This window comes from Harpia harpyja, chromosome 14 (genome assembly GCF_026419915.1).
Source record: "Harpia harpyja isolate bHarHar1 chromosome 14, bHarHar1 primary haplotype, whole genome shotgun sequence".
Taxonomy (NCBI): Eukaryota; Metazoa; Chordata; class Aves; order Accipitriformes; family Accipitridae; genus Harpia; species Harpia harpyja.
The window spans coordinates 28,731,369-28,848,784 of NC_068953.1; the positions used below are offsets into that span (position 1 = coordinate 28,731,369).

General features: G+C 37.6%; 2 protein-coding genes and 1 long non-coding RNA gene across 14 annotated transcripts; 1 reads left to right on the forward strand and 2 right to left on the reverse strand.

Annotated features, from left to right (window-relative positions):
• Positions 1-18,304: 18,304 nt before the first annotated feature.
• Positions 18,305-73,882, forward strand: DMXL2 (Dmx like 2). Of its 12 annotated transcripts, none has more exons than XM_052808514.1 (45): positions 18,305-18,517; positions 27,404-27,529; positions 29,267-29,338; positions 30,027-30,105; positions 30,741-30,894; positions 31,860-31,926; positions 33,792-33,970; positions 34,685-34,868; positions 35,871-36,045; positions 36,816-37,049; positions 38,168-38,445; positions 38,654-39,350; positions 41,148-41,269; positions 42,357-42,446; positions 43,811-43,928; positions 44,678-44,797; positions 45,258-45,485; positions 46,205-47,884; positions 48,189-48,299; positions 49,043-49,212; positions 50,543-50,640; positions 50,787-50,952; positions 51,906-52,170; positions 52,893-53,989; positions 55,093-55,284; positions 56,916-56,992; positions 57,650-57,780; positions 58,472-58,720; positions 59,619-59,657; positions 60,311-60,492; positions 60,843-60,973; positions 61,893-61,978; positions 62,228-62,429; positions 63,505-63,622; positions 64,423-64,485; positions 64,881-64,967; positions 65,052-65,173; positions 65,919-66,057; positions 66,651-66,711; positions 66,798-66,925; positions 68,495-68,572; positions 69,165-69,256; positions 69,846-69,898; positions 71,013-71,230; positions 72,401-73,882. In XM_052808514.1, the coding sequence occupies exons 1-45, from the start codon at positions 18,431-18,433 to the stop codon at positions 72,608-72,610; spliced, it is 9,255 nt and encodes a 3,084-aa protein (XP_052664474.1). In that variant the 5' UTR covers positions 18,305-18,430; the 3' UTR covers positions 72,611-73,882. The 12 variants fall into 12 exon arrangements, 11 of the variants coding, with proteins under 11 accessions (XP_052664474.1, XP_052664476.1, XP_052664479.1 ...); XM_052808516.1 differs by having other exon boundaries at positions 57,653-57,780; XM_052808519.1 differs by lacking the exon at positions 64,423-64,485.
• Positions 66,627-70,847, reverse strand: LOC128151264 (uncharacterized). The gene is made up of 2 exons (XR_008238315.1): positions 69,510-70,847; positions 66,627-67,935 (listed from the first exon to the last, which is right to left on the reverse strand). It is a non-coding gene; the product is annotated as an uncharacterized LOC128151264 (long non-coding RNA).
• A 1,438-nt stretch (positions 73,883-75,320) lies between the features above and the next one.
• Positions 75,321-98,333, reverse strand: GLDN (gliomedin). Its single transcript, XM_052808527.1, has 10 exons — positions 97,935-98,333; positions 93,259-93,310; positions 90,916-90,933; positions 89,633-89,740; positions 87,276-87,422; positions 86,186-86,311; positions 80,999-81,079; positions 80,792-80,917; positions 79,890-80,040; positions 75,321-76,541 (listed from the first exon to the last, which is right to left on the reverse strand). Exons 1-10 carry the CDS (start codon positions 98,304-98,306, stop codon positions 76,085-76,087), a joined length of 1,638 nt encoding a protein of 545 aa, XP_052664487.1. The 5' UTR covers positions 98,307-98,333; the 3' UTR covers positions 75,321-76,084.
• Positions 98,334-117,416: the final 19,083 nt, after the last annotated feature.

Below are 117,416 nucleotides of genomic sequence, written 5' to 3' on the forward strand. Positions count from 1 at the left end.
TCTCTTGTCTTTAAGCAGGCTCTCACACAGCACCATCTCTTCCACTAAAATTCCTGTTATGCATAGGAGTCCTCACATTTATAAGCTAAAGGCTAGTAGCCTAAGGCCATATCTATGTGAAAGAAATATGTCTCATCACAACTATGTTAATATTGTCACACTGGAACACACGTACACCACATACATGCTGCACCTTCACAAGTTCAGCTGATAAGAGCTTGACTTTATCTGGCAGCAAAACAAAATACATTGTGTAACTATACCAGGAAGAACTACTAAAACACAGAATAGGCTTAAGATAATGAGTTTTTAGAGGTTTGGAGCTGACTGACGGTGACTGTCCATCAAGCTTCATAGCCTAACTGAATATACGCTCAGTACTTTAAATGTAAAAGAGGATTAAACAACTCAGCCTCCTTCAAAATATTCTGAATTCCCATCTCCTCAGCAAGGCTGCCTCCTCCCAGTATTGATAAGATGATGAGATGTATCAGACATCACAAAGAACTATAAGTTATAATTTTAATTTTATATTGCTAAGTTTAGTTCATAAGAACAGATGCTATTGCTTCCCTTTGTACATATTTCTTGTGTTGTTTAGAAAGTACAGGCTATGTTTACTGCTTTGTAAGTACCTATGAATCTGACACCTTGTTTCCCAGCATTATTTTTCTTATTCCATCTTCACTGGCACTGTCAGAGCACAGCAATCTGCAGAGCAATCTCCATGCTCATGATTAAATAGCTCCTCATGGTATTCATTTCTCTGGGAGATATGATAAATATATTCTGTAGTTAAAGGCATGTATCTGAAAAAACCATGATATTTGAATATTTCAGCTCAAGTCTTGATAAAGTAAGACAGATATAAGAAAATCAATCCCACACTGGCCTCATTTCGATTTCATGGATTCTCCTCTGCAATCATAAAGCAGAGTACTAGCCAATCCGAATGGAAATATTACCTGTTCTAAATTGATCAATATTACACAGAAATGGACAGTAAGAGCTATAGATACTACATGCTCAAGAGAGAAACTTTGAGGGCTGAGTGACTATTTTCAGGTTTATGGTCAGTTCATTTTGCTGCTCATTCCAAGACTCAAAATCAGCCCCTTCACAACAACAGCATCTCTTGTGAAACAGATGCTGAAGAAGTGCAGCCATGCTCTCTCAGATTACCCTTAGCATCTTCTGAAAAGGGACTAGCACACTGCCAGGCAAGAAACATACAGATGTTTCATTTTAAGAAACAAAGGTAATAAAAGTTTTGAACAAATTCATACAAAGGCAACGACACTGAAATAAGGTTGTAAGTCATCCTAGCTAAGCTTTCCTTCTAAAATAGAGAAAAAAGAAACTGCTGGGTTTACTATACTTGATAAACGATGCCTGCCTTTGAAGGAAGTCTTAAGACTTCTAGTCTTCCCTAGAAGCAGTAGGATTTTATCCTGATTAAAATCAATGCCAACAGGCTTTCTCCTCCACAAAGCCTTCCCCCCCCCCCCCTTTTTTTTTTTACTTCCTATCAGTGAAAGATTCATTCTCCTTTCTCAGTGAGAGAGAAGGCATGGATTAGGTCCACCAGATCAAGCACCTGCATACTGCACTGGCCTGGCTCCCATAAAAAAAATACTGTCGCGAGGCTTTAGTATATTTGTTCTCAAAAACAGGGAAACACTGACATCACCATTTTACAGATGAAGACCAGACATATTTAGAACTATACAACTTGCCCAAGTACATGTAAAAGTAAGGAATTGAAACCAAATCTTCCTCACAAAGCTTAAAGCTTTCATCATCCCCTAGCTGTACAGAGACAGACTCATAAGCTAAGTTTCTATATGCATTAGATTACCTTCCCTCTCCCTGCCTCCCCCAACTCTTCTTTTCCTTTCTTCCTCCAAATTTCTAAGGCCCAGAAGGGTACTAGTAAGAGCATATCACCTTTGTGTCGCTGGGGTATGAAGTCCTGCTGTCTGGCCCTCTCATATCCTCTGCTGGAATCACTACCCTTGGGACCATCCATATTTAGGAGATTTATTTCCAAGTCTGAGGTTTTAGACAAGTTCTCAGACCTCTTGCTACAGGTTAAATAAAAAAAAATTAATCCTAAGGAACTTAGTAGGACAAAACTCTCACTGACTTCAGCAGCAGGTTTTGCTTGTGAATAAGGCAACAAATAAGTTGACACAGTAAAAAGATAAATAGTTTATGACTCATAATTTCAAAACACCTTGCAAACATTAATCAATTATTAAATGTATATGCAAAACAACAAATCAAGTGCTAGAAAAACAAGCAAGGTACAAAAGGGGAATGACAGTAGCGTAAAATAGTAAACCCAGTTTTCTGTACAGAGTTACCTAAGCCATAGCAGAAGAGAAGAATAAATCATATGTTAATACAGTGTACTATTTTAAATTGTGAAATAAAGAGGGGAGGTAGGGAAGAGAACAAAAGAAGGAGGAAAAGGAGTGCATTTCTTACAGCACAAGAAGAACATTTTCCCCAATGTCATTAAGTCTGTGATAAAGTGAGAACCATTTCAAAACAAGTTTTAAGTGCCTTTCTTTTTCTTCATTCCCTTTACTTAAGCTTATTCAAACTTGTGAGCCTAAACTATAGGCAGAATATATAACTGACAAAGGCACATGGACCTCAAACAGTTTTTCCATGGGTTCTCTGAGCTCCAGTTTTTATAAGGAAGAGAGGCTTAGCATAAATTTTAAGGTATATTAGTCCATAACCGAATATAACCACTGGGTGTCACTAATGTTCTATAAAAAAGGCAGCAAGTTACTGCATTTTACGTGTATTTTCTGGTGGAAATATTTCAGCATGCTTTGGCAATCCCCAAGCCTTCATAAAACACCTGCAATATTTAGGATGAGCATTAAATTTAAACAGATGAATAAAGGGGAGTACAGAATCTCAGGAGCTCTGTGTGTTTTCCCAAGAATCAATACTATCTCTGCCTCAGCTCTGAATAGGATTCTATTTAGCAAGCAAGGAAATCCTACCATAGAATAACAATACATGAAAGCAACTGTTTCTATGCAGTCATTCTGAGAACAGACCAACCTAATTAGTTGGTGTCAAATAGAACAAAAAAGCCAATGTGTTCCTATGGTAAAAATCAACAGATACTTTGTTATTTTTTTTTTATCAACTGATACTGAAATCCAGCACTGACAAGAACTTTTCACTGTGCTTTGTATATCTGTGTGGCTGATCTGTAAATGAAGTTTAGAGGTGAGATTCTATAAACTAGTTCTTTTTTTGCTGCCAGTAAACTAACTTTCCACAAGCAATGCCCTATTTTAGCCTGAATAAAGCAAATGAATTAAAAGGATTTTCTTTCATCAGGTTTAGGGAAGGGGTTTGTCAAGTGTCAGGTTGTCAGCCTGCTAATCGCTTAACAAAAGATATACAAACAATAAATCATTCAGGACAAAATCAACCTTTTTAAAGTGTTTTCACTATAGAATAAGATATAGTTTCTGCCAGAGTTGAACAATATTCAGTTTTCTAAGTGTAATACCTAAATAGTTCCTTTGATTTTGGAAGGATCAGGCGGGAAAACATCACTGTAAAACTACTGAGATCAAGTTTATCCTTGCAGTTTAAGCGCTTTCTTTTCTCATTAGTAATTCTAATTTTTATTCTCGTTGATATTTTAGTTGGTAAAAAGTAGAGCATTATCTATTCCCTTGATTCTTGAAAATTGGTTATTATTCAAAAGGAATAAGTTTTCTACTTTTTTTTTTCACAATCTTGCTAGAATACATTAAATGTGAGGAATACAAAAATGTTACACTAATAACAGTACACCTCAGTATAAACATTTATACAATCACCAGTGGTTCCATCTCTTCCATACATCATTCCAAACTCATCCTGTCCTGCTTAATAAAGGCTTCCCTTTGTGAAAACTCTATGCTGACTGACAGAAGATAGAATGTTTGTTTCCCTTTCCTCTACTATTCTGTGATTTCATTTTAACATCAGATATCTAACATGCAATTCTATAGGGTCATATGTAGACAATACATATGTAATGTATATGTACACAATATATGTATGTTACTGCTTCCCCTTCCCCAGTGCTATGCAACTTCAACATTCAGCATGTATCACTCACTCCAAGAAACCTGGCAAGATGACATGAACAGAAGCAGTCTGGTCAAAATAAAGCACAGACAAGCTAGCAAAGTTATCTTGCAATTTTTCTCCATACCTACATTTTTCATTAAATACTAAAAATATGTATTTTATGTTCTTATTAAAAGTGATACATATGTATGCATAAAGAAAATATAGATATATATTTGGATGACATTTTAATGACATTGAGAATGATCCTGAAATGATGTAACCAGATATAGTTAAAAGACAGCAAAGCAGTGCCGGTGTACATTAACTAAGGTCCAAAGTATCTCTTTGGCACAGGGTTTCTAAACACACTTTTCTTGAGTACAGTATCAGGAAAAACATTCTCGGATCAGAAAAATGACTTCATAACTGAAGGCTCTCAGGCATTTGTCAATTCCACAACAGCAAAAACCACACACTTCTAGAAAAAAAACAGAGCTAAAAGCCTGACTTGCACTACTAGAGAAAGCTGAAGATCTTGTCTCTCTCTTGAAAACTGAGGAAGGCAAAATTGTTCCATAGTCACTTCTTGACATAGGAAGCCCTATTCCTAAATAGATTATTCTGACCAAGTAAATTGCAATAGCCTTGGATATTCCATGGTTTTCATACTCTTTCAGTTTTACGGGTGGGAGGGGAGTTGGTTTGCAACCATCTATGTCCCTAGAGATATTTTCTTTAACTTATAAAAGTGTATAAAAAGTCTGAAAGGCTTCTGTTGTGTGTCTCTAGACATCCATTCTGTCAGTATATGTCCTTTCTGGAACATAACACATTATGTGATGTTGCCTCTGAGGATGCTTAGTCATTTTTCCAAGGCAGCTACCAGAGTATTCCTTGGGAAATTATTCTGATCTATTTTGCAGTATTGCTACTTACTAATTACTAGCAAGGAGGGACAGATTTGAACTTTCAGACACTAAATTAGAAACTGAATAGTAAGTGTTTGAGAACAGCATAACTGAGAACAAAGCTATACAAAGGTATATTTTTTGGCTAGCATAGATCATCAGAATACCACCTTCCAGACCTTGTCCCCAAAAAGGTATTTGAAGAAAAGAATCCAGCATTGTTCCAGCCTTCCCCCACCCCTTCTTTTTGGTGGTTCTACTAGATACCCCATTTCTTCCTACTGCTTGTTCCAAAATGGGGAGGAGAGAATTTAATGAAAGTGAAAACTCATTTCTCCTTTGATCAGTTACCGTAAACACAAGGTAAAGGAAAATTTAGTGAGTAATTTTGATATTTTTTTAGTAGATATTTCAGGGTTTTGAAATAGCAAACTTAAGGTCAGCTGAACCCTGAGATGGAACTACAAGCAAAAACAATTTACAATTGCGTCTCACTGGACACAGTAACCAGGCTGAAAAGTAGCATCATGAGACATTACTTTTATGTCCAGCGTCATATCTGGTGAGACCAATGGTGGTTTCTACCATTGACTTGACCAACGAGTCTGAAGCTCCTCGGTTGCCATGACAAGCATTTTACCAAATGAATCACAGGACTTGCTCACAGCTAACACCATCTGGCAGAGTTCTGAAACGCTGGTGGTTGTATTGCCTTATGGATGCAACCCTTTCTAAATATGGTAGCACAATTTCCCTTCCCACTGCATCCAGGTAGCAACTGAAGAAATTTGAGGCACGGACAAACAACACGCAAAACATACTTGTACATTTTTGCTGCCATTTCTGCAGTAATTGCCCTGTCCTCACAAATTAAAAACAAACAAACAAACAAAAAAACAACAACAAATTAATCACACTGTCTGTGCTGGCTTGTCATTGTTTCTCCCACTCCCATCTGTTCAGTTTCTCTCAGCTGGAAACAAGAGAAAAAGCCAGCAACATTCAACCACTCTGTTCCCTGGAAGTTGGAGCAGTCAAGAGACCAAAGTTTAGAAATGGACCCATATTGTAGATATGGTTTTTTAAATGCATTGGCAATTTATAAATATTGCATATATGTCTTTTACCATCAGAAAAATACAAAATGTATAGCTGGTCAACATGACTGAAAATGACTGAACAAAAGTGCAGATAACAGGATAATTCCCTTAGATCTTTGGGCTCTATATAACAAAATACCTAAATCCTCTCACCTCTTTTCCCCATTAAAAAAAAAAAAAAAAAATTAGAGTCACTTTCAGTCTGTGCAGTTGGAACTGGAAAGGATTCCTGGTGCTTTTGCAGCATCATCTCCCAGGTTTCCCAAGTTACCCACCTTAGGTGGGGGGGGGGGGGGGGGAAATCACACTTCAGGCAGCTCAGCATCTGATACTCCCAAATACTTAAAAGAATTTATCACTTGAACATTTCTTTGAGTTTTTTAATTCCTGCTTCATAGTTGTTCTGGTTTATATTTTTTCACTACAATGTTTCAGAGTTTTCTTCAGAACAGGGATTCCAGTCAACAGCCAGCTCTATAAATTAATCTGAGTTCTTTACTTCATTACTACAACTGCACAGATGGAGAATTTACACTGGTGCTAGAGGTCTAAGCACCCAAGCATCAAATTAAGCTGTATAAACCATAATAAATTACAACTAGATTGCAAAGTAGCTGATTTATATCTACTACATTTCTTGGTCATAGCAGGACCAAATAATACAGTCATTTGCAATGCTGAACCATCTCTCCTAGGCATCTCCCCTTTTCAATGTTTTTATTTATTTCGGACCAAGACGTAATGGGAATAATTAATCTTTGTGCTGGCACTGGGCCCAGTTCAAGAACCAAATGGAGAGCACTCGACTGCTTTTGAGCCTGCCAGCATTACTTTGGCTCTTTGATACAAAGCAGGCCAAATTCAAGGTTGACCTAACCCACTACTTGCAGCAACAGCTGAGGTGTACTGTGGTGCTACTGGTAAAAAGCAGCTGGAAAACACAGAAGTTCAGCCTGGATGTCTCCAGCTCCAGGGATCCCCAGAGAGGAGAGGCAGAAGGTAAGAGGTTGCAACTACTCTTCTCATCACCAGCAAAACACTGACAGATTCTTTAGCTAAGTGAAAACTGATGACTCCAGAACAGATTAATGAGGCACAAAGAGGTGTTGGGATAGAGAAAACTGGAGACCATTTGAACATCAGAATAGACTGCTTACAGATCCCATATGCTGTACATCAGATCTTTCAGTATGGTTCAGTAATACAGCACAGCTGGTGTCCAAACACTTACCTGCAGATGGAAAAATAGTCAAAGATGCTGAATGGTCCTACTCATACTTGATATTACACAGCTAGTTGTCTTAATAAAAACTTGTATTTAAGACCAGTTGACCTTACCTTTACAATATAGTATCTGATATTAAAGGCTGGTAGTCTGAGACCCTATACAAACAGACCACCCCACAGCCTTAGTTGGGCTGCACGGTCAGTATGAAAAATAATACTGTTTAAAATATGTTATTTGGCCAAGAATAATGGCAAACACCCATCAGTACAAATGTGGCAGTGATTGTGATTATTCTATTTGATCTGCTTAACTCTAAAAATAAAAATATAGACCATATGATAACTATGACTACAAGGTCATTGCGAAATGATCCCTTTTGGGTGCATTATCAATAAGATGATAGAAAAAAAAACCCATATGATCCACATAACAGACTGCTTGTCCTGCTAGCTTAATTACTGAGCTTACATATTTGCTGGAATAGCAAAGAAAAAAAAAAAAATCAATGTTGATCAGATAGGGAAGAAAATATTATTTACTTAACTAAGGCTCCTTTACTTAAATTTACAACATCCATGGAAATTTCAAAATACGAAGAATAAAGAGACTTAACCTGAATTCAGAGAAAATAAATATCCAGAGAAAAAAAAAAAAAAAGTAAGTTTTTCCACAAGCTTGAACATAAGGAAAATTATACAATTTTCTGCGCCTCTCAATGCAGCAAACCTTTGTGAACAGATGGTAGGAGATCTGTGTGATGCAGTGGGCAGCATTTCCATATCACACTGCTGGCAAATATCACCACCATTTTACTCATTTACTCCTGTGCACAGCCTCAGAACACACGTATGCATTGCTGACCTGTCAGAGGTGTTTGGCACATAACACTCTCTACTCAATGGTAATGAGTGTTCAATACTAGCTTCTCCTTACGTTGCACAAAATGAACAGCTAGTTTTTTCATCACTCCTTCGACAACTACAAAATGAACATTTCCCCCTGTTTTTCAGGCATAAGCAGATAACCCCAATTCACCCATTCTAATTTAGCCAAAAGAAACGGAAGCTGAGATAGGTCAAGAAACCCGCTGCCACATGCATTTGGCTGGTAACACTAGAGGACCCCTTTTCTGTGAGATGAGTTGTTACATGAGCAGTGGATCAAATGAAGCTTGCCATGGCCTGCCACCTCCTCAGTCCCCTTCTTACTGCCCTGCCATGTCCCTTGTGACATCAACCTTCTCTTTAACACCATCACTTCCTTCCTCTAACTGAAGGTACCAACATCCACTTTCCTCCTGTGCCAAACAAGACAGAACTGTCGGCCTCTCACTGCAGCTTTTCTATCAGTGGAGGCCTAATTAAAGTCTCTCTTCTCTACCCTGTCAAGAATTTCCAAAATATGTTAAAGGGACTTCAGCATTTGATTAGACTGAGTTTGGGAATTCAAGAGTTTGGGGGGATGGGGGGTCAGGGGGGGAATGACAGGAAAGGAGAAACCAGGGTTGGAGGGGTAGGACATGAGCTAAGAAAGCACAAGAAAATCTCAAAGAAATATACACAAGGAAAACTGAAACATTCTTCCCACCAACCAAGTCACTGGCAAGAACTATTCATTTATTTAGGCCCAAATTTCACCTTTTATTTTGAATTAATTTAAGGTATAAGACTGGATAGCCAGAGTGCACTTTCAGTGAATTCGTTGCATGGCATAATTAATCATGGCTAGCATTCAGTTCATTTCTCATATCCTGTTCGCAGTTGTAGGAACCGAGAGGATGTTTTTCATAAGCATACATCTTTATTACAATCTCAGAATTGTCTGCAAGATCAGAACACACAGTTAACAATCCCAAAATAATCCTAGAGATTCTCAATGCTATACAATACAAGTCAAGCAAATTTCACTTTAACATGTACTGCAGCATTCTGCAGATCAGTTTGAAGACTAGAGTAAAACTCATAAGTTCCTTACCAATATGTTGACAAAGGAATCAACAATCCTTAACTGTCTCTGCATTGAGAATCTTCACAGTTAGAAAGCTGTACAGACCTCTCATATTCTTTGGAGGGAGAGTACAAAGAACTGAGTTGTTCCATACATAAATATATTTCCCAGATTAGTTTATTGTGATCAGTAACTTGCTTTTTATTATTTGTTATGAGTAATACAAATCCCACAAAATAAGTCAGTCACCAGTTCAAAACTATGAAGTCCATAGAGCTTTGCAGATCACATCATCCTTAAACTTACCGCTACCTCTGAGAAACCTTACGTGATGCATGATTTATTTTAGCAACTGAGCACGTTGCTTGCACTTTGCTCTTGAAATATGCTCTTTAGATGCCACTTTGAGAATGTAATTTACAAATATATAGTGCATATACATTAAAAATTAATGCTCTTTATGTATTACCGCAAGAAATTTTCAAAGGCTCTTCTGTGGACACAAATTATGAGCAGGTGTTAAACCAAGAAACCGCTGCTGAAGTTCAGTGAACTCCATGGCAGTTATGGCTCACTAACTCCCCCAAGCAAAGATGACAATCCTCTGCCTTCCTGAAAAAGAAATTAGGATAGCTACAGTTCTAGATAAAATACCCTATGACTAAATGGGCTCAGTGAGAAAGGGTATATGGAGGTCTCAGTTGCGGGGCTTTTTAATACTTTGAAAAAAACCACAGCAACAATATAAATCAAGATACCAACTTCAATTGCAAGCTCCTCAGGACATATATTGAAGATCTTACCTGTTCGCTGTCAAAAAAGCAAACAGTAACATCCCAGCCTATTTTTCTGAGCAAGTATCTAAGTGCTCTGAGTAAACTACCCACTTGCCACTTCAGCTACTAGCACTTATACATAAGTAGCACCTAGAAGTCCCATTCATCAGAAGTCATTGAGTCAAACATCAAGCAAATACATGTCAGTCCCTTTCCTAATCAGGCAATTCACAATTGACACTGAACACAGGACTCTGCCTCTAAAATGTTTTTTTCATCTAAAAAAATACTAAAAATTATAATTTGACATTTCTTTCATTAAGAAAATGCCAGTAACTCAAACCTAACTCACTGAAAGACTGCTCATTGGTGTTACTGTTGCTCACTACTTCCTAAAGTTTACTTCACTAAGACTGTTTTAGAATGGGTAAAAACCAGCTGAATAATATTCAGTGGAACTGATTCCAATGAATTTAGTTTTCAGCTGGAGAAGCATATCAGTTCTTTGCTTCTTAGGGCTGCAAGGCAGCCAAAGTAGAAGTATTTAAAAAAATAAAAATTTCTAAAAGGAATTTTTAAAAAAATTTTCCATTTCACAGGAGATTTTGTATTTTCACCTTTTTACTCTGGTTGATGGGGGTGGGGGAGGGGGGGAGAATATCAGACCCTCATACAGTCCCAGTTATTACTAAATATGTGCTTTGTTCTATATCCCAAGCTTTTAAAAAGTCAATTACACATGAGAACCTCCCTCAAATTTTAAAAATAAATTTCATCACTAAGCAGAGGTGGTGAGAGATGCCTCAGAGTTATGTTAGTAAGAAGGAATATTGAAAACTATTTTACTTCAAATGATTCATATTTGTCCTGACAGGCTCACTAGAAATGCATAAAGCAAATTAAATACTTGTGGTCCCAAAATTACACACAGTAAACACATTCATACTGCCTTAGCCACAGCCCATATAGATACATTGCATTGTTGTTCTCAACACAAGAAAATGCTATTAGATTAATTAGCAATGGTTCAGGTAGGGCATCAACAAGGTCACGAAGTTGGTGCTACAGACATGAGTACTTAAGAGTTAATGATTAGATCCTCAAAAAGCTACCAGACCAAATTAAACCCCAGCAATTGGCACAGTACATCAATTACACTGAACTGTGAGATGTTGCACAAGGGGCAAATTCACAGTCTTATTTTACACACCTCTTTTCATAATGTATTCCCTGTATAGTCAAGAAACTAGTAAGATGTTCCACAGGGCAGTTTGAAAGACCTAGCTAGGTACTCTACATGAGCTGTTGCTCACACATGCTCTTCAGAGACTCTGCTGAGCCTACAAAGAACAATTAAACAGTGGATACTGTTTCCACTCTTCCTCCTCACCCAGTGCAAATATACCTTTAGAATGAAACATAGTGTTTACTGGTTTTAATATTGAAAACAGAAGAAAATAAGAGCTGTTTTTCAACAGCTAAATCCACAAACAATTGCACACTTTATTTGCATCTGCAGTTCAAAGCAAGCAAAAGTGACAGCTATAATGTTACAAGTTTGGTTGTTTTTACTTACAACTTAAAAACCCATACAACAATCTTTTGAAGCATAGATAATATTACAATAGGCTTGAGGTAGTTAAATTCTTACCAAAAGCCAGTGCATCTTAAGAATATGTTGGTTTAGGATACATTCAGGTACCAATAGAAAATAAGTTAGGCAAAATGACACAGCATATAACATGCAGATGCACATGTTGTTTTAAATATAGTCTACATAAGTGCCAGTAAAATTCAAGAAGAGTACCACGTGGAAAGCAAAATGAAAATAACACAAGAGAAAAAGCATTCCCTTACAGATTCTTTTTCTCATTAGAAGAATAATAGTTATCTTATAAAGTCAGGATGTATTCATGACAAGGCACCTTGAAGTTGAAGAAAGACACAGTACAAGAGCTACTAAGAAAGCAATGCAAACCGAAAATGATGATAAGCTTTTCAAATGTAAATCCAAAATATTTTGGTTTAAGTTCCCCAGAAAGGCTTTTAATTCAAGTCTTCCTCAGCCTTCGCTGCAGAATTGTTCCTGTGGTATTTATAAAAGGGTTGGTGTTGAAGATCTGGTCTGTGCCTAAAAACACTGTCATGAGAAGTTTGTAATAGGAATCTTGGAACTGGTGTCCTCCAGTTCCTCGATATGAGTCTGTGCTACAAAACCCCATGCCACACCTTTCATTACCTCCTTAAGGACAGAAATGTCTGCCTTTGAGAGATGCAGAATTGAAATCTTTGCTGCAGCACAATACGACTCAGTATGCATCTGAGGTTTGTTTTGGGTTTTTTTCCTCAATAAAAGATGACCAGAGGGAATCCCCAGAACGTCTTTCATATACGCCTAGTGCCATCAGAACACTCAGTCTGATACAGAATGCTTGTTCATATGTCAGGAAAGTTATTTGTGTGCAATTGACAAAAAAATCATTTGTCATTCTACTAAACCATCATTTAGAGTGGAAGTTAAAGAACACGTACTTAGAATTAATTGCACGCAGTCATTTGTGACTTCACTGGAGTGATTCTATTTTCCAGGTGCTTGAAAGACATATATAAAGCAAGATACACAGATGATCAGAACTGCAAGAGTACAAAGTATTAATTCTTTTGCCTCAAGAAAAACGTTTATATTAAAACAACAGTGCCTCCTACCATAGATTAGGATCCAGACACTCAGAACATTATTCTAAACATGTTTGTTCACTAAAAGTTTCACTAAATTTCTGTACAACATAAGCATTTAGCAGAGAGCACACAGAATAAATTCAGTCAATGGAACTAGTTAATACTTAATGCTATGTCATTAAAGTCCAATGTCATGCCAGATATCACTACTAGGAGTAATTTATGCTTATTCTGTCTCTGCTTTCTTAGCATCTAAGTACTTACAACTGAACAATCACCAAACAACTCCATAATTTCTTAGAAAAATCCCACCCCACTTCCTAAAAAAAAATTCTAATGGTCTGGAACTGCCATCATGTTTAGACAGACTAGCAAGAAAACAAAAGCCTTGAAGCTTCTGAAGAGAATTAACAGACAGCATTCCTAGACATAGCTTCCTCCTTAGCCATGGAAAAAGTCAGCACCTTCATAAGTGCCTCAACTCCTCTGTGCTGTTTAAACTATCTGTCCTTTTCCTTATTCCACCATTTAAGGAATTAGAATTTTTAATCATTAGTTCTTTCCTCCACGAGTACCTGATTGTGGTTTAAAAGAATTATTGAAAAGTTTCATTTTTGCTGCAATTTTTAATGCTATTGGTTTTTATTTTGTTACGATTTAAAATTGAAAGTGTGGGTGATGACTCTACAGGCCACTAAGGGTCCAGACAGGGGGAAATGTTTAGACACTTACGCACTGCCAAAAGCATTCAGCATTTAGATACTCCTGAGGAACCAAGACTGTCAGTTTCCATGAACATGATCTTTTAAAAAATATCCAAGCAAAAATTGTGCTGTAGCAAGGTCTTTTCGGGAGTACAGAAGTGACCATCCTTCACAGGTGAATGCCTTTAAGGTCTTCTACAGAAGCACACAATGAACAACAGTTCACAAATTAAGATTGCTACAGAGGAAATCTTGTTATTATCAGTAATAACAAAGGTAGAGAAAAAAAAAACCCACATTACAGTTCAGAAAGTAACAGCAGAGAACAGGTGTTCCATCTCATGGATTGAAGAACATGATATTATCATAGATTCATTTAGGTTGGAAAAGACCTTTAAGATCATCGAGTCCAACCATCAACCATGCCCACTAAACCATGTCCTGAAGTGCCTTGTCTACGTGCTTTTTGAATACCTCCAGGGATGGTGACTCCACCACTTCCCCGGGCAGCCTGTTCCAATACCTGACAACCCTTTCAAGTAAAGAAATTTTTCCTAATATCCAACCTAAACCTCCCCTGCCTCAACTTGAGGCCATTTCCTCTTGTCCTATCTCCAGCCACCTTGACAGAACAGACCAGCACCCACCTCGCTACAACCTCCTTTCAGGTAGTTGTAGAGAGCGATAAGGTCTCCCCTCAGCCTCCTTTTCTCCAGACTAAACAACCCCAGTTCCCTCAGCTGCTCCCCATAAGACTTGTGCTCTAGATGCTTCATCAGCTTCATTGCTCTTCTTTTGACACGTTCCAGCACCTCAATGTCTTTCCTGTAGTGAGGAGCCCAAAACTGAACACAGTACTCAAGGTGCAGCCTCACCAGTGCTGAGTACAGGGGAACAATCACTTCCCTGGTCCTGCTGGCCACACTATTTCTGATACAGATGTTCTCCAAGCTAAGTTAACAGCTGAATGTGAGTTCTAGAGAAAAACAGGCAAGTAGCTTTTCTTAAGGGAAAAATACAATTTATTCAAGAACCCAGCGAAGATTTGAGACAATCATTATGGATCATGAAGAAAATATTCACAGAATCATAAAAGCATTGTGCTCAGAAGCTGTCTGTTTCTTGTGGAAAGGTAAAGGCCTTCAGGAGCACAGAAAACTGGTGGAGTGGTTGAAACAGGGTGTGTTCTTCAGGTTTCAAGATACCAAGGCAGCATTTCACCTTTGGAAAAAAAAAAAGGCAGTCCAGCATAGGCATTTATCTTGCATGATGCCACTTATGAGTCATGCTTTCTTTCCCTAGGCTGTGTGCAACACATTTCTTTTGCATGTGCTTTAGGATTTCTTCTCTATGCAAATTCGACAGTAAAGTCTTTTGAATTTTCTCCCTTTCCATAAAATACTCCACCTTTTGCCAAAAGCAGAAAATTCTCCTATTTTTTACCCCTAAGCAAATCTAGAAAAAATAGTTAGACTTTTGTACATATAATCATGGTTTCTATATCAAAACATGGTATTTGCTTCTGATTATTTTGTGTAATACCACCTTCTTTTGCCAAGTGAAAATACTTCTTCCTACAGCAAATAGAACCAAGTTATTTCTCCATAGCATCTGCATAGTTCAGTGTCTGTTTTCTAAATTTGGACGTCTTTCCTTTGCCTCCCTCTCTTTTTGGAAGCAGCAGAAAAGATTAAAGTCTCAGCCTTTGAATATCTATATATTTATTATTTTTTTCCTTTCCCTGTAGCTGGAGAAGCAGAAGGCAAACCAGTACAGTCATCCTCATACGTGATGCAGACAAGGTCTTGAGAGGTCATCTAATGCATCCTGCTAGACTGAGCAAAGAGCAAAGTACCCTCAGCCTTCCTAACACATTCTTAAAGCTCCACTTAAGGCAGCTCCAACGGCAGCTTATTAGCATAAATTAAATAGATCTTTTGGTTCTATACAGCAACCACTCTCCTGAGGTGATAGAACTTCCCCTCCCACAACTCCAATTAACTTCAAGCCAAAGCAGGGAATTCCTGGGCAAACAGACTCCAGCAGAGGCACTGCAGGTACTTTTTCTTAGGGTTAAAAGGAAAGGAAAGTAATTGAACAAAGAAACAAGATAGTCAAGAATTAAAGGAAAAATTAAGAGAATGAAGGCTCCTTAGATTTTTTTTTCTTTATATATATATATATATATAGACACGAGAGATTGCTTCATACTCTTGGACATAGAAATCACTGTTACATGCAATGAAAATTAATGTGAGGTATTTAAGTCACTAACACAGAAGAATCAATTAAGGTAAATAAAACAATGTCAGCAAAACTCAGGTGAAAATATTTGTTTTCAGGAAGAATGTGAAGGCCTTATCTGCAGATACTTGCAGAATGATTCTTGCTCAAAGCTCTGTGCACAGAGTTAGCCATGTCTATAGGTTTCCACAGCCACAAAGAAAGTATTTCACTATTTAACCCATAATTTAGCATTATTTTTACTTTAAAGAGGAATGTTACCTGCTTCAGGATAACACACATTCTGTCCCACGGCAAGCTCTCAGTGGAACTAGAGTACCACACAAGTGGTTTCACACAAGTATGAAAAGTTTCTCACCAACCCAAGCAATAAGTTGGAAGTCTTTCTCACAGTTGGCATGCCCAAGAGTTACTGGCAGTCTTACTCGGATTAGGTAACAGAAGACTGGGCTGAAAACCCAAACTCTCCCTCATCATGTCTGTTACACAGGAAGATTGAACTGATCCTGCAGGTTCTCTGTTTTCACTTAAGAATTTTTGCTACCAAAACCAGATAGCTTTACTACACCTAAGGAAGGAAAATGCTTTCCTTTAGATCATACTGTTCTCCTATCATCCTACTTAATATTATGACTGCCTGTGCCAATTCAAAAGCCAGCTGTCTTTTCAGATATCAGTTGGACTTTGTTCTACCCATTTAAAAAAAAAAAACAAACCAAAAACAACAAAACCCCACACCACACTGCTTTTGCCTCTAAGTCCTGTTGCAAGCATTTGAAAAAATAAATATCAGTTGTAAGTTAGCATACATACTATGTGGAAGAGCCTTCAATCAGAAAAGTAATGGAATAGTAAGTATCAGTGGAAGCATATGAACATTACATAGTGGTTTCATATGTAACCAGGTCAACAGAAGATAAAAATGGTTTTTTCCCCTTTCACCCCAGCTACTGTTCCCTTTAAAAAGAGATTGTCTTTAACAAGCATGGGAGTAGATAAAAATCTTAAGTGTTACGATGACAACATTTTTTCTATTCAAAGATAACTTGAGTATGTCTTCATTTACCTCTACATTCTGCGTAAACTCATTTATTCTGTAAGAGATGTACACTTTCAAGAAGCAGTATAAGGCAAGATGAATCCCGCAGTCCTGACTCAGCCAAAACTGCCATAAACTTTAAAGGAGATTGAGCTTTGCAGCTTCAGTTATTGCACCAGTGGTACAACGGCAAGACTACCATATTGACCTAGTACAAGAAAATGGAGAATCTTCCTTATATCATGACACACTGCATACAGGGTAATTCTCACTCCCCTTCAGAGTTTAGAATCCCTTCCAAACAATTTTCAGGATCTAGCCTTCTTCACACCTCTGAGACAGAAATGGATAGGCACATTTAAAGGCTTTTGTTTTCAGCAGTGTTTGGCAGTTATTACAAACAAAGCGGCAAAAGCCTCACCATATTTTCTGTGAGGTCACATTATGTGCATAAAATGCAACCAAACACCTTAATCAAACATGGCAGTCCTCCACCTCCTCGTAGTGTTCTTTCGGTATCAACTACTGGTAATTTTCTCACCAACCCTCTGTGAATGGAAATTTACAACGACCCTGAAACATCGTCTCTTTCTCACTAACACAAAGCAGTTCTGACTCGTAACGTCGGCCCCATACTTGAATCGATAACTAAGTATAACCCCTCAAGGATCAAATAGGCGCTGCACAGCCAGCACACTGGCCAGCAGCTGCTGGTAGGCTCCGCGGACCCGCTGTAGGCAGTATCACTGGCAGCTGGTGGGAAGCTCACGGATTCCCAAGAGCTTCATAAGCTCTTAGAGATAGGACCAAACGTGAGGACCCTTAATGGAAAAAAAACCCAAATCATCCTCAGAAGTACTACATATAACTAATAAAAGGCCCAAGTGCGAGACCGGCAGCACACCGCCCGCACCTGCGGCGCACAGAGCACCTGACCGCCTGAGGACACCCCCTCACAGCCCGCTATGCTGGCGCGGCTCGCCGGTGCAGCTGCGGACTTCCAGCCAGCGAGGCACTGCCCAACCTCTCCGCTGACGGGAGATGCTTCCCTATCAGCACACCTACCGCTCCTGATTCGGGGGACACGCCTCCCCAGCCCGCCTCACGGCCGGAACGCTGCAGCACCAGATAAATCCACCCCCATCCCCCCCCGACTCCTCTTTCTCCTCCCTCCCGCCCCCGTACGGCGCCCTGCCACCGTCTCACCTCGAGGCATCAGCCGAGCGCACCGCATCCCCCGGCTCCTTAGCCGTCCCTCCCTTTTTTCTCTTTTAAACCTAGCGCTCTCCTCTCTCCCCCGCGACACTGCCCGCCTCAGGCTGCCCGGCGCGGGGAGCTGCCGGCTCGAGCCCCTCGCGGCGGGCCTCGCACTGACAGGCTGGGCTGTGCCACCCCCCCCACCCCCGCCCTTTAACTGCCTCGCGGGCGCGCGCACAACGGCCCTTCTCAACGGCCGCTGCTCGCGCAGAGGCGGTGCCTGCGCGCGCCTCACCTGATTCAGGCGCTGCCCGGCGCGTGCGCCGCCTCTCCGCCCGCCCGCCCTCCCTCCCTAGCGCGCGCGCGCGCGCGCGCTCCCGGCGGCAGCGAGCAGGGCCTCGGCCCGCGAGGCGGGCGGGAGCGCGGACCCATCCGGGTCTCGTCCGCTCCTTGCCGGCGGAGGCGGCGGCCGCGGCGCTGCCGTCCCCAGGAGAGCGGGGAGGAGCCGCGATGCATCTCCACCAGGTGCTCACCGGCGCCGTCAACCCCGGGGACAACTGCTACTCGGTGGGCAGCGTCGAGGACATCCCCTTCACGGTAATGGTGGCGATGCCAGGGGAGAGGCGGGGGCGCCCGGGCTGAGGCGGGCGAGAGTGGGGGAAGGGGAGGGCGTTCGGTAGGCCCGAGGAGAGCGGTGGGAGGGGCTGGAGGGGATTAACCTGCCGGGGCGGGGGGGGTACGGGCAGGGTGGTTTGCGGGCCCTAGTACCGGGGTCGGAAATAGCGCGGTAGTTAGGGCGGGGATTACGAGCGGGGGCCTCGGGGCGGCGCGCCGCGCCGAGCCGAGGGCCGGTGGGTGAGAGCCGCCTATTTGGAGGTGGGGTGGGGTGGGAGCGCTCCTGTGGGGCCTCGGGGCGCTCCCGGACAGCAGGGCTCGGGAGAAGACAGGCGTGACCCCGCCGCGGAGCGTCACCGTCTCGTACGCCCTTCGGGAGGGGCCTTGCTGCTCGCTCTTCCCGGGGTGCCGCTGCAGATGGAGGCTGGGACCCGCGGGTGCAGCCGTCACCTCTGGCGAGCGCTCCGCGGATGCTCCGAATTCGAGTAGGGAGCCAGGGAAACCCCCAAACTGTGCGTCCCCACATTTTGCTGGGTACTTTTTTTTTTTTTCTCTCGTGTGTGTATCGTCCTCCTGCAAAGAGAACGTAGTCTGTTCCACTAGGCTTCTCAAGAAGCCTGTCCACTATTGATGAGCGGTTGGCTTCAATTACTGTGGTTAATAAAACACAAACTTGTCAAATGCTCCTCTTAAACTGGAACAGAAAAGAAATTGAAAGAGATACGCTCAGGAAATTTCAAGAGTCCAGTAGTTTATACAATAAAATCTGTTTATCACTTTATCATCCACGGGCCCTTTTTGTCTACTCTAATGTCAGTTTCCGCTTTTTTAGCTTATGATATGCTTCTCTGATTTTAATGAGTGATCAGCTTATGCAATGTTTTGCACACTGTCATCTAATCAGTATGTTATTATTTGGGAATAAATTGTTTCATTAGATTTTATATTAACATTTATAGGATTATATCCCAGGCACCAACCAATTCTAAGCTAAATGATACAAAGCATCGTTTTTAGCGTAAGGTAACTGTCAGCAGACTTGTCAAACATTTAAAGCTTACTTTAGATTATCACAGATGTCTAATTTCAGTAATGAATGCTTGAAAGTCTTAAGAAATAAAAGGTGCCATGTCTGTTTTCCTCGATCTGCTGCTATACAGCCATACTGCTATTAAAGGGACCTCTGTTACTTTTGATATTTATATAAGAAGTCATTTACTCATATTCATATTCTAATGTTTCTTTTTACTGTGACAATTTGAAAAGTCAATCAACTGGTATTATGAAAGACAGCTTTATGCTAATTCTCAGAACAGTTTTGATAACATAAAAAATGAATAACAATATATGTTATGGTTTATACAAGAATTTCCCAAGAACCAAAGTCATGTTTTACAAAAAAATGCAGAATCATTTGGTAGCATGTTAATTATGGAACTGCATATAACAGACCTCACTGTCTTCTCTGGCTGCTGCATCCGATGTTTTATAATACAGTAAAGAAGGAACTAAAGGGATAAGTATGTTTTAATAAATGTATCTTCTGGACTTTCACATCTGTAACTTTCTTCTTCCCTTTTTCTCCTTTGTCTATATTTGTGGTATTATTTCCTGTTGTTCTAGACCTTGATCCTATAGTAAACTGTACAGTTAAAAAACATCTCCTTGCAGTTTGGGGTCTTATATCCAGATTCTTAGGAAATTAGTCGCCTGTGTGACTCTCAGTAGCATCATAGTCTACCATCCCACTGCAGGTGTCACTTTCATTAGTGCCTAACCTTATATTCTGTTGGTCAACATCAGTAACGCTGTATTGACATAGCTTTGTCCCCCCAAACCGTTAAGCTGTTTGGAGTCATAACTTTAACTCAGATCCTGAAGCCGGATTTGCAGTTTAGGCAAGAGATCATCTGTACTGGTGATAGAGCCTGACTCTATAGATGTGTTCTTAAGACCCAGTACCTGTCAGCCTCTAGAACACAGCAGAAGCAGAGCAGTAAAAGGCAAGAAGGGAAATCTACACATTATGTGCTGTACTATATGAATCCATATGAAGTTAGGCTGTGGCAGAGGAGCCATTGTTTGTATGCGCATGTCCTTGCTTATGTTTTGGTTGATGTTAGGGCATTCGTTTAAAAAGTGTGAGAACTAGTTCAAAATTGCTACAACTGATTAATCACAGGGACTTGAAAATACGACTTTTTTGTGTGCAGAAATGAATCACTTATGTTAAAGTTACTCCACTTAACAGTAGAATAACGGCTTGGGTACATGTATATATGTATTTACTAGTCAATAGTTTTGGAGCTAGTCCCTCCTTTTTTGAGGAGGAGAAGAAATGTCCTCTTAACTTGAACTTTCTTTAGATGCCTAACTCCAGCAATCTTAGGATTCTGAGAGAAGGAACACATTTTCTTCTGACCTGATTAGGGACACTGCAATTCTCAGGTTCTTCTTCATCCTTCCTTTCCTCTATGGTTTGCTCTTGGCTTGTTTACATGACTCCTTGTTGGGGATAAAGGTAAGCTTTTAATTTCCGAGTCAGTGTAGCTAGAGCTAAGATGATAACATGTTCTGCCTTAACATTTTTAAAGCTTTGGTGAAAGCCATCTAGTTATTCTGAGAATAAGAAGGGGAAAAGAAATAATTTTGGCATTACTTGTTTTTTAGCAGGTAAAGAAAAATTACTAGTGACTCCGTAAAGCAAAACAAATCCAAAGAAACAGAGACAGTTGCTGTAGGTTGTCTACAAAGGTTTTGTCAGTCTTTTATCTGAAATGCACATAGTGTACTTTCCTCCCTATGTTCCCACATCTGCCTGCAGCAATCCTGACATACATCTAGCATTTCCCAAATAAGGGATGAAGGACAGAGATGTTTGGTTAACAAACTGGCTTGTGGATGTTGTAGCTGTATTGTGCCCAGTCTAGTAGAGTGGGTAATACACAGGGAAACTTGTTTGAAGGGTGATTAGAAGCGAAATAGCTTCCTAATGCTGTTTTCTACCAGGCAGTCTCTTCAGCCTCCCTTTTTTTGAGCTCCAAGAAGTTCTGGTATTGTCATTTCTGGTAATAATTCTGTGCGCGATTCAAATTGCTGTTGCTTCATGTTCTTATTTCAGCAAATATTGTTACCTGTGTTTCACAAATGAGTTTACAGAAGGTCAGAGTTGAGCTTTATACAGAAGGGCCTTACAGTACACACCCTGCCTAGACAGAAGAAGGGTATGTTATTTGAACCTCATAGCCTAACTGGCAGCTAGTAAGTTTTTAAAGGTAATAAACTGCATTTTTCAAACCATGGTTGATTTCATTTAGTTTTTGTTGTTAAGCAGCTGTTTTAGGTTATGCCAATTTCAGTCACTGACCCTAACCTCTGAGTGGGATCTATGTTACCAACCTGACTTTCTGTGATGTGGAGTAAGGTAGTTTCAAATAAAGAAGACAAGCTGTTCTGATTCTGTTTATATGACTTCTGCCTTTTGTCCAAGCTCAGGGTTGGTTTTTTCCCCCTGAAACTCTGAACAGAATGTAGGTGTTTCTGTGTCAGTTTAGGTTTAAAAAAAAAAAAAAAATCCATAGGTATGTCAATTACCTAAAGGCTAGATTCTGTAAGTATAAAAACTCCAAGCTCTGGCTAGTGTCACATGACTTCTTGTAAGAGGTATCACTAAATGCACAAAATACAGAACTCTAAACATTACTAATGAAAAATCAGAATATCAGATTTTAGGGGTATCTCTACATAAGAACTTTTCTGATAGAAGTAAAAAAAAATTAATTAATTATTTTTCATTTTTTAAAAGGAAAATTAATTAATTATTTTTCATTTTTTAAAAGGAAAAGCTTCTTGGCATCTTCCGTGCCAGTACTGACACTTGGCCTGGAATTGCATGTAATGAATTTCAGAAGCTGTTGCAGATGAAAGTCTCCTACACCCACATGAACTTTTTTTACCTCATTGAAAACAGCAAAATCTTCATCCACACCATTATGTCCACAAGATACAGCAACTGAGAATAGGTTTTCTCTGCTGTGTAGGGTTCTCCTCTACTTCATCCTTCTTGAAAAATTACTTCTTAAAACCCTTATTTGCAAATCCCTTTTATTACTACTTATATATATCTGTATGTTCTCTACTGTGCCATGTTTATGTGAACTGGATTACAGACACTTAACATCTGAATCCTTACTATGTTCTTTTTTCTCTGAAGCTCTGTGTGTAAGCATATTATAAAGAATTTAATCATGAATTCATCTTAAATGTCAATTTAGGAAAGCCTGTTCTACAGGCCACAGGCTAATAGCAGGTTGGGGTTTTTTTCAGTTATTTTGCGGTTTTCATTAAGTGTGTGTAATTCTACTAGTACTTAGCTGGGGGAGGAGGGAAGTGTAAATGTTGTGTTCATTGATGACAGTTTCGAAATGTTTCAGAACTCAGGTGTCTTTGTCGCTAATAGGAAGGTGGAGGAATTTCTACATCTTCTATGTTCACTATCCAATCCAGAAACTTAAGGATGAGTGTTGTTATACTGGAGGAGTACCATAAGGCCAATAGAGGCTTTAATTGAGGTTTCAGTGGAGATTTTAATTAATATATGTAATTTTAGATGTTTAGGAACTTCATTTTTAATACCACTGTGGGCTGATTCTGATTCTTCCACATCCTTTACCATCTTGAAATGTCTGTGTACCCCTAACAGTACACACTGGGGCTTGAGGACTTCTGGTCTATTTCACTTATGCCAAACTTGTAAAGAGTTGCAGGTTATAGGAAGAGAAGAATCATTTTTTACACAGAGAAAATTACTTATATAAAGAAACAAGAAGATGAGAATGGGAAGGAATAATTGTTTCCCTATCTGTTAGTTCCAGTGATCAATATTAAAATTAGAGAACCAAACCGGAAAACTTGGGCAGCTAAAAAAGAGAGGTGCACGTGCTGCTTTCATAGTATCTGAAAATTGAGAATATAGCATAAACTGTTACAGTAGGATACAATGTCCTGCTTCTGTCTGGTGTTCCTGCATTCAATTAGAGCCTTGTCATTGTTCATTTCAGTGGTCCCAGATCCTGACAGTTAGAGCAGACATTGGCAAACTACAGCTTATTAGTTGCTTATGGATCCTGCAAGTCATCCTTGCATTCTGGCAGTTTTGCAACTCCATTTAATTTTCTCTTTGAAGTTATCAGTGACATTAGAAATGGTTTGGCAGATACTCCATGTGGGTGGTTTTTACTGCACTTGTTTCATTCAGTGACTGCTTATAATTCTGTTTAGCTAAGACCTCTGTACTGCTCCCATCCCTTACAGTATCTCAGCATCTTATTTTCCATCTTTCCTTTTTGTATGGCTTACCAATTTTCCATTCCTTTTATCAGGCTATGCAGGTTGTTAGTCAGTTCCCACAAATCCTGTGGCCGCTGTTATTCTGGCAGGATAGACCTGTGGTGGCATGAATGATCTCCCTGAAGATGTTGTCAGCCGAATCCTCAAGAAGGAACTACTAATGTTAAATCTTATGACGCTTCCGTATTCTTTGCCAACATAGGGTGCTTCTACTGCGTTACCAGCTTAAGGAGTGAAAGGACAAAATGAGAAGAGGATTTAGTAGAAATGTGTTCTGTTCAAGTATAAACATGTTAATATATTGAGTGTATTAAAAAAGCCTCATAAAAGTAATCAGACGGAAAACTTGTATTTAGATGTATAATGTGAAATATGGAAATGTCTTTCAGTACAGAAAAGTATACTGACCTTTTCTGTTTTGAGAAATTTGGAGACTATAAATGTGAAAAAGTGAATACTTGTTTTAAAACAAGGGGACACCTTTTCTCAAAGGTGGGGTTATAATAAATGTACTACTTAAAGTAAATTTAAGATTTAAGGTAAATATACTTTAATATACTTTCAAGAAATGAGACACATTCTCAGAATAAATAACTACACTGAGAAAATGACCCCAGAACCAAGAGACAGCACTTCCTCAAAGAACCTAGAGCTGAAGGCTGATACCTGCAGTTGGGAACGTGTTCCGACTAAGGTCTCTAACAGACTAGATCCTCTCTGTTGGCTTAGGACATTTAGGTGTGCTGAGTCACTTGTTGGTGCAGTGCCAAACACAGGCAAAGAGTAGGAAGGATATGAGTGACAGTAATGATTTCACTTAGGAAAGAGATCTCTCTCTCTCAAAAAAAAAAAAAAAAAAAAGAAGAAAAAATTCTACTGTAAACCACCCTTTTAATTCACAGCGACCTTTGTACTTAACTTTAGAAAAATATGCTAAATAGTATAACTAGCTGGGAAAACACTGCCTTGTTGCTATGATAAGAAGTGTGGATAGGGGACAGGAGAGAAGAGAAACTAAAACTTTAAAAAAGGAAGACACTAAATTCTTTTGCTTCACAGAGTCAACAGACATACCCAAGTATAAAATATTTTCTGTTTCATACATTATCAACTATACACACACATACAAACGTGCATGTTTAAGAACAGTAACCATAAGGAAATTAAAGCTGAGAAGTCTTTTCCTTTCCCTATATCACTTCTGAGACACACATCCATATCTCCTGCTAACAGGATTGCAACTAGTGATAAATTATGTTTACTTTGGTTTGAAATTTGCAAGTCAAGCTATCAATACCAACAATATAAAAATAGGGTATCCAAAAGGTTTAAGTCCTTGTTTGAAGTGGATCGGTACTGGTTTTTTACTGTATTAGATAACAATTTAAATCATGTCTTTTAGTAGGTTTGTATCAGTAGTTATGAGGCAGACTGTTGAAAAGAGGGTGAGTCTTTCAATTCTTTGCTATTTTAATTGCTCACCCTCTGAAGTAATAGTAGGAGAATCAATTGCTTGTAAACATTAGAATTCTGAATAAATTATTGGAACAAGAGGAGCTGCTTTTATTTTCCTGTCTACTTATAGGCATTCACATCCTGGTCTCCATCTTCTCCCTTCCTACTTGTGAACATTTGCTGGCCTGTCCAGCATTCCACACCACTAGTGGAGTTTGTTTTGCAACAAATTCCAAAATAAAAAATCGGAAAACAACAAAATGAAAAGACTTTCTGTTCAGTGCCAGAACTTATCTCAGAATCTCATCTTTCTTTCTCTTACTTTCTGGAAATAATCCTATTTCATTTTAATAACAACTTATTCCCTTCCAGACTGGGTCTAATAATTGCATAGCCTAGTCATCAAGGAGCTAGGATATTCTGTTACATAGATAATCTGCCTCTAACAACATTTAGCAGTTGGTTCCCCCCCCCCCCCCCTTCTGCTTACATTGTGAATAACTCCAGTATCAGTTCCTCAGAGCTTCCCAGAACAACAGTTGTGGGCTTGAGAAATCAGACAATACTGGATCACTACTTTATTTTTGTGAGATGACCTTGGAAATCTTTTAGACAATCTATGTTTTGTATGCAGTTTTCATTTTTGTGCGTGCAGTTGTATGGTGTGTTAATTTCTGAGGCTTGAGTTTCTGCTTTGCTGCTTATATTGCTGTTCCTTTCTTGTTTTTAGTAGTGATTGTACTTTCACTAAATTAGGCCTTTTTCTTCAGACTTTCTCACTCGTTGCTCCTTCCCAGGAGGATCAGAAGTAGACATAGAAGGTCATGAGACGTAAATTGTCCATTCTAGTTCCTGTGGTTATCTTGTACCATTATTTTAGTGTGCCCATCAATGGGCACTGATCCTGTAAATCTATAGAAATACTGACAACTTCTCATACACTTCTCAAAAATGATACAGGTAGCCTTTAAACTGATTGACCTTGGAGGAGAGGGCTAGGACTCAGTAATTTGGAAATTATTGTGAAAGAAGCAAGGGACAAGTTAAAATGACAAAGTAATTTTGTACCATCTGAAATTGACTGTTGAGGACTTGCACCCCCTGCTTAATGCAGCTGTTGTAAAATTTCTGCCTACTGTATTGGAATCAGTGGAAAACTTACTTTAAGGAAAAAGACTTCTAGCTGTAATGATTTACTTTAAAAAGGCTTATTGGTAGGTTGGTGCTGGGGAGGGATTTCTATGCCTGAATGTGGGAGTTTAGTGGAACAGATCATCTGGAGTGATTAAAATTTTTAGAATATTCTGGCATACTAGGACAAGTGAAAGGTTGGCAGACAGGTATATATTTATCCTGCCAATAAAAAGTGCTGCAAGCTATCATTGTTCTATAACTTATTCTTAAACAAATTATTTAGACTGTAGTGTGTATTGCACAAGATACAATATATCCAAGACAAATCTTCCTTGGTTTCTAGTCTTATAGTAATGTGCACTTCTTAAAACGCAGAAAACCCCAGAAATTGGATTCTTATAGAAAAGAATCACTTAATATTCTTAAAAAATGAAAAAAAAGTGCAGGGGGGCACGACACACACATATTTAAGAAAATTATATGCAAATTTAATAACTGCACCTGAATAGTAAACTCTTGGCTGCCTTGCTCTAAGAGGTAACAGGAATTGGAGGGGAGGAAAAAAAAACCCAACAGCAAACAACTAAAACCTAACAAAATACACAAAACAAACAACAGTGAAAGTACACACAGAGCTTAAGTTCTAGAAGAAGTTTGGGGGTTGTTTTGGTTTTTTGTTTGGTTTGTTTTTTTCCTGTTTCTGTTTGCGTGATTTAAACACTGGAAGGTTTAAGGTCTCTTTTGCTACTTTGTTTTTACTTGTTGCTTATTCTCCTGGTGCTGCTGTATTGATGGGGACTAAACCTGCTACATATAACATCTTGTTTCAATGGAGATTTTCACAGATCTCTCAAAAGTGTAAGCCGTCTAATAAGTATTTAGTTTTTAAAATAAATTTTTTAATTGTGTTTCTTTTAAAAAATATTTCAGGCATATGGCTCTGGTTGTGACATTGTTATTCTGGCAAATGACTTTGAATGTGTGCAAATTATTCCTGGTGCTAAACATGGAAACATCCAGGTCAGTTGTGTGGAGTGCTCCCAACGACAAGGCAGGGTAAGGATTTTAATAAACCTGTATAGAATTAAAAAAAATTGAATACTCAAAATAATTAAACAGCAACATAATACATTAATGGTATTAATGAGTCAATTTCATGACAAGGATCAGTTTTTACTGATATGTAACTTTCTGAGTAATATCTCTTGAGTTACTCAGAGAATTGTTTCAATTTAATAGTAATTTGGGGGTCGGGGGGAAGCAGGAAGCATCTTATAACAATGGTTTTTATTTCTTTCCAGGACCTGCAATAACAGGTCCCACAAAATATGGGAATATGTATTAGTTACAGTTTAGTATCAGAACTGGAATGCTACTAAAATTATTGTTGTCTCCATTGTTGTATTCTTTCATCTAGCTAAAGAAGACGTGGATAAATCATTCATGTAAACATATATATACACACACATATGTGCGTGTGTGTGTGTTTGTGTGTCCTGCAAAGTAATGAATTAGAAATACTTTCTTTTTCAGAAAAGCTTAGGCATGTTTAATGTGTTTAGAAATGCTACAGTATGAGCCGTCATAACTGCATGGCCCCTTGACTGGCTATGGGGTTTTATTTTTAATCCCTAAACAGTGCTAAAGAGACAGTTTAGATTGCTGAGAAAAAAATACTTCCTATGAGTTATGGTAGTGCACTGAGCAAATTTTGTTTGTCAGTTGTCCCTGCCTAATATTAGCGAGTTAAAAATTGGTTGCAGTATTGAGAAAGCCCTAGTTAGGATTTGGGCAGCTTTAGCTGGCAAGGGCCCCTGCAGTGCAGCAGTGCAGTCCCAGTAGGACTGGAAGAGAGGAGATTCCAGCTGCACAGGTGGCCCCTGCAAGATCACCATGAACCTCTGGGTGGTTCTGCATTCTAGACTCTGAATTCACAGTCTGTTCTTTTCTTTGGGAGTGTGTTGTTGCAACCTTCCCCCCGCTGCTCCCCTTCCCCCAAAGAAGAAATAAGATTTCATAATAAATGTCGTGAAACTTTTGCATCATTTCTCTATTAAGGAAACCAGATGCTGAATGGGAAGAACTTAAACAGTTTTTCTTTTAAAAATCTTTTAAGGAAGAAAAAGGAATTTTAAACATAGTCAAAAGTACTCATAACCATATGAGTATTAGGAACATGACCAGATAAATTCCTCATAAAGACCATATGGTGTATGGAGGTTTCTGTGAAATAAGTGAGTGAAAGAAATTATGGGGTTCAGTGGTATAAGTACTTCAGTTTTTGTGTTTACCATTTGTCTCCCCTCAAAATGTATTTAACTGTTCAAAATAGAATTTCATTTCCTCCTGTTTCCTGTAATTATTATTTAGTGGTACAAAATGGAATCTGGGAACACACTGAGACCCAGACACTAATAATTAATTTATTAGTTAGCTGTGAAGTAGACGAAACATGAGCAGAAGTAGTGAAGGCATCAGCTTTCCCTTATGCATTAGCAGTAGTTACTCTAGAAGAATATATTAGATCTGATTGACAGCATTTATCCCACTGAACAAGATGTCTTTCCTACCTAGAGTTAAAATCTTAAAGATGGGCTTGTTCAGAAGTATGTATTTCTCAACTTCCTTAAGAAAGTATACCTGTAACACAATTAATGACATTTGCATTAATTTCACTTTTCTTGAACAATGGCACATGTTGCTGGAAATTCTTTAGCTATTTCGGAATACTAAAAAGCGGTTACACTTATCTCCTAACCTTATGTTTTGAGTCTTGAATTTTTTTTTTTCCAGATTGCAGCATCATATGGAAATGCTGTCTGCATATTTGAACCACTTGGTATAAATTCTCATAAAAGAAATTGTGTAAGTATGTCTTTCATGATTGTAATTTGGTTTAGGTTTTTAGAAGAGGCAAAAGTCTGTCTGCTAGTTATTATTATTATATTACATGGGCACACAAAAGACTAATGGATAAACATTTTCCACCATCCATAATAAAATTGGATCTTCCGCTGTGTGAATCAAACTGGGAACTGCGCTCCTAAGTTCACAACATCTTGTTCTTGAATCTCATACTAGAATGACGTGGTGACAAGTTGGTGTTTCTTTAACTTGAAGAGCTCGTCAGAACTGTGGTACAGAAATATGACTTACTTGTAGACGTGTACCCAAGCTTGTGTTTAACAGCACAGCCATGGTCGAGCACTCAAGCATTAAGTATGTTCTCAAGCAGGTTTCATAATCTTTGTTGCATCTATAGTGCCATCCATTATGTTGTTAAGAAAGTATGACTTAACTAGCTTAAAGTAATCTACAGACATATTTGTATGTGTGACAGGTCCAGATCTGGTTTGCAGGGCACTCTGTGATGCATTTAATTTTTATAAAACAATTAAAGAAATTATTAAAACTAGATTCAACAATCTACCACTGGGTCCTGAATGTTTTTGAACAGGCTTAATAGCAATTTCTTAGAGAAAGAAAGAAATATCAATACCTTTCCACTTTGCTGTTGATGTGAGAATTAATCCTTTACTGTTTTTAACTACAGCAACTAAAGTGTCAGTGGCTTAAAACTGGGCAATTCTTCCTCAGTTCTATGACTTATAACCTGGCATGGGACCCTCAAGGTAATGTGAAGTTTGTGAAGTTATTTGTTCAACATTTGTAGTTAGGAGAACTTGAACACTTTATTTTTATTGTAATAAAATGAGAGCATGAATATGGAAATTTTAGATTATCTGTTCTCAGGCAGTGTTGCGTAAAATGTGAGGCTACAGTTAGCGTTTGTGAAGATGCTGTGCCAAGTGTTTGTCTCTCTTATGCAAGATCTTAGTTTGGGAATCACAATGTTAAGTTGCTAACTGACTTAAATTACCACTAATAATCATTTAAATAGAATTTTATCACATTTAAAGTAAGCAATGTACCTGGGCACAGATATTTATAAGATGTCTAACAATGTATCTTTATTAGAGATGTGAATAGCTATTTAGCATCTACAGCATTCATTGTTAAATATCATTTATCATTTGAAGTCACCAAAAAAACCCTTGATGTTCTTTCTTAAAAGGTATTATAAATTCAAAATGTTTTAATAAAAGCAGCTATACAATATGATTGAATACTCTATCATATTAAAATGGACTTTACAAAGTTGAGTTTTCAACCTGTTTTGAATAATCATCAACAAAATATGATGACAGGCTTAGTCTTTCAATATACATGCATCATCTTGGTTTCACAGCTTTGATATTACTTTCAGGTAACAGGCTGCTGACAGCAACTGACTTCTTGCAATTGTGGGCCCCTCCATCTAGTGACATTCTAGAAGAAGAAGGTGATGATCCTGACAATCAGATCAAAGATGATAAAGTTCTCCCAGTTCTAAATGACTGGAAATGTGTCTGGCAGTGCAAGTGAGTGAGATAATTTTTATTTTAAGACAAATTGTAATGCCACCTCATATATCAACCCTATCTTCTCTCCAAAACCATATTTTAAAATGTGCTTTTAAATCAGCTTAAAATACCATAAAATTCAAACAATGTAAGTTACTCCAAATAGAAATTCCTCACTTTTTCAAGTGACCTATCACCAGATAACCTAGTCAAAGGCTTACCCAAACTGTAGCACTGGTAACATATCAAAATTGTCTCTGTTTTCTCATCTTTGAAAGTAGTGCTGAGAAATTGGATGAGACTGAACAGAGGAGCAGTAGCAGGCAGATAGACTCCACTGAAAGATGAGAGCTGCTTCCTGAATCTTAGGAAGAGGGTCCTGAAACCCCTTCTACCCAGTTCTATTTGAGATCCATGTTATGGAAGTGCTTTGTGATCAGCCATTTTTATATATATGCAGACTTGGGAAGCAGCTGCCTATGAACCTGTTTTCTCTTGGCTTTTTTGAAGCCATTTTAGATTTTGTGCCCACAAAGCACTGTATAGGCTGCTTTCCTCTTTCAGACAGCTGAACCATAAGCTGTAGTCACAGTCAAATAGTATCACAAATTATCTAAAAGATCTTAATTTTCATTTCTTCCTACTATTTGTCTTGGCTTCACTGGGAGTAGAGGAGCAGATGGGACAAACTTCACTTCTGTGATCTCACCGGATCTAGCCTAGGCTTGCTGTACTTAAAACAATTTATTTTATGGGCTGTTTTTCTGTAAAACTGTGAAAATACTAAATATTTTGTTTCACTGTGGCAAATACTTTTTATGCTTCTGCTGTTTATAAAGTATGCATAAAGCAACAACGTAGAATACTAATATATTTCATTTAAATAATGAACAGTAATACTTATTCAACTGAATACATATGGAATAATACTATAGAATAAATAGACTTTACTTACAACTTAACTTTACTCCCATGTTCTTTAGGACTGCAGTATCAGTACATTTGATGGCATGGTCTCCTGATGGTGAATACTTTGCAACAGCTGGGAAGGTACGGACAAAAAAAGAATAATTAAATAAGTGTTTGCAATGTTAATGTTTTTGCATTTGTTTAACAAAGTAAATAAGTAATACAGAATAGTCCTGGACTATATGCTCTATTGTAGTCTGAGCTAAGTTAAATTATCATCTCATGTGTAATGCTGTATTTTCATGTAATTCCATGAATTTCAGCAACAAGAAATTGGATTTAGCTGTGTACTGTTACTGAATACTGGAGAATCAACCTGGAAATACAGTGACAGTGATACAGGCTTGTATACATATATGCTTTAGATAAAATATACTTAGATGAACTTTCAGATATGCATAAACATATTTTTCTACTTCTGTTGGAAGTAATGAGGATAAATATTAGATCATTATGATAGAACATATACACATTTTAACTGGTGTAATATGCATATCTCAGTGGATAAATTAGAAAATATTTTCTATTTAGTGAATTCTGGGTTCAATTACCAATTCTTAACTTCTATTTCAGTTTGGCATATTTTTTGTTAAATTGCTATTCAAGCTAAGTTTTCAATTAATAATTCTCTTTAATGTCACCCTCTCATTTGAGTGATTCCCTTTGGTTTTCAAGTCTGGATAGGTAAGCATTCACTGCTTGCACTTAATGTCAGTTGAAAAATGAGATGAATTTTTGGAACCTTTGTTTTCTTACACTTACTAAAGAGGACAATTGAATCATGAGCTGTATTATTTTATGACTAAAAATGTACTTGCAACACCTTAATAAATATTACATTTAGAATTGTTGTGGTTAGAAAATTATCAAAACATTTGCTTCATTCCATATTTCTATTTCCCATGAATATACTTTTATATAGCTAAGCATTTGACAAAGTAGATGAGGCAGATGGTTCCAGAAGTAATTTTCTGTCTGTAAGACAGCTCTGTATTAGTTGTTTCATGAGATACACAGCTTCGATCATAATTCTTAACAGGGCTGCCTGTCAGACTTTCTTCCTGCAGAACCTGTGGTCAGATACTGTACTTTTTGATGCTTGTCAGGAAATACTATCTTTTATTCACACTCTTAGAGGTTCATAATTTATTCATTTATTTACTTTATTCTGTATCTCCAGAAGCAAGTCCTGAAAACCAGGGATATGGCATCCAGCTGTGTACAATGTACTGTTGTCATACTAGTAATGTTGTCCTTAGCTCACATGGGTCATACTCCAGTCTCACTATCAGCATTTGTACTATTGCTGTGTCAGCATTTCAGTTTTGTTTCAATTAATTACGTTAGTGGTGCCCAACCATTCAAACCAGAAAGGTAGCATAGGTTGTCCTGGTGGAGGGGAAGGTTGTAATACACATCTGCTCCTCTGTTGTGTGCCTGTGGTCAGTAGGTGCAGTGCTTTCCATGAAAGTCAGGCTTTCTGTCTATGGGAGCCAACAGGGACTTACAGTATGAATTGTCTCAGTGGAGAAACTGCCTGTTAATGCGCTTAATATTGTAGTGTGAGTGGCAGTCTATTTCTGGCCTCTATCTTTTCAAGGAAATGGACATGGAACTTAAGCGTGCATATGTGCTATGCAGAAAATGCATAGTGAACCAAGAGAAAAGTAAGGGGCCAACTGGACTGGAAGAAAAATTCCTTATGGGAATGGAGTGTTGCCAGCAGAATTGTTCTTCAGTCCTGTAACTCATTCCAGGATGACCATCAATGAAATAAGTGGTCTTAGAAATGGGTTGTCTGAAAAACTGCAAATAGTTCTGGGCCACAGATCAAGTTTTCATGAAAGATACCAGACTTGAAGTTTCCTTATTATTTGGGATCTTCTTTTTGTGATGTTTTGTAATTATAGCTAGCTAACCCCATGGTTTTTCATTGCTTTATATAGGATGACTGCCTCTTAAAGGTTTGGTATCCTATGACTGGTTGGAAGTCATCTCTTCTGCCCCAAGAGAATGAAGAAAAGAAAAAATGCTCAGGGGTTGTCCACTTCTCATTTGTTTATTTGGCGCATCCTCGAGCAGTGACAGGATTTTCATGGCGTAACATTAGCAAGTACATGCCCAGGTTTGGAAGTTTTCTTTTTAAAAAAAACAAGCAAGCCTTTGACCAAGTATTTTTTAACACTCTGCTTGAAGTTTAGCCATCAAGAACATGATTAGATTTCTCTGCTTATACTTTCAAGAAGTAAAACATATCAACATCTTCCCATAAGCTTCTGTATTACCTAGTGCAATAGTGATAGTCATGTTAACAGGTGAGATTTATTCTAAAATATGGTCTAAACTTCAGTGCCTTCTCAAGTTATGTGAGGAAACATGGATGTAAGGCTTTGTCTTCACCAAATGGTGCTATGACATTGGAAATAAAATGCTTGTTTAAATGATTAGCATTTAGTAAGCTATTTTCTGCACCTTGTTGTATATAGTGGTGTTTAATTAGCTGTTCAATTTCACTTTTCATTATTTAGTAAAATTTATGCATTCTTCACATAGCTCAGCAAGTCAGATAGTTTAGGCAGTTTCATAACTGCAGTTTTATAATAACTGTTGCATTTATCAAATAATAACCATTCCGTGTTCACATGCACTTTTGCCAATAATCTATGGGTTTATCAGCATGCCAAAAATCCCTACTGATATAAAACCTTTAGTTAGGGGAGAGGCAGAAATTTGGATGAAACAATAACTACTAAATACTTGTATAATCCCCTAATTTCTGCTGTGTCCGTATAGCTAATTTAATTACATTGGGTAGTAACCTTGATATGTCTATCGTTAGGGGTTTGGTCTGTAATGTGTTACTCACATCATGTCTTGATGGCATCTGTCGGCTGTGGGCAGAGACGTTGTTACCAGAAGATACTCTTCTCGGTGAGCAGATCTGTGAAACCAGCACTTCCAGCATTAGCAGCACTATCTCTCAATCTGGAAAGCAAAAGGACAAAATACAGCATGCACTAGAGGTACAAGTAAATACTTACTTTGTGAATTTTTTATTTCAAGATTCTTAAAAAGTAAATATTTAAAGGATGTAGAACTCTAAGAATATGTATTATCTAGTTCTTATAAGCATAACAGTCTGAATTATTTCATATCAGTTTTTGAAGTCTGTTACTAAACAGTGAAGAAGTCAGAGACTTTGCAACTCTGCACCCAAGCTCCATGTTCTTAAAACTCGATCAACTTTTTCTACAGCTAACTAATAGTGACAGGAAGAGACAATGTTTAATGGAATAGTAAGTGATGGTTTCATTCTGATTGGGTCTGAAAGTCTGTCATTATAAAAACAGTGAAGGCAGTAAATAAACTCTTCTAATTTTTAGTTATCTGATTTAATAATTGCATTTCTAAAGGGTGGTATTATGGGGCTCTAGATTTCAGTGGCAGTTGTATCAAGTCTATTAAGTTTACAGTAAGAGAAAACCTATCAATACAAAAACCAGAAAACAAAACAAAAAAAACCAACCACCCTACCACTCATTTGTAGACTATTACAATCAGACCAAGTTTTTACTTCTTACATATTATAACCATCAACAGATAGGGAGAGTGGAACCAAGTATGCTTTGCGCTGTTGAATCAGTTGTGCTCTACATGTGCTCTCAGCAATTTTCAGTGACACAAAAATAATTCATTATAAAATTATATTGCAAAGGTTACTGCTTTTAGATTGTTGTAATATTGTTTATGAACGTTACACAAAATAGTGTGTATTTTTGTGTTGTTGTTGAAGCAGATATCAAAGGAACTTTCAGAAGACTGTTAGAAGTGCTCTGCCTTTGGCCAGAACTGATGTACATAAGTGTTACTAATATCTGTTGAAATCTATTTAAAATAATCCTTTTGAAATTAGTCTTCACTTCTTAGGTAGAAGGAAGTTAAAAAGCTTTAGGCTTTATATAAGTGTGAATTTTTACCTTACAGTTTTTTAGTATTCCTTAATTTATTTTTTATAACTATTTCAGACAATTCACCATTTGAAAAATATGAGAAAAGGACAAAGGAGATCTTCAGTTCTTGTTACCCACCCAGATGTATTGCCAGATCAACAGGGTACTCATGAAGTTCAGCGTCACATTTCACATCATGCAAATGCACTTGGTCACTTCCATATAGCAGCAAGCATCAACCCTAATACAGGTGAAATAAAACCATTTATTAAACTGTAACAATATATTTGTACAAAATGAAAAAAATAAAGGGGGCTGAGATGCATTCTTTGCTTTGCCTTATTGAATACAGGGAATTTGTAGGAAGACTGTTATTTCACAAGTCTGTTACTTGGCATAGAGTTTTGTAAGACAAATGAGGCTGAATTTATTCTGAATACCTTCAGCACTTTTAAAAGACAATTAAATTCATCTTTGCACATCAGAAAGCAAAAGAAACCTAAACTTGAAGTCGTCTTTGCGTTTCATTGTTGGGTTTTGGGAGGCGATGGTTTATGATGAATAGAGTATTTGCTTCCTACAGAATATGTAGTGAATGAAAAAAAGCTGTACCAGATTTTTTGGCAGGAAACCAGCTACTTTTTATAGAATAATGCAGAATATTTTAAACAAGGAGAAGATTAAAGAGCAATCATGTGCCTTACCTAAAATTTGTACATGAAATGACAACACTGCAACATATGAAACTGAACAATTAGAACTGTTGAGTATCATTTACCGTTCACATAAGAATCAATTTTCATGTAAATGTATTGATGTTAAAATATCTTTACATTTTTTTATTACAATTGCAGGTAGAAACTTGATCCACGTCTTACCTTTTCTAATCTTACAGGCACAAATTATATTCTACCTGAAATAAGTTAAATATCTTAATTAAGAAATCTCTGTGTGTATATAAAAATAAAAAGATGAGCAGTTTAATATATAGATTTTTTATTTGTTTAAAAATCTCCACAGATATTCCATCAGTCTTGGCTGGAACAGCTTTTAATATAGATGAAGGAAATGGAGGCTTCGTTGTTCACTGGTTGAATAATAAAGAATTTAATTTTACATCCTCTATTGAAGTATTTATGCAGCATCTAAGAAAAATTTCTGAACAACAACTAGAACAAGATTTTGATGTTGAGATTGAAGAAGAAGAAGAAATGGAAGAAAAAGAGAGGGGATTACATATGAAATTAGATCATGGTTAGTAATATCAAGATATGTAGCACAAGAATTATTCTGAAGCACATTAATGCAATAACTAATGCAGTTATTTAGCACAAGAATTATAAGTGCTAACATTTTATCACTAATCTAAAATAAATATTCATTTACAGCTGAAATTTTGGCTGCTGTAATTGTAGGCATGAAAAATTCAATTATGTACGCTGTTGGAATGCAATAGTGATATACACAGTGAAAAAGAAAGGTAGCTTTTGTCTTTCATTTCCATTTTGGATATATTCCACTGAGCTATGAAATTATGACTAAGACCTGCTTTCTATTACCTTACAATCTGATTGTCAGTAATGACATACCAACTTATGGCAAGCTTTAAGAAGGGTTGGACATAGCTCCATTTTAATGCAACTGCACTGTTTCCAGTACTGATAAGATTTACATCTTAAACCTTAGATCACCCGATGATCCCAAGTGTAGCTTGTCACAAAGGAATGGAGAGACATATTTTGAAATTAATGAGGGAGAACTTATTCTACCAGAAGTACTTTACGTTGGTGTGGGAGGGTCACTTGGCCAGTAAGAATGTGTAAAAATAAAAATCTGTCTACAGAAACTAGTAAGACCAAGTAATGATAGTAAACTGATGATACATTTTGTCATTTATAATGCTTAGGTTCTTAAAATCTAGATTACTGATGCAGTAGTTAAGTGTGTGATAATTATTACTGAACATGCACTACATACTAGTTTATCAATGATTATATACCATATATTTCATGATCACCTTCTAAATAAAAAAAAAAACTACTACATTAATTTGGAACCAGCATTCATATGAAATGGGTGGTTTTGTATAGTTGACCAGAATAATCTTAGGCAGGGCATTACTCTAAGTATCTGGATTTTTACGGTTGTATTTATTATTACTTGTATTGCATAGTTAGAAGCGATAGTCAAAGGCCAGAGCCTCATATTTTTGTACAGACAGACCAAAGAAAAATGTTTCTACCCTCAATGTGCATGAATGTTCTTATCAGATAGTACTATCAGCAGATTAAAAAATATTGTGGTGTTTTGAGTAAAAACCAATAGGGAAATCTTTGCAATGGATAAAATGGCACATTTCTTTTCTGTTGCAGACTTGTCTATAGATAGAGAATCAGAGACAGGGACTGGTACAGGCTCTTCAGAACATGAAGATGGAGAAAGAGAGGGAAGCCCCAAAACATCTCTACTAGCAGGCCCACGCATGCCTCTTCCAACAGTTTTGTTAGATCGGAAAATTGAGTTGCTCCTAACTGAATGGAACAGAAATCCAGATATGCTTTTTACTATCCATCCTATTGATGGTACCTTTTTGGTGTGGCATGTGAAATATTTAGATGAATACACTCCAGGCATCTTTCAACAAGTTCAGGTATTGTATATTTGAAATTGTTTTATTATTTATGATCTTAATCAACAATCATTTTGTCCTTTCTTTTATATCTGAACATCAGTATGAATTTAATTTTAAGTACTTCCTGTGAAACAGCTATTTATTCAGACTTAAGCTGGGTTGTTATATTCTAATTTTTTTCTTTCTTTTCTTTTCTTTCTTTTTTTTTTTTTTTTTTTTTTTTTAGGTTTCATTTTCTTCTAGGATTCCTGTTGCATTTCCATCAGGAGATGCTAGTTCCCTTAGCAAAAATATTATGATGTATGCTTGCCCTGTCTTTGTAAAAGATAACAGTAATGCTGTACATCAGAAGACAATGGACTTTCCAGATAATACTCTAGCAAATAAAGGACAAAGCTTTGCCCAGGACAGTGCAAATGTGAATATAATCTCTCCCCTAGTAATGATGATTTCCAAACATGTAGATGGCTCTCTAAATCAGTGGGCAGTTACTTTTGCTGATAAATCAGCTTTCACTACTGTGCTAACTGTGTCACATAAATTTAGGTACTGTGGTCACCGTTTTCATCTCAATGATCTAGCTTGCCATTCTGTTTTACCATTACTGCTAACATCTTCTCATCATAATGCTCTATTAACTCCTGAATCAGACAGTTCCTGGGACTCTGACAGGATAAACAGAATAATGGATCCTATTAAACATGTGAAAGGTTCTTCTAGGCAGCAACTTAAAAATGCAGCAACCCGTACATTCCATGACCCAAATGCAATCTATAGTGAGCTGATTCTGTGGCGTGTAGACCCTATAGGACCTTTATCATACACTGGAGGAGTATCTGAACTGGCTCGAATTAACTCTCTTCATACATCCGCTTTCTCTAACGTAGCCTGGCTTCCAACACTTATTCCCAGCTATTGCCTTGGTGAGTATACTTAGCATGTTTCCATATAGAGTTAATACTGAAAGTCACAGAATTAATTTGTTAAAATATTACTATTGTATTTGGAGTATATTTATATTAACTTTTCAGTAATTTCCTTGTATTATGCAAATTAAGCATTTTTATTTCATTTGAGGCTAAGCTACTTCAAAACATTTCATCTTGTCTGAGTCTGTCTGTAGTTACTGTGCATCAGCTGACATTCAGTAACTTCTTTGTGTGAGTAAGCAATCATCACTCTCACAAACAACAAGATGATCCCTTTCCTCAGTGCTTTAGGCAGCTTCACTGAGTGTTCTCTGCATTGAAATGCTATTAATAATGCAGATGTTCTGATGACTTAGGCATCTGGGTTGTTGGCCACATACAGCTGCAGGAGGCAGTGGGTTGCACAGAACTAGTTTTTGGACTGCTTGAACATCTGAATTATTGGGAAAGATTTTCAGCCAAAATTTCCAGTATCAAAATCTTTTAACATGCTGGCTAAGAATTCTGCTTAGAAGATCCTGAAACAATACCAAAATTCTTCAGGCCATCAGTGGTTTACAAAAGCCCAGTTAGAACACAGAGTATTTTTAAAGAAATAGACTACATTAACTTTACAGAACTGCAAACAATACTTTTTCAGAGGTCAGGCAGTACAACATGTAATGTGTAATGCCCTAGGACAATTCTTCAGTTTTTCTATTTAATTTTAGGGCTGTCTATTGCAGTTAGGAAAATTGTCTCTACGAATGTTGCTCTATTCAGCCACTCGGATACTTATTTTTGAATTATCATAAAGATGTTGTTGTAGTAGTTGTCATCTTTGTATACAGTACTAAAAATGTCGTTTGTGCTGTGGATGTAACATTAAATTTTATACTAATAATGCCAGGTTATTTTATTATGCTAAGGCTAGTCTGACCTTTTAAATGATTAAATGGGTGTCAAAGATGATGTACAACCTCAAAAATCCTAAGTATGCTTAATAAATGCATAACATAGCTTTGATTTAAAATAAAATAAATCCATTTTCTCTGCTTACATAGTAACATTCTGTACTGTCTGAATCCCACAAAGTCTTCTAAACACAAATAACTAGCTGCTTCTCTCTTATAATGTAAGGGGAAAACATATATCAGAATAGAAAACCTTGTGTCAAGCCTGTTCTGTACACTGTAAAGAAGCAAAAAAGACAGTCTGTTACAGTTTTTCATATATTATTCACTACTGCAGATATATTTCTCCCTCCACTTTTATATCTGCACTTTTAACTGGAGGGTAGAAGGAAACATTCATAGAGGTTAATATTACCCAAAGAGCCTAGAGACAGTAACCAAGGAAAAAAGCTATAGCTAATATAGCTTTTCTGAACAGTTTGCCTTAGACTCCTACTCTGACAACCTAGGGATGCTAGAATTAGCACTTCTGAGCACCTCCTTAGAGGTGACAGTGAAGAGAACATAATCATTTTAAGGAACGGCAGCGTTCCCTTAGGTGTACTACATACTGGTTTTTGCATGTGTGAATGATGTTTGTAAACATATACGAATTCTGCTTAGATTATTCACTTTTATGAGGAGTTTCAGTTACATAAATGAGCAGAAAGGGAGTTATTTCAAAGTTCAAGTACTGGTGGCTTAATGCACACATTTACTTAGGTTTTTGCTTCAGTACTTTATGAAAATTATGTTAGAAACATACTCAGGTATTGTGAAGTGGATTGTAATAGACTACCTGATGCCATTTGACTGCCATTTTTTTCTCTAACTACGAAATTTTTGTGTTTTCTATTAGGTACATACTGCAATTCTGCTAGTGCTTGCTTTGTTGCCTCCGATGGCAAAAACCTGAGACTCTATCAAGCCGTTGTAGATGCACGAAAACTTCTAGATGAATTATCTGACCCTGAATCATCTGTAAGTTTTATGTAGCAATGGTTTGAAAGTATTAAAATAAAACTAATTGAAGTAACTTTTTTTTTCCTCTCCAGTGGTTTGTCTTCAATTAGTTCTGTATAATTTTTATGCCATTCCATGTATAGGATCTTATGCATTATACCTTGCAGAGTTACATTTTGCAGCTGTCTGTAAACATTAGCAGACAGAAATGCAGCTATTACTACTAAAAGTGGCTGGACTGAAACGAAATTTCCCTGACAAGTTTCCCCAGCCTGTAGCAGGTGGGGGGAAAGGAAAAATGGGAATTTTTTTTTTTTTCTTTGTCTTCTCAAAAGAGGGGAGTCAAGAGCAAGTAGGAAGTTGAAGACAGAAGAGCAAGACTTAGGTGTATCCACCTAAGTTACATTTATATATCAGGAAGGACAGAGATGGTAGGATAGGAGGGAATCAGCAGGTTATTGCTAAGGGTAATATTAGCTCTTATTTTTTCTGTAATAAGCAATTTTTTCATCCTTTTTTAGCTGTCATTTCTGTGACTTTAAGCAAAGTAAAGCCTGACCTTGCACTGTTAACTGTATAAAGAAGCACATCTTTCCTTTTTTTCTATTCTTCTGTTATTTTATAAGCTATCCAGCAAGATAGAGCCTGTCACTATTCAGATCAGTCTGAGGAATCTGTTCTAGGAACCATGACTGAACATTCCAGCAAAAATCAATAGAGCCTTCAGTTTATATATAAGCTGTACTGATTTATTTTTTTACATGTTGTGACAAAACCTGAAGCTTTAAAGAAAAGTGATGAAGTGTATTTGAGTTTCTCATGGCACAGATACTAAGTTATGTTATGAAAGGATAAATCTTTAAATAAACAACATTTAGTTTCCATAAAAACTAGTGTGCTATCCCCATGAATAGCTGCAGACTCACAACAGTGCAAATGTCCTGATAAACACATTATTCATAATTGCCAAAATGACAACAGGAAGAAGTCTGTTACAGTTTACACCAACAAGGAAAATCAAAGCATCAGTTTATTGTAAATGACTGCAATTTCCTTCTGTCTAAAGGAAAAATATACTAACTCTTCTCATTTTGCTCTGTTTCAGAAACTTATTGGGGAAGTGTTTAACATTGTGAGCCAACAATCTACTGCTCGACCAGGATGCATTATTGAACTCGATGCAATAACAAACAAAGTAAATAAATAGTTAACTCTTTAAGGGTATCACATAAAAGGTGTTTAATAGCTTTGTGTATTAATTAACCTAATCTGTTGAAAAGAATTCTCTATGGTGATAATGACTGCCTTGAATTTTTGTGAATGTTGAGATACCTTGAATGTTTTAGTCAGACAGCTTTCTTTTAGCTGCTAGGAGCTCAAAGCCCATTGTTAGTGTGTAACAGTATTTTCTAAGCATAAATCTTGATGAAAACAAAACTTAACTAAAGACTGGTTTACAAACCATCATAATTTAAAGGAAAAAAACAACAATCCCCCCCAAATACAAACAAACAAAAAGATGAACAACATTAAAAAAAACCCCAAACCTAAAAACTAGACCTAACTATTCAAAAATGTAGGAATCATAGCCATGTATGACTTCAGTTTTTTTGTCTGTCTTGTAAGACAAATTTTTATCTGTTAACTAATACAGCTATACATTTCAAACAATGAGGGGGTAGTATTATTACACCGTGTTCTTACTCACAGTTGTTTTGATCATATGTGTTCCAATGCTGTTTTCTGTTAGGAAGCAGCCTGTGGAAACAGTGGTTTACCATTTCTTAATTAGACATCTGGATGTTTTTAACATACATAAAGACGTATATCTCTGTCAATAAATTTTCCTGTCTTTTAAGTATTAATCACATAGGATCTTCAATTTTAAGTTCAGATTTACAAAATATTTTTCTAGAATTTTTATAGATGAGTACAGGGAATACTCTTTTTCCATGTTTCTCTGGAAAAAGAGGGTGTTTTGCAACATGAAAACTTTGCCATCACTGTCTTTGGAGGACGTATTTTTCTTTGCCTGCAGGAAAGGATTTCACTGCTAGCAGCCTCCTTTGTAGAGAGGTGGAGGTACTGCAAAGAAATCTGGTGCTGTCAGGAAGGACAGCTGTTGAGATATCCAATTCATGCAATTCATTCCCTTTTTTTAGATTTCCCAAGCAATTCACTGCAGATATGTCTTCCCACTGAAGAGGGATAAAAGTCTAAGAGTTTTTGCCAGTGTCATTTGTTCAGCACCTAAAGAAGTAAAAACCAATCAGATACTAATTCATCTGTCAATAACTGTGGCAAAAATGTTATTACGTAATTTGTCTAGCATAGTAGGTATCAGTGAAATTATTTGAATATACAAACAGTAGGTTCTAGAATATGCTGCTCTTAATATAAGAGGAAATTGGTTAGTTTTCCTGATGCATTGAAATAATTTTCAACATTATAAAAGAAAATGATCCTCATCAGTAGCTAGATTGCACAAAAGAAATAATTGCATTAGTACAAAATGTTGCTATACTGTTCTGGAAGCATAACTATTGCTTAATGTTTCAGTGTGGCTCAAACACACAATTGCTTCATGTCTTTCAAGAAGATTTCATTTTGGGATACAAACCACATAAGGAAGATGTGGAAGGGAAAGAAACTGAGATATTTTTCCAGCCATCACAAGGTATAGCATAAAAATAACTACTATGAATGAAGGAGGTACCAAAAATGTTCTTAAAGAATACTGAAATCTAGCTGGCATATGCTAGTTTCCTTTTTAATGAGAATCTCTAGAATTCGGTATAATGGCTGTTTCATGTTTCTCATATGAATTGTTGTTTACATAGTAATGGTATTAAACAAAGGTATTTTGCTTAGAGTGAAACATTTTAACTTATATGGCAAAGTCTATTTTTCACAGTGCTGTATATTATATGTAAAAAAATGTGTACAAAATAAAACAGAATTGTATTTTCTGCATCAATATGTTGTTCCAGGTGATAAGGTGAATATATCCGACTTCTGAGTTAATACAGTAGAAAGTAACTGGGGAATTTGGTAGTAGACTTAAAACTTCAAAAGAAAAAGGACGAAAGCAGGCAGGTGGAAAAGAGTTTTTACAATCTAGCAAAATAGTTCAGACTGACTGGGAGACCAAATATATCTAAAATTAGATTTGCCACTAATACTCAGGTTGTCTGTAAGTCAGTCTATCTTGTTATTTTTGAAATTCTTCTGTAGCCATGAGCAAACAAAATGTCAATTAAAAATGTTATTAATGGTACTGTTTGAATATTTTGTTTAATAATCAAGCAATTTCTTTCAAAGAGGAAAACGGGTTTTTTAGTACCAATTTTTAGAGAGTCTTCTATTACTGAAAATTATTTATGTTGAACATAAACTTCATGATAGTGATAATAGGTTTAATTACAGGGTATCGTCCACCACCTTTCTCAGAAAAGTTCTACCTAGTAGTAATTGAAAAAGATAGTAATGGCTGCTCTGTTCTTCAGATGTGGCATCTTCATCTCAAATCTGTGCAAGCCTGTTTAGGTGAGTGAGTGACTATAATTTTCTTAGACATTTCTTTCATATTATTTAAAGTAAAGCTTGGTGGTTTATTTTAAAACAAATTATGTCACCTTTGTCAAGCAGAAGCCTCAAAGTCAGGAATCTGTGAAATAATTTCTCAATGCAATAGAAGCAGTAAGATTCTTTACAAATGTCGGTTGCATTCTATACCAATAGCAATATAAAAATTAGTTGATAGGGTGAGTAATGTACTTAAGCACTGGATTCTTTATTTTAAACTATCAGTATTTCAGAATGTTACGGGTATCTTAAAATGAATAGTCACAGCATGCAATAAAACTAACGCAGCCTGCACACACCATATAATTATTTAACATGTGGCTTAAGCGCTGCTAAAAAAATAAATCTGGTTATAGGACATTCATGCCTTGTCCTTACTTATAAACGATTTTAACACTTTCGGCAATTTTTTTTTATATAGCAAAACCAACTGAAGCTACTTCATCAGAGAATAAGCTTAGTGTACCTGAGCAAAAGACTGTGGATTCTTCTCCAGATGTATCACCTGGCATAAGTCCCATTCCACGATCTTCATCAATTGCTAATCTTCAGACTGCTAGTAAACTCATTCTGAGCTCCAGACTTGTGTATAGCCAACCTCTGGATCTTCCTGTTGGTGTAGAAGTAATAAGAGCAACTCCATCAGCAGGTAAATTTAACATTTTTTTTCTATCCAGTTGGTCCACTAATTTTACCTCCTAGTTTATAGGATTGTATCTCCTCGGCCTATCACATTCTGATTTACTGATACAGGGAATGCAGGACTAAAGAGGCTCTCTCAAATCATTGTGACCTTGTCATGTTGCTCTTTCACAAATGTATCAAGTCCCCACTGGAAAGCTGTTCCTGACACTTAATGCTCTAGTAGTTGGAAACTTAACTTCTATCCCTTGTTTATTAATGAACAATTTATACCTGCTTGTTCATTGGCCAGCATTAATGTGTTGGGTATATAGTGCTTTTTTTACCTGATGCACTTACACCTTCTTTGTCTGTCTTTCTGTGTCTCTCCTATCTTAGGAACCCTCTTAGGTTTCATTTTTGTAGGCTATATGAACTTAATCTTAACTTCCTTAATCTCATCTGATTAAGGCTTTGTATTCCTGTCATTATTCTACCAACCCACTCTGAATTAGTTGAGTTCCAGCTTATCTTCTTTGAATAGTGACCAGAAATGCAGATGATTAGTAATATTCAAGCTGCAAGACTGTTATCAGTCTCAATACATTTGCCCTACCCAACTCCAAATTAGAAAAATACCAGGTTGTAAAGCTCTCTATCAGTAGTTGGACAGTGTTATGTCTGCCTTTTTCATATAGGCATTCTACTTTGTATTACTAAAACTAAATATGTTTGTTCTAACTTCAGGTCACCTGAGTTCTTCATCAATATACCCAGTCTGCCTCGCACCTTATTTGATAGTAACATCATGTTCAGACAACAGAGTGCGGTTCTGGAGGTGTACTGTAGAGACAGACCTAAACAGCAAAAATGAAGAAAGGGAAACATATCATTGGAGAAAATGGCCTTTAATGAATGATGAAGGAGAAGACAACAGCAGTACAGTGAGCATAGTAGGGAGGCCAGTTGCCGTTAGCTGTTCTTACACAGGACGTCTTGCAGTAGCATACAAACAACCCATACAGCATAATGGTTTTGTGTCCAAAGAATTTTCCATGCATGTTTGTATACTTGAATGTGAGTCTACAGGAGGATCAGAATGGGTTTTGGAACAGACAATTCATCTGGATGATTTAGTTAAGGTTGGAAGTGTACTTGATTCAAGGGTCAGTGTAGATAGTAATTTATTTGTTTACAGTAAATCAGATGCTTTTTTGAATAAAGACAAATACCTGGTGCCCAGTATCAAGCATTTGGTGCATTTGGACTGGGTATCAAAAGAAGATGGTTCGCATATATTGACAGTTGGAGTTGGTGCCAACATCTTCATGTATGGAAGACTTTCAGGAATTGTAACAGATCAAACTAGCAGCAAAGAGGGAGTAGCTGTCATTACTTTACCACTAGGTGGTAGCATAAAACAAGGTATAAAGTCGAAGTGGGTGTTGCTTAGATCAATTGATTTGGTATCATCTGTAGATGGCACTCCTTCACTGCCTGTTTCTCTGTCCTGGGTGAGAGATGGTATACTGGTAGTGGGAATGGACTGTGAAATGCATGTTTATGCCCAGTGGAAACATGCTGTCAAGTTTGGTGATGGAGAAAGTGATGTTTTTACTACTGAAGACACAACAACACAAGATCCACTCAAAACAAGCTTGATAGTGAAGAAGACCAGTGTAATTGATGGGGCAGGTATTGTGGATGATGTCTTTGGCACTCCAACTGTAATTCAGGATGGTGGCCTTTTTGAAGCTGCTCATGTTCTTTCACCTACTCTACCCCAGTATCATCCAACCCAGTTATTAGAACTTATGGATCTGGGTAAAGTTCGCCGAGCCAAAGCCATTCTATCGCATTTAGTTAAATGTATTGCAGGAGAAGTTGCAATAGTTAAAGACACAGAAGCTGGAGAAGGAACTGGTCCTAAACGCCATCTTTCTCGCACCATTAGTGTAAGTGGTAGTACTGCAAAGGATACCATCACAGCTGGAAAAGATGGTACTCGAGACTACACAGAGATAGACTCAATTCCGCCACTGCCACTGTATGCACTGCTTGCTGCAGATCAAGATGCCACTTATGTTTCTGAAGAAACTTCTAAAATACCTCAGGGGTCTGAAGATCATGCTAAGAGAAAAACAGAGGATCAGTACTCAGATCTATTCCAGATTCAGCCTGTTACAACTGAAGACTTCATTGATTTTGAGCCTGAAAAGAGGGAGAGTAAATCAAAAGTTATTAATCTGTCACAGTATGGTCCAACTTACTTTGGCCGAGAACATGCTAGTGTCCTTTCAAGCCACCTGATGCACTCAAGTCTGCCAGGCCTCACTCGACTGGAGCAGATGTTCCTTGTAGCTTTGGCAGACACTGTGGCCACAACAAGCACTGAACTAGATGAGAACAGAGATAAGAACTACTCAGGTTAGTAACTGACTATTACTGAATTAACATTTGTTTTCTTCTCAGCAAAGGTAAACTTAGTCCTTGGGTATTTTGGGATAACAAAGCCGAAAGCTAGCATTGGTTATTCAGATTAGATGCAGTAAGAAAGAAAAACACTTAAATATAAATCTCTACTTATATTTCATACATAATAAATAACTTGTAGTTCAGGTTCTCAGCACGTTTAGAAACATACATTCCTCACACACTGCATATGGTAAGTTGTATATATGCCTCTTGTGGTCACCTGCGTGTTCAAAAGTCAGTATTTTATATTTCACAGGAAGAGATACCTTAGATGAATGTGGCTTACGATATTTGTTGGCTATGCGCTTGCACACCTGCCTTCTGACATCACTCCCACCTCTGTATCGAGTTCAGCTGCTTCACCAAGGTAATTCTTAGGGCGAAGTATTGCTCTCATTTGATCCACTTGAGTTGACAGGATCTGGTTATTTTTGATCTATAATATTATGATATTTCTATTATCTGCATATTCATTTTAGATTATATCTATTCCACTAACAACCTTATCTGGCAAAGGCTTAGTATAGGCTTCCCTACATGCACTGAATAGCAAAAAAAGTATAGCTGTAGAACAGAAGAAAGATTCTGCCCCATTCAGTTTGAGGAATGAATAAGTTCCTCAGCCAGATGACATACAGATTTTATATATATTTCATTGTTTCTGCTGGAGGAATGAAGATATTGCTTTACATAAGCATGGCTTTATCTTACCTTAAAGATTATTTTACTGTTTTCATGACAGCAGGTTGTGAAATACAGGAAAGAAAAGCAGGTACCACCTAAACAGCAGAGAGAAAGGTTTCTGGCCCAGAATGGGTCTGCCTCTGTGATAACAGAATATTTTTCCTTCAGTCTTTTGCCATATAACTCTAGTACAAATACGAATGCAGTTCTGGAAAATGATGGAAGAAGCACTGAGGAGAGGACATCCCTAGTGAGCAAAAAGATATTTCAGCTGTTCCTTTAGCAGCTCTACTTCCTGTTGAGGGAAACAGTCTCTCTCAGATCTACGTAACTCTTGGGTTGGTGATCCCACTTTGCATCTCTGACATACTCCATTTGCTTATTAACAAGTCTTAATCTTCTGAATTTTATTATGTTATTGTTTAGGCCTATCTACTTGCCATTTTGCATGGGCTTTTCATTCTGAGGCTGAGGAGGAGTTGATCAATATGATTCCTGCTATCCAGAAGGGAGACCCACAGTGGTCTGAATTAAGAGCTATGGGTATTGGTTGGTGGGTCAGGAATATCAACACACTCCGAAGGTGCATTGAGAAGGTACTTCTTATTGCTTACAATATAGTTACATGCTATTAGGTATGCCTCAACAGATATGCACAGTGACTTGTATATAGCAGATTCCTTTGTACTCCAGCCCAGCCAGGAGACTGTGTAACTAGTTTTTTCTGTGCCAACTGATGTTGGTAGTCCTGGCTTACAAATTTCATTATTCAATAGTAAGATATAATACAACTGATCTAGGGAAAAGCCATTTCTGAAGCACCTAATTTCTCCCCCCCATATTTTACAGTATGTTAAAGGTCATATTAAGTACTCTATTTTGAGAATAACCTTGTGTTCAGATAGATGAGACAGTATATATCTGTAGATTAAACAGGGAATTATGCTTTGAGTTCAGTAGTGGGTTTTATTTAAGAAATAAATATATCTAAAAATATTAATAAAAACTATATAAAGGGTCTTTTTGCAAATTTTCTATTTTTTATAATGGAGTACTATAGAACATAGATCTGAACTGCAAATAAATGCAGGTTTTACTCTTCTGAAGAGTCACAAAATCACTGTTTCACAGAAATATGCACCTATATTATGTAAAACCAAAATAACACCAAATCTCATTTGCAGGCAGAGTATTCTTATGGGAGGTCTAATAATGGATAAAATGCAATATCGTTTTGGATAATATCTAAAACTGTTTCCCATAGCTACCAATGAGATTTAAATCCTTGCTTTAATAAGAATTTCAGCTTTCTTGTAACTTGAAGTTTGATGGATTTGAATAATTACTAGCTTTAGCTTTGTATTACAACAAATAATGCAATCTCTGAAATGGTCTGTGGCACAGAAATACTTACTAGTTTACTGAATTTCCAAGTCATCTGTTGTAAAAATACTTTTTAAAAATTTACAGGATACTCAAAAGAACCCAGGAGCAAAACTTAATTATCCTAGTACTCCAAATCAAATGCAATTACATCTCTGAGTCCTATACAAAAACTAGTGTTCATTAAAAAAAAAACTTGTATTAGCTTAAGTATATGGAAATAATGGATTGCGAGAGGAATTTCACCTAATAGCATGAGTTACTGTAACATTTTTAAAGAGATTTTTATTTGCACATTTGTAATGTCCCACTGTGGTTGAGAGGGGTTACTATCTGCAGTGCTGCTGGTTTTCTGACTCTTAAGAACATTTACAGTGTAATGAGAGCTGTCACATATGAATAAAACATTCTGACAGAAATTATTGTTGCTTTGTAGAAATAATACAGTCACCTAGATCACCCTCCCTGACAGAGAACATATGTTATTTAGCTAAAAGCAGCCTTTATATTTTCAGTAATAATAGTAGGTTTTGTTTACTACAGGTTGCAAAAGCTTCATTCCAGAGGAACAATGATGCCTTAGATGCTGCACTCTTTTACCTTGCTATGAAGAAAAAGGCAGTGGTGTGGGGTCTGTTTAGGTAAGTTCGATTAAATCTTAATTGAACCAGCAATGCAAAGCAGAATTTATTCAAGATTAGAGTTTAATTTAAAGTGATATTGTTCAAGTGATTGTATGCTAAGGTTATATAATAAGTAGTTGAACACATTGCATTTCTTTATGCAGGTCCCAGCATGATGAAAAGATGACTGCCTTTTTCAGCCACAACTTCAGTGAAGATAGATGGCGCAAAGCTGCTTTAAAAAATGCTTTTGCTTTGTTGGGAAAACAACGCTTTGAACAATCAGCTGCATTTTTCTTGCTAGCAGGTTCACTGAAAGATGCTATAGAGGTATCTACTTTTGAGAAATTAAGATTCGATTTCTAATTTGACCTATGTAACTGCATCCTTACAAGCTATTCTCTGCTGATATTTTCACAAACTGTGACAGCACAAATGGTATGGTATGTCCACACATGACCCCCTTGTGCCCTGCAGACATACCATTTACCTCCGCACTACTGTGAAAAGCAGCTTGGAAGCTGATCTGAAGGCCAGAATAATTGTTCAGATACATCAGTCCTCAGTGGAAGCACTCTTGGGAATACCAGTCATGACCCTTCTGGCAAAACTTTCTGTTTGATCAGCACAGTTAAGCTGTAGCACTCTGCTCAGCCGCCAGCTATTCTGCATGACCTATTGTTACAACTTTAAGTAAAAAAAGTAGTCAGAGTTCTCTTCTGAAGCAGCCCTAGGATCCCTTTTTAGTGGAGCTGTGATGTTGCCTGCCACAAGGGAGGCGAAAGCTGTAAGCAGGATCATAACCTAAGCAGTACCTCTCAGAAGAGGATGGGAATTAGAGAACCTTTAGTAATCCTGCCTATTTACATGCAGTATGTTTGTCTTCACCTGAGAATGTAAAGAATTTTCCTCAGAGGTTAATTCTGCAGATAAGACAGTGTGAAGAATATCTTACTATTAACATTAAAGTTGGAAGTTATGTTTATTCTACTAGGTAGAATAAAAAGAAACATCTTTACTTCTGCCATATTAATTTTTGACATGCTGATGTACTGCTATGCATATGATAATTCCGGAAATAGAAGAAAGTACACTTCTTTCCAAACATGGAAGAAAATATGTTACTTAGATATATATCACTTACCACATTTTTGACCCAAAGAACAGATATGATGAGGAAAAAATTATCTGTTCTGTAAACATATATTGCTATTCCCTTCACTGTTATTTTAAAGAACTACCTTTCCCTCGTAAAGCAATCTTTTCCCCACTTCTTATTGTAGGTGTGCCTTGAGAAAATGGAAGACATCCAGTTGGCTATGGTTATTGCTCGTTTATATGAATCAGAGTTTGAAACCTCTGTCACATACACCTCCATTCTTTATGAAAAGATTCTGGGTTGCCATAAGGATGGAACTGGGTTCAGCTGTACTAAATTGCATCCTGATCCATTTCTGAGAAGCATTGCATACTGGATAATGAAAGATTACACTAGAGCACTGGACACATTATTGGAACAAACACCTAAAGATGATGATGAAAACCCAGGTAAGGGAGAAACGTTAGCCTGATGGGACAAACTTATTAAGACAAAGTAGAGAAGGAGAAATAGTTTCTGTGTATGTATGCAGTCCCTGCCATTATGCTGAAATCATTAAATGGCTTCTGTACTGGCCCACTCAATTTCTACTCCTAAAAAAAAAAAAAAATTCCAATTTATTCTAAGGACTTGTCTCCAACCCCCAATACTGAACTTAGTTCTGCCGTCAGATAGGCTCAGGAGGGCCACCTTTGTTGGGTAGTTCCCTACAATACCTCTCTACTGAATGCTGGCTAGTCTTTATTCCAGTGGACTTAAATTCTCATTCTTGCTTCTAGGAATTAGCAGTGTTCTATAGCAGGATTTCCTATCCTGTCTCTTCTGAGACTAATGTTAAGTGACAGGTGGCTACATAGGTTTCTGTGGCATATTCCCTCCCTTGGGGAAATCTCTACCTGGCTGATTACCTCAGCTTTTTTTAGGCTTAGCTGAGTGGAGTATAACAGTGAGGCAAATGAGAGAATTCAGTATCTTTCTACTCATCCAGATCATACCTTTAATCTTTTTGGGGGGAATAAGTAATTCTTTAATTTTGTTTTGGCAGCTAGACCCAAAACTGTCTTTGTTATTGTGTTTTGACAAATCTCTGTAATGCAGGAAATACTGCAAAACAGAATAATACCATTTTAAAGCTATTTTCAATAGATGTCGTATCTGTTTAATTCCTTAGTTATTATCAAGTCATGCAATCCTGTGGTATTCAGTTTTTACAATTATCTTCGGACCCACCCTTTGCTCATCCGAAGATACTTCAGCTCACCAGAAGGGACTTTGGCTACCTTAGGTCTAAAAACTGAGAAAAGCTTTGTTGATAAAATTAATCTTATAGAAAGGAAATTATTCTTCACTACTGCAAATGCTCATTTTAAAGTGGGCTGCCCTGTACTAGCTCTTGAAGTCCTTTCCAAAATTCCAAAAGTAAGAAAAAAGTCTACTGTAGCTGCAGAGAAAGATCCATCTAGTCCTCCAATACAGGCTGGTGTTTCAGATTCCAAAGCCATAAGGGATGGTGCTGGAAGTGGTGATATAGACTGGTCAAAGCCAGTTTCAACTTCCTTTGCTTTGGAGAACACTGTTGAATCTTCAGCACAATTTGACTGGAGTCAACCAGCAGTAAAATTTGATGATGAGCCCCTTACTCTTGATTGGGGTGAAGACAAAAATGGGTCAGATGAAGAGGACAAGGATGTTGGTATAATGATGAAAAATTCAAAATCTGATTCTAAGAATGGAGAAGATGAGAGAAATTCAGACACCAACATCCCACAAACACCACATGGGGAGATTTCTGATGCAGGAGACACTGAGGTTGATGTTATTGCTGAACAATTGAAGTTCAGAGCCTGTTTGAAGATCCTTATGACTGAACTGAGGACTTTGGCTACAGGTTATGAAGTAGATGGAGGAAAGCTCAGATTTCAGCTGTATAACTGGCTTGAAAAAGAGATTGCAGCTATGCATGAAATATGCAACCATGACACAGGGGCCAAAGACTATTGTAAAACATATACCAAAGTAAATGGGGATCTACTTGATCACGACGATATTATGGATAAGCCAGACATTGGTTCGTATGAACGGCACCAGATAGAAAGACGTAGGTTACAAGCAAAACGAGAACATGCTGAAAGACGAAAGTGGTGGCTGCAGAAGAACCAAGCTCTTCTAAGAGTTTTTCTAAGTTATTGTAGTCTTCATGGGGCACAAGGTGGTGGTTTAGCATCTGTAAGAATGGAGCTGAAGTTCTTGCTGCAAGAGTCACAGCAGGTAAAACAAATTCAACTAATTTCTATTCACAAGTGTGAACAGTTCTGGACTGTCACTTTTGTCAAATGCTTAAGTTTGTGCCTAGATAGATACTTCTTATGTTCTGCAAGTCTTATGGCCAAGATCATTTTAATGTTCTTGGAGAAAGAACTTGGTATTTAAGCGTGCTGCTTTTCCACATCCTGATTATTTGGTTCTTAAGAATCTGTATATGACATTGAGGATTAGGCTACCTATAATTATGGAATATAAATGTTGCTGTTTATACTATAGCTGCAGCATTATATGTGTGTTTTAATAAAATTATAATTTTGATCACAATATTCTGGGTACCTATGTAATAAATTAAATTCACAGTTGCTGAAATATGACAAAATCTCATTCCCTGCACCTCTGCAAATCATGCAAGGGAGCTACAAGGAATGGGGTCTTAGCTGCAAGGCTCAACAAGTAATACCAAGTCAGACAGGGTAGTGCTCCCTTTTACTATATTATGACATTTTCTACATTTATTTCATACAAAAAGAAGTATTTTCCAGCAAATGTAAATGACTAACCTGAGCTACAGCAGATAATCTGATACTGGGCAAGTCATTTAACTTGCTCTAGTCCTCGATTTTTCACATTTCAAATAGGAGCAGTAGACAACTGTTTTGGTGGTACTAGGCTTAGCACAATCTTTTAAGAATAAAAAAAAAAAAATGTTTGTTTCCACTTGAGGAACTCAGATTAGCGCAAATTTGACTTCTGTTATAAAACTCAGACCAGTGAGTATTATGTCAACTTATGCTACTGCAAGTGCATTTTTAGTTAGTGTTTCTTAATAGACAATGCCAACACTTCCTAATGAACTACATAAAAAAGCTCTCCCTGCACTAAACTGAAAAGAGTTCCAGGAAACTTGGCTATCAGGTCTGATCCATATTATTATAGTAAAGAACTTACTTTTGACATCAGTCACAATAAAATCTTGTCTGTACTGTGTAGACAGCAGTGGAAGAGGATAAATAACCCTGGAAAAATATTTAAGATGTAAAATTATCATTTCTTTAAACTTTTTTCTGAAAGCAATCATTTTAAATACAATCTTTTCTTTTAAACAGGAAACTACTGTAAAACAACTTCAGTCTCCACTTCCATTACCCACAACGCTACCGTTGCTTTCTGCAAGCATAGCATCCACAAAAACTGTGATAGCTAATCCTGTGCTGTATTTAAACAACCACATCCATGATATTCTTTACACTATTGTGCAGATGAAATCGCCACCACATCCTAATATTGAAGATGTCAAGGTAATGAAAAGCTTTCAGGAAATGCTAAATCATTTTTTATAAAATGGGGAGCGAGCATGCGAAAAATAAAATGTGGTGTTTGAGTTAACTTTTCAACACTTACCCTTTCACAATACTGACCTTCTCCCTTAAGTCTAGTGACTGAAAATGCTAGTTAACCACTTGCTTTCTGACATCTTTTTGAATCCGCTTAGTTCCCTTTCATCCAAATTCTGGTCATTCTCAGGGAACTATTCAAATGTGAATGTTTGCTAAAACACTGAATTCTTGGCTCTTAAAACAACATGATCATGTAAGTCAACTAATTCTTATCGTTCTAGACAAATCCTGTAGGGAGATTAATGAAAGAGATTAATGGGAGACTGTAAGTTACCATATAACCTTCTATTAAGATAGATATTGTAAACCTTACTCAAGCGTGAATTTCCTCAAGTGTACTGTTTTTTAAGGAATTGTGGTGAATTACTTTATCTGACTCCATATTCAGGAGTGAATAACTTCTGTTCAGATTCAGTAAATGGGGGGGGGGGGGGAGCCAAAGAGCCTGAGACTATGACACATTTAATTAGTAAGAAGTTAAATCATTATTTTGTACATTTAGATCAGTATTCATATTCATTAAATTAATTTGAATTTCTATTAACTAATTAAATTAGGGAAAAATTAGGAAACTAAATGGGTTGTCCCACTGCAAGGCAGTTAAGTTTCTAAAACTGTAACCCAAGCTCATTTACATCTCATTTTCTCTGTTATAGCAGTTGACTCCTTTTCCATCCTGCATTATGCTACAGCAAGCATCTTTCTTACTCTAAAAACTCATACTTCACATACATTTTCTTTTAAAAGAGAATTCAGAAAGAAGAGCTGACATCTCCTAACTACAAAACAACTACTTAGATAATTCATAGCTTGAAGCTAAGGTTTAGCATTTGATTAAATGGAAAGATAGTAGGAAAAGATGGAAATGAACACAGGGTGGGTTTAAAAAAGTTTACATTTTTAACAGTTTGACAGTACCATTTTCTTCACACTGTGGATTTCATCGGACTTTCCAAGAAATCCTTGCATTTCTTCTGTTTAAGAACTGGAGTGTTTCTGTTGCATTGTGAGGCAATAACGGAGTATTATTCTTGTTACTCCTGGAGACTTCTGGAAATTTATAAGCACATAACTGAGGTAAAAAAGAGATTATAGATAAAACAATCATACAATGATTACACAAACTTTTGTATTTTATGCATATTGAGCAACTACTACTACATTGAACTGCGATGTTATATAATACAGCTTCCAGGAACCATTCTATCAAATTCATTATCATAACAGGACATACTTAATCATTCCTTCAGTATACTCATTCATTGTGGCAGTTCTATATTAGAATAAAGTTAATTATCTTGACATAATATTAGAAGGTTTTGACTGCAATCAAATGATCTTGAACAAGCAGTTGTAATTTTCAAAGTACTGTATTGTAAACTTAAAGTAACATTCAGTTACTATTTCCTACACTTGTGTTAAAACTAGGACATTCCTGCATAACAAGTTTCTAATGCTGTTTAGAAAGAATTGTAGTTTACTCACCTTTTATATGTAACTTATGTATAATTTATTGGCTGTTTTTATTTTAGGTGTACACACTTCATTCTTTAGCAGCTTCGCTTTCTGCATCCATTTATCAAGCACTATGTGACAGCCACAGCTACAGGTAAAAATGGAAGTGTTCTTACAGTCCTACATTTGGAGTATACTTTGTGTATCCAAAATGGAAATTCTTCGTGCATGTGTCTAAAAAAGGGATTAAATATCCGTGTATGGGTATAGATACTTAAACAGTATACACATTGCTAGCTTTGATATGCAGATCAGTTTTACCCAGATAAAATAATACCAATCATTCAGATTTTTTCCAATAAATAATAGGAAGATCTGGTGTCACTCTCACTTGGGATGCTTGTGAAAAATATTTCATTCATTGCTGAATAGGGGTGCAGGGGAAACATTTGAACCTAACTGAAGTCAGGTTTCAGGCAGTTTATATTCCAAACTGGAAGAGAATGCTGTAAAAATGTTTTTAAAAATTCTTCACAACAAATATATTATTAAAATTTTTGAAAAAGCTTTTTTCATATCTGGAGCTATGCATATAACATATTAAAATTGATAATGCCACATGGAAACATTTCAAGTTTTAATAAAAAATGTATTTTGTGTACCATAAAATTATAAAATTCTTGAGTTAGTCCTATAGAATTTTAAATGTTGCATTTTCTGATTAAAATGAGAAGCGTGTATATATACTATACTTTATTACAAAAATATTATAAAATCCTTTCTCATAAAAAAAAAATTAATTTGTATTTAGCAGTCAAACAGAAGCGAATCAGTTTACAGGGATGGTTTATCAAGGACTGCTTTTGAGTGATCGACGCAGACTGAGGACAGAAAGTATTGAAGAGCATGCAACTCCAAACTCATCTCCTGCTCAGTGGCCTGGTGAGACAAGAATAAGGTTACTTTTAGCACCACTGGACCAGCTCCACATTTCAAAATTATTTCACTGTCCTGTAATATGATGGATGAAATGACAGATGATCAATGATGGATAAGTGTTTCTGATTTAGTTCTCAAATTAATAACAGCCTTTAACTTTTTCACTTATCAAAACAAATAAAAATAAACTTTCTATGTGGCAAACATCTTGCTTGAAGAAGAGACCGCGATCTTTAGGATAAACTCAAGCTGATAATTTCTCATCCTAAAATGTTTTTCTCCAGTCTGCCTCACCCCCTAGCAGAGCTATTTCTGTTAGCTGTTTCTACAGTACTGTCTTACATCTACACTTTACTTGGTATAGCTATCAAAACAACTACTCCCAACGTATGAGTATAAATTTAGTATTTTGAGGTCAACTGTGGAAACAGTGCAGGAATTTCATAGGCAAGCTGAAGTGCCCATAGTATTTGCAGAGAAGCACAACGAAGAAGTCCCAGACCCAAGAAGGCTTTTTTAAATTTTGATCTTTATGATTTTAAGAAAAATATTAATAGTATGTTTCATCTGAATAAAAGTACCACGTGGCTATTAGTATATGTTTAACATAAAAGGTAGAGGTGAAACATTTCCTTTTTTTCCATTTGTACTCCTACTCACTTAACGTAGAACTTTTCCTCTTTTCTCTTTGCAGGTGTGAGTTCACTTATAAATCTCTTAAGTTCAGCTCAGGATGAAGATCAACCAAAGCTAAACATCCTACTTTGTGAAGCTGTTGTAGCTGTCTACCTGAGTCTCCTTATACATGCCCTTGCAACCAACTCATGTAATGAATTATTTCGACTAGCAGCCCATCCTTTGAACAGTCGAATGTGGGCTGCTGTTTTTGGCGGAGGAGTGAAACTTCTCGTAAAACCTCGAAGGCAGTCAGAAAATATTCCAGGTACTTTGTTTTGTAAAGGTCATACTAATAATTTGCATTTTATACCTTTTAGTAACCTAGGAGAGATTTCCTTCGTTTTAAAGACAAAAACCAAGCAAGCAGAATTTAAGTATCTAGTGGCAAGCAAAACTGTTATATTAATTAAAAAGCAGAAAAAATATTAGTCTTGCAGTAGTCCTTTCTAATAGCACCCAGCACACTTTGAATTTGCCATAAAAACTGTACAGTTGTTATATTGCTATTATTATTAGCTACTTATAAGACTTTTCAGGACTTTCAGTCGTTATTTTGTAGTGAAAAAACAGATGGTATAAATCAGTGTTAATACCTATGGTTTTCTGTACGTGAGAGGTGGGTGTTACTGTTTAACAACTGCCGTAACTTGGAAACAGTATTTCTGAAACCAGTTTCTATTGCAAGAAATTATTTCACCTTGCAGAAGACCACAGAGAAGAAATATCAACTTCATCTGTCAGAAGAATGGTTCATGCGTATGTCAGGTCCAGCTAAAACCGGGAATTTTGCAAAGGCAGATGAGCATGTCTTAATAAGGAAAAGCAAAATTGGAGATTGAATTTAGGCTCTGGAAACAGAGACAAGTACAACCATTTGTCATAGACTTCATGCTTGCAACAATACTGAAAATCATGTCACGCAGACTTTAAAAACAACAATAGGCTTGAAACTCATGCAAAAAATAGATGTTCCATATTTGAAATATAAAATAAAACAGTAATAAGGCAATGCACTATTATAAGTATGCACAACAGGTATTTGTCATTCATGGAATAACTTAAACACACTTAGGGCAGTTATTTTCACAAGATGTTAACATGAATAACTTATATAAAGTCATGTCTTCATTTGAGATGTATTCTGTTTTCCTTTAACCTACAAGCTGCTACAGCTCCTGATGTTTCAGAGGATGGTAATGAAGGTTTGTAAAAACTTGCAGTGTAGATGAATGTTAGTAATGGCTTTTTTTAAAAAAAAAAAAAGGTTTTAAATATCTAGCTCCTTTGTAATAAATTAAGTGTGATCTTCAACGTTGCCTAGCCGATAACACTTTGAAAAACAAATTCCACATTAGTATTTTGATAACTATTATGACATTTTTAAATCATAACACTTCAAAACAGCCTTCAGTTGTCAAAAGCCTGTCTGTCTATTCAAATTTTCTTCACTATCTTAAGAGTTCTTTGGCTTATATTTTGAATAACTACTGTTTCTTGTGCAGCTTACAATTTAGTGAAATTTTATATATTTTATTTTGCAACAAAATTTTTTGATTTATTTTTTGAGAAATCTTTCAGCTAAAAGCTTTTTACTTAAAAGCTGCATCTCCTGAGAACTTAAAATCCAGATAATAAAATGTATTTCTCATGATATTTCCAACATATAAATACAGTTATGGAATTAATCTTAGGTGAACTTTTTGTATGATTACACTTACTTTATTTAGGCTGGCTTTGATTTCTGAATTAGTAGAAATTAGTACCAATAACAATGGGTTAGTTGCTTCATTTATAACATATAGCTATTTCTAAAGTTGCAGTATTAACATCAGCTTTTCAAATTACCTGAATTTAGCACCACCTCTTCCATCAGAAGAAATGGATAAACATCGCCGTCGGTTTAATATGAGAATGCTAGTGCCAGGAAGACCAGTAAAAGATAGCACTGTACCACCACCTGTACCTGCAGAAAGACCCTCTTACAAAGAAAAGTTTATCCCTCCAGAACTCAGCATGTGGGACTACTTTATGGCAAAGGTAATTTAAAATGGAAAATAGAAGTTACAGTACATAAAAGCATCTTTCTTTGTTAAGTTTTAAAGGACAAAAATAATGTGAAAATTTTGAGTGCTTTTCATAGTAAGCTGCAGAATATCCTCATAATAAAAGATGAAGAGTCTACAAGTCTATTACTTAACTTTCAAAATATGTCTCTTGTCAATAATAGAGATTAACACTTATCCCCTTGCTACTTGTTTATGTTTTAGGGAAACTTATTTATAGGTTAACTTGTCATTTAAACTCTATGACAGCAATAACTAAAGTAAGAGCTGACTATTAAGAGATCAGAAAATTCATTTATAGCAGACTGTTATTTTGCATTGCAGCCATTTCTTCCTTTATCAGACAGCGGTGTTATATATGATTCTGATGAAAGCATTCACAGTGATGAGGAAGAGGATGATGCTTTCCTCTCTGATGTACAGATCCAGGAACACAAAGATGCCAGTTCTTACAGGTTAGCAGAAATTGCCGCTATTTTAGAGTAATTACGTTGTGTGCTTACCTTTGCTTCCAAATTAAAGAAAATACAGGTCCTCTGCACCATCCAGACTTATCTGTGGCAATGGGATTACAGAAGTGACAAATTCTCATCACGGTAACAGTTCCCCATTTACTTGCCAAAAAAACAGGATTAGGAAGTCAAAGCTGTGTGGTTTGTGTTTTGGGGGAGGGGAAAAATCAAATAAAAAAACCCTTATCTTCATTTTTAAGACACAAAGAACATGAGGTACCACAATGCCAGCTCTAGAATGATGTTTTAGACTACTGCTTAAAGCATAACGTCTAGTTTTTGAATGAGAGGCAGATTAAATAGAACACTTAGAAAATGTTGAAAGACAAAATAAAGTGGATGATCTCAGCATTATAATAATGGAGAAAAATGATGGCTCTTTTATGTGTTCAAGTGTCTCATTAGTCCTTACGGCTATACTATATAGGATTTGTATCTTTAATATCTGTGAGACTCTCTCACTGTGAAAGCTTCTGCCATGAATGCCAAACTCAAGTAGTGTCTTGTCTGTATTCATTGTGATTTCATGGAGAATTTCAGGAGATGTTTCAGGGGGCTTGTACTTAATTCTCAGTCTTGCAAAGGCTCATGCATGCATACTCTTTTATCTGGGGGAAGAGTACAATAATCTGGGATTTGTTAAAGAGAGAAGGGGATACTATCTGTTACAGTGAGATGCCCTTAGAGGCACCCTTATGTTGCATAGTAGATACATAAGTAGCTTTCTCTATGTGTCTGGTAAACCTCAGTGAACATCTACACTGTTTTTCTAATCTGTGTATTTGGTAGAAGGCAAAAAGTATTCTGCAGATAACTGTGTTAATGTTGTTTTAACACAACTAAATCTATTCTTTTTATACAGCTGGGCTCTTCTGCATCTGACAATGGTAAAATTAGTTCTGCACAATGTTAAGAACTTCTTTCCCATTGCTGGTCTGGAATTCACTGGTATGTTAAATTCTGCTTTACATTTCAGTTTTCTGTGTAAGTGGCTTTCTGTCAGACTTTGCTTTTTAATTTTCATTTTTAAATTTAAATAATTTAATACATTACTTTTTACAATTACCAACAAGTACACTTCCTTTCAAGATTTTTTTTTTTTGGATGGTTGTATTATTCTGGGGTTTTATACACACTAACTTAAATGATTTTTTTTTTTTTTTCTCTAAGCCTTACTTTATTAATATATCTGTTTAGATCTGCCTGTAACATCACCATTGGGCATTGCTGTAATAAAAAATTTGGAACACTGGGAACAGATTCTTCAAGATAGAATGGACCAGTTTGAAGGCCCACCACCAAACTACATCAATACTTATCCTAGTGACCTTGGCGTAGGTGCAGGACCAGCTATTCTCCGCAATAAAGCAATGATTGAACCTGAAAACACACCATTCAAGTAAGTATTTTTTTCCTAGCAAGACCACATTCTTTGATCATAGAAATACTAAAGAGTATTTCCACCTAAAGTTAAACAGCTAAATGAAGTTTGGCTAGATCTTAGTTCTAGCCAATGCTTTACAGAAACCACTTTCCCATGTCCCTTTGTTCCTTCTTATACAGCTGTCTCCTGCAGCAGCCTTTACTTATTCTGCTGCACCTTTCACAACTGCAGCAAGAAAGAAAAATAAGGAGGAAAGAGTGGAGCTTGGAGGACTACAAATCAAGGGCAACAGCTGCTGCTGGGAAGACCCTATTCAGCCTCTTTTACTATTCCTCTAGTAGCAGCTGTCTCCCACCCTACCTCAGCAACAAAAGAGAAGAGTTATATAATACATGCAGATGTCAGGAGGAGGAGAGAAAGAAAGTTGTAGTACAGTCCTTGTAAAGCCAATCCTCCTGTGTTTAGACCAATGTCATGCTTGCAGGTATCTTTAAATGCAGAGAGTGAACCACGTTTTCAACTCAAAAATAGCTTGCTTTTCTCAATATACTAAAATAAAACTTTAGGTTACTTCACTATATATGACTTTGAATTTGATGCTGCTATAGGATTTTATTAAAATATTCTTACAAACATGCACTGCTTCTTTAGAAATATTTGTCCTCAAATCTGAGGCAGTGAATTTTATTTGGCTCATATGAGCTAAATATTTGTGAATTCTTTTGAATACTGAAAGAAATATGTAAGGAAATTCTGTAGGGCCAGCATAATTTCAACATAAAAGCAGTTTTAGTAGAATGTAAATATAGACATAAATGCAAGTTAGCAGATTACACTGTAGTACATGGAAGTTAGTAACATAACTTAGATTTTTAAAAAATGCAAGAAAAATGTATCTCTTGATATTTGCCTTGAACAAATTAGAGCTTAAACTTTGGTGGTTAGTTTTTTTTCCTTCAAATTGGAATTTTAGCTGAAGTCAGAGTCTTTCTTTAGATTTATTTTGTTTGGTTTTGTCCACCTTTAATTACATGGAAGATTTTTCCTTTTTTTCTCCTTCTTCTTCTTCTTCTTCTTCTGTTTTATGCAGATCAAAGGATTATTCAGCTCTTCCAGCAAAAAGGCTCTGGCATTTTCTTGTGAAGCAAGAACTTCTTCAGGAGACTTTCATAAGATATATATTCACAAAGAAAAGAAAGCAAAGTGAGGTAAACAAAGGATGTAACTTTTTTTTAAAAGAAAGCTCAATTATAACTGTTCCTCAGTCTCTTCAATATTTCTTTTAATTTTTCTTTCCATTTTTTTGTTAGCATTTCAATTTCCTTTCTTTCATTTAAGTGTTTGTTTTTTTTTTTAAATCAACATGACTGTCATGTTGTTTATTGAAATATCAACTGAATCAGATATTTTTAGACAAGACATATCTCACCTTTATGTATTTGAATACTGCCTTAATAAAGAAACAGAACATTTGCAATAACTGTAATAAGTAAATAAATTTGAGTCTTCATAATTTTTTTGTGTCATATTGAAAAAGAAATTTAAATAAGCTATTACTTTGTGTATATGTATATATGCATGAGTAATATATACATATAAAAGTAATATTATATAGTAATATATAATATGGGGCTTTACAAATTGTACCAGTTAAAACTGTAATAAGTTCTAACTGAAAATTTAAACCAACACATAAGTACCATGGGGAAAAAAAAGTATACTATTTAATATCTTTAAGAATTCCTGTAAGTATGGAGTTTGTGTGTGTATTATTCCTCCATTTATTTACTATATCATACATTTTGTGTTCATCTAGGAGGCATTACATTTTAAGTGAGTTTGTTTAGATTCCTGTCTTAGTTTCTGTGCCTTTTATAAAAAGTTGAAAATACATTTGTCATCATTTACTGACAGAGTGGCCTTTAAAATCTAGTTTGGAATGTTTCATTCTTCTTTTATATTTGTTTGTGCATGTGTTTTGTGTTTGTGACTGTGTGATGTTATGTAGTCTGTAGAAGATCGTGTGGAGCAGGTCAAACAAAACTGCGTAGCAGAAGATCACAAAAACAAGGTAGTATCCCTTCTCCCAAACCTCTAGCACATTCTTAAAAGTTCTGTGGAACTGGCTATTCTTTCTCTAATGTGACTAACAGAAGCTATATGTTCTGTGTAGTCTGTGTGACAAGCTTTTAATCAGTGAATTAACTTTGGATGTCCTGATAATTGGGATGAGTGAACACCTTGTAAATAGTGTTGCACACACAACTTTGTGTTTCTTACACTGAAATATAACTTTTGGCTTCTAGAACACCAAAGAGTATGAGAAGTCTAAAGTCTAGCTTCCTAAACAATGCTGAGGCCACTGAACTTTTCTTGCATGAATTTTGTATAGATTTTTGCAGTCTGAATGTACCACTACAAAATGGATTTTCATGCTAATTGAAATTTCTTATAAATGTTTTGTAGGTTGAAGCAGATCTTGGCTACCCTGGAGGAAAAGCAAAAATCATTCACAAAGAATCAGATATGATAATGGCATTTGCAGTTAATAAGGTAAGCCTCAAATACTACAATAAGTGTAATAAAAAGATCTTTCTTGATTATAGTTAGTATAAATTTTCTATTTGTGTTGCATAGGCAAACAGCAATGAAATTGTTTTGGCATCTACACATGATGTTCAAGAACTTGATATTTCAGCTCTACTGGCTGCTCAGTCATTTATATGGATTGGGGAAGAATATGACAGAGAGTCTAAAAGGTAGGATAGTTTCTTTGTTGTTATATTAAGAGTATTGTATTACTGTGAGCCTGCATATATAATACCTGTGTAAGCACAAGTCAGTCATACAAAAAAGTTTATTACTCTTCTTCAGTAGGTTTCAGATTGCTTTACAAAGGAATGAGGGAAGGCAAAGAATAATTACTACTGCCTTTGTTTTACACATGGAGAAATTAAGGTTTTGAGGGGGTTTGAGTATTTTGGGCATGTCTGCACTGCACAGTGAAGCAAAAGCCCATGGTGTCTAAGCTAATAAAGGAAGCACTACCTTAAAAACACTGCAGTTGCATCATTGCAGCATTGAGTCTAGTTGTGGTAGCTGATGCTTGTTGTATAATGCAATGGCCTGAATTACTGTCTCCTCCATTATTGTGCTGACAACTGTGAAATGTATCAGTTGCAGCAAGCACTCATCTGTACCACACTATTGTACAGAATAGATATAGACATGTGGATTAGGAATATTTCAACAATATTCTTCTCAAGAGAGCTTATATTCTCAACATCAACCACAGTTAGGATCATCTGTTGACGTTAAACACCTATAGCTTTGGAGCACATGGAAAGCATTTGTACAATCTAAGTGCAGGAATTATCAATTTATAGTTTCATTGTCACCACTTCCTCTATCCACTGCCATTAGGCTCTTGACAGTGAGATAAATGAACAGCACTGGTAGCAAAGAAACATTTGTTTAAAGCAGAACACTGCTGTTCTTTTACAGTTCTGATGATATTGACTTCCGTGGTTCTACCACAACACTAACTCAGTCAACTGCACCATCTTTTGGAGTGAATCAGATACAACCATCTTCATCCATGCCATGGTTAGGCAGTGGTCAAACTAGCACTGGGGCTGGTGTGGTAAGTACTTTTGTTGCATGCAGCTCAAGGAGACTGTTACTTTTTTTTTTTTACTGTGTTACTTAGTAGAGAGACCTAGTGTGTGTGTATTAGTCATCATACTGTTAATTCAATGTTGTAAAAGGCCTACAATGACCAAGACCTAGCCAAAAAGAAGGCCAAACTAAGCATTTTCTTGTATATTGTGTCATAGAAAATAATGGGACAATCAGTTTTTTCTGTTTCTTATGGGAACTTTGAGGTAGGACCTGGAGTTTCTGGGGACAAAACAAACATAAAAAGCCAACCAAAACCAGAACAATCCCAAACTTAAAATTCTTGCACTGGGAATAATATCAAAAGCATACACATCAGCATGTATTTAAGTTCTTTGTATAATAGAAGATAACATTACTGTTTGAACTTTCATGTCTAAAAAATCTGTCATAAACAGGCTTTAATTACTGTAATGCAACTACACATAATTAGATGCAAATAATTTTAGCTTAACAAGCTTTTTTTATCTGGGGGACACTCACCATGTAGTAGTATAAACAAAATTGAAGAGTATGTTTGTGTCTTTTTTTCAAAATTATTTTTTGTTTTATATGAAGCTTATTAAAAGAAATCTGAATAACGTCAAGAGAATGGCTTCACATCCAGTCCATCAGTATTGTAAGTGAATCATACTTACTAGTACAGAGTAGATAATTTTCTATGAAATACTGTAGTATTAATGAGCATCTATCTTTTAATCTTAGATCTTACAGGAGCACAAGATGGTAGTGTTCGAATGTTTGAGTGGACAAGGCCACAGCAGTTGGTATGCTTCCGGCAGGCTGGGAATGCCAGGGTTACAAGAATGTATTTCAATTCCCAGGGCAATAAGGTAGGTACAACATTTAGAATTTTGCCTTTTTTTTTTTTTTTTATTCATAAGGAAACATTTGCTTGTGCTGTGACCTCTAACAGTTTTAACTGGTGACACACAAAACTCTTTAAGATGTCCTAGAATGATGGTATAGGCAGTATCGTATCATTCATTTTGGCTGCATAAGGAAGCTTTGTAATAAACACTGACCCTTACTCTCCTTTCTCTTCTGTCAGCTTCACACTACTATCCCATTTGCCACATTTTCAGACTTTTTGTTTTGCCTGTTCTGAAATCTGTGTTCTCATATGGTGACCTTTTTAAATTAAACATTTAAAAAAAAAATACTGAGCTTGCTTACTTATTTTATAGAAGCAAATTTGTATCAATCTAGGCAGGAGTCTACAAGAAGTACTTTATTCACACTTTACATTCTGGCCAAAATAAAGTTTTGACAGAATGCATTACCTACAAGATATATATAATACAGCCTATTAGTTGAAGAATGCAAGTATACTGCAGTACAGTGGAGAGAAGAAAGAGAGTACAAAAGAGGTATACACTTTGGCCAGAAATGACTCTGTGAGGTGTATGAGATGCAGAAAACAGAGTGGACAAAGAAAGAAATTGGGAGGAATACCCACCCTCCTCAGGTTTTTCATGTTGCCCATTCTGTTATTTTAGCAGGTCTTGTCTGCATTTTACTGACAAACTGTTTAACTTCATTATAGTTAAAAGCCATACAAAATGAATTAAAGGAGTTTGGGCATGACTGTAAGATAGCTGTAAAACCGCAAAGGTCAACATTTAGAAATAGCTGGAAATATAAAGTATCTCCCAGCATACCTATTTTCAGGTAGCATAAAATCTCATTTAAACCTTTTTTAAAAATTAGTGTTTTGATTGTGTTTTGAGATGTTGCAATCTTAAAATCACATGAGAATCAATTTTAAGTAAGAAATTAAGATGTACTAGTTGTCCCCACTGCTTCACATGGAGGTCACTCAGGCAGGACTCATGAAACCTAACTAAAAGGAGAAAATATAAAAAATAATTCTAAATGTTTCTAAAAACATTTTGTAAAATACTTATAGAGTATGATGTATAGAATATACAGCATTAATTGTTACGCATTTTCATTAACAAATATAACTCAGTCATTTTACCATTCATGATATAGTACAGTCCTTCCATAATTATTGTTATCATGCATTTACGGCATACTGTCTTGCATCATACTTTACTAAGCATTTTCAAGTAGAGTCATGGAGCAATGATACCTCTGAGCTTTAGCATTTAACATTAGGATTTGAAAGATAAGCTTGCACACTTAAAAAGCCTCCTTTTCTAGAAAAGCATTAGGTATGTAGGAGACCATCAGTCATTAAATAATCATTAAACATTCAGCACTGAACTCACTTGGCTTCTAAACTACTTTTTTGTATGTGACAATTGTTGATATTTAATATGCAGGCAGTGGTTTGGTGTGTTAGGTGGGTTTTTTCCTGAAGTCAGCTGTTTACTGTCATGAAGTAAGCACCCAGTAACCAGTACGTTATGCTAATAAATGCAGTTTGTTCCTTGCAGTGTGGTGTTGCTGATGGTGAAGGATTTCTAAGTATTTGGCAAGTAAACCAAACCACCTCAAATCCTAAGCCCTACCTGGTAAGTAAACAGAAATTTTTATTTTTATTTTTTATAGAGGAAAGTGAAGTCTTTAAGACAGGCTAAGAGTGTAAGAGTTTTACTGAGGTGTTTTTGATTTTACTGCTTTTTAATTGGCATACTTTATCAAAACAACTGTAGAGTTTCAGTGATACATCTTTGGAAGACTAATTGTCCCTAACCATAAGCTGCAATGTAATTACAAATACTACTTCAGCAATACCCTTGATTAAATTAGAAATCAGAGCTGACAGTAATGATTTTACAACACCAAGACTTAGTAAAAACACACTCTTCAATTCTTTTCACTGCTGCTTAACTGTACATGAAGACCATGCTTAATTTGAAATTCAGGCTATTGTGATATATTGTAGATTTGTTATAGTTAACTTTTTTAGCATCTTTTTATTTTATACTGGATTTTTAATCCATTGTTCCATTCTCTGAGGTTTCAAACTGCATTGCCCATCAGTTTTTAAACTTTGTTTAAAAGACTGCTTCTGTTATGCTATCAGTGACATCAGACTGATAGTAACTTTTGATGCAGACTACAACTAGTAAGATTGCATCTTTTTTGTTTTGTTTTTAATAGAGTTGGCAGTGCCACAGTAAAACCACAAGTGACTTTGCATTTATAACCTCTTCAAGTCTAGTTGCTACATCGGGACAGTCCAGTGATAACAGGTGTGTTTAAAGAAACAATGAGGAATTTCACCAAAGCTACCTATTCATCTCCATTAACTTGCTAGCTCTTGTGCATTAATGTGTGGCTGACATTATAAGGCTCAGTGTTCCAAGCTTTATTACAGCTTGAACTTGCCAGATGATTTCTTTGAACATCATTCCTTCAGTCACGTTTCCCACATTTAATTTTTGTGAGGAGTGGTCAACAGTTAACCAGTTTTTTGAAGGTGTATTCCAAATGCAACTGGTTTACCGTGATGCTGTTGCTGGGGTGAGAAATATGTTCAGCAAAGGCAAGGTAATTCTTTTGCTCTGAAAAGAATAACTTCTATAATTTCTTGGTACAACCTAGGATTAGTACACATCTTAAAGGCAGAAAGTATAGTTCCACCAAGAAGCATAAAAGAGCATAGAAAGAATTAAAGCTCTTAACTCTTTGCATATGCTGTCCAATGACTGCAGAGAGTCACGGGCTCCTTGTTCAGTTCTGCCTTCTAGCCTTTGACATAAAAAGCAAACGCTTTCTGAGTCATGTCACCCCATGAATCACTTGGCAACAGGCCGTAATGACTTTTTTTTCCCCCCTCAGAAACGTGTGCCTCTGGGACACTTTGGTTTCATCTGGTAACAGTCTTATACATGGTAAGTACTACAGTGAAAGTTAGACTTCTTATTGACTAAGGAAATATAGCATGTGTATGCATTTGGGGCAAGGGGAAAAATTTGCACTGGGGAACTGGCCTAAAGCGTTGCACACTAATGCATGCACCAGAAGTAGTACTATATAGTCTCTAGCATGACGTTAATCTGTTCTATACAGAAAAGTATGAACAAAGAAGGTCACACACAAAGCTGGTTTTGTGACAGTATTAGTAAAGTCTGAAATACACGAAGAGAGTCCTGAAAAAAAAAAATTAACAGCTAATTAAGGCTGCATTATTGAACTTTTATGTGTATGCAGGCTTTCACTTGAACTGGCACTTAATTAATATACCCAGTACTCTGTTGAAACACAGAGGAAAAGATAACTGTCGGTAATAGTAGAAGCAACTCCTTCCGTCTACTGTCCTTGTCTTTCAGCACTTGGACTTGACTCTTAAAAAGATGTTTGTGTCTGTTTGACCAAGTGCAATAATTTTATCTTTATGTAACAAACTAAAGCAAAATCCTATCGTGTTGTGCTATGAAAGAAAAATACATACAAATCCAAATATAATATCCTGGGCTTTTAAAAGAGCAAATTCAACCATCATAAGCATCTGCAAACAACTGCAGTACTTGAATAAGCAATCGGTGCATTCTGAGATTCATATTTTAAAACTAGCAGATTGCACGTTTCAGCCTTATTTTAAAGAGATTGAGTCAGGGCTCCTATGAAAAATAGGTTGGGAAATTAGAATATAGTAATACGTATCTATAAGATAATTAATATTTACTTTAATTTTTTAGTTCAGCTATATTTTTTTAATTCAGGAATTTAACTGAACTTAATATGGTGAATTTTATATTTTCTCAATTTTTTAAATTAAGGTGTGTGCCTGTGTTCTAAAATAAACTAGACCACGTATCATCCTTCCTTGTGCATTAGACCTATATAGCTTTCAGGAGAGCAAAAAGCTGTCAGCTGATATGACACTACCCATATGAAGGAATGTACCTGTCCAAGTTGTTAGAAAATATTCAGATAACAATTTATAGAAGAAATGCATTTTAAGATCGAAGGCTACTTACAAATTCTGACATTTTTCTTCTTCAGCCTTCACTTGTCACGATCACGGTGCCACAGTACTTCAGTATGCACCTAAACATCAACTGCTAATTTCTGGAGGTAGGAAGGGATATATCTGTATCTTTGACATCAGACAGAGGCAACCCCTTCACACCTTGCAAGCGCATGAATCAGCTGTTAAGGCCCTTGCACTGGATCCTTCTGAGGACTATTTTGTTACAGGCTCAGCAGAAGGTAATATGAAGGTAAGTTATCAGAGGAGCTGAGTTGTATAGGAGAGTATTTAGCTGAAGTAGTGTACTGACATATGTTGATCAGCATGCTGTAAACAGCCAGATAAATGCAGTAACAAAACAAAAACAAACCCAAAAAACCCAAACGTGCATTTGATATACAGGATGCTTGCCTTAAGTTTATAATGTAAACTTAAATATACTAATATCCTTCTAAACCAAGTAGGTTTTGTTCTCTCCTAAAGAAGATTAAACAGTCTTTTTGAAGTTGTGTGACTGAATTTTAAGCAGATAAAGCAAAGTGCATGATTCTGAAATCTTACCTTTATTTGTCTCTGTTAAAAATGTTTTGCCTTTGGCTATTTCCCTTTGTAATACAGGGGGCGCTCAGTAACTTCAACATTGTGTAAAGTTTCTGTAATGTCAAGTTCTGTGTTTTTTCTCTTGATGCTGTAGCCTCAGACAGCTACTCAGATGTCACAGTAGTAAGAAACAAACAACAAACACCACCCCCCTACCCCGCCCCCAAAATACAGCCCCTGTTTTAAAGGGCTTATTTCCTGAATACTAAAGGAAGGAAATACAAGAGCATGGTAAAGAGAAAGAGAATACAGTTTCTTTCTTTTTAGCTGTACTGCATACTGTTTAATAGATGCTTTCTGTGTTTCCACACACTTCGTGGGCTGGTCTTGATGGGGGCTCCTGCAACTTAAGACACAACAGACAGCTCAGCAGCAGTGCTACCACTCTGCATGCTTATTAATTATGCAGCTTACTCTCTGCAGCATTCCACAGCAGAAAAGCATTTACAGCTGCTGGAAAGCTGACAATAGTCATCTTGGATAAAAATGCAACCTGTCCATTTCTGCACCTTTCATGGGGCGGGGGGGTGGGGTGGGGAAGTTGGGAGGGACACTACTGATAAGGTAACACAGGGCAGCTTCACCCTGCCGAGTAACCAGCTGGTCCACATTAAGGTAGCCTTACACCATCTTGCCTTGTGCTTCATCAGGAGACTCTCAAGATGCTTGGACTTGTTGTAATTGTTGCTAATAGACAATAAAAAATACCCTTTGTCTCTGTTGAATAGGGTTTAGAACAGCCAAGAATCTGAAACATTAGGGAAAAAATACAAATCCTAATTTTAATCTCCTTTTGTCATTTGTCATTCTTTTGATACAGGTGTGGAGACTTACTGGTTATAATTTAATTCATTCATTTAAAAATGAACATGCTAAGCAGTCCATTTTCAGAAATATTGGTGCTGGTGTCACCCAGATTGAAACTGTGCAAGGCAATCGTATCTTCTCCTGTGGAGCAGATGGCACACTGAAAATGAGGGTTCTTCCCAATGCTTTCAACGTACCTTCAGGCATTTTTGACATTCTGTAGTGTTATGTGAGCTAATCCTGTTTTTATATAATGTCCCTTTAAGTAGCTAAAAACAGTGATATGCACTGTGGAAAGGAAACATTTTGTTTCCTTTCAAAGGAGTTACTGCAGCATTAAGTATTATGGGGAAAAAGATTAAAAAAAAATACTTTTACAACAGGTATATTTTGAGTATGCCCATAAGGATCACTGGGGTGGAAATGCATGTACTGTATTGTAAAAGCAAAGAATTAAACCTCGTACAGTCAGTCACAGGTGGGGTTATTGCTTAGTAACCCACAAGCTGCATTTAAGTAAGTGTATTGTAAAGATTCTGACAATTGTCAGTCACTTAAGCACTGTGGCTCTACAAGTCAGTAAGCATTTCTGATGTGATTCTGATTATTTTTATCCCAGTTCCCACTAACTGAAGCATGTGTACAACTTCTCATTGTAAAATAGTTTAGTTTTAATTAAAGGTACTCAGTGTATTTGATTTTTGCAAGAAAGTGTAATGGATGCAAATGCTGTGGAATGTGTGCAATCAAGAATGTACTATGAGACATGTATCATTTTATGCTGAGATATTTTTTTTTCCCCAGTTAGTATTAATACACAGTTGATACTGTAACTTGCACATCAACACATTTTTAAATGTGATGTTTTTTAATTTGCACACTATTTTCCTTTCTTTCTGACAGCTATGTTTTCTATTAGACACCTGCCTTTACTTTAGGAATGTATTGTAAGCACTAAATGTTTGTAGTGAAGACATCCATGATTCTAGTAAGCTTTTAGTTTTGAAATTCATTTGTCCAGAAAATACTTCATTAAATGAAGCTGTTAAGAGAATACCAATGGAACATATAATGCCACATTTCAGATGAATGTCAGGCTTTATGTGGCCAGCTAGTAAATAGTGGATAAAACTGGTAATTAAATTATTACCACAGTATATTGTATAAACTATGCAGAGTTCAATATTGTTTGCTTGTAATATAACTAGTTACTGTTGTCAGATGTATTTTTCTGTTGTAAACGAAAAACATGTTCTTAAGAGACTGGAACGGATGTCTGCGTATTTAAATGTTAACAAACTGTCTTATTCCTCCAATGAAAATTTTGATGTCTGTGCTGTATTGTAAAGTATACTAGAATAAAAAGCACCTTTCTCCAAAGGTGATTTTAAATTGCAGGCTGTGAAGTATGAGAAGTATGAAAAGAAAGAAGAGTAAATGTCATTGTTTAGTTTTTCCCTTTGTAATTTAAATAAATTACTTTTATTTCATGGAACAGTCCATTCCAGAACTCTTCCTTTTATTTAAATAGATTTAACTAAACCTCCAGCAGACTAACTGGATACTGCCTGAACTAGCTTTAACTTGACCTCACACTATACTGAGATAAAAAGGATTAGCTGTTTGCATTTTATTTTCAGCTGTCCTAGAAAAACATAAGGCTAACAGAATTTAGTTCTTCATTTCCAACAAAGGCAGCTGCAAGAAACACAGCCTGGTTCTGTCACTGAGAAAAGAGGCAGAATTTGCTGGCCCTCATCTTCCAAGAGGTTGATCTGAGTGTTTCAATAATGACATTCAGAAATTTAACAGCATTTAAGGTAGGCACATTATCTAGAAACTGTCACATCTAGCTTGAACTGTATTTGCCCAAGTATATTGCTGACCTTTTTTTTTTTTTTTTTAGCCAAAAAGTCTACTTTGTTAGTACCATAATTCAATTTTTGAAAAAACACCACACAAACACACCATGAAAAAACTTACCAACCAAAAAAAAAGAAAGCCACAAAAGTCAAAAGAAGCCCACATACACAAAACCGTAGCTCTGGACAATGAAGTTTTGCACTCTTTATAGATATAGATAGAATTCTTGGTATATGAGTTTTGATGTATATACTAGTTCAAAGTATTAATTATGCTTTTTTTGTTTCCCTCTGCATCTCTCCCCTTAGCATGCAAGGCCTGAATCCTGGCCTTAGTGCAACCAGCCAGTATGCTGAGAAGAGAGGATGCAGCCCAGGCCCAACCATCACTGTATCACACACTGAAGCTTAGCTGCCACAGAGGTATTTTTCCAGCACATTTGCTAGACAAGGTTCTGCTGGCATAGATGTTCCCAAATTCATTAATCCCTTTGGTGGTGCCTGGATGTCACATAGGTAATTAAACAGCTCAGTGCAGTTCAGGGTTTAAGTGATACTTTGCTTCTAAGTATTTGGATGAGCTCCATGAACTTTACCAATATACACAGGCAGCTTAGAAATTCAGACAGGGGTTTTCTGAGAGCATGATTCTGAATATAGATACATGAAGCAACAGTAGGGATTTGTGTTTCAATGTTAAATTTAGAAATCTGAAATACCAGAACAAAATTAAAAATCAAAAAGTTCCCATTATTTCTCACCTCCAGCTCTCAAAAATTTGAATGTGAATGGGCAATCTCTGAATTAAGATTAACAACACATTAAGTCAAGTCACTATGCATTATGATGAATACATGCATTCCTGCTCCAGATACTTTATTTTTTGAAGAATAGCAGCAAAAACGTATACCCTTCATTTTATGATTTCATTTGTATGGATGAATGTAGGGAAAAATTTTTTTAGAAATATACCTTACTATAATTAAGTATAGTTATAAGCAAGTTATAGTGGTATAGTTTACATGGCAGTGAGGGGCAAAGAAGAGTCTGCAGCAATACAAGCAACTCAAACACTGTTAAAAAGGGAATTTTAATCATAAATTTTACATCTTCTCTTCAATTTTAATACCTCGTTACTTTTCTTCCCACACTCCATTTACTAAACACAATTTCATGTATATTCAATATTTAATAATGCCATTATTCCCATTTTCCTTGTACTTGGGCTGGATTTTGCTTTTGATTATGTAACAGTTCACTGAACTTGTCAAATTTGAAGCTTTCTGCTGTTTTCCTATTTAAACAACTATTTCCATCCCCATTAATTTTAACAGCTGTATATCTTTGTCCAAAAAAAAGTTCACAGAGAATCAGTGAAAAGTATTAAGTGAAAGTGACAAAAGTATTTGTACACAAAAGTTCGTTATTTAGACATTTATACTACACCATAATCACTGACTAGAAAATGATTGCAGATAGGATGATTGCAACTGAAAGTTATAAATAGTCTCCGCTGAGCACATGACCACAGAATAATCAATGTACATTAGATATAATTATCAGCTGAATAACAGGGGAAAAACAAAAGCAAGTCTGTGCTGTGTGCCAGCTGCAACACTGAACAGCTATTCTTTTAAAAAGATGAGAATGGCCTATATAATTGAAGTGTGTTTATACAAAGACGCCTCATCTCCCTTTTATGCACACTCACAAACCACCATCAGCGAACAGAAAATTATACCAAGTGAAGAGACCTCCATGTATATATCATATAGCTTTAAATAATCTGTTTAGTCAAACATGGCTCCCATACATGACATTTTAAAATATATTCATCAGCCAAAATGTACAGGGTATACCATTAAGCTCCCATTCTCCCATGTATACAAATTCTTATCTCTTAGACTGTATGAAAGCATAGCAAGAACAGACTGTGAAGACCGTAACTCAAACCTTGCATCAATCTGCTTCTCTTTCAATAAATCAAAAGCAAAACTTACTGTCATATCCTTAGTATCAGTCACATACATAATCCCACATGCTATGAATGCGTTACCAGCCTTAGACTTAGGATATGTAGTATTGATATGCCGAACAACTGAAAATGTTTCTTCATCAATATGTGCTACTATTATATTTTCGTCAGTGCTTGAGGCATATATAATCCAAAGACCCTTCTCATCCACTGCTACGTTGAAATATGTCTTCGAGTTAGAAAAGAGGTAGTTACGACCATGATATAAGGCATTTTCAATTAGCAGTGTGCCCAGTGATGCTTTATCAAGCCCAAGTCTGAAATGAGATAAAGTAAGTATTCAGTATGTTATGTTAAAAATTCGTTTTTATACACACTGTTGGTTGAATCAATTCAGAGTGCGTTATTACTGATAGAAGCATTGTTGAAAATACATGAGTTCAAGGACCATTCTGATGTCTTTTAAGATTAAGTAAGTACTCCACTCAAAGCACCTTCCAAAACACTATGAGAAAATTCCAAAGTAATAGCCAATCTAAAAGCTGCACAAGAGCATGAACTCACTTTGGTAAGTTTCACTTTATTTAGTGTATGAGCTCTATTATCACTAGGATGAAAGAAGCAACTAAAAGGAACGGGTATGAAAAAGGATTAGATACCAGGTGAAGGCCCAGACTTGTGAAATGAAGTCTGTACAGAAGTTTGCTTTCTACTAAGTGGAAACTAAAGGGAGAAAATGTGATTGACCAAACCAGCATGAATACTGGGCAGGTTCACCTAGTCTTTTGAAAACAGTTCAGATAATGCAGTGATTTGCTCAAGTGAACATCAAAGGAATAAAAAAATCTACTTTTGCAGAGCCAAAATTCTGACCTCATGCTAGCCTCCAACAGGACAGCCTGAATGTCTCATCTCTGATGCATAAAATTGTTTTTATTCCTTGAAATTCCTTATTAGGATGATAACCTGAGGACAGCAGGATTGAGCGGCTAAATTGAGTTCCTCTGCTAGTTTAAGAGGGTAATCAGCTGCTATCAAGACACATTTGCAGTTAGCATTTAATCACTGAATAATGCAGTGCTTCAGCAGAAAAGGCAGAGAGAGTATGCTTTATCCTTTTAAGTAATGCCTTCTGTAACGAAGCACTTTTCATTGCCTGACTTCTAACTGTATAGCTCCATTCCTAAAATAGATGAGAAACATTACTCAATACAGGAATCTCCTACAGTTACAAAAATTTTCTTAAAAGACAGGCTTAATGACAGGAATATTTCAGATCCAGAAACTTACAATAGAAGGAAAAAGACTAGAAGGATAATTTTTCTGTGGAAGAGATGTACTGGAAAAATCATCCTAAGTCAAGAATGACTAACTAGATGATTCCCCTCAGCTTTTGTAAAACTCATTGTCTGCAGCAACTCCATGTTCCAGCAGCATGTATGTGCAATAAAAAAGGCTTCAAGGCTGGAGAAGATTTCTGAGAAATAATGTGTGTCAACCCGGTTAATCTTGTTAGTTGCTTCACATTTGTAAATAACATCCTGCAAGGACAAGGGCTAGAAGGACAGCCCTTAGCAGGAATAGTCACATAGAAATGCAGATTTTTTTCTACAAAGAGCCAACAAGATAAAAAGCATCTCACGATTCATTAGGAACATGCAAGACCTGCAACACAGAACACCCTGTCTTTTCCCCTTTTATGTGAAAATCCTGAAGGGAGCAGAAAAGTGAGGTTCTCTTCCGCTCCCCCAGTCAAGGACAGTCTAGCCTAGAACTCCAAATGCTTCAGAAATCCCTTAATCTTCTGGCACCTTGGGGTAAATGACAAGATATAGTGTAATATTTTCATCAACCGCAGGGAACTCAGGCTACAAACACTTCTCTGATTGCTAAGATGAATGAAGTCAACCAAAAACAACAGAGGTGGGAAAGCATGTTATGAAGCAAAGGAAGAAAGGACGAAGCAATCAATGTCAGGGATCTGACCATCATGAGAAAACCTGCCAAAGGTCAGACAAACCATAGTCTTACCAGCTTTCAAATACGACAGGAAACTCCTTTTAAATATTTTTTTCAACATTTGCAAACTGAACCAACAAGGTCCTCACCTGTTCTTTCCATTAAATCAATACAAAAACTCCCAGAAGCTTTTATGCAGCCCAAAATCAAGGACTTCACTGTCACAGAATTCATAGTGCCTCATTCTATCTGTGCTGAAGGTAAATAATCTTAGAGTGAATAACTGAACAGAAAGGCCATCTCTCAGCAACTTCGGAGAGGTTTTGAAAATTCCACAAATAGCTTGCGTTCATCTGTATGTCAAGGCATTTCCCAATTAGCAGTACCCAAGCAAAGGTGAGGAACCTCTCTCCTACCACTATGTATCGCTTGGACAGAGATGGTCTTTTACAGATGTATAAACAAAAAGCCCTGAAGATATTTAAAGGAGGTTGCCAAAAAGTGGGCTTGTCTTTGGCAGAATAAATATTATAGAATCCAAGCAGCTTGCTCACATTCCTTGGCATCCAAATGAATATGGGAAGGCGGCACTCACACCTGCTTGGGAATAGACATCAAAGTATAGTGATGTTCTTGGCCCAAACATCAGAGTCATGTAAGAGAACTTGAAAGCAGATGCAATCTTTCACTTGCCCTTGGACTGTCTTTCTTTGGCTCTCCCCACAAGACAAGATTTTGGTTTTGATTTGTATTGTCTGTCTCTGTCCTCAGTAGAAACTGAAGAAACAGAGATTAATTCCCAGTTCCAATTCAGGGAGATACATCGGGAGAGTTGTAGGAACTTCTTATTACGAGGAAATCAAACAGTGGAGCCACTCCTCCACAATGGAACGTGCAATTCACCAGGTCGCCATGTCCTCAGCTGGTGCCTTAGTGCATTCCTCTGCACTAGCACCATTAACTCAAGCCCTACCAGCTAAGAACAGTGCTATCCGAGAGCAAAGCATGTGCATCAACCCAGCAAGAAGCGCTGGAAAGCCAAGTTCCACAAGTGGGCTACAATCATATAACTGCTCATCTGCGTCCCCCAAACTGCAGCTGAACCAATTCTTAACTCTGATGCAGGTAGATGCACAGCTTATTTAAATCAAATACTTTTTTCTGACCCCCAAATTCCTTAATCAGTTCCCCTTTCTTTCTTGCAATTATGAACACAGCAAAGAATCCAAGTGCAAGAACACCCACAGCAATGTAATGTATAATAGAAACCCATTGGACCCCAGGATAGCCAAAAGAAAAATCTGTTGTCACCGCTGCACATGGCATCTTGTTAATCTGGAGGCCCAGTTGTCCTATCACGTAGTAACTACTGAGGTTAACCACTTAGACACAGAGCTGAACAATGCTTAAAGAACTGACTGTCACAGCAGAGTAATGGACCTGGACTACCTTTCCCAGTTCCTCTCCTCCCACAGCATCTGCACAGACAGATGGAAGGCCAGTGGCCCACATTCTAGTTCCAGATTGGAAAGAATTAGTAGTTCTGTTCTGGAAAGAATTCTGAACCATTCCTCCATTCTTTCAAAAGAAACCTAAAACAGTACAAAGAAAGTGGTCTGCTTTTCTGAGGTTCACCTCTGTCATTCCAACCCATTGTTTCTCCTTCCACAACATCACTTGCCTTAAGCCAACTATGTTTGACTTACTTCAGAATGACATTGGTTCCTCCCTTTTGATAGTACAGATGATTGTTTTGTACTGCATGACCACATCCATAAAAGAATCCTGTGATGTTAATGATCCTGTAACTGTCATTCAGCAAGGCATTGGAATTCTCATATTCTTTTATATAGTTTCCTAAACGTAGGTGAAAACATGAAAGAAAAAAAAAAAAAAAAAGGACTATCATTTGGTTCATCTGATTTTGAAATCTCTATCCTAAAATTCAATCTCTACTGAAAGTCAGTCTCAATCAAATATCTGACAGACAATTGTATTTGTGTTTTCAATAGTGATTCAACTTGCTGGAAAAATAAAAATAAAATAATCCAGAGACAAACAAACAAAAAAAAATCTGTAGAATTGGTGTTCAAGGGCCTGCTTCCCACAGACCTGATGGGCCCTAATTCTGAACACAGTTGATAAATATACAGAAAATATTTCCTTTTTCCACTTAGGTCCTGGAAATTTTCCTGCACAAAATGTAGCTTATGCAGCATCTGATTCATCTTCATGCCTAGCCAAATGAAAAGGCAAAACTCCTAGCTACAATTTAGGCAAGTAAAGCCATAGGAAACTGTTGAAAGAAAAGAATGAAAAGACATGAAACAACAGGTATTTAAACTTGGATTGGTAAAAAAACCCTCTAAAATCCTCAAACTATTTTCAAAATCTGATGTTGACTCTGAAAATGTCTAAAAATACCACAAATGTCTATAACCATACATATAGTCAAGTATTATACAGGTAATATGGAAAATATTCTGAAAAAGATGTGGGTAAAAAAATCCATCATACTTGATTAGAAATATTAGTTCAGATTGGAGGAATTAAGAAACCAATGTTAGTATAACAACTGATTTTTGATCAGTGACTACTACTAGTGTACCTGAAAAATGCATGGTAAGCCAAATCCTTTCATCGCTTATATTTGCAGGTTCCCGCATCCAGGTTCCAAACGTTTGCTGCACACTAACAAAGTGAACAGGACTTCCTACAGATGTTATGACACATTCTAGTAGAGAAAAAGCACGTGTCCATTATCTGTGACATTAAAACAGTAAGTTGCAGTTAGTCACGCTCTGTAGGAGGTTACCAGCTTTTTTTGAAGGACCAGGGGTTCTGTCTTCAGCTTTTCCAGCCAGGGTATCATCATTCGGTACAGCACATGTCTCACCTAGAGTTAAGAAAGAAAGGGTAAAACATGTCATTTTTCTATATTTGACATGACAGATATGCACATCAGTGACTGCATTAAAATAAAGGAATGACAACTGGGATTTTGTTTCATCTGGGAGAAAAGGCTTAGGTTGGTCTGGTCAAAAAATGAGATTAAAAAAAGACTTGCTCTCACTTCTACCAAGGAAATTAAGTGTTCCGGCTGGTTTGTTTCCTTAATGTTGTCAGGCTGACAGTCAACTTTGAGGAGTAACTAATTTTGCTCAACAGATTTAATTCCTTAGCTGTGAGTTTCTGAGTAGCTGCTTAGAAAGACAGAGTTGCCCCTTTCCTTAGGTAACTTCAGACAACTGAGATAGCTGGCAGCTGGCTGGTTTAGCAGTAATACCAAAAATGCTTTCTTGGGAATGAGTGATGGCTAAATTCAAAAGCTTCATGCCCAAATCTACATACACCTGCAGAGGGGGTGTATTCTGTAAGCAACACTGGGAGTTTTGCTTGTGCTGTTAATGCCCGAGACAGTAATAAAGTACTAACAGATACACTGAGCACATAATGCGTAAGAATGCAGGTCAGTCATCCATGCCATTAAAGAAACAATATGAAAGACTAAGGGAAATTATACACTATATTCCTTGCCCACATAGAAATGGTTCACATTAGAAACAAGCACCTGGAAACATTTTTCCCCATCCCTCAACAATGTAAAGAGTAACTGGTTGTTTTTTCTCCTAGCATTTACTGTTAAAACAATGCCTGAATGAAATTATTTATGGACTTTTTTTTCTATAAAGCCAGATACCTCTTCTGCCTTTAAAACAATGCAACACATTTCAGTTTGCTTAGAGTGAATAACCACAGAGAACAGTTCTCAGCTCTTTGCTGAAGATACCCTAATTTCATTGTTGCCTTGTTTTCTAATTCCATTCTTAACTTTCATCTCCTTACACGTTTCACACTACTTGACATGCAAATTCTTTTGGACGTACATTTTCGTTGTTGCCTTCCAATATATTTCTGGGATTTACAGGGCTGTGATGAAGTTTAAATGAGAAAGACAGTAAAAATATGAAATAACTATAAAGTAATGCTGAAAAGGTACTGTGACATTCAGGAAAGAAAGGACAGATTATACTGCATTGTTGTTTTCTCCTTTAGGTTATATCCTCTCTTTGTTCATGCAGAAGGAAAATACTCCAAGACAGAGCACGAACAACATGTATTTCTCCCACCCATTTATCTAGGACATTTGGTGATATGACATTGAAAGTTTGTAAGCGATCACAGTGTATCTCCAAAACAAGGCACAAACAGTCAATCCAACCACAGGACGATGAATGCCTATGGCTAGAATCGAGCAATCCCTCGAGATCCCTTTCCAGCTTCTGGTCTCAAAATATTGTCAAAATATCTCAAAAAGAGGAACCCACTCAGCGAAATTAAAAGTTGCAGTGCGCAAGTCAATTTCCTTGGGCTGAGTCTGATACAGTTAACTGAATGAGCAGTTCCCTATACAGGAGTTTATCTAAGACTATAGAATAGACAAGGACCAGGTCAGTGTTTGTAGTGAAGCTGAGTGCACTATTTGCATTTGAGAATACCTGCAGTTCTCTCTGAGGACTTCCAGCAGCATGAAACAGAAAGCAACTAAGATTAAAAAGACAGTTTTCAATGAGAGACTCGTGAAATTTTCACTGCTTTCTTTCCATTAAAAAAACACAAATATCCTACTGATTCCTATCATAAAATATTCTGGCTGAGAGTTAATGGAGTTTACAAGACATTAAAACTATTGATTTGGTCTGTCTGGGGAGGACGGGAAGGATGGAGTGAGGGAGTGCGGAGCAGGGATGTTTTGTTTCTTTTCGAATTAGCTAACAGTACCACTGAGAACAAATACACCTGAGCTTCCAACTAATGATTCTCTTCTCTTAAAGAAATAAAGTTTTACCTGATTCAAAATTTAATTTAAAGAAACCATTCTTGTATTCTTATGTAATAAGTTAATTACAGTTATAGATCAGCATGAGTATTCTCTTTTCTTCAAAGGGATGTGCATATTTAATTACAAAAGCTGTCTCATTCTTTGAATTTTGGTAATAAGACCTCACAGCCTACTGACTCACAAAACGTAAATGCTCACTGAGGAAGATTTCATCTTTGCAGAGTTATCTGAGTATAACTCCCATTTGCACACTGGGATTTAAAATCCATCAGAAACCCATCAGATAGCTTATCCTCCAAAGCACTTCAGTCCGTTTCAACACTTGAAAAGAGGCTACCTGAGTAAATGGTCCAATTATATCCTGTACAATAGTTCATGCATTTCTGAATTTCAAATAGGATGAGATTTCTGTCCCAGCTATCTACTTTCCATTGTAAGGAGGCTCTTTGGGCTCTGTTCTGATACTTCAATACCCAGAATCACCTGATTTAGGTTTTTACATGCTACTACAATTACAATGACATGCTATATTAAAAATAAGAGGTGGAAAAAATTGATATGTGTTCCACCCCGTATTAAATATTCACTGGTTAATAGCATTTATAATAATAATTTAAAAAAGATTTTTCATCTAAGCAAACTATGCAGAATGATGGTGACAAAAAAACATATCACCCTATTAATGGTGAGACATACAAATTGCTCTGCTTGTTTCACAGATAATAACTGCATGAAGTTCTTGTGCTATTCCCTTACAGTATGCCTATCAAGAAACCACATTCCCAGTTACAGAAGAAACCCCAGTTTACCAAACACTTTCACAGATAACTCTCCTCTTCTCCAGAAACGTGAAAGATTGGTAACTGAGACATCCTTTCCTATTTTTTTATAGGATTACTCTGACCTCCCTGAAAACAGGCATCTCAGCTGGGAGGAAAATTCATCCCAGAACTGTAAGGATAGCAACAGTCACTGAAAGCCACAACCATCTTGAATGCAATACCATCCAGGGGTAAAGGAGAAGGACAGCCAGATCCAGTATCCAGATCCAAAACCAAAAGTTCGCTTCCATTCTCAAGCTGGAGTAAGCTAGTAATACAATGCTGTTCTTGCACCAGCTTCTCTTTGCTTTCCATAATCAGCTAATACCTTGAACCAAAATTTTCCAGTTACCACAATACCACAGTGTTTGTAGAACCCATGTTCCTGAGCATCCAAATCACCAGCTCCTCTCATCTTCTACTGCTAATTCTGCACTGGCCAAAAAAAAAGGCTCTCCTCTTCCAGTATATGTAGAAATGATTTGAAATGCAAGTCTCCAAAACAGATTTTTTCTGAGACTTTTCAGGAATGGATGATAACATTTTTGGCCAAAATTTTCAGAAGTCCAGCAACTTCATACATCCATCCTGAAATACTTTTAACACATGGCTGCTGATTTTCACAACAAAACGATTAAGAACATCCTTCATTTCCAAGCACCAGCCTCCCCAGCCACACCCACTCCCCCCACCCCATGTGCCTGAACTGGCACTGAAAAGCATTAGAAAAATCAAACTCTCATTTAATACTTCTAATTCCAAACAGAATTGTTTAGAGCATTAGAGAGATCAAAGACCACAGAGACTACATTTTCTTTTCAATGTTGTTGAAAATAAAGTTGATTACAAAACTTGCAAATACTGTCAAAGAGTCTCAATGTCCCTGTAAACTTCTTAGAAGCTATTCCCACTCAAACATGCAAAAAGAAATACAAGCCTATCTGAAAAATCCAGTTTAAAATGAAATGTTTCTATGATAAAGGTATATATCTGTAAAAATACAGTAAGAAATGTATTTACTATAGAAGGGTTTTAGAATATTAATATAGTCTTTGGTATCACATTGACACCAACGCTTTCTTCCACAAAGTATTTACCTATTATTAATATATTTAAATTCATATAAACTTCAGGCACGGAAAAATATGATCAGTACCCTGTATCTGTCAATATATTTACAAAATACACTGTTCAAGACAGCCAAGTATTTCCAACCAGTCACCTGCTGGAGGAGATACCTGCCAACTAACTTTCTCTATATGTGCTCCACGCAGCAGAGGCAGCGCTTTACTCATTAAAAAATGCACGTGGGCACATGCGCAGACACACGTGGATTGTATCTGAGGCACAATTTTAATCTATTTGAGAAAAAGATCTTCTAAAACATTGATAGAAGTTGTGACATGAAACACTGACACGATTTTTCAACAACCCACAATATCAAGTTAAAATCAAGAGGATTTACTAGTATCCAGCACACCTGAAAATCATGCCAGAGATATCTCATAGCAAACTCTTAATTATGTCAGCACCCTAATCAGTGACTTAAAAAAAAAAATGCGTAGCAGCTGCTACACTTCAGCGTACAGTCTATGACCTGGCAGTCTGGATACTGATATTTTGGTTCTAACAGTATCTGCTGTGCAATTTGCAGCCACAGTTTGAAGGGAATCTACTATGTTTTTAATTTTTCCTTTCCGAGTATTAGAATTAGCCATATATCTCACCAACACAGCTACAGTAAAGGAAACAAACGATACTTATGATCCACCTGTCATTTGGGATACAATAACGATAAATAGCAACAACGGAAAAGAACTCAAGATCACCCTGCTCCAAAACTTACATATTCAAATAGACACAAAGCCTCAGAGAATCCTTTTGTATTCCTCCAGCTTTTAAAAGTCTTAGCTAGTTCAAGCTTGCTTCAGTTCTGCCAATGACCAGGCAATTTCATTTTGTAGAATACAGAGAAATGCAGCCTGGTTAAGAGGTGTTATATTTACATGTAAAATTAAAATTCAGTATTTAAAAGCTAAAAAGTTCAACTGCATTTCTCTTACTTTCCAAATATACCCCACCTACCAGAAAACACCATGTGTAAACACTTTGCCTGAGCATTAGATTAAAAGACTAATATGACACTGGAGATCGCTTGCTGCCTTATCCAAATTATATTTCAGCAAAACATCTAAGCACATGCTCAGCTTGAAGTTTGTGCAGTTTTACTGATGCCAGCAAAACTGAACACATGCTTACTGTTTTTGTGAGACTTAGAGTAATGGGTTTAATCTTGAACCTGTTTCTAATACCAAAAGGAGCACTGGAGGGAACTAACCTGTGCATTTGCTGCTGTATATGTTCTCCTGAAGCTGTGCTTTGCCTTTACCTTTACGTTTTCCTGGAGGCCCTGGGGGTCCAGGTGGTCCAGGGGGCCCTGGGGGTCCAGGTTCCCCTTTTGAACCTATGTACAAAACAGAGTACAATGTCACAGGCCCCGTAGGCAACAGGCAATCTGCAGAGAACTGTACGTGTCCACATGATGGACTTTGAGAGATCTCGAAAACAGCCTCTCTCTTCTTAAGAGGTTTCTGTATACAGAAATATGGCGCAATAAACTCATTGGGATACTGTTTGGTAGCAGATGAACCATACAGAACTTCACAAGTTGTAGGACATCAATGCAATTTATCTGTCTGGATTACAGGCACATTAGAGAGCTATAAAGCACCGTTACCTTTTACTTACTGTATCCTAAGACCTTGTCCTGGTTTCAGCTGGGATAGAGTTAATTTTCCTTCTAGTAGCTGGCATGGTGTTATGTTTTGGATTCAGTATGAGAAGAATGTTGATAACACCCTGATGTTTTCAGTTGTTGCTAAGTAGTGTTTAGACTAAGTCAAGGGTATTTCAGCTTCTCACGCCCAGCCAGCGAGAAGGCTGGGTGTGTTTCCCCACACTGGGTGGGGGGAAGTGAGCGAGCGGCTGCGTGGTGCTTAATTGCTGGCTGGGGTTAAACCATGAGAGACCTCAATTTCAGATGCTACAGTACGACAATTTTACACAGCTTATATTTGTGGCTGCTTCATGTATTCCGGAGTGGAAATCTGCCCCTCATTTTCTAATAGAAAAATAAAACTACACTGCAAGAGCGAGCAGGAGGAGGTCAACTGTCTGGAAGTGTACTGGAAAGGGTGGAATTCATGCACGCCTCAACCCAAAGCCCAAGCAGAAAAGTTTTTGTGAAGACTTGCATTAAAAAGAGAACATAATCTCCCGGACAGAGTGATACTCAGACTTCACTGTGGATAAGATGGTTATGCTGGTTGGTCCTACTCTTGCAGATCACATTCATGCTTCAGAAGCAGAGTACATCTTTTTCTGTCAAGTACACTTGCAAGAGAGCTCCTAAGAGCACTTATTCCTACCTTCTAATATCACATCATTGTTTGCATCCCCCTTTTCACCCTTTGCTCCTCTTGCACCTTTTACTCCTGGCATACCATCCTTGCCAGGTAAACCCATTTCTCCAGGTTCTCCTTTCTGTCCTTGGTCACCTTTTGGTCCTGGCACACCTAGAAATAAAAAGCATTTCAGTACCAAGAACACTGCTCCAGTATTAAGCATCGATCAATACATTTTTTTTAATAGAAAACATATTCACTCTAGTTGTTTTTTTCACCTGTATTTAACTAGGTAGCTGTAATTTGTTCTGATTTCAAAACAACCTTGTAACCTAATATGATGAAGGGAAACTCTGTACACTCCATGTGGCGCAAATAATACATTCTTTACCTAGCAATCTCTGAGTTTTGAACATGAAATATATAGACCTGGGCCTCGTTAACACTGGCTGGAGAGTTTCTGGTTAAGTAGGAATACTAAGGGAAGATGTGAAGCAAAATATTTATTTCACATTTGTAAGGCATTAAAGGAGGACATTTTCATGGTTCCTCTAGACTTTTTTCTTAATTACGCACTAACATTACAACACACGTTGCACTTCTAACATTTTCCACTGTCCCAACAGAGCATAGAGCTACCTAGTAACATTTTCATGTGGCTACTATAACCCTCCCTCTACACTTGTTAGAAGCACGATCAGTCCGCATACTTTTTGCACTTCATCATTTAGTAAAGTAACATATTTAAGAAGGTATTCCTTTGTCCTGTGTGATTTAGTTTTGCAATAAGGAAAACAATGGCGTGTTTGTACAACTGACACACCAAATCCTTGCACCCTCTACTTTTGTGGCAGTTAGTATTTTCTTGCTTTAGGAGAGAGAAACGTAACAGTTGTACAAATAGAAATATCAGTGTTCTTGCAGCCATAGGTTTCAAATCAATTACATTTGTTAATACTTGAGAAGAAAATGCTTGGTTTTCCACTTATGGTTTTTCTATTTAAATAGATTTTGTGAAATCAGAAACAGAATTACAGTTTTGGGGTGAAATCTGAAATATGTCTTTGGCACAGTTGCCACCTGACTCTCTGAAGACTGGTTCTCACTTTCATTTCCATTTTTAAAAATCCATTGAGGATACTGAAGCGACGGACCATGTAGTGTCTGAAGACATAGTAGACAATTGTTCCACTTGTACCTGCCAGCAAGACCGCACGGCTAGGTACAAAAGCCAGGAGAATAAATGGGCCCCTATAAATACCAGCCTGTTAACGTCAGCCTGCCTGCTCATCGACATACCCTTCCTCTTCTCTACCCCCTCTCAGTTCTACCACTCTGATGCCCTTTTCTCTCCTTACCCTCCTACCACACACAACACGCTGCTTTCTCACTCTGCCCTGAAGGCACCAATTATCCATCGGTGCTGGCACATAGCTATTGTGCGTCAGATAAGTCAGGGGATGAACCAATTACTGCTCCACAACTTCACAGTAGTTTACAGGCTCTGAGCGCCGGAACGGCCTCCCTGCCATTTCAGCTACTGCGCAGCGATCTGTTGAATCTAGCATGCCAGGTCTACTACTGTTCTCTATAGTCAGCCTTTGCCCTGACCCATTTCCTCACGTGCTGATGAGCTGGACAGCTAAGAGACGACACCACTTCTGCTGCTGGTTCTCTCTGTTCTTAGCAGAAACGTGTCACGGTGAAATCAGTAAGTTAGGCCAAATAGTTTCCTTGACCAGCACGGAAAATTGCTTGTGAGCTACACACAGCCTATGGACTATTTAGCAGAGCTGCTCTATCTGTGTCAGCTACATCAAAATAGTACCTGGAGACCTAGAAACAAAGTTTACCGGAGACTAAAAAAAAAAAGTTTCCTGCTCCAAGAGTTTCCAGCCTAAATGGACAATACAGAAAAGAAGAAAAATATGGACATATACTGCTCCTGCCATAGTTATTATGAATCTGAAACAAAAACTGTGGTAACAACTTCCACCCCCAAACTCTGGCTTTCTTTTTTTAACACATCTGAAGTCAAAGAGCCATTATGTTGGCAGGTTGAGGGAATGGAAATATTCTTACAGTAACAGTATTTGCTAGCAAGTTCAGAATACTAAGATGCAGTTAAGTGCATTCACTAGCTTTAATTTGCAATATTCTGTAGTGTACGTATACCATCTTCCTCACTGCGGAGTAAGTCCGAAGTAATCTACCAAAGCTTAGTATAAGACAATGAATGCTACAAAATTCTGTAACGTGCAACTTCTTTGTAAACACTGAAACCCTTCTCCCTGTACAAAAGTCTGAAAGTAACTACATCTGAATGTAACAGTAAGAAAGGATTTCTTTTTTAAGCAACCACTAAAAAAACAAAAAAATACCTATTTTTCCTCTTTTTCCATTTATTCCTGGTTCTCCCTTTTGTCCTGGTATACCTGGGACTCCATCTGATCCATTGTAGCCAGGCAGTCCGTCAAGTCCAGGAGGCCCTGAACAAACCAAAATTCAGCATAACTCAATTTTCACTGTTAAATGCAATTTATACTTAAATCTACTATATTTACATATAGTGTGTTTTTTGTTTTTTTTTTTTTCTTAGACATACAAATTCCTCTACTTGGCCATTACGTTCTCCATGCCAACAGAGTACCCTCCTAAAACACACCAACAAAAAACCCACCGCCAAACCAAACCAAACAATACAAACAAAAAACACCCACCCACAACAAACAAAAACTGTGAAACCAAGCTTGTTTGCCCTGGCCTTAGCATAAGAAAACTGACTGAAATGAATACTGCACCCACTTTGCATTAAGGCCAACACACATCAGCCTTTTGGATTCCACCTCAAGGACAAACACAGTGGAACCCATCCTGTTTCTGAATTTGGTAGTGACTATAACGTCTTCCACAAGCCACATCAGCTTTAGTGTTGCTTATGATATTGGCCAGGCTAATCTAACACAAGAAAAGCATTTACCTACTTGTCCAGAATACCGTAGTGCCAAACCATAACTGGTTGATAGAGAAGACATCACTCCCTCTTCGTCGCTATTTGAACCCCCACAAACAAAAAGTACCTGATAGTTTTCTGATACAGAGAATTATTCTAAGCAGACACACAGCTAAAGAAGCACAGAAAAAAAGCAAGTAACCATTCACATAGCCTAGCAACCACAGGAGTGAGAACAGAGTGAGAGAATTAAATAAGAAAGGAAGAAAAGTTATGGGGGAGGTGGGAGGGTGGAATCAGTAACCAACATTTTTTTAAAGAGATGGTTTTAGTGTGAAATTATAACATCAGTTTACTTGGGGGGGGGGGTGTATATATATATATATACACACACATTCATCTCTTCAGCTGAATGCTACTTAAACACTCTTAGTTCTATCTGGTTTTGATCAAATATGTTTTAGCAAATATGAAACTATTCTATTCCCTCCCCTAGAAAAGTATAATGTCTAAACCCACCCCCCTCTCAGAAGGGGCATGGGTTGACCTAAATACAAAACTCATAAAGGCAGGCAGTCATTGAGCCCTCCCTCATTCTAATTAGCAAAGGAAGACTGTTCTGTAAAAGATACATTTCTACCTGTCAACATTTTGTACCAGCAACTGTTTCAATTACCCAAAAATGTTACTGCAATTGTCCAAGTATCTTACCTGGGGGACCCGGCGGTCCTACAACAAGAACAAGAACACAAAAAAGAAGAAACGGTGAGTTTAACCTAGCAAGAAATCAAAAAGCAATTCCAAACTGAATTGACTAGCATTAGATCAGAACAGTAAAAGGGGAGGAAAGCCCCTCAAATTTCAAAATTAACACCTATGGATTTAACTGCTTTGTATTATAACTATTTGAGCATTAGCAGAAACTCAGACTTACTGAAAGAGTATCTTTAAAAGCAATTAGATATACACATATGTTTTGCTTCTTGCAAATTTCAGTTGATAAAGGTTTGATAAACAACTACCTCTACAATGTAATCTCACTGTCAGGGGCTTAGGTGCCTTCACAACGCCAGGATGCAAGGCATCTAACAATCAATACATTTCCTTTATGTAAGTGTTCTCCAAGATCCTGTTACAGTAGAAGAAGAATAGCTTTACAATACTGATGAATATCACAGTTAAAAATCCTGTTGAAAATACACATTAAAAATACATGCTACACTTCTCCGTGTTTTATGGATATTTCATTGCAGTTCACAATTCAGACTATTTCAATAGAAAGGAAAAAAAAAGGAGGGGGAGGGGTGCGTCATTCCTATTAACTACATCTAAATCACAATCAGGCTTTTCCCATGTAATTGTTCTCCAGACCAGACCAAGCTCCCCACAGAACCTGGTTGGTGTATTAGAAATTGGGCTGGCTTCAGTTATTCAGCAACATGTAATACAATAAAATCTGTCTCACTCTCTCTGACTTAGTTCAAGTACAGGGCCTTAATGGGAAGAAATCATAGCAGGCAAGAGTAAACCAGAAAACGTTTCTGGAACAAGATTTATCTTACGTGATCCCCAGCACACATTTAAAAAAAAACCCAAACCAAAAAAAAAAAAACCAAACCAAAACCAAAAAAAGACCACACCACAAAAACCAGATGGGAAAAGCAAGTTAGGAAAATACAAAGAAAGGTGGTAGTTGCAATTAAAGAACCAAATTAGTTCTGTGAACATTTTTATCCAGCCAAAGTACCGTCTTGTTTCAGCAAAATTCTCTACAACAGAAAGTAACAGTAATTACTAGATTTCCCTAAAGACGACAATTTTCAGCATTAATTAGAAAGCACTATGAGGAAAGTGAAAACCATTTTATAATACCATTACAGCAATTATCCCTTTTAATCAGTACAGGCAGTAACATCGGTTAACATCTTTCTGCCAATTTTCCAGTAAATGACCATTTTTTTCCACCCTACAATGTTATGTCCATTAATGCGTTTAATTACATCCTCATCTCAAAAACTGAGGATCTTGATTATCCTTGTATAAGCATAAGATAAAGAGGAGAGGTGCTTGAAAAGTAGCAAACGTCACAGAGGCCTATAGCAGAGAAAGCCAGTAATGGAGACAAAATTTAATAGTGTCAAGAGAGCAAAAAGGTGCAGAAGACACCAAGTAGCATGAATTCAGAAGTCTGGAGCCCAAAGAAGCAAACTTTTAGGTTGTCTGCTGTTCAGCCTCAGATGCAATCAGAACTGATCTACAATTTCGGAAGTAGCATTTAACATCTGTGTGTACTCTGGTAATTCTCATTTAAGTTGAAATCAGTTGAGCCAAATGGACCTTACAGCCATTTGAAAACACAAACCAGACAGCAAGTGAAGCATCTTCTTAACTTCATATAAAAGTGGCTTATTTCTGATCTTCTCATTTCCAAAAAGAACAAGACTCAATCTGTTACAGACTTCGAAGCTGGACCATAGCCCTTAAATTGGCTGCTACCTGACATTCTCTTCACCAAATCACATAGAAACTTCTCACATCTTCTTTTGTCCCAGCCATCAGCCGTTCAGACTCCTCACTGGTAACACGTGAAACCCAACCTCCTGTTACTGTGGTCCAACGCAGGGGAGGCAAACGCGTTGCTCATCAAAGTCCCGCTACTCCACCGCAGTTCGAACAATGGAATCCAGTTTCTACACTCTAATATATTCACCCCATGTCAGCCTTGAAGTATGGGGACATACACAGAAATACCAAGACTAAAACTCAACTAAGTCTATGAGATTTGCTTATGAAAATTACATGGGAAAGAAACAGCTCCATGTAACATCAACTGAGCTCCTTAAATTCCAGCATTTATAGTAAGGAGGTATAGATAACTCCCAAAGTAGCACCTATTATCTTTTTTAAAATAAATAACCCAATTGATATGTAAATTCTGATACAGTAAATAGCATAGTTCTTTGACACAGTCATTGACCTCAAGTTCTTTGAAAACATTGTAATTCTGTATTCCAGAAGATAACATAGGTGTAATGCTTAAGGCAATAAACATACCTGTTAAGCAGATCCCTTTTGTGCTGTTACATAAATCCACCATCACTCGGACCTAATATTGCAAAGAAAGTAAAGTTGAAAACGATGCATGCCATAAAAGTATCTAGCTTGCTTTGCCTACAGAAATAATTCCAAAAACAAAGATACAACTGCCCCCTCTGTGCTTGTAAGAATAAACTGTTTAGAACTACCTTAACATTGTGACACCACCCATCTCTTCGGGCAGCAATTCTCTTGTAGAAATCTGTTCAATATACCTCATTTTAAACCTTACTGAAAACACGAAGGAAATATTGGGCAGACAACTCCATACATCATCTAGGCATTAAAATTCACACAGTACTGAAAAACGTGTGGTTGTCCATGCATTGACTCTATTGGTGGAAGGTATTAAAAGCCAACATAAGCCAACAAAAATTACATTCAATTTTATTTTATATTGGTATCAACTGATGGATACTTTTCCAACATAGTATATCCAGTGAGAAAGATAACCTATGTTCCAAGTAAGCGATTTCTTATCTTGGAATGACCAAGATCTGCAAATTTCGAAAGGACCTTCATCCTTTCAAAATACTTCATCCCAACAATGACAGACTTTATAAAAACCAAGCTGGAAGAGATAGTCATACAGATGCTTTTAATCTACAATAGACTAAAATTTATCAATTAAAAAGTCATCTTTGCAACATACATGGGTTTTGGCTGCGCCAAAATGTAATTCACATTACATGTCCTGCATGCTGAAAGTCAACACTCTAAAATGTTTTGCAACTCACAAAACATCCAGCAGAAATAAGAGTATTATGAACAGGAGCACTGAAGTGCCTCAACTCTTTATGGGAAAGTCTAATGTTCATAGTCAGAAAAGAAAAAGATTGTTATTTCAGGGCTGTGCAATATATGATCATTTATGAACTATTTACCCAGAGTTGCACATTTATTCATCTTTGTACAATTACTCCACTTACAAATAATGGAATGCACTAGTCCCAAAAGACAGAAAAAACAAGTGCAAGTCAATCTGAAAGGCAGACTGATGTTTAATCCCAGCACGGTTATTTGCCGTCGTCAGTCTTTATTTTTAAAATTAATGCATCATTAGCTTCAAGTGACAAATCTAACAGACTCAAATAAAGGACAATTATTTTGATGGCAAGTATTCTTTTGCTGCAAAATCAAACTACATTTGACTATGGATTTCAATTCTGTCAGATACATACTGAGAATTTACTGGATTCCAGACTGTACTGGATCAGCTCTGATATTTAGAAGTTTTAGACTCAATTTGAATTAGCTGAGAAGAGCTAACTGGTTTTGAATATCAGAATTTGCTTGTTCTCTTCCCCTCACACCCCTCAAAAACACTTGGCTTCTACCCTGTAATTTGTACAATACACGTTGTCCACGTGCGTGCTAATTCAAACTGCGTTTTAATCTAAATGGTTTTGTTGAGGTTGCTGAAGTGATTACGACTTGCTTGGGGGCCCTCCAATTATCTCAGCACCATTATTTTTACCAATCAGTGCAATTCAGGTGATAACTAAAAAACATGGCACTCAAGAAGTAAGCGTGTTACAGCAAATAGCCTACAACAGAACCTCTAGCTTAACTATGAAAGATGAGTACACCAGTCATCCAGTCAGCCAGCATCACCTTTGCCATGAAGAAAAGCTACAGATAAAAGTATCTTATTTAATTGCTAAACTCTTAGTTTTCTCCTGAAGAAAAGGTGGAAAAAAAAAAAAAAGACAACATAAACTATGAAGCAACTACTCAGATAATTACATATCCGTAAGCCACCACCTCTTGCACTGTCTTAAATCTCACTTTCAAACTTACTGCTCACAAACTTATTGGACTATTACCCTCTCAACAGCCTCTCTACAGCAGCAGATTTGCCATTTTCTTATTTTTATTCTCTTTCAACATAAATATACATATATTTATAAATACAGAAATAAATAAACAGAAGGCCCAGAACCAAAAACGTACTCGCGTTATGAAAGCTAAAATACGATTTTTTTGATGCCTAAAGTTATTTCAAAGATTCTTCAACAGTGGCCACAACAGATCTCCCTCGACCAGCAGTTGTGTAGAGCAGTAGGCTATTGATACCTGCAGCACCAATCTGCAGAAATCTGTGCCTCCGCTACAAGAGAGATGCCGCTCGGGCAAAACCTCCATTCAGGCCCCACATTCAACAGAGGCTGGAACTTCTATTCTAAGGCCCACCAGCGTAGTAGGGATCATCTCACCAGCTGTAAGGAACTTTGTCTCACGCCACAGAAGTACTCAAGCCTTCATATTACGTTAGTGGGAGTTAGATACAAAATACAAAAATGCAGGAGTGGGAGGGGGGGGTGCCTGAAAATTTTTCTAAGGACTTTTTTCCCCTTGAGCAAGTGGGTCTGCACACAGTTACACACACTTCTGAGCAGCAGGCAGAATGAAAAATATTTTATGGAAATCTTGTAAGAACAAAAAGGCACGACCCTCCCAAGCGACTCCCTGTGGGATACATACATTTAAATGAAGCACATCGCACACAGCAGTAGTCACAGTGGTGATGTAAATGGAGGAGCTGCACAAGTGAATAGTCTTGCCGCATGCTGTCAAAATATACACCGTGTCACTCGGTGCTATTCGGAGAGGGCAATAAAAGTCATTTAATCCATACGTGCTACCTAATGACAGGGGAGTAGCATATTTAACTGCCACTGTCAAAATCATCTAGACATCCAACTGCCACTAACGATTGAAGTCTGAACACCTAACAGCAAATGGCATCAACAGCGTTCAACCCCTATCAGGATCTGAATCTTTTCTCTGATAATTTTATTTGTGGATCCCTTAGACTCAAAGAAGCAATTCAGATCGGATGGAACAAAATGAGCTGTGGCTGCCAAACACAAAGATGATTTCTTAAAAGAAACAGGAAAATGTTTTGACTAAATGTTTTGATGAAAAGCTTAGATACAGCACACAAAAACGTTTCACTAGGGCAGCAATTTTTTTAACATTACCTGATCCAAAAAAAAAAACCCTAAAGAAAACACACTGGTTTTTTCCAGTTTTTTTTAATATGTTTCTAGAAAGTCATTTAAGTTTTTGAATTTGAAATAACCCTGTTCAGTAATAGTAACTTAAGAATTATGATCCAAAAAAATAATGTTTTACCTTCCACTTTGACCTAAAATAATGTTTAATTTTTTTTCTGAATTGCCAAAGAGCTGAAACGTACATTATTCCTGTTATTTTTAAGACCAGTCTGGGTACAAAACCATGTGATTTTAAGACTACAGAAAATTAAACACTCTGGTAAAATGCACAGGGTCCAGTGAAAAACGTTGCTACTTTGGTAAATGGAATTGGAAACTAGAATCGAATATCCAGTATCTTTCAGTTTTGCCTCTCAATAAAAAGACATCCTTTAAATTGCAGAAGTCTTGTACTGCAAATTCTCAACTCAGAACATAAGGACTTAAATGGCCTAAGCTAAAAAAAAGAAGTAACCATTATTTCTTCTAATCCCCCAAACAATTGCATAATCAGAACTCTATGCTACGAACACCTATGCTCTGCAATCTCATTAGCTCTAATATTAATGGAGATGTTATCACTGTAAAATCATCATTGCAATGGTTTATTAACAAAAACGCCAGCAGAAGATTACAGAAAAGGTATTTTCTGTAAGTAATTTTTTAAACCAGTAACATTAGTTACATAAGTAAGAGCTTGAGTTAGCCTTTTCTGCTTTTTTGTGGACCTAGGCCCGCAATCCTTACTGGGACAGAATTTCCACTAAGGTTCCCTCAATAGTGGTATTTTTCTTGCATTTCTTCTGACTCAGAACTTAACGGCTTTTTCAATCTATTCAAAATGTTTCAACTATATGACCTGTATAATTTCCCAACTACACGACCTAGCTCCTACCGAGCAAGGATAATCTTTTCCACTGAAGAGCAGAACACTGGGTGGTTTTGCCAGGGAAAGAACACACGGTTCTCCTCTTCTGGCCCATCAAGTACTACCTTAACTTTAACGCTAACTGAAAGGGCCCCTTCAGTTTCAAAGAAATGGGACGATAAAGTTGGTCCAGTGCCTCCCGTCGAGGTGCTGAACACCAGACACACACAGGGTTCTGGCAGCAGGGCAGAGATTTAAAAATCTGAAGCCTTGGAAACCGGAAGGCTGGCTTTTTGTTGCAACCACAGTTTTGAAGTGTCGTTAAATCCATGCTCCCTGCAACCAACCTCACTCCATTCGCCTAGGTCACTGTCGCTTTGAAAATTTAATCCTAACCCGCTTAATCCCAATCCATCCACTCCACGACCTCGGGCCATGCAGGTGGCAGTAGGCAGCTACTGTTTCTTAGGCACTGCACTCCCAAAGCATCACGCGGGTGGTTTAGCACGACGTGACCCCTGCTGCAGCACCAGCAGCAGGAGGAGGAGGAGGAGGAGCGGGCCAGCCCCGGCAAGGCAAAGGCCAACGCCAGGCTCGCAGGTCTAGCGGACTCCTCGGCCCGAAGCCGGCACAGGCCGCGGCTCGGCTGTCCCCCGGCGGGCGCCTGTCGTGGGCAGGGCCCCACGGAGGGCAGCCGCAGGCGGGCGCCCGCCCCCACGGCCCCCGCGCCCGCCCCCGCCCCGCCGGGCCGGGCGCCTCCGCCCTACCGGCACCATGGAGTAGGTCATCATCATGAGCATCTCCTCGGTCTCGGCGCAGACGTGTCCGCGGGCGCGCTCCCCGCGGCGGCTCCGCTTGCTGCGGCCGCCCGGCAGGTCCCGCAGGGGGCCGGGGCCGCCCGGCAGGTCCCGCAGCGGGCCGGGGCCGCCCGGCAGGTCCCGCAGCGGGCCGGGGCCGCCCGGCAGGTCCCGCAGCGGGCCGGGGCCCGCGGCTGGCCGCGCCGCCTCCAGCTCCCGCAGCGCCGCGCCCAGCTGCCGCCACTGCGCCAGCAGGAAGAGGGTCCCGGCGGCGCTGAGCACCGAGAGCAGCCCGACGGCGGCCAGCAGGCACGGCAGCGCCCGCCCGCCCGCCGCCTCCATCGCCGCGGGGTGGCCGCGCTGCCGACGGGGCCGGCGGGGAGGGATTTATGCCCCCTGCACCCCCCCCAACCCCCGGCCCCGCCGAGCGCCGCGGGACGCCGGCGGGGCGGAGGGGAGTGGCGGCGGGCCGGGAGCCGCCGGGGCGCGGAGCGGGGCGCGGGCAGAGGCGAGGCGGGGGCCGGGGGCGAGGGCAGCGAGCGCCGCCGAGCACAGGGGCCCGGGCGGCCCGGCCCGCCGCCTCCCCGCTCCCCCAGCCGGCCTTGGTGCGGCGGGGGCACGTCGCCCCCTGCCAGCGGAGCCGGGCGGGACGGGGGAGCCGCCGTTTGCCGGCTCCGGAGGGGAATGGCCGGGACGGCCCGCGGCTGCCCCTGCCCGCCGTCACGGCGCGCTTGTAAGCGACCCGCATTGCGCGCGACTTCGTGCAGGGAGCGAGGTTCTCCCGAACTTCATTCCCCAAAGCTGCGGTGCGAGCAGTACGCGGCACCGCGCCGCAAAAATCCCTCCTCGAGGCACACGCTGCCGTTCTGCAGCTCGTACGAGCACTCCGCTGTTTCAAGAGCATCGTACGTCGTTCGCTAGCAGCACTTCACCTCTCGCTTTAGCTGCTCAAGCAGAGACTTCTCCCAAATTATTCCTGCCAACCCAATTAATCCATAGTGAAGATAAGAACATGAATTACGCGGGATTTCACTATTGTAAAGAACAGCAGAATTTGACCGCGTATGAAGACTTCGTGAAGAACACAAAAGGGACTAAACTCAGAACATTTTTTAGAAAAGTAGTTTTAAAAGCTGACATTTTAATTTCAAAGGCAAAGCAGTCATGCTTTCTTACACTGCTACTGCTTCGAATCCACCTCAAGAAAGTCACAGCTTTTGAATGCCAAGTTTCCTACAAGAGAGGGTTCTTGAGCCTAACTCTGGCAAAGTGACAGTTCTCTGCAGATCTCTGCAACTGTTCAGGTACACCATTTTGTCTCTTTTCTAACTATGCCATTGACCTGCAATTCATGCTAATCCCACACTGCACTGTAGGGTGAACTATTAGGTCAAGTCAAATTTGAATTTAACACACGCAGTTCTGCTGCAGTCAGTTAAACACAGGAGAGAAGCCAAGACAGGAAAACAACTCCGTCATATCAAAGTTCTCATCTCTCCGAAATAAAAAACTGCAAAGCATTGGTGTCCTCAGGCATCGCATTGGAGACTCTTTCCTTCTGAAACAGTCATGATGGGTTTAGGTAGAGCAGGGTGAAATTAGAGGGAACAAAAAGCATTCCATCTCTTCCCATAACGACAGAGGAGACGGAAGAAAATCGTCATACATCCAAAGGGGCTCACCAGCATAGAATCACAGAATGGTTTGGGTTGGAAGGGACCTTTAAAGGCCACCTAGTCCAACCCCCCCTGCCACGGGCAGGCACATCTTCAACTAGACCAGGTTGCTCAGAACTGTGTCCAGCCTGACCTTGGGTGTTTCCAGGGTTGGGGCATCTACCACCTCTCTGGGCAAGTTGTTCCAGTGTTTCACCACCCTCTTCCTTGTATCTAGTCTGAATCTACCCTCTTTTAGTTAAAACCATTAGCCCTTGTCCTATCGCTACAGGCCCTGCTAAAAACTCTGTTCCCATCTTTCTCATAAGCCCCCTTTAGGTACTGGAAGGCTGCTATAAGGTCTCCCCAGAGCCTTCTCTTCTGTAGGCTGAACAACCCCAACTCTCTCAGCCCTTCCTCACAGGAGAGGCGTTCCATCCCTCTGATCATTTCTGTGGCCCTCCTCTGGACTCGCTCCGACAACGCTAATCTCTTTCTCAAAACTCTGAACAGGTGTCCTGTACCATCACTGCATATCTTAAAAGTCTACTCTCATGTGTGCGGTAATACAGGATCACGGGGATCTATTCGGTAGCTCATACATATTGCAAATATATACAAAATGCCTTTTTCACCCTGTACGGCAGACAGATTTGGAAAAAAAAAAAGTTTCACTGTATTGTGCAAATACTTCCTACCTTATGGTCTCGGAACCAGTTACACTTTCTCAGATCTGTTCTGTTCAACTTCTGCCATATCACAGTAAGTTTTTCAGATTTCTGTATTTTACAAAACAAGATCAGGAATCTAATGCCTCACTTAGCATTCTCACAAACCAGTACACTATTTAAAACTTAATTTGGCTATTAAAAAAAAAAATGCACCAAATACTGACAGAACTGCAACTTCATTATCTGATTCTGTTTATATTCCCATTACTAGCCTCCAATGAAATGTTCATCAAAAAAAGAATCTCACTGAAGTTTAAATTACTGCTCCAGCTCTTTACCATATTGTTGCAGACAATCTATTTTATGTAAGACTACTAACATCACACAGATGTGCATATCATTTTGCAGGATGAACAGTCTTAGAATGTGTTCCACCAGTAAAATATTGACATTCTAAGGAACAATAACAAAACCAAATATGTAAAAACCTCCTGAAAAATTACTTCTGCCAAGGCCTTGGCAGACTAATCTGAAGCTATCACAGAGTTCTACTTACATGTGAATAGTCTTTCTGATGCCAATGAAGATTACAAGAATAATTGTTTACTCTGCATTTGATATCCTAGCTTATCGTAGAAGTGCATATTTCAGTTTTGCTCATAGTATTAATCTTGTGAAGGAAAAAAAAAAAAAGAAAGACCTTGCATAGGAATTCCCAGAAGACATTATATCTTAAGCAAGCTAAGTTTATAATTCCATAGATATAATAAAACTAGTAAGTATCTATCATAACAGCAAACTAAAGCTTGCTTTCTGAGAACATGAACAGAACTGCACTCCAGAGACCATATAGCATAACAAACAGCAATCCTTCATTTTTATTGTCCATTTCAGAGCATAATGATTGAGTAAAAAGAGTATAATAATCATGAGCTACCATTTGGAGAACAACAGAAGCAATATAGCACTCTTGTTTCCCCATCTGTCTAATCTTGCAGGATTTTCTCTGCATTACAATCAGAAAGAAATGGAACATTGTTCATTTAAAAAAAAAAAAAAAAAAGTGGGCCATTGGATCATTGTGGACATCCTATCCAAGGCGGTGGTACGGAACCTGCTCGGTTGGCAGAGTTGCAGGATTCTTCCCCAGGCTGTTAAGGGCTCCAAAGCTGCTACCTATATGACAGATTATATGGCAGCCTCTGCAGTGCTGTGCTTAGTTTGCTGGGACACAAAGAGTTTCACCTCAGTCAAGAGATTGCCTTTTTTTTGAAAGCCAGGAATCAGTTGTCAGCACAGTTTTGTGGCAGAGTTTCCCAAGCTTTGAAAGTCCTATTGGTTACTCCAGTGGCAGAAGCAGCTGTCTTACAGGGCTGTGGGCATGCCTTTCCCAGCTTTCTACTAAGTCTCCCCCCATCCCATATAACCAGCACTTCATCCAAATGTCTCCATACCATCTCATCCTCTGCTACCACCCTATAATCCTATGTCTCCTTCTAGATCTCTCGTCCCTATATAACACACCTGAAGTGTCGGTCCATCTGTGCAGCACTTGTCACCAATTGCAATGCAGCTTCGTGCTTGATGGCTCCATTCCTTCTCCATGATGAAAATCAAAGGTCCCAATGGTAGACTGGTGATCAGCAAAGCAGAAGGGAGGCTTGGGAATGCTGCTGCCGAGTTCTGGAAACCTTACTCCTATTTCCTTACCAAAAGGACAGAAAATATATGCTTAGTAACAATCTAAACCAATCCGAGAAAACTATTGTCCCATATACCCATCAGTCTTTTTTTCAGGTAGGCAGAATGCCAGCAAGCAGCACTTCAATTATTTCCTGGCATTTCAGAATTTGTTTCTTTAAAGCATGTCCTAACACAAATGTGCCTCATAACTGACATGCAGTGAAGCATGGCATACAAAGATGATGTAAATCTGCCCAAGTTATATGGGAACTAGAAAGAAACTACCAATATAAATAAGCAAACTGCAGATTCGACATCACGTTTACGCTTTTCACAATTCCAGCTTAGTCGTACAGTTGAAATAAATTGTTAGGAGATAAAACATAGCTTTACCACAAGAGGTATTTTTGTATCCAAATTGCACACTATGTGTATAATAAAGACTATTGTCTTGATTATTCTGACACTGAGAATGTATTCAGGTGGTGTCACACTTAACTAATGCTCCCACTGATGTTTTACTTTGCAAAAATTGTTATTACTGAAATCTCATCTATTTAGGCAGCTGTCCCAATGATAAAGCACATTGGAGTTTGGAGTGTTATTTTCACTTGGATGACTAATGCTGAAAGATGGACTGAGTTGCTGAGGATGATGCTCTTACAAAATAGATCACCAAACTTCCTCTGACGATGCCATTAAAAGATTATACAGATTATAATCTTTATGAATGCTATTAGAAAGAAGATAATCTCTTTTCCTGAACTAGTTAAAGTGAGAAAAGGTCTTATAAAGCTTTCATAACCTCCCATGATAACTGAAAGATTGTATTGAATCCCCTTCTCAGGAAATGTGATAGAGGTTTCATAGATTTGTTTTAGGATTCCAAATCTACTCTACTCTCCAAACCTACAAAGGGGAAGATTGTTCTTTGGACTCTCAAACTGATGAACAGTTAACGCTTTTCAGTAGGTTTCTTGTGCTTTCCCTTTGCAACAGCTGATATCCATTAACTGTTGCAACTGTATGTTCAGCATGGATGTACTCAGGAAGGCAAGCCCCAGCAAGAGCTAGAAATGCCCTTTGCTCTTCATTTCTGTTATCACTGCCCAAACCATGTCACACGCTAGCAGCTGAGCAGCTGCAGAGTTCCTCCATCCAAATCACAGTTGCAGTTCAACATTGGCACCAAACCCAACATTGTTTCTATAGCAAAGGCTTAGCTTTACAGTGTTAAAAGGCTTCTGACCACATGCAAAAAGAAAGGCTTGATTTTGAAATTCTTATTAGGTCCTAGACTATTCATGTTTAGAAAAAATAGAATACGTAGGTTTGAAATGTCTTTGCAATAACTGTAGGTCAGCCACAATAGCAGACTTACAGTGATTCAGACTACACTAAGCTCCATGATTAACCTCACCCCACAGAATTACTTCAGGCTTGTATCAGTGACAGACACCAGAATGCAACCCACTCCATTTCTGCACACACATTCCACACAGATTATAGCATATTGGATACACAGGCTTACTTTTCAAGGGGGGGAACAACAACAACAACAAAAAAAACCCCCACAAGTATTTTTAAGAATTAAAGGGGGGGGATGGGAGGAAGGGGAAACCACCACAGAAAATAGTATAATTCTGATCATTTTATATCAGAAGAGGTGGGGTTTTTTCATGGAAGAAACCTTGGGTGCTCCTATAGAATACTGCAGAAAGATTAATGCAATCACTTTTGTATATCAACCTGTGGTGAAAGGTATTACTAGGAAGAAAGGTGTGTGGAATTATTTTTTCATTGTTTTACTTTGGCAGGAAGACTTAATCATTAATTCAGTTCCAGCAAATGCATGGGCCCTAAACAAATGTATATTATAACCAAAACAGCAGCCAATTGAAAAAAAAAAAAAAGTTACAGATTGAAGAGTACTGGAATAAGTGAAATTAACGATAGAAACATTTAATTAGATAGGGTAACATCCTTTCAAGCAATATTTTACAGACAAATAAAAATTCTGCATGGAAATGGTTGGAATTGCTAGAAAATGCTTAACAAATTACTACCTGAAAAAGCTGGAGCTATACCCCAACCCCTTTAAGCTTCCATTGTGTATTTTAGTGGTATAAGGTATAAAGCTCTTTAAGGAATCAGCAGCATATACCTTAAGAAGTACCTCTGATTTCAGGAAATTCCTACTTAACAGAGAGTTGAAAGGATAAATAAATTTATGCAGAGCAAAGGGTGTACCAGCTGTTATTTTGGAATATCCGGTCTTAATAATAACTCTTAAATTAAGAACCAATGAAAAAAATTTCTTACTAGGTAAGCCAAGCTGGTGTTTAAAATTCAAAATAAAACCCATAAATATCTGCAAGTAGTGCAGCACAATGAGTACTATTCAATGGCATCAGCAGAATGTTTCATTGTCTTTGAATGAACATTCAATAGTCTTGGAGGAAGATGCCTCAGAGATGCATCATTAGGGCACTGGCAGCTAAAGACTATTTTCCCAGAAAACTGCTCAGAATTCCCCCAACACATGTGTTAGAAAAAAATCAAAGCTGAATCATAGAGAAAGATGGCTTAAGGAGCAAAGTCAAACAGAACAATTCAAACACCACAGCTACAACCACCTATTCATAATTTAAACTATGGGAATAAAAGCAACTGATCAAAACACATGACAAACGATAAGCAGCTCGACAGATCTATCACATCTTTGTAACACCATTGGAATCTGAAAACAATGAATAGAACTGGAGAAACCCACAGATGGCTACCCTTGAAAAACAGTCCTTGCTTTTTGCAAAGGGTTCTGCAGTTCAGTAAGGTATTAAAGGAAGGAAAGGACACTCCTCAACCACCCCAAAACCCAGCCAGGAATTAAATACTGAATATTCATTATCAAACAAAGTATCAAATCTAAATTGTCTCTATATTGACAGTGGCACACAAAACAACAGAGAACATTTTTTGCTAAAGGTATTCCAACTACACAAGAAAAATTCAGAGTTCGTACACTATGGGAACTCTTTTACATCATCCGCTTCTCAGGAATCTGTCCAAGGAGAAAGTGTGGGTGTGTCTATGGCCCAAGGATACCAGACTGGAAGAAGAATAATAGCTGGATATAAAGTAGAGCAGCATTAAGGTTGCCTCTCAACTTCAGAAATTTCTCCTTCTCTCCACATTCTATCGGGTGTACATTGCGTCCATCCCTCTTACAGCCAGTATTGCACGTAGTGCAATCTAACACAGAGCTGAATAAAGCTGTCTGTATCTCTTGGTAATTTTCAATCCAAAAGTATTGAATACCAACAGTATTCCAAGCTTGTTTCTCCTCAACTTTCTGTCATTCATTTTATTTACCATTGTGATTCACAGGGAATTAAAACTATTTTTGCCTATTTGAGCACTTTTAACGTATTAATTTGATATATCTCTATACACACCATAAATATACATCGTAAGACTATTTATAAAGCCAAGAGAGAGAAATAGCACTATATAATCTGTTTAACAAACCATACAGAAGAAATTTCAAATAGTGAATTTACTACAGGTATCTACAACTTCCAGAAATCTGAACACAATAATAGCCACAAACACAGCTGCAAAAGAAATGCACCAACTGCACTGGGATAATTTCTAAACGGAGAAGATGGCAATGCAATCACAGAACATTCACAAGAAAAAGAGAACTGCTAGCCGTATTAGGTAGGTTATTATAGGCCTATATATCAGCTCAAGTCAAAACCACAGAACATACTCTTTGAGGTCTTGATAGTGAAACACATTGTAATTTTAAAGGTACAGAGGGGTAACTGAAAGACTATATTAAAGATAGCAGTAAAATCATGCCTTAGTGTGACATTAAAAACAATTATATTAAAGCAATTAAAATTAATCTGCCATTTTCATCTTTAAAGTCTACCAATAATCTAGAATTGGATCTTCTTCGGTCAGAAGAGTTACAGTTTCCATCAGTAACCAAATAATTACCAACTAGCTATTTACCCATAATCAGGATAAAAATCACATACACCGGATTAACTAAAGAGAAACCTTAAATAAACTTATCCATGACACCTCAGTGCCTCTTCCAGACAGGCATGGAAACTAAGTGACCGCACAGACTTCTACCTGAGAATAAAACGAATCACATCCTAGAAATGACTGCTTTTGCCTCTACTGCTAACAAAACAAGCCCAGAGAACAGGTTTAGACATACATGTCTGAAGTTAAGCAAAATTAATCGTATCCATAGCAGTATTACCACTCGGGGAAAGTGGGATACAAAGATAGACCTTATTCAGACACATTTCCTAAAAGACCGTCTCTATTTCAAAGTTTTTATAATCTCAAGTCATCACACAACAGAAACAGGAACGAAGCAAAGAAGCAACAGATGGAGTCCTTATATATTAGGTTTTAATTATTAGATTAGACTTTAAATTTAAGTTGTTTTTTTTTATATACATTTTCAGGAAAGCTGCACATATAACTCAATAACAGAATGTACACACATAAAACTGTATTTTGAATATTTTGCCTTATTTAGGGAGGAAGTGTGCGTGGAAGGAACTGACATTTTTCCAGGGGGGAAGAAGGGGAACGTTCCCTCCCCTTCCCCCAAGCCCCCTTGTTTCAGAGCTGTATATGTCTTAATTTGCAGAGTAGAAAATATGCAAGTCTGTGCAGATCTCAAAGTGGCACATGGCTATGACACAACATTCAAATTGTTCTGGGAATACAGGATGGAGGGGGCACTCTGGCAGAATACTTAGTTCCTTTACAGGCATTGTAGCTACAGCCCACGTCAACAAGCAAGCAATTTGGCACATTCCACGTCTGGAAAGAACCCCCTCAGATTGCACTGTCTGAATTTACGTTCCTTGTCTCCATATTAAAAGATCTGAAGATGCCACAAAAGGCTAAGAAATACCACAAATCATGACTCAAAAAAATAGTAATTTTCAAAACAAGTAGATCAAGTCAGAAAGACTTTTAAGAAAAGAGTCATTTTATCAGATTTCTGAATGTGCATGACAGACTGGATGCTATAAGACTGCAGTCTCAAAGGTGCTGAGCATCTACACCTTCTGCAGGTGCAAAGGTCCTCTTATAAAGAAGGGGTTGGGAATAATAATCAGATCTAACAATGTTCTTGATAGCAGTAAGAGGTTGTATCGGCAGGTACATTTTGTATTACAGACAACAGCAACAGAATATTTGGACAGCTGAGCTCGAACTTTTCTGCTATACAGTCTTTTTTACTACATGGTCTTTTAGCCTTAAGCTAACATTTTTTGCTATGTAACCTATACTATGCTATTCAGTGTCTCCATAAAAGAGGAACAAGAGAGCTAAATATAATTGCCCATCTTAGTTCAGCATCTCAGCAACCAATATGTAAAACAGATGTATTTAAAGTTAACAAAAAAATTATAAACTAAGGATTTAATTACAGGATAAAGACAACTGGCACCACAACACGATTCATGTTGATTTCTACCTATGTACTACTACTATATATTCTAATGTAACAGCCAATTAGTAGGTCATTCGGGAAATACTTTAGTGGAGATCACTGCAAAGTAAGTTTATGATTCTCAGAAACATATTGGTAACTTGCCTTTTCTTCTTCAACAGTTTTTGTCACTGTGGTATACAATTGCACACTCTTTCCACTTTTGTTCTTACTTCTAAATCAAGATTAGGATCTTTGTGTCAACAATGACAAATAGACCTAAAGAAAAATTATTTTTGTCTCAGAAACATGCTTTTTAATTTCTCAAGCTCTTTTTTATTGCTTCCCTTTCATCAAGGGTTTTTTCTTGAAGAAAGAAAAAGAAATTGCACCACAAACAAGAAGTACCCAGGACATTCATCCCTTCTATTCATTTCCTCCATCCCCCCAGTTTTATTGTTGTGTGGTTATTTTTGCACTGTTGCTTTGAAAGTTTTGCATTGTTCCTGCATAAGCTAGTTTATGCACATATTTTGATAAAATCTTCCTTAGGACGAGCATGCCCCCCTCCGCTTTTTTTATTTTCCTTGTTTGTTTAAACAAAATATGCCTACAGGACGTCATACTGACTTTATGTCTTATCAAAGCAGCATTACCAAGAATACAGAAAAAACGGTGCTGACACCAACCCAGGGCCTTGTATTTGTATCCTGCACTTTATAAAGAAAGCAATCTGAACTGCCTATTCAGACAGAAAGTTCCTTTTTAGAACCCTGCAGTTATTTTTTGGCTATACTAAAAGAAGAGTTTAAGACTTCATCTGTGACAATGAAAAGGACTATTAAGAAACCAGACCAGATATCTATAATAAGGGAGAACAAGGCGGAGGTTTTGCTCAATTCATTTGCACTCTCAGTTATGACTCGACTCCAAATTCTATCAATGGACAGACCATTATCTTGATTCAGAAGAGACTCAACTGCCCACAGGGCAAAAGAGCTTCCCATCTCTCTCTGTATGTATGGATAAATATGATAAAAAAAGTAAAATGGGAGTTTAACTTCTACCAGATATTAATTTCTATTTTCATGTAACAGAGCTCATTGTGTTTTCTAGTTTCGGACTATGTCCTATTTGTCACTTCTTACACACACAGATTAAAGTAGAAAAAAAAAAAAAAAGGGAAAATCATTGCATTTCCTTAAAAAGTTTTAGCCTTTCCTTCATAACAGAAATGAGCACAAAATTTAGTGTATTTCTTATCTGTATGTAGATACTGATTTTACAACTGTGTTAGGATAGGATTAATATCAATGCAATTAAACTTAATTATACAGTTCCTTCAGGTAGGAAAGCTGGATATCAGTACTTAAGTTACTAGGTAAAAGAAGTTTAGCAGTGAGGAAGAACTGCAGCATCTCCCCAGCCAAATCAGCTACTTTAAAAAAATAATTTAAAAATTGACAGTTCTAGAATGATTCATCACAATACATTACTCTTCCAGCAGAGATCAGATGCAGCCTGATTGTGGGCTAATCCTGGGATTTTTATTTTTTAAAAATTTTTTTTTGTTATACAACTTGGAGGCCGATGAGTGTTTTTGCATAGCTAACTGATATGAAAAGCTGGCTGGTTTGTCTATTTAGATACTAATTTTAAAATTAATGCTCTTATGCATGAGTGATTATCATTTATGTCTTATGGAATTAGATCAGCGTCTATTACAGGTATGTAGGGAGTCTGCTGGTAAGCAGAGATGAGGATTACTGAACATATCAATTTTTATATGAAGCAATGCCGCAATGACTGGCTTGGTCTTTCATTAGAAAAGAACATTCATAATCTGCAACCCTCTAACCTGATTTTTACTGCTTATCACTCAAGCCTTTGATCAATTATTTACTTGGGTTTTATAGAAGATCTACTGGACCTGGCATCTCCTGAGCCTAAAAATATAATCTAAATCATTAAGAAAAATATGGACCAGGAGATTTCCTCTTCATGAGATATATCAGCCATTTCACCTTGAACAGCAAAGGCAGTGGTTTCAGTCACCCAACCCCAGCAGAGAAACTTCCATCCGAGAACATTTACTAAGAAGCAGAGTGAATTATGACAGGCAGAGCACCAAACTAACCTGGTCAGTCTGCTGGGAGCCGCCAAGAGTTAGTTCCTCCAGAGTTAGCTGAAGTATTACTCTGGAGTGCTGCAGTGTGCAGTGATGTTGTGAGACCATTTACAAAAGCATCATTTAGGACTGCTAATAATCCTGAGTGTTTCAGGTATTAAAATTGACTGGATTCCACCAAACACTGAGTCTGCGGAGAGGATTTTGCACTGTTTCCATTATGCTGCTGTCTCAGACATAACCTTCAGCAAACATGTCTCTTCAGGAGAATAAATTTCAGTACTGCTTCTTCAATTTGAGTTTACCTTGTTATAACTAGGTTTTTAGAAAAAACGTTGTGTTTTACTTGTGTACACACACCAGTAATTGTGAGCAATTTTGTAATGGACCAGTTAACGTTTTCTTGTAGGACTAGCTGATAAACATAACTACAGATGATTCAGAAGTCTTACCTGTGCAGGCTGTGATAAATTCTGCTTTGCATTTCATAGCTTATCAGAAAGGACCCAGATTAAGCACATTTACCTCATATAACTTTAAAGTAAAAAAATAATTTTTTACAGATCTCAGCATTTGGGATATATTCTGGGTCACATGCTAGATTATTCCCTCAGAGCTCATGAATCCTGAGCTCACAACCAAAGGACAATTTTGCTTGTTTTGGTACATACTTACATGTAACTGTTTTGGTTTTGCCAGCAACTTCTTCTGTAGAAAATTACAGTTATTGCACTGTGTTGTAGAGCGGTGAAGTTGTAATATTCCATCAAACACTTAACATGAGAAGGCCTAAACATACAACATGTGTTTCTACAAAACTGACTTCCAGCCTTTACAAGGTAAAGGTAATACAGAAGCTTAGAACAACATATTTCAACACAGAGGGAATTATTTTAACAGAGCATTTTCAACCTGAATTTCTACACAGCTTTAAGTTAGATTCATTAACTTTTATTGTATTTTTTTCTCCATAGACCATTTCAAAACATATGCTTCTTGAATTTGCCAAAACAGCACAAATAGAAAAAACCCAGCATTTTATGAGAAGCTGATCAGTCAGAAAACACTTCATAACTTGGACTGAAGTACAGGCAAATTTATGTAACACTAAAAAACCACTTACTGAAAACTCCTCTTATATAAGCAATAAGTCCTGTGTGCAGGAAATGCTTTTGCAAACCTCCTGTGCCTTGAAGCAGTACGATGGTCAGAAAGCAGGTGCAGAGAAGCTTCTCTGAACCCTGTCCACTTCAGAGCTTGTGCAGCCAAGGCTGTCTTGACGGAGAAATCAGTACCATTAGCAAAACAACCAACAGCACTTGAAGAAGCAGTTTAGAGGATTCAGAACAACTTGAAGCAGTTAGAAGCATTTTCATTTGATTATTGTGTACCTTCTTTCCAAGCTAAACTTGAGTATCGTATTGAGTGTTTTAATTCTACTGAGGAAGTGCCTGCAGCACCTTCAGCACTGAAAATGTTCTCTTCTGTAAGCACTCTTATAATGACTACTTTGACTGGTTGCGATGATATGCGCTAGAGGTTTGGCTATACTTTCCTTTTAGCAACAGTTTCGCATTTTTGTTTTGAACTTTTGGTGGAAAGCATCCCTATTTGTTTTAAAAAAAAAAAAAAAAAAAAAAGCCTGAAACATCCCATGATATATCCAAGTGAGCATTAGAAAGAATTCTATGCGATACAACAAAAGTACAGTGGACTCTTGTTCCCACTATGACCAGATAACAGAAATCTGCTTGGGCAAATTAAGTGTATACTGGAGATTTTTCCAAAAGTGGCACCAATAGACAGCAAGTTTATTCAAGCCAAAGCCATCCCCATAAGAACGTGAAAGTCCAGTGGCCTGACTGCACCCACTGCCTCCTACCATACCAAGGAGTAAGAGGGTAGTGCCAGCACCTGGCCAATACACAGTGATTATCTGGCCAAACAGCAAGTAACTACACCTCAGTATTCCTTCAAGACTGCAATCCTATCTTTCCCCTTTAAAAACAGGCCAAGAAATGGGAATTACAGTGCAAAGAAAGCTCAGAGAGGCAGATACTCCCAGCCTTCCCTAGTTCTCTATAGGATAAACTGACAGGAGTTAGCGAAGGGAGGAGCTTTGTTCACAAGTCCATCGAGTAGGAATAATTAGAGCAACAAAAACAGTGCTTAGCAGTTTAAACTTTTGAAGAGGTAAGCAGCAACAGACAAGCTCCAGAAGTCAGGAAAAATCTTAACAATGGAAGAAAGAGATACCTAGCAGCACTGTGTATTATCTCTTTGGGAACTTCCCCTCAAAGAAAGACAGAACCATATGAGTCCTGCCAACAGGTTGAGAAAAATGTACTCAAACTATGTATTACAGAAAAGGAGGCTGCAGCCATTGCAGTGGACCCACATATATATGCTTAGTTATATTAATTTAACACAGATGAGCTTTTAATCATGTATGTTCTCGCATACGTGCATACCATTTTATAAATGAAAAAGTTGAATATACGAAACGAAAGTTCTAACAAAAGATTTTTCAACTCTTACATTTTCCAACTCTCTGATGAAGAATTGTTTTAAACCTCAAGTTGTGCAAAAGAGGAAATGAATTTACTAGCATGAACTGCTCAGGCATTCAAGTAGTTACAATGTAAAGTAGGTAATATTAACATTAAATCAGTGTGATAAAATCCCAAGTAATCAGGTTCTTATAAACAAGAATAGTATTTGTATAGCATGCATATTACTTCAAAGAAATTAAACTTGAAAAAAAAATGGGTGAAGCGATTTAAAAGTTAAATAGAATGTACTCTGCCTCTGTGGCTGCACATTCAGGTACAAGTTCTGTATCACTTATTGCAGTCATCACATAAGGGTGCTGCACAAGACTTGCAGAGATAAGTCACTCAACTGGGGCAGCAGAGCTTACTCCAAAAAAAGCGGGGGGGACACACAGAGTATTTAGCTGTCAAAAAAGCCTGTAGCAAACTGAAGACTCATCCTAAACTACCCTGAATAGCCTGCACATTTATCCATAACAAGGGAATAGATTGTCTCTCAGAGCACCTTTCCCCACGCCCCAAAGAGCTGCTCTCAAATTAGTCTTATACCCATGGACAAAGAGAGAAAATCTGAGATAGTCCTCACTAGCTCCTGCACATCAAGGACAAAGAAGTCATCACACACCTCTTCCTTTTTCTCGCCAGCTGCAATACCGATTCAGGAAAGAAAAAAAATGTAAACAAGTTGAACAGCTAACAAGCTGAAACTGTAGGTGCTCAGATACTTAATACAGAGTTAGTTTTAGACAGCACTTCTGTGACCTGTTCCTATAATAATTCCTTACTGCTGCTTCTGCCCGTGACAAGAACACACTGTCCCCATCTTCAAACTAAGTAGTACTTCTGGAATTAACAAGTGTAGTCTGCCACAGTCTGAAGATCTGAACTTATGCAGGCGGGCTAATAGGAGAAAAAAATCCATACTGTTAACTCTTTCCATTTTGACTTTCATTAGGAGTTTTTTAAGGCTGTTCTACCAGCCTGATGTGGACAGAATGAGAAGAATTATTTTGGGGGGAGTCACCAAGAAAATAGAGCTTAATTTTATTACAAGGTTTAAATCCTCTTAATAGGCAAGAACAGTGCTGAATAACAGCTACCTAATGCCTATTTCAAAAGGCAATAGCAACATAACCCTGCAATACTCCTTTTTTCTTTTTTCCTTTTTTTTTTCTTCAAGGATCTCAAAGCCCAATACATCCATTCAGCCTAGGACCCCTTTGATCATTAAAAAAAGAATAATAACCTTATTAGGTATATTTGACATACATGGCAGATAAGTGAAATTGTTTTCCAGATAACCATGAATTAGTATGAAGGATAAATTATTAATACACACCACTAGCATATGCTTGATTTCCAAAAGAAGATTTTGAGGTAAAAATAGGCAGAGATAAGTCAACCCTTAACAATCAAACTTAAAATCCATTTCCTGGAACCTTACCTTATCATCTCTCCATATACTTTAAAGGATATCTTATCCTTTTCCCACCGAAGTTAGGATGAAAATCCCATCGTTTCGAGTGGAAACTCCATTCAACTTTACTGTCTTTTTAGTGCTCCTCTGAGTATATAGCCTTTTATATTCAATATAGGGAAAATTACTACAGAGCCAACGGCATAATACCCTACATGTGCCTTAACACAGAGAGACTTGTTACCACATCCTTCAGTCGTATGTTTTGCATTAGTACTGTGGCAAAATGCTTTTAAAAATGGTAGACGGACACCATAGTAGTGTAACTACATACAAATACATAATCTTTCCATTATCCATCCCCTCCCTCTTTCCTGCCATACCATTTCTCCTCAAAAGCTTTCCATTAATTTTTCAGCCTTTTCTAAATTACAACATATATTGTGTTAAGTGTTAAGAAAAAGCTATTTTGCTGTTAACTACCATAAGCATGAAGAATATCACAAAATACTATTGAAAGTTACCAATAAGTCAAGCTCTTGAAAGTTAGAGGAAATGTCAAAATTATCTCCTCATTCATCAAACAAAAGACAAAAGAATCCATTAATCTGATAGTCAAACAGTACACCAATACAACATTCATAGGTCAGAATCTGGTATTTTTATATGGACTAGCATCTTGACCTGGTCCAATACTGGGGAAACAGACCACCACCTCCTTATCATTATACTGTAGCTTCAGAAAGGTTTTTGTCGGGCCTCCAAAAATAAAACCAGCACCTACTACAGACAACTACTACCAAGCAAAGAGCCAGTTTTTCTTTACAAGTGTTTCCAAAAGACTTATCAATGAATGTCATCACTAGTTCCTTCACAGAAAGGCTGTTAGATATTTAAATATTTTTCAAAATCTAATCAAAATATTCCACAGTACAGTCCAGAAGAGTAATCAGTTCATGCAGTAGTGGTTGAGGTAGACAATTCTCAAGTAACTGTTAATATTCTGATATTAATACAATGCCACAGTGAATTACATATTTTTTTTATCAGTAGCTAAAACCACAGTGTGGTGTGTGCAACGACTCCTTTAAGCTAAGTGATACAGGTTTGGGGTAAAAATGACCCTCAAAAGAAAAGCTGAACTAGCCCACTGGCTCCTGTGCAGCTACACACATAGTTATTATTCAGGGAAAGAATGGTTGTAATGAAGGACAGAGCACACAAACACTAAGTGAGACCCGTTTTTAAGAAAATAAACACACACGCACACAAATGGCTCCTAAAGAAGCTGCATTCAGCCATACCACTTAGAGTTTTTCCTGCATCTGTTCCAGACAAAAGAAATTACTGAAGAGATCTTTATGAGTGTTCAAGCCCACATAGAACTTCTTTTATAAAGCTCTTTCCATCAACAACAGAAGGAACAACACCAACAAAAAACATAAACACCAAACTCCAAGTCCCCAAAGGTGATAATCTCCGAAGACTTGTACCTATCTCAAGGCAGTACAGGCAGAAAGGATTTCAAGAGGCACTTATTGAGTGTTCTGTACCTGATGGTATGATGAGCTTCTCCGCAAAGCTTTTCTTTTTTTTTGGTTCTCTTTAAACATTTCTAAAGAATTTTCAGCAAGCAGAGATTCTGCAGAAGCATCCTGTAGCTAGTGGAAGCATGCAGAAGGCCTACTTAAGAACACTGCACTGACCACAGATATTTTGATTTTTACATGTAATATATTAACAGAGTAGCAGCCACCACAAATATTCAGCTGCTATGCAAGCAGTGTTACAGCAAGCTTATGCAGAAGTTTTCTCTTTGTCAGGTAAAGATGAAGGAGTAGGAGATGGTAGTCAAAATTCTTGACTGAGTCCTGAATTATGGATGACAGAAAAACGGGATCTAAAACCCCTCCATTTCCAAGCCATTGGTATAAGGTTGAGACAGGCTGGACTGGGACCAAAGAAGCAGATATGCTGCCAGAAAGATGTCAGATGAATAGGATCACATAAAAATTAAGGTTGAAATGGACCTCAGGAGGTCCTCTAGCCCAGCCTCCTGCTTAACGCAGGGGCAGCTATTATCTCAGAAAAAAGTTGGTCACAGGGAGCCCAATGGAACAGATTCTGGATTGCCTTCTTGTGCCAGTATGGTAGTCATTCCATGTGTCCTGGTTTCAGCTGGAATAGAGTTAATTTTCTTCTTAGTAGCTGGTGCAGTGTGTTTTGGATTTAGTGTGAGAATAATGTTGATAACACACTGATGTTTTAGTTAGGGTAAGTGCTACTTAGCAACAAGTTAAGGATTTTTCAGTTTCCCATGCCCTCCCAAGCTGGGAGGGAGCATGGCCAGGACAGTTGACCCGAAATAGCCAAAGGGATATTCCATACCACAGAATGTCATGCACAGTATATAAACGGGGGAGTTGGCTGGGAGGGGCGGATCACTGCTTGGGCATCGGTCAGCAGGCGGTAAGCAATTGCATTGTGCATCACTTGTCCTTTCTTGGAGGGTGTTTTGGGGGAGTTGGGGTTTTTTTTGAGGCAAGAACAATTTAATAACTAAAGTAAAATAAAATATAATATAAAATATTATATTTTATTTTCATTACTATTATTATTTTTTCTATTTTATTATTGTTAACATTGTTAGTATTATAACTTAGGATAAATGCCACTTAGCAACAACTAAAACATCAGTGTATTATCAACATTATTCTCACACTAAATCCAAAACACACTGTACCAGCTACTAAGAAGAAAAGTAACTTTATCCCAGCCGAAACCAGGACACCATGCCATAGTGGATGCAGATTACCTGGGGGGCCACAGACAAAACTAGAAGGATTGTTTCTTCTATTATTTATTATTCCTCAAGGGGAGACACATAAAGATGCATATTATCTCACTTTTTTTGGCTGATCTGGGCTTTTTTCTAACCCGTTTAAATGCAAAATAGAAACATAAAAGGCAGAAAGCAGTTTTGGCTCAGATGTTATGGAAATAACTAGACCTCCATGGAAAGAGCAGAAACAAGTGGCTTATGGCACGCATCTAGCCCGTTCTTTGTTAATCTAATTTACAAGGTAGACTGCTTTTATTTTACTGCAGTTGGCAGATTGTATAAACCTGGCTACTAATCACCACACAACAAATCCATTGTGTCTAGCTGAGATAGACCAAATGACAAAGTTACCCACCTGTGATTATTTTCTCAATTAAATTCTATAAAAAGTTCACTTTCTGCATTCCCACCAAAAAGCTTATTTGCCAAGAAGGCCAGATAGGAGGTGATTATGGGTGACTCACTCACAGCTAATTTAGTCAGCCAGGCAGAGAAATTCCACCAAGAGTGTCTTCCAGTAGAATTTCTCCATCAACACTAAAGCAGATGGCTTGATTTTGATCAAGTTTGACAAAGCAAAAGGAACTGTTCTGGCTTCCCACCATATCACCTGCTCTCCTTTTCAGGAATTGGCTCGTGGGTTGAAGCGAAGTGATATAATTTCCTGATCTATAGCTACCACACAAACCGGTCTGGATTCAGGGACCCTAATTCTTTTCAGCAGAGCCCCAGCTAGGGATTTTAGAGTTCACTGGGAGAAATGGAATTCCCTACACAACTATGTTTTGCTTTAAAGTACGTGTATTTTCTGCCGTTATTCCCCTGTTCACCCAGCACTAAAAAATAAAAAAGAATCCTCAAATAAATAAATAAAATTCATTTCCTAGCATCCGACATCCAGAATAACAGCTGATGTACTTTACTGAAACAGACAGGTCACCACGATGCTCTAGATGTTGAGCATCCACATAGAACAATTTCCAGCACCCTCTAAAGCTTGGGGGTTTTGGAAGATACCCTGGAAAGCAAGT

Excerpts from the sequence above, each read along its gene's own strand:
- DMXL2 (XM_052808514.1), top strand. The coding sequence starts at position 18,431 with ATGCATCTCCACCAGGTGCTCACCGGCGCCGTCAACCCCGGGGACAAC. Across the intron at positions 64,486-64,880 it reads CAGAAGATCACAAAAACAAG|GTTGAAGCAGATCTTGGCTA; the intron begins GTAGTATCCCTT and ends AATGTTTTGTAG. Across the intron at positions 66,058-66,650 it reads CTAGCACTGGGGCTGGTGTG|CTTATTAAAAGAAATCTGAA; the intron begins GTAAGTACTTTT and ends TTTTATATGAAG.
- GLDN (XM_052808527.1), bottom strand. The coding sequence starts at position 98,306 with ATGGAGGCGGCGGGCGGGCGGGCGCTGCCGTGCCTGCTGGCCGCCGTC. Across the intron at positions 93,311-97,934 it reads TGACCTACTCCATGGTGCCG|GTCCGAGTGATGGTGGATTT; the intron begins GTAGGGCGGAGG and ends TTGCAATATTAG. Across the intron at positions 86,312-87,275 it reads CAATGATGTGATATTAGAAG|GTTCAAAAGGGGAACCTGGA; the intron begins GTAGGAATAAGT and ends TTTTGTACATAG.